Here is a 144,179-nt window from a genome sequence, read left to right as displayed (position 1 = left end):
TTCTGCTGTTTCTAGAGAGATCTTTAGAAGTGAGCAAGTTAACATTAGCATATATTTTTCAAAGTTGATTAAGATGGAAAAGTTCATACCATTGAAAGCTACTACTTCAAGCTACTTATAGGCTTAAAGTATTAACCCTGCATCAGTTTACACTTTAAAGATCCTCTGCAGCCATGGAGGCTAAGGGAAATTCTGTATCAGAGTATTCTTGCTCATTATATGGGATACTCATCATAGTCAGAATCCAAAGTTAGTTAAATGTCAGCTTTGAGACATTAACAAATGTTTCATTTTCCCCAGCAGTGTCTAACTTTGTAGGAGTTCAAACTTGTATTTTTTGTTGATTGGGCCTGCTTTGTCACTTTCATATATGCCCTTTCCCCACAGATTTATTCACAGTTCCTAAAAATTGACCTAGGTCAGTCATAAGCAGCTGCTGCTATGAAAGCTATGACAAGCAACAGTGGAAGGAATTCCATGTGCTGCAGAGAAAAGACATTACATTCTCAGCAGCATAGGCACTACTTCTCAGATTGAACAAACAGCAGTTATACTGACAAGCTCCACTCTTTAGAAAAAAAATAAAGAGAGAAGTTTACTATCATTACATTAAGTGCAGTAGGGGAGACACTTAAGATAGTAGCCCTGTGCCCATAGATGCATTTGTGAGGTTGAAGAATGAAAGTATTTTCACATCTCCACTCTCATCCTGGCAAAGATCAGATACATTGTGAACACACACCAGGGATGTGCGAAAGAGCAACTCTTCAAAATGGTTTTCTCAAGTCTATATTTTAAATTAAAAGGTACCACCATTTACCTGTTTTACAGTTGAAACAAACATAGAAGAAAGATAGTTTTAAAACAAATGTTCAACTTTTAAGAGGCCTTGATACGTAAACATCTTTCAGCTTTTACTTGAGGAAACAGAAGTACAGTTTTAAAAACTGAAGTCATAACTCAGAAGACAGGATTATTTACAAGAGACAGAAATATCTAGTACATCTATGGACAGGACAACATACATAAAAACAGACTTGTTACATGGCTCCATGACTACAGCAGTTTTCAAAATAATTGACTGTTCGGGTACATATACCCTAGGCCACTTTCAACATATTTTCAGTGCAATGAGTTGACACATACACTACAGCTAGTGACTAAATTCAAATTTAAGTGTTCAGGAGCCCTATTTGGCAGAAATAATCCATGGTTTATTCAACCGATTGAGCTAGCCAACAGAAACAAATAAATACTATTTTAGCTAGGCCATAGATTCATTTTTAGCCATAGTTCTGTGCAAGTGCCCCCAGAAAGAACTGAATGGGAACGAAGACTATTAATTGGTCCCTTCCCACTAGAATCAGTAGTAAAAAATCTCCACACCAATTAACTAGTTCTTAAATCACATACTTCGCTGCTTTCTGCGCCCACAAGCCTATTGATGGTGGGGCAACGCTACTAACTTCATTATGAGGATACTATTCATACATTACAAAAATGCCAATTCTTGTGCTTTAGCAGCTAAGACTTCCCACATGGTGTGGATGTTAAATAAGTTCAGCAGGGCTCCCCATTGCATAAAATAGGTATTTCCCTAATATAATCACCAGCAGGCTACAAAACTATGTGCCTACCAGAGGAAACAGGAGACCCTCACAGCTGTTGAGAGAATGGCATTTCTGCTGAATAGGGACCCAATTTTAATTAGAGCCAATGAGCAAAGTAACTGCTTCTATAATAAGTATAGAGGAATTCTAGAAACTGTTCCCAGGGACATCTTATGCTGTAGCTTAATTAGCAAGTGATGCTTCATTCATTTTTCTTCTCCTTTTGCTTGAGAAGTTTGTTAATCTCCCTTTTTGCCATTCCAACATACTTGGTAATGATTCCATGTTGGTTTAATCCAGGAAACAGCAACAAAACACTCACTAAAATGAGATCAGACAGAACAAATTACTTAACAGTATATTTTCTTATAAAAAGTTCCTTTCACTATATAACCCCACGTTTGCTAAACCCTATTAAGTGTTCTTTATATTAAGTGTTCTCCTTGCTTAACATTGTAGTTACGTTCCTAAAAAATGCTACTTTAAGCAAAACGATGTTAAGCAAATCCAATTTTACACACACACCGTATAAGTTTTAAATGAACAATTTAATGCTGTGCACAGCAATGATGATTGTGAAGCTTGCTTGAGATGGTGGAGTCAGAGGATCGAATATGTCCCAAGGAATGCCTTACTGCTAAATGATGAATAGCACTACATTGTTGTTAATGTAGCCTCACACTCCACACGAATGGAGGAAGGAGACACAGCATGAGAGAGAGAGACAGACGTATGTGTGTGTGAGAAAGATGTGCATTGCCCCTTTAAGTAGATCAACAAGTTGAGACAGCAACTGCTGCCAGCAAGCTCCCTCTGTCCTGAACACTCTCATGTCCCTCCCCTGCCTGCTCTGTGGAGATGGGGTACAGGAGCAGGGGGAGGGGGACACCCTGACATTAGCACCCCTCTTCCTCCCCCCACCCCCTTGCAAAGCAAGCAGGAGGCTCCTGGGAGAAGCTTCAAGGCAGAGAATAGGAGCAGCACACAGCAGTGGCGGGGAGAGACAGCTGAACTGCCCAGCAATTGATAGCCTGCTAGGTGGTTGCCGCACAGGGAACTTAGGGGGGCTGCCGATCCACCCTGGTTCCAAGCCCCCACCAGCTAGCTCCAACAGGTTGCTCTTTCTGCAAGCAGTGAACAAAGCAGGCGGCTGCCGAACAACATTATAAGGGAGCATTGCGCAACTTTAAACGAGCAAGTTCTCTAATTGATCAGCAACGTAACAATGAAACGACGTGAACGGGGATGACACTAAGTGAGGAGTTACTGTATTGCTTGTCCTTTCAGTGGAAGTGGGAAAGTAGGTCCATCAGGAAACAGTGAGTTTCAAACAAATGAGCAGTTTAGCATGTGAACTTTTGGCTATCGTGTCTTTATTCAGAAGAGGGGAAAATATTCCTGTTTGTATCCACTCTGCAAAGTATGAACACTTACCTATAAGGTAGGTGAGGAAGAGATTATGAACTTGCTGTCCTACCCAAGCAATTCCAGCAAGAGAACAGAGCATGGTCATGAAGTACTAAGAATGAGAGATAAAACATTAAGTTACTCAAGTCCTGTCCGGGATTTCACAGCATTTTAAATTCCCAAATTTAAGAAGGGAAATGAACCTCCAACCACTTTAGTTGGAAGCGCCCCTCGCTCACCCAACCATTACACACTATAGTTACACACACCATTTAAAATGCCTAACCTGAGATCACAGACAAATGTTCATATTTTCAGTTCATCAGTTTCCCAGTGTATTAACTGTTCCTTTTGTTTGCAAGGGTCTTTCACACAGATGTGGTAGAGAAATATTTAGTGTAATTGCACCACCATTACAACTGATAAGAAAGGTACAGCATCTGAAGTTACTTTTAGGCCAAGATATTCTAAAGTGTGCCTAACTTGACACACCTTAAAAGGAGCCTCGTTTTCAGATGGCAGGTGCTTACTGAAAGACATTGATTTAAGATGGTCTCAGAAGTTGGGCTCCTCAAAGTTGTTATACTCTGCTTTAAGGTTAAAGTTGGTCAGAGTTTGAGTTTACATTGAGAAGTGTTTTGAATCCTCGTTTGGTAGATTTACAAAAATAAGATGTGTTCCCTACATTGCAAACTCAACCAGAGTTGCCAAATCTAAATACAAGATGCCATTTCATAAAGAGACAAAACCCTTGTTTCAAATGTGAATAAAGCAGAATCACAGTTGAAGTAATTTTTTCAACCCCCAAACCCTCAGGACCAAGTGTGTAAAGTACCATTTTAGGCTTTTCTTCCTTCAATGTGAAGAGACGTTTCCACCAGCCAATAATTCTGCGACGAGTTTTTACCAGGTTGCTGCAAATTTCATGAAATCTTTGCTGTTGTTCTGTGGTCCTTTTTAAAAAGGAATTTTTAAAAATAAATTTACTACAATCTGAAATATCTTGAGCCTAAGATATCTAAAGGTCAGTTTAAAGTTCAGGATGTAAAATTCATTGCTCTTTCAGTAAAAGCAAAGAACACGCAGAGCTCTTAACTTTTCAAGATCAGTGTTATGTACATTGAAGCATGATCTTGATTTTGTTTACTTTTACATTTCCTTAAATTACTGCCCATTTTATTGAGCACCCTTCATTTATCAATTGACTGTATACTTTGAACTTGTTCTAGAATTCACTGTACACTGAATCTCTCAAAAATTGCATACTATTCTTTCAGGGGCAATTAATTCAAAAGGCTTGCATAATGCTACGTTAGAGCATGCACAAGAGATGCATACTACTGAAGTTTTATCCACTGCCAAGTCTGGCTACACTAGCTGATACTCTTGCATAGAATTTTTTTTCAAACAGCCGTACGGTCTTACCCTGGTATTAGCCAATTATCCCATTTTAGATTCCTTTTTTTTTTTTTTTTTGGTAAATCCAACATGTAATTCTCTAGGTTTTTCTTCCAGTAGGTCAGGTTATTGTTACTTCTTTCTGTAAAAATTCACTTCCCTTCCCCCAAGTTGAAGTGTTGATTATTTCCCACCCAAATTTCTACTCTAGGTCCCTCGGTGTATTACTTTCTTCATCCTAATTTATGTTTAGACTACTCCTCCACTTCAGCACCTAAAATTTTCATTCATGTGCTGTATACTCCCCTTTCTAGATTTTTAGTTAGGTCATATTTAACACCAATCATATTTAACACCAGTTTGAATTGTTAAGACTTGAAGTGTTAACTTTAAAAGAATAAAGTTAGTAGTAAGGCAACATCTTAAAGCAGATTAAGGCAATATGCCCATCACTAAAGAGGTCTTTAGCTGGAATGAGGCAGAGCTGGGAAGATGTGCAGTACCTCATCTTCTAAAATAAAATGAAGCTCGACTTCTTACCACTGGACTCACTAGCATCTTTTGGTTAGTAGGTGATGAGCGCCTTACCCTTACATGCTATGGTATACACAACTGACCTGATATTAGCCACTCAACTGCCCATTTTGACAATGTTCATTTTCATAAATAGGAAAGCCATAAGGGGTTTATTTGTCTAGTTTTGATTTTACATACCATTTATTAGAGCCAAAAATTCTAGGAGCAAGAGCAGGAACAAGATAGTCAGCCAAACACAGGAACATGACAAAACAAGAGACACCTGAAAGAACAGAAGGATCCAGGTAGTAGATCATCCTGTAAAGAAAAGGCAATGTAAAAATTGCTTGCTTGTGGATTTCTGAAAATTCAGTTTGTCTAAATCTTTAAATTGCTGCATTTAAAAGGATGTTGTTTGAGTTCAACACAAAATTTAGATTTAAACAAATTTAACAAGTTAAGTGGTTCAAAGTTGCTCTTAGCTCCAGTGATTTAAAACAAAACAAAAACCAAAAAAAGAATACCAATACAGAACTATTCCCCGGCAGTACGCTCCAAAATATCACTGTATTGAACAACCTGTTAACACTAAAACCTGCAGCAAGACAATGTGCTATGCAGATTGTTTAGCAATACAGAACGTTTACACTATTTCAGGAAGGGACAATTACTTCACTTGTACTTCTAATTCTATGCAGATGTCATCTTAAGATTGTCACTCTTGATCTACAGTTCCCTAGCACAGGCATGCACAACACCATCCCGAGGATAGCAGGTTGGGGATACTTCCCCAACCCACGTTAAGCGTTGATACACCAAGGAGCTTCTACAAAAATGCAAGGCATGGTGTGTGCTACCTTAGGAATCAAGAAACTGGTAGTACTTTATCCCTACAAAAAGTCTGAATTATTTTCCAAGCATCAAAGAATCACTATGTGCACATATGTTCTCCATGTCCACTGGAGGTAGGACAAGAAGTAATCGGCTTAATCTAGAGCAGGGAAGATTTAGGTCGGATATTAAGAAAAACTTGAGGACAATTAAGTACTGGAATAGGTTACCAAGGGAGGTTGTGAAAATTCAGTCATTGAAAGTTTTAAAGAACAGGTTAGACAAACCCATTAGGGATAGTCTAGGTATAGTTGGTCCTCTAAGGTTTCTGGGACTAAATCAGCACTGCCACTGGCCTGTGTGTGGGTAGAACATGGCTTCTGTTCCTTCCTGTTACCACTGCGCTCAGAAAGAGAAATCTTTAGAGCTTGAGGAGTTCTGCTTTACTTGCATTTGTGCAGGATTCTTACTCCAAGATCTCTGTTTACGCATCTTTAGAGAAGTAAAGACTTGCTAAGTTTCACTGCATTTTTGCTATCTGAAGATGTAAGTGATCAGAGGGTACCGCACTCACAGAAAAGCAAAGGAAACACCACCCATCAATACAAGTGGAAACCAAGCTCTCTCCCAACGAAGGATTTTGTCAGCTACCAGAATTACTTCTCCCCATCCTTGCAAATGTTCCTCCAAACTTGCAGTCTCTGCAGCCTGTATTAAAAAAAAAAAAGCGTTATCATTCATTAAGAAATCAAATAATTCTTACATCTAAAGTGCTTTACAGATACACCAATTATATTAAATAAGGACCTTTGGTTGTGAAGCCACTCTGAACTAAGTTATTTTTTTATTAAGATACCATATATGGTTACTTCCTTCTTCAATTAGAAAAACATTTTTATATCAAAAATTCTCCTCAGTCAGACCCAAAAGAGTATGGGATAAAGCTATATAGTCAGTTTCAATCAAAACAGTGAGACTGAGATTTTCCAAGCAATTTGCGGAGTAGAATGGGTCTCTAAATCCCCTACACTGTTTTGAGACTCACAACCTGAATAGCATCCCAAGACATAGTGCTATATTAAAAGATTTGTAATCTGCTATTTTCAGACATAGAAGAAATCCCCTAGTCTAGTGTTTCCCCAACCTTTGTTGGTTCCCATAACACCTTTTTGAAAATAAGATATTCAAAGTATCACATGCAAATTTCTGTTTCTTATGCACATTTAATTCAGCCCTTCATAAACTTAATTTAAGTATATCCAGACTGTGAAGTAAATGCCTAGGAGGCCTAAAATATTAGATAATTCCAATAAAAAATTCTCAGATTTCAACATTTGTTTTTGTTCCAATGTGAAACAAAAGCAAGACCTTTTCTCCTCCCACAATAAACACTTCTAAAATACCCAATAAAACAGTGATTAGGGCACTCACACAGAATATAGCAGACCCAGATTCCAGTCTCTCATCTGAATCATGCAAACCAGAGTCTTGTTGAATATGGGTTTCCTACAACCCAGGAGAGTGCCCTGACCACTGGGCGACTGGCTACTCTACAGTGGGTTTCTGGTTTCGACCAGAAATTCTGTTCTGGACCTGAGAAACCTTCCTGATAAAAGTTTCATCCGAACGATACATTTCAACTAATGAATATTTTCAATTTCCAACAAAAAAATGTAAACTAAAAATCTCACCCAAGTTTAATTACAACAACACTTAATTATAACATATAACAAAAAACACAATGAAGCCACCACTAGGCCTTTTATGTTACTCAAATTACAACAAATAAGTATATCATAAATAGTGTCCTGATATATTTTGATATGCTGCTGAGCTACAGTCAATGACTTGACTAACTTGTTAAATTTAAGTCTGATGTTCCTGCTAATTCTTATTTGGGTTATTGCTGAGTGTGAGTCAAAACTCATTTTGCTTCCTTTAAAAACAAAACAAAACCCCACAAAATTTAAATAAAATACAAAACATTTTTATTTGCTCTTGCACAAATTTTAAAAAGCACCATTAATGAGAAAAGGGCTGTGCTTGTGTATAACTAAAGAGCAGGTGACTCAGAAGGAAGGGGAATGGGGGAGTCTTGGCTTTACCTGGGTATCAGATACCACTTGGCGTAGAAGCGCTCTTGCTCCTCAGCAACTCCAGCCCCCGTCAAGCAAGGACTGCAGTTATCCAGTTCTGCTGCTGAAGAGCCAGGTGGCTCTCCTTAGTATTACAGACAGGCTTTTATCCACCAGACAGTCTAGACCCAACTGACACCACCCCCAGCAAGCGCGCATACTTCCCTGGGGAGATAGGAGGAAAATCCCCATGTGCCCCAGGCCTCCCGGTACTGCAGGGCCCAGTCTGCAGCCTCTGCAGGGTAGGGAGTGCAGAGGGAGCTCATACTCTGCAGTGGCTTTGTTTGTGACAGGCCCTTTTATCTCACCAATCTGCACAGCTGCACGTTTTGAACCAGCAGTGTACACGTGTCTCTTTTTAGAGATGAGCTCTGAAGGATGATATGGAACTTTGCAAGTTCACTTCAGTAGCTCAAATTGTGCAGCCTGGTGCAAGCTGAAAGCTAGGCTTAGCAAAAAAAAAATAAAATAAAATAAAGTCTTATTGACCATTATGGCTCAAAGCAGGCAAGTGCATTTTGCTTCCCAAGCATTTTCTGAAATGCTGCAGTGTAGGTGATGACTGTACATGAAACTTTTTAAATTTTAAAAAGATCTTTTGGGATATCACTTCCAATAAGGTTTCTTACCACAGAGTTTGAGGACGCTCTGCTCTAATATAAACAACAACAAATGGGTTAACCACTCATACAAAGTCATGGTTAATCCATCAAACTTCAAGACCAGAGGACACCTCTGCAATGAGAATGTATACTGATGGTAAGTTCAAATTGCTTATTGTTTCAGTTGTCTTCTTAAGAGCGAATTAGCATGATTTTTCCAGGTTTTTGTTTTAGTTTGTGCATTTGGTAGCACCTACATCTAGTCAGTTTCACTATTTCCTCCTTCCTGTATTTTCAAGAAATAATTTCCCCCCTTTTGTCTATTTGGAATTTTTAGAATAATACAAGTTGAAGAATATTAAAATATAGCTATAAAAAAACGTGTCCAAGGGAGTACCCAAAACTACTTCTCAGATTTGTTTTATTTAAATTTTAAACTGAATGGAAGATGAACGCATCCTGCCCATTTGGCTACCACCACCCATTAAGTCAAGTCTTCACTTCTTCCACCCTCAGTTTTGTAGCTATATCCAGCCCTTACCTTAAAGTACCCCACTAGCCACCCTGCATCTTCTGCGGTCCTCTTACATCTGTCAAACACCTAGTCACACCCTAAATACGCTGAAATATGACCATCCCCTCAGGAAAGCCTGGTGGGGTCTCTCACAGAGATTACAAACTAAGAAAAAAAAGCCTGCGTATGTTACGTAAAAAACAATCTGACTCTAAAATTGCATACAGGGCTGGGCCAATTACAAGTGACCAAGGCCTCGTGTGAGGTTTGCTGGGAAGCGCCGGGCTAATCCTTGTCCCCTTTATTAACAGGGGCAGGTGCTAACACCACGAGGACGCCCTGCGCAGTCAGCGGCTAGAGCCCTTCTTGCGCGCTGACCAAAGCCACCAAAGGCTGGGGGAGGGGAGGCTGAACCAAGGGAGGTGTCGGGCCACCGGCGCTTCGACGGGCTCAGGCGGTCAGCCAGGGCGGGGGGAAGCACACAGAAGCGGCCGCACACCGCCGCTCGGCTCAGTGGGCCACCGGCCCCACGCCATCTGCCCGGAGAACGCCCGCGGGGTAGGCTCGGCCTCCCGCCGCAAGCGCTCCGTCCCCACCGCACAGACTGCCCCGCGCCTGCGGGAGCCAGTCCCAACAGCATCTCCCGGAGGCGGGCGAAACGGGGCCGGCCCGGCCTCCCACACAAAGCCAGGACCCCCTCACTACGGAACGCCGGAGGGGATAAATTTTCGTTGGTCGCCACCCCCGGCTGGACAGCGAGGGTTGAAGACGCGTGGGGAGGGGGAAAGGGGGATAGGGAAGACGCAGCCCCACTGTCTCCCTCCTTCCCCAAGCAGACCGCGCCCGGGGCAGCGAGAAGAACGGCGCAAGGGGCCGGAGACGCTCACGTCCCCTTCCAGCTTCCCAAGCGACCCTGGCCAGCCCGCAAGACCCGCTCACCAGTTGGTTGGCGCTCCTGTTATCTCCCTCCGCCATTTTGTGCGAGTCGGTGCGCTGCGCTGCGCTTGCTGCTTCTCGTCCTTTAGCCGCGCCCTCCCAGTCGCTGCACTGCAGCCGTCAAACCGCGCTGCAGCAGCTCGCCAGCCCCCCCGGCCGCCGCCCTTATAGACGCGGCGTCCAGCGGGGTGGGGGAAGCGGCTAGCTCCGCCCAGACGCCGTGCCCGCCAAATTGGTTGGCGGACTCCAAGCCTGGGTCAGGTCAATCCCAGAGCGCTCAACTACAACCGGAGCCTGCCTGCTGGCAGTTGCTGTTTGAATACAGGCCGCGACCAATCAGGGATCCGCTTCTCCTCTTCCTCTCAGTAGTGGAGAGCGTTAACTGGTGGCCGAAATCTCCCTCGGGTGGGGTGCGGGGGGGGGGCCTTTCTCACTTGTCTGCCAAGTTCCTGGGGGCAATGGGAGGGAGAGCCTCTCAGCTGTCCCACATTTCCCGGGGGCGGGGGGGAGGGAGACGCCACCGTTCACAGCCCCCCACATCTAGGAGAGGAGAGTCTCCCATTCACAGCTAACCCTCAGTGGGTACTTTGCCCCTTGAGCGGGCATCTGCCTCAGTAGTTGCCACAGGTACAAAAACCATTCACAGACACTGGTCCATAAGGGCACAGCTGCAACGAGCACAGGCCTATGGCCAGCCCAGAAGAGGACTATGGACGAGCAAAAAGAAAAGAAAGCAGCAGAGTGGAATTAAAGGCCAAGCAAGTGGGGGGATGGTGATAGTTGTGCCTGGGCAGAGCAGCACCCTCAGGTGGCTACGCCAGGAACACTCAGGGAACACCACAAGCTGGAGAGATGCATTGTTCAGGAAAGCACGTTGGGGGGTGGTTTCAGAGTGGTGTGGACAGAGCCGATCCGGCACACACTGCACGGTTTGGCCATAGCGGACGCAGTCCCCGTGCTTTTGGCAAATGGAAAAGCAGCTATGGGCAGTAGCGGAATGGGTGGATGGAGCTAACAGGAAGGGAGGGCCAACAGAAGAACAAACAAAATGGATACACAACCACAGAACGGTCTGAACTTCAGCTAAACCACTTCAAGCTTTCAAAAACCATGAGTCACGCCTCCACCAATCATCAGCTTGGTAGAATGGTCCCATCGTGTGTAATTTTACAATGAGATTTGATGTTTGATTTAGTCAGTTGTCTCCAAGGAGCTGAACCTTTATGCAAGAATTTCAGCTTTATTTTAAAAAGCAAGTTTTAAGCCCTCCTGATTTTGGAGAGGAGCTTGAAAACATGATTTGAGTGTACCTAAAGACTCAGACACCTGAAGGTAAATAAAAAGAAAGAATGGTTACTTACTTTACAGTGATTGTGGTTCTTCAAGATGTGTTGTCTATAGGAATTTTACTTTTAATGCACACATGTCTAAGATCAGATTATTTTGGTATGGGGCAGGAGTAGTCAATTTTTTGTCAAGGTCCAAATGTCATGGTCAAGGTATAGTCAAGGTCCAGACTGCAAGAGAAAATAATTTTAAAAAAATAAGTAAATAAAAAGGTATTGGGGGTCTACTCAAAAGTGCCTGGCAGTCTAGATTTGGCCTGCAGTCTTCCTAGGGACTAGTGCTGATAGGGGGACGAGTGCTGCCTAGGGACCTATGCCCTAGACGTCGTCACACTCGCACACCCCCTCTCTGCTCCCTCCCCACACAAAGGGCAGAACAGGTCCAACCATCCCTCAATTCCTTTGTCAATAAAGATTTCCAGGGGAGGGAGCGGTGTAGTAGTGTGAAAGGAAGACAGGTCATGGAATTTGTGTGACCAACACACCTTGAAGAACCAGCTTTACTCTAAAGCAAGTAACCATTCTTTATTCTTTGAGTGATTGTCCACATGGATTCCACTATTGGTGATTAACAAGCAGTTGTCTGTTTGCTTGGAGGTGGCAGGAGTGCCAGTTAAATGATGACTGCAGGACACCCTACCAAAATGGATACCAATTGGGAAGCCTCTGCCTAGAGTGTCTTGTAAAAGGGTGGAGTGAACTCCACAGCTAGCTGCCCTTCAAATTTCAGAAATAGGGATGTTCTTCAAACAGGCAGCAGAGGCAGCATGAGCGCTAGAGGAAGAAAGTCTAATGGGTGCATGTGGATGGAAGTTTGCTAGGTCAGAATGTGTTTTTATTGAGTCAGAGACCTATTTCAATAATCTTTGTGAGAATATTGCCTGACCTTTAATCCTCTCAGAAACGGCCATGAATTGTCTAGGTGTGTTTCTGAATGATTATCCTGTTAACGGTAATACAACAGGGCCCTTACATCATCAATGCTATGAAGTTTAGCTTCCCCTGGCGTGGAGAGGCTTGGGGAAGAAAACTAGGAGATGAATAAATCGATCCATACGGAACTCAAACAACTTTGGCCAGTAATTTGAGATGAGGCCTGACAGTGACCCCACCTTTATTAAACAATATATAAGGGGGAGTTACCCTGAGGGCCTGAATCTCTCATACTCTTCAAACTGACGTAATGGCTACTAAAAAGGCAGTCTTCATTGGAAGTGGTAGAGGGAATAAGTTACCAAGAGCTCAAAGGGTTGGGAAGGGCCCATTAACCCTATTGATACTATATTGCGGTCCCAAGAGGACCACTCCTGAACTGGGGGAAAAAAAGAACACAAATAAGGCAACTAAGGAATCTAGACACTATAGAGCAGTGGTCACTAACCCATATATTGCGATTGACTGGTCGATCCTGGAGCCTCTGCCAGTCAATCGTGAGCTCTGGCTGCTAAAAATCTAGCGGCACAGCGGAGTTAAGGCAGGCTCCATGCCTGCCCGACACCGCTCCCAGAAGCGGCCAGCATGCCCCCGCAGTTCCTGGGGGGTGGGGTGAGGTGGGGTGGGCGAGGGCAGAGATCTCCTTGCTCTGCCTGGAACTACCACCCCTGCAGTTCCCATTGGCCAAAAACAGGGAACTGTGGCCAATGGGAGCTGCAGGGGCAGTGCTTCCAGCCAGGAGCAGTGGACGGAGACCCCTGTCCCGCCACCCCCTCAGGGGCCATGGGGGCATGCTGGTCGCTTCTGGGGGCAGCGTGGGGCAGGCAGGGAGCCTGCCTTAACTTCACTATGCTGCTGACTGGGAGCCATCCAAGGTAAGTGCCGCCCAGCAGGAGCTCACACCCCAGCCCCGAGCCCTCTCCTACACCCCAAGCCCCTGACGCAGCCCTGACCCCCTTCCCAGAGCCAGCACCTTAAACCCCCTCGTGCACCCCAACACTCTGCCCCAGCTCAGAGCCCCCTCCTGCACCCAAACTCCCTCCCAGAGCTTGTACCTCTTACCACCTGGTACACCCCAGACTCAGTCTGCCCCAGATTCAGCCCAGAGCCCCCTCCCACATTCTGAACCTCTGGGCCCCCTCCCAAACCCCAACCCTTGTCCACACCCCCTCCCAAACCCCAACCCCTGCCTCAGCACAGTGAAAGTGAGTGAGGGTGGGGGAGAGGGAGCGATGGAGGGAGTGGGGATGGAGTGAGCGGGCCGGGGCAGATCCTGGGTTGCACTTAAATTCAAAAAGTGATCTTGTGCATAAAAAAGTTGGAGACCACCCCTGTAGAGTAAAATACAAACAAACCCACACTGTGGTCCTAGATAGAGTGATGTGAAGATAGAGCTGCTAAATAGACTTCCATGCAACTAATAGAAAGTCCAGATTTTTTCTGAACTATTTACTAGCCCTATATGGCTGAAAAGGGTGTTTTCGAGACAGCTAGTGATGAGATGCTGAAATAAAATTCTTCCACTTAGGTTTATAAGTCATTCTAGTTGAGGCTTTTGTGCTTTAGGGTAGAATGTGAACTTTAGGTTCTTTTGGTGGATGTTAGCCGGCCAGTATCCAGGCATCAGTTGTAACAATGCAGTATCCAGTTGTAGTTTCACAGAACAACGGTCAGATCCTATGCTAGGCAAAGTGATCAGGGGACTGCGGTGAGAGGTTCATCAGATCCGAATAGCAGAACTGCCTGACCCAGGCCAGGGTTATCATAATCATGTATCCAGCATCTTGCCTTGGTTTCCTCAGATTGTCAATATCATGAGAACTAGGTGGAAGACATAGATAAGTCCTGGTATTCAGGGGATAAGAAAGGCATTTAACAGGGAGCCTAGACTGGAGCCTCCTCTGGAGCAGAACACTTGGCATTTTTTGTTCTGGTTCCTGGCAAATAGATCTAGTGATGGGTATCCCCACTTGCAAAAGTTTCTCATCGACACTGGGTCCTTTATCAGCCACTCATGGTTGTCTGAGAATTGGCTACTATTGTGATTTGCCATCAAATTCTGGGTGCCTGGAAAATGTAGGGCCTTGATGAACACAAGTAGTCCAGAACTGAATGGCCGCCTGACCAAGCAAAGATGACTTAGCTCCTTCTTATCTATGTGATCTGTCACCACTTGGATTTTGGATCCATGGAGTAGAGGTATCTCCATCCTGTACTCTGCCCCTCTCCTGCCAGCATAAATCCAGAACCCACATCCACATCCTCTGCAGCCACCGCCTCCTCAGCTCTGGTGACATTTGCCTCAACCCTGACCTTCCTTCCATCCCCACCTTCTCCATGTCCCACACCTGTCTCCACCCTTCTCATGCCACCATTCCTAACCTTATGCCCATCCTTCTTTCTCTCTCCCTCCTTCTCTTCGCTTTCCATTTCTGGAACATCCACTTCATCTTGAAAAAGATCGGTCATCCATGACCTCTTAATATCTCTCCCCCTCCAGCTCCTGGGTCTCACAGTGGTCCTTTTGTTTGACACTGCCTCTGCAGCCACACTCCCCACCTTGGATCAGACCAGGTGAGAGTGTTGGGCTTCTCCTGTTCTCTTCCTGCCACTTCCAACACCTTCTCTCTTCCCTATCTTTCTCCTCTTTTGAACAGCACTGCATCTAATTCTCCACCCCTTTTCCCCCTCCTTTTTGCTGTCCTCTACAGTCCTTCCCATCAGCCTTCCTCTCTGATTTAGATTCCTGGCTTGCTCTCTTCCTCTTGTGCCTCACAATCTTCAAGTCTTTCATGTTGACAACTTACTGGACTCCTTAGCTACACATTTCCTCACCAGCACCTCTTCATTCAACCTGCAGCCATGGTTCAACTCTCCTACTCACCGAATGGGCTTGGACTTGGTTTTGACCAAGCCCTGCTGTCTCTCTGACCTCTCTGGTGCTCTCAGCTGGTCTCCCTCACCATCGTCTATCAGCCCCCTGCCCCCACCTCATGCCCTATTTCTTGGCCTTTCCGTGACTTGCTTTCCATCAGCGTTGAATTGTTTGCTCTCAGCGCTCTCCTCCCTGCCTCTTTTTCCTTTCTTCCATTGATACAGCTGTTGATTCTCTCCATGCTTCACTCTCCTCCACAACTTGACTCTTTTGCCGCTCTCTCCTATCACAAGGTCTGCCCTCCAAACCCCCAGCCCTGGCTCATCCCCAACATCCACTTCCTCTGTTCTTGATTTCGTGCTGCAGTCTCTCTGGTGGAAATCCCCTGATTAGGCGGTCTTGCTCCATAACAAATTAATTCTCTCCTCTTTCAGTTCTCCCATTTTCCTAGCTAAACAGTTCTACTTCAACTTCTCTGCCTTTTTGCCACATTTGACTCACTCCTCAAACCTTCCTTCCTACTTCCATTTTTCTTTGCACAGGATCTTGCTGATTTGTTTCAAGTGGAAACTGACAAAAGACAATGTGACTTTTCTCCTCCCCTCAAATCGCCTTGAATTCCCCCTTACAACTCTCTCCTCTTCCTCCTCAGTCACGGACACACAATTTCTTCTTTGAGTGATTACTCATACCGCTTCCAATTAGGTGTGTGCACTCTGCATGCACAGTTGTTGGAAAGTTTTTCCCCTAGCAGCACCCGTCGAGTTGGCCGTGGAGCCCCCTGAAGTGGCACCTTCATGGTGCTCCATATATGATCCTGCTGACCCGGCGCCTCCTCAGTTCCTTCTTACCGCCAGTGACAGTCGTCGGAACTGTTGCATCTTGCTCAGCAAGTTCTACCATGTTTCCCTAACTTTGTTTGTTTCTTGTTCTCTGTACTTATTAGTTAGTTCTTAGTCATTAGTTAGTAGTTAGCAGTTGGGCTGGGGAGTTTACCCTCTATCCTGACCGCTTTTCCTTGGGAGGGCTTACATGCCCAAATCCCAGGGGTTCAAGCCCTGCAAGTCCTGCAGCAAGCCCATGCCAATGGGCAACCCCGACAACACTTGTCTGGGGGAGGCTCACCAAGCCGACAAATGCAAGAAGCAAGGGAGGAGCAGCTCTCTGTCCCAGAGGTCCACCCCTCTGGAGCTAGCCAATGGGGTGTGTCCTCGAGAGGAGCATCCAGCGCCGAAGTCTGCGGAGATGGCACCATCGACTTCGGCCTCGCAAGGGGGACTGTCGAGTCCGGTGCCGTTTGACTCCCCGGCCCAGGTCATCAAGGAGGTGGAACTGCTATCCACCCTGGCCACTTTTGAGGCTGTGAGGGACCTCATCGCCATGACAGCGCTGAGGTCACCCACCCTTTATGCCAAGCCTTTGGTACTGCATCAAGTGGCATGTCCCAAGGCAAACCGGTGATGCTCCATCCCTCAGCACCACGGATAAAATCACGGCACCGCTTGCACTCGCAGCACCGATCCAGGTGGTGCCAGCACTTCCGCTCGTGATGCCAATCTCTGTGTCGATCCCTGTCGCGCAGCAGGTCCCGCTCCTGGTGCCACTCAGGGACCCCATGAAGCTCCAGATCACAGCATCAATCCAGGTCGTGGCACTGCTCATCAGATCAGCTCCGCTCAGAATCACCCTGGCCATCGCGTTCCAGATCCCAATCTTCAGACGCGAAGACGGGATCTAGATACTCCGAGCGGGGTTGGCACTGGTTAGGCCGTGAATGCTCTGTGGTGGAGGCAGGACCGTGGCCTGCACAGTGGCAGGGACCAGCGCAGTGGCCATTTTGAACCCCCTGGGCATACCACAAAGCCCAGGGCACCCAGTCTGAAGGCTCCCAATCGTCCACCTCTGAACCGCAGGTGCTGGAGGCTTCCGCCAGTCGCCTCACCCCTAGGGGTGCCGAGGAGGTGCCATGCCCGCACCCCACCCCCTGTGGAACCAACTCCAACTCCAGTTCCTGAACAGGACCCTGGTCTTCCTGTTTCAGCCAGCAAGACAGGACGGGAGGTCCCTGAAGAGCAGGAGGACCCTGTTCCCCCATTAGCCTCCTTGTCATCCTCCCCAGATGAGGCCGTTGCAGGCACTTCTGTCTCCGGACCGCCCTCCATAGACAGCTGTGCCCACCAGGACCTCCTTCGCAGGGTGGCACGCAACATGGGTCTGCAGGCCCAGGAGGTGGTGGAGTTGGAGGATCCGATGGTTAACATCTTGGCCCTGGAAGATCCTTCAAGGGTGGCTCTGCCCATCATTAAGTCCATACAGGCCAATGCCAAGACTGTCTGGCAGACCCCGACCTCCATCCCTCCCACCGCCAAGTACGTTGAGAGGAAATACTTCATGCCATCGAAGGGGTACAAATACCTCTTCACACACCTGCAGCCTTGTTCATTGGTGGTTGCAGCAGTGAACGAGAAGGAGAGGCACAGGCAACAAGCCCCAGCGCCTGATGCCAAGTGCCTGGACTTCTTTGAGCATAAGGTGTACTCGACGGGGGTGGGGGGGGAGGGCAGTTTCCAACTCAGGATTGCCAATCAGCAGGCAATTCTGAGCTGGTATAACTTCACCTCCTGGAACTCGTTACTCAGGTTCAAGGAGTTCGTGCCAACAGTGTCCAGGGAGGAGTTTGGAGCGATAGTGGAGGAGGGCAAGGCAGTGGCACAGACCTCTTTACAAGCCCCACTGGACGCTGCGTACTCGGCGGCGCACACCTTGTCCTCCGGTATCGCCATGAGGCGTAGCTCATGGTTGCAGGCCTCACAGCCAATTGTCAAAGTAAGGGTAAATCTGGATATCCCGATGCCTGAGGTAAGACGCATCACCGACATGCACTTCGTAAACACCCTTGGGGTTGTCGCCAGGCCGAACAGGAGCACCGCAAATTGGTAGTGAGCAGACCCCACCATGAAATGTGGGAAACGTCTGTGCCTGTGGAATGTCGATACAAGAAAGTAAGCGTCCTTCAAATAGAGGGCAGCATACCAGACTCCTGGATTTAGGGAAGGGATAATGGAGACCAGGGAGACCATGCAAAACTTCGCATTTGTTGAGGTCTTGCAGGTCCAGGATGGGCCTTAGCCCCCCTTTGGGATTAGAAAGTAACAGAAATAAAAACCCCTGCCCCTGTAATTTAGAGGGACCTCCTGCATAAGCAGACTATCATGAGAGGGGTCCCTGAAGAGGGACAGGGAAGGGGGGTGTGAGGGGGAGACAGAAAAACTGGAGGGTATAATCCTGAGCCACAGTGCTGAGGACCCAACGGTCCAAAGTTATAGAGGCCCAGGCAGGGAGGAAAGGGGAAGCTGGTTGGAGAAACGCCGGGAAGCAGGATCCAGGACACAGGCTGGCAGGTTGCTCGAGTGCACCCTCAAAATGCCCGCTTACCACCCTGTTGGCTGCAAAGAGTTTTTTAAAAGTAATACTTAGCACTTTTATAGTGCTTTTCATCTATAGATTTCAGAGCATTTCACATAAAAAGAGTAAATATTATATCCATTTTATAGATAAGGAAATGGAAGTCAGAGAGAATTTAAGTAACTTGCCAGGAAGGCACTATGGTAAGTTAATGGCAAGGTTGAGCATAGAACCAAGGTTTCCTGACTCCCAGCGTGGTGCCTCTCCAGCAGACCATGCTACCTTTTCTTAGTTTCCTACAAGACTAGTATAAAACCCCATTGATTACAAAAACCTAATTTTGACTAGATTTCAAAGGAAGTTGAGAAATTACTGTATAACCGTGGGGACAATTAATAGGGCATGTTAGCCCCAAACTGATAATCTTCACTTATGGGGTTAAAAGTATGTCACAGCTGTTAATCATAGATTGAATGGTTTTTTTCCTTTTAAAAAATGTTTTAGGATATTCACATGTTAAGACTGAAGACTAGACTGGTGAAAATGTAATGGCTTTTCAAGCTATTAGTCCACTAGGGCAGTACAGTACAACCATGCAATGGGAAACAGCCCCAACAAGGCACTCCAGACAACTTAACTACCAGGGATCAACAAAAATGATTTTTATTAAATATGTATGTAAAGTTGCTAATACAGCTGCATTAAAGGGTCTTTCCTATTGATCTAGATAGTCAAGAAGGAAAGCTAAAATAGGCAAAAGATCATGAAGCACCTACAAAGCATTAAAGGAAAAGGAAAAAAGTAGATATTGGCTTAGCAAAGGCAAGTTTGATTACTGGAAAACGTGTTCACAACTTCATAATTTTACCTTGAGTTTTATGACTTGATATTTTTATCATAGTTTCATCAAAGTATATTTAAGGTTATATATTATGGGCCCCATTACCACAGTAGCTGAGCACCTCACAATCTTGTAGCATATTTATCTTAACACTCCTGTGAGGTAGGGAAGTATTATCCCCATTTTACAGATGGGGAACCAAGAGACTCAGGGACTTATTCAAGATCACACAGGCAGAGTAAGGAATTGAATCAGGGTCTCCCAAATCCAAGGTTAGCACCCTAACCTCTGGACTAATACTTCCTCCATCTATGTGAACTTACAGTGCTAATTCACATTAGACTTGGAACTGGTACTGTAACTTTTTCCTGTACCAAAGTTCCACTATCAATATTTGTTTTACAACTGAAAACTACAAAGCCACTTGGAATTTAACTTTTATGAGAAATTAATTCACGAGGACCTGAAAATGGTGGCTTAATGGCCAGTGTACTGAAGGTAAAACCTATGGGTAAAATTCTCACAAGTTACAAAGTACGGCTCCAATTATCTTAGCTGAGGAAAGTGCACGTGATGGAATGTATTTTCTAAATAGACAACCTACCCTAAATTCTATTACTGATGGACAATCTTCACTCATTGATATATTTGGCTTTCCATAACAAACTCTGTACAACTTTTCATGAGTGAGGTACCCGAGTATTCAGATTCTAATATTTAAACTGTATTGTTAAAATTATATTCACCTCAATTTGGGTTATTGCTGATCATGTACTATATGTATCTTATGACTTTTAAAACAAACTTTGTATTTGTGGATAATCTAAGCACTATGCCCAGGTATACAGACACTATTTTCTTAACCTGTGTATTATATAAATTTAACATTAGCTTTAATCACATTTTTAATTCTGGTTTTGCATAGCAAAGCTAAACAGCTTTTCCAACCTGCAGAAAATAATTCTGTTCTTTTAGTATGCCCTGAGGAAAAATTAGGTATTGAATGTCAGTTTTGTTAAAGGATTATTCCATAGTTTACTTATGTATATGGCTTTGTATCAAAAGATATGCTATTGTTGGCCCTTTTTGATCCAAGTGGGTAATCAAAGTTCACGGCTTTGTGGGTTTTCAGTCGGAAACAGAAATTGGTGGTAGCTCGGTATTTATTTAATGCAATCTTGTTTATTTACAAGGAATGTACAAAGTCCTGTATCTCTGTATGCAGAGGGAACCAATAAAAAAAAGGATAAGTTTTTTTTAGCTTACCAGCTCCCCAAACCACATTAGCCAACACCAGACCCAAAAAACTTTCTCTGGGGGTCATTGTGCTCACAGGCTACTGGTTAGCTTTCTTTCCTTTTTTCCCCCCTGTTGCAACGTTGGATGGCATTATGGGATAGAGAAAGTTATAAGATGGGAACTTGATCCCTTGTTCCTAGTCACTGCTGTGCTACTTGTTTCTGCCCCAAAATGCATTGTGAAAATGTCCCAAGAATGGGCCAGGTAGTGGTGAGTGGCACTGGGATACCTACCTGTGCATTGACACAAGCACTCATGGTGCGCACACACAGTGCCAACAAAGTAGCCATGTGTGCTCATGCACAAGTGATATACCCACTCTGGCAGCTTTATGTCAATGTCTCTTTTCTGGGCGTAGGTTCTACAACACAATCAGAGCTGGGCCACCTAAATTGGTGGCTAATTATACCCCTTTCTGTCCCTCTTCCCAGTCACTCATTTGAGTTATGTTGAACTGAGCCAGATAAGCCTCCAAGAGAGTTTTCCCCTCAAAGATAGTGGGGCTTTTGCATCATTTGAGCTGAGACAACCAGATCTCTCCCCTCAGGGCATATGTGGCTTACAAATGGGGTAGAAAACCATTGTAAATGTCTGGTCTTATCCAAGTCTTCTGGTTGGCTCAATTCCTCATTCAGGTAATTATCTTCCACTGTGGTCAGTGAGTGACTCTGATTTCCTTCTGTAGCTGAATTTTCAGCTCAAGTTCTTACTGCAGTTCATCTCAGTTAGCAAGTTCCAAACTGGACAAAGTCTTTTTCGTCTGCATTATTTTGTGGAAAAAACTTCTAGTCTAGGGCAGTCAGATTACTGATCACCTCATCAATCTGTTTCACCATTCCATCCTGGGTGTGTTGCAGCTGGGTTTCCTCAATCTGTCCGGGCACTTTGTAGCTGCTGCTCCAACAGGGATCTAATCTCAGCCTGCAAGCCATCTCTGAGCCCTTTCTGGGAAACCTCCAGATCTCGTTTTAATTCCATTGGCAAAGTCTCCAGTTCCTGTTTTAGGTCTTACAGTAGCAGCCGTGTTAGTCGGTATTCGCAAAAAGGAGTACTTGTGGCACCTTAGAGACTAACCAATTTATTTGAGCACTTATGCTCAAATAAATTGGTTAGTCTCTAAGGTGCCACAAGTACTCCTTTTCTTTTTGTTTTAGGTCTTGTTTTCAATCCTGCTGGCCGTTTCTGATTTCCACAAGCAACTCCATTTATTTGGTCCATCTTGGTTCAACAGGATACCAGCTCACAATCTCTCTCCTTGAAAAAATGAATCCCACTCCTGACAACAGTGAAGCCCCTTTTGAACTGAGCAACTAGTCAAAGTTCAGGACCCTGAGGATATAGAAATTGGGGGTTTCTTTGATGCATTCTTGTTTATTTACAAAGTCCCACGTCTCTGAATGCAGAAGGAACCAAGAACAAAAAGGAGCAGTTTCATAGTTTACCAGCCCCAACCCCCAAACCTCTACAAACAAACCCAGACCCAAAAGCTCTCTAGCTTTTTCCAGAGTCACATGGTGCTCACAGACTATTGCTCGTCTCTTGCTTTTTTTCCCTCTTGCAGTCTTGTCTGTTCCTAGTTTCTTTCTGTGTTCTCTTACACCCACACCTACACCACTTGGTCATAATACCCAGTCAATCCCTCTTCCCCTGTGGTGCTAGTTTCTGGGCAGACTCTTTTAGGCTTTGTTTTAGGTGTGGCCCCTTAACTGTCTCTTACAACTATCTTAAATGGAGGACTGGTTTATGCATCAGCTTAGAGGTTTAAACTCAGCCCATAACATGGTTTCATCCAGCTCATAAAACTGTCTCATCTTTTAAAACATGTAATTAGATTAAGCTCTCTATTAAGATCTAATTTATAAGCAGATTCTATTGTATACAGATTGCCCTTTAGGTTTTCCTAACTTTATATTGAATCTGCATATTTAACAAGAAAAATGTTTACCACCCTAGTTCGTTGAGGCTCCAATACTACAAAAACTTAGCATGTGAGAAGTCCTACTGAAGCCAAAGTTACACATATGCTTAATTCTAAAGGCCTACATCTGGCACTTGCTGGCTATTTAAGATGATTTAATTTTGTTCCTCTCCCTACAACTTACAAAAACAGAAGTAATTTAGAATACCATAGAAGGAAACCAAGAATACAAGCTGATTTTCTTTTTAAACTTTATTCAGTTAGGCAGTAAAGAACCCATCTCCACACAAGCGTTTCATTTCTGGATGGCAGAGGTATAATACATGAGCCACAGGCGAGTGCATTAACCCTCCCCTCCCCCAGCTTCCAAGAAATAAAACAGCATGTATAATACAGTCTTATTACTATGGTGCTCCAATACAGATTGTAAGGTTATTTGAAAGTGGAGAAAAAGTAAAATGGACTAACAGTGTGAGTGTCTTGTTAGGCATACGAATTTTCTTTGCTTTAACATTCAAACACTGTATTTCTTGCAATACATGTCATGGCAGAGAGTTTCAAAAGCATTGATATTGGAATGCATTTGTCAATAAACATAGCCTGTGACTTCCCTACACCTAGTCAGGCAATCAGAATGCATAAAAGGCCATAGTTTTGTTGGAATATCTTACACTTAAAGCGTATGTCCATGAAAGATTGGCAAAAGGAGAGTGAACGCAGATCTGCCTAGGACCTACTGAGAAGGCAGAACAGGTAACACATGGTAAATATGTAAAATAATGTATGTTCTTCTGTTACTATGCCTGTTACTTTGTGTTATTTGATTATCACTACTCTAGCTAAAGGACTAAGCTCTCCACTCACAGAAGCAAGTGCAACTCTATTAACGTCAATGAAAATTGTGTCAGCTCATGCAAGTGGTGAACTTGGCTCAAGATATTTAATTATGATTAAATTTTGATTTAAAAAAATCATTTTGGGTAGCTCAGTATTTAAAGTGTGTTTTTACTCTGAAAAGTGGCTAAAATGGCACAAGTTCTAAGTGGCTAAAATAGAATTCCAAGTTTATCATCGTTTAATAGCTTTTATACCAAATTTGCTAAGTTTACAAGTAGAGAATCTGGGATCAGAGAGTTAAGCAATGTGCTTTCAGTCTTGGACATCACCACTAGTAATAGATTCTGTAATTGGAACAGAATTGTGCTAAGTGCATGAGCCAGAAAAAGAACCAGCTCTTCTCTTCCATAGTATGGCATAGTCAATATAGTCTAAAGAATAAAACAGTGGAAAAAAATATTTTAGTCAATAGGCAGATATGACAGTACAAACTGGATGTAGATCTGTTAAGCAGATGCCATTTTTATAGAAACTTTTCCGACCATAATCACACTTTGAGTGCAAAGCTGAATTTAAGTAAATCTTGATGGTAAGAAATTAATTATCAATGCATTATTGAACCACCATCTACTGAAGTCCTATGGCAAAGCAAAAATTACTTTGCACAAATCTTTTCAAATGAGTTGAACAAAAATTGGATAGTCCTTCATTTTAATATTATATGTATAGGTCCTGAAAACCACAGTAAACTGAAGCACAATAATTTACAAGTGTAAATTAAAGTATTAAGAAAGTGAATTAAAAAGCATATCACTCTACCTCCACCAGAACAGCACTTTATTGTTTGTTTATCTGTCATCAACAATGTAAAACTCTACTAGATACTCTATCCTGGTTTTTAAAAAGGTAAAGATTACATTGGATTCGCTACATTTTACCAAAGAAACTACAGCAATCACAGTAGAATGAGATTTGAGGGACAATTCTGAATTACAAAAAAGTGTACACTGCAAGCAGAGGGAAGTGCACATTAAATCAAATGCCTGCTAGATTCATTACTTTTAAATGCACAGTGACAATCTTGAGAAACTGTACATGATAAAAATCACAGAAATGATTTTAAAGTAACCAAAATTACATTTTGCATTTGATCAGCCAACTCAGAAATAATCAATGAATGTTCAGTATTTTCAGTGCTTTTGGAAAATTTCCTGTTTACCAAACAAAAATTATGTTGTTAATTTGACTAAACTGTGAAATACAAGGATTGAAATAAAAAGTATATTGGAAGTACACCTTAAACTACAAGAATAAGCCGAGGGGGCGGGACAAGAGGAGAAAAAAAGGGAAGATACAAAAGGCTTTTTCTTCTATCTCAGAAGTTCTTCCAATGTAGTGTGTATCTGATACAGCTCTTTACTTTCAGTCCATTTCTGAAGTTCATATCTTGTAGCCTTTTTTATACTAACTGGTCAACTCAACCAGCTCTGTTGCCAACCAACAAGAGTAACAAGAATCTAAATGCATCAAATCTCCCTTTGCTGTGATTTCTTCACGGCCCCATTTTTCTGTTTTTCTTTGAACAGGGTTTGATGTTTCCTGAATTGTTCACAGGGTCAGGTGGAATTGAGTTCCAATCACTCCGCGGTTTGTAGCATTCCGATTTCTTTTCTGCAGCTAACCCCCTGACACGTTTGCAGTTCTTTTCTGTAGCAGAAAGACAACCGTGTTGTTCAGGCGGTGAGCTTTCACCCTTGACCCTGGGGGGGTTGCAGACCATTGTGTTTAGCATATCCCTGAGTGCAGCTATCCTGCAGGATTCACTTCCCAGTGCACCGAGATTTCCTAGGTTTCCTCAGATGAAGCCCCAGTATGCATCACCACCGGCTGTGGTGCAGCTATGGATGCCTGAGGCCGAGTTGATTCTGGTGGATGTCTGACGTTGCTGAACCAGACTGATCTGCTTTCTTCCTATTCATACCCAGGCTGTCCAACCTTCATACAGCTGAGCCAAGTTATCTAGATTAGTTGCTTCCTTAATCACAAAGTCAACCTATTTAAGAGACAAATAAATAAGTTATTAAAACTAGTGCAACTGAATGCATTTTCATATAATAGTTAACTGTTAAAAGTACTTCCTAACTAGGCCTTAACATTTAGAAACTTTTGTAGGGAATTTCTAAGTAAACTTTAAATATTCAATTAATTTATTCATACAAATTTACATAAGAACAGCCATACAGGATCAGACCAATGGACCATCTAGCCCAGTATCTTGTGTTCCGACAGTAGCCAATGCCAGGTGCTTTGGAAGGAATGAACAGAACAGGCAATCAATCCTCTGTCTACTCCCAACTTCCGGAGGTCAGAGGCTAGGGACACCCAGAGCATGGTGTTGCGTCCCTGACTACCTTGGCTAATAGTCTTTGATGGACCTATCCTCCATGAACTTATCTAATTCTTTTCTGAACCCTGCTATAGTTTTGGTCTTCACAACATCCCCTGGAAACAAGTTCCACAGATTGACTGTGTTGTGTGAAGTACTTTCTTTTGTTTGTTTTAAACCTGCTGCCTATTAAACAAAGTTTCAGGAAAGGAAAGACCAAGTGTCCTCTTTAAAGCCCCAGTGCTGCAAACATTTAAGAACATGCTCAGCTTTTTATATACGTAAATTATATGGCCAGAAATGATCATTACAATCATCCAGCACCTCCTGCATAGCAGGCCATAGGACTTCCTTGAATTCCTGTTTGAACTAGATAGGTTCCATTGACTTCAAAGGCACTACTTACGCGTGTAAAATTAAGCATTTCTTTGTAATGCTGAAATTCACAAGGAAATTATGCCCTTTATGTTACTCATTAAAGACATGGAGTTGCAAAGCTATGCACAAAAGGCAACAATTCTGATGCATGAAAAAGGAATACAATATAGTTCACACTTAGTTGTGTTGGCTCTGCAGAGCTAACAAGAATGAGAACTTTTGGGTCACTAAAGTAAATACATATAACATAGGCAGCACGATGTTCAGTAAAAACTAAATGGAATATTACTGATGCACTTGACACCAGAGCCTCCCTACTCTGCAGTGACTCTCTGCATATATAACCTAAACCTGCCGTGGGTGCTTTTGCTCCCACATTGTATTGCAAAGGCACGTCTAATTTGATGTTCACTATCACACGCCCCTCTTCCTGCTCTCCCAAACTAGATCTAGTGTAGCAATACTGCTTCCCATTTTATCCCTCCCACTGACCCTCTTTTCCATTAAACAACCAGGACAGAGCACAATATTCCAATGTGGATTAACCAATCCTAAAACCACTCACTGTAGGTTTCAGTTTTGCAGTCAAGCTTTAACAAAAGATAAATAAGTAAATTGATAATTTATTGACAAGTACTGTTAACAAGGACTGTTACTTAAACTTTTACGAAATTCAACTCACCTGTTCAGCAACAGACATTCTCCTGTTGGGATCCACATCTCGGCCCTCTAACTTGGCTTTGACTCGCTTCCACACACTAACTGCATATGAATTCCTTTCTTGCACTGCTAAAAATGCAAATTCAAACAATCAGCTACATTTAACAGTACATATAGAAGCACGTTAACACATTTTACAACAATTTTTACTCCACTATTTACCCTTTCCTGTTTTCGGGTCCCTGACGGCCTTTTTAGGACTACAGGCGACACTTTTGCCAGTTCCTGGAACTGTGCTTGGAGGCGTATCTGCTGACGTAGCAAGATTTTTCTGAACTGGCTTTCTTGCATTCTGCGACATGACCTCTGTCTGGGTCTTCTGTCCTGTATTGCTACGCACAGCTGTAAATATAATGTTTAATCATTTGAGCAACAGAATGTAGAAAAGTATTACTAAAACGGATTTGTTTTTACACTCAAATTTAAATGTAAAAATTAAAATTCTAAATAAGAGGAAATATATATAAACAGGTCAGCAACTTGCTAGTTCTCTAAAACAAGTTCCTGGGAGATGATTAGCAGCCAGGGTATTCCCATTAACAACTAGCATATGAATGAATAAGCAAATTCAACTCCATTGTCCTGGGATTTGGATTCATGACACTAAATAGATTTTTTTTTTTTAAATTGTAAATTGGCCTTCTCATCCCATTCACAAATCCTGTCCAACTACTAAACAGCTGCATTAGCCTCATCATACTGCTCTCTTATGCCCCTTAAGTCTCTGATTTTGTCTTTTTCATCTCCTCTCTCCAGCTACTATGACCTTTCCCTCCTCCCCTTCTTTCTTCTGCACCCAGCCTGGAGCTACCTGTCTCTCAAGGCAGCTTCACCTTTACTAGCTAAGCAGATTACTGGCCTTTTGGTTTCCCATCCACCTTTTCTCCATATGCTCCTCTACCTCAGAGGCCTGAGGAGAACGTGGCACTCCAGAAACTTTTTTTAACTGGGCCATTTGTGAGACAGCCTGGTCTAAGTTGCTTGCAGTCACCTCCATATGCCTACAGCACACACACCTGCTGTGAATGTACATTACTATTGAACTGTGCATGCAGAATGGACTGAAGGAAGCTGTAGAAATGGTTTACAAGGCAGATCAATGTTAATTTTCAAAAAAAATTATCCTTTAGTATAGAATTTGTCATGCTTATTTTCAACCCCGACAAAAATTTGGAAAGTCTGAATGAAAATTCCATCAGCTATTTAAGAACTGTCCTTTCAGACTAACAGTTCAAACTGAATTTGGATAAAACTAATATTTTTAATTAAAACTTGGTATACACACACGTAGTCTGTAAGAAATACCTGTTCCACCAAGTTTGATTTTTTTCTCTTTCAGAAATAGATGTAGTAAGTGTGCCAAAACAGTACACCTGGAGAGATTTAGTTCTTTATTTTTCTATTTATTTTTGCTAAAAAATTCTCCATCATGTTTGATTTGATACTTTCCCAAATGTTACCTGCAGCAAAGGTTGGCTGATATGTAGTAGTTGATGTTGGGCTTGAACATTCATTTGATGTATCCGTGACTAAGGGTGATGCAAAACTCACTAGATTATTGTAGACACTAGGAAACATAATAAAGTCAATACAAATATTTATACATTCAGCTATGGTATGCTACTTGAAAATCCCAAATGAAAACCTGAGTAAAAATGAAGTGAAATTCTGCAAAAAGAACTAGAATGGCATGTGTGTCTGGATTTATTTACATATGTAAACAGAAAAGAAAATTCTCTACAACCATACAAAAGATATAGCTTTACCTTTGACTCTGTGTTTTGAGTTCTTTCAGGGTGGGAGTTATTTCCTGCAGCATTTCAACATGCTCCTGATTGCGGACCTGACCCATAGCTTGAACTAATGTAAACAAAACTGTCTGAATATTGTCTTGCCATGATTTATATTCACCCAAGAACTGCCTAACACTATTCTCATAGGGAACATCTTCACCATCTGCCAGAGCAGCTTCTTCATCCTATAAACAAAGAAACTAGGCGTTAAGATTCATGTTTGCTTTGTTCTGTACCTTAGAAAAGCTTAGCAGTTGCCTGCCTCTACAGCCTTTGATGGATTTTCCTATGAACACCATGTACATAAGTGACTGTAATATCAATATAAGAAAATTTTTCTTCAGATTTATCTAACTTGAAAAGGAAATGTTGGACATGTCCAGCATTTTAAAAAGGTTTGTGCGCGTGTGTGGGTTAAAACAGAAACAGAGACATACGTACAAAAAAGGCAAGCTTTAGGTCTACCAATATCTGATCAACTTGTATCACTCCGACCTGAACCCCTTTACTCAATATACCCTTGAGTAAAATTTCTTTGATCTCAAAGTGTTAATCGGTTCAACCCTATGTACGTGAGCAGGAATCACCATTATTAAATATTTAATTTTAGGGGATACCATGAGGTAGCCTAATATGAATACCCTGGTAAATTTTTTTTTCTTGAACACTAGGTAGGTCTTCTGTAACAAAACAATGGAAGTTTTGGGCATTACCTTTGCCATTGCTTTCAGCAGATGTTTGACATCTCCAAGTTGTCTGTTGTGACCAGTGAGTACAGTTTTAATACTATCAACCAGATTCTGAATTGTTTCACAAACTGTTTCTATCTGCTGTTCTTTCTCTGTTTGCACTGCCCTCTGCGTAGACATGTCCTGGGTTAGTTGTTTGTGAGCTGAGAGATGCCATTCAGAGCTACCAATAGGATGTTCAAGATTGGTGCCCTGAAAAAAGAAAATTTTAAGCTCCATCTAGATACAATAATTTACTATACAAGTACTTCCATTTTATGTTTACTGCTAAATGGATTTAACCCTTTACTTGCTAAAACACCCTTTACTTGCTAAAACAAGCACACAAAACTAGTAAGTGAAAATGAAGTGGAGAAGCCATTCATAAGTTTGGTAATTATGTTGTGTTTTACAATCCGTCTCCCCCATTAACTTTACTCACCACTCTCTGAAGTAAACGTAGCTCCAGGTCAGAGACTGAACTGTTAAACTGTGATGCAAATGAACACATTTGTTGACAACGTTTGATAAGTTCAAACAATGCAGTATCAAGACTCAAGGCTTCTGCTGTTCTAGTGCGTAAACTTTCAAAATGAATTATGTTACTGCAGAGGAAAGTAACCTACAAAGTGGAAAAAGTGAGAACCACCCCAATTAAATTGCATATTACATCAAATAAAAACACAATGAAGCTTCAAGGTTTTTATCTGCAAGTCTACTTCTAAACAAGAGCACTCAAAGCAGGCAGTAGTAACAACTGTGTCAATTCATGGGCAATAACATTATATAAATTTTTCTAATTTAAAAGCAGTTGGAATTCCCAAAAATAGTCAACTGCCCTTACTGGCACCAGAGATTTTCCAAACCCTACCTGTAGCAGGGCTGAACAAACTTTCAGTGAAATAGCTTATAGTACCTGACTTGCTCTTTGACTTTCTTTAAGGACAAGGTTTCTTCTTTCAGCAATAGTGGCATCAAAATCTTGTAGGACTGGGGCCAATGCAGGATTGGCACCTCCTGCCCATTTCAAACGCTGCTCAATGCTTGCTTCAAGTGCTGCTAGCTTCTCCTATATTGAGAAAATGATCAACCAAAAAATTGCAAAAAAACACAAAGACTTTGGTTTAAAAAAACCCAAAACTCTACCCATGGGACTACCCTTCCTCTTGAAGGATAAGTGTCTCAGCCTTCAGGAGAAGGATGCTTTGTATACCTGGGTATTTAGTCATAGAGCAAATTTCCTGCCATCCCAAGCAGAGAATTCTGTGTCTGCTGAGGCAGAGGGATGAAGTAACGGAATAGCTACGCAAAAGGTGGGACAGAGAAAGGCAACTCAGACTAACAAGGCCAGGTAAAAGATGTTAGCTCACATTGGCTAATATCCAGAATTATGGTGAGCAAGAGGTGGACACTTTTGGAATGTACTAACGCAGTCCACACAATGAGAAAGAATTCACATTTATACATGCTGCAAAAACACACCCAAAAAAAGAAAATACCTGAACTGTTCCAACTGAAGCTTCGATCTGGCTGAGCGTATGAAGTTTCTTTTTCATGCTGGCTAAAATTGCAGAACGGGGTGGAGGAGTAATGGACATGGCTTGTGGGCGACTGATAAGGAGATCTTCATGCTGCCACTTTTTCAGAAAAAATATTTGTATTGAAGTTTATATAATTTCTTTCAAAAATGTTAAACTTTTAAAAGACGACATTAATTCTAACATCATGGTTACATTTTATATCAAGGATATATTTATAAAGGGTTAAACAATTAATAAATGGCAAATATGTTACAGATATAAGCAGCAGGCATCATAGATAGTTATGAACATCAGTAGAAAGTGATACAGATGGTTATATGCCATGGATACAAATAATGTACTGTCCTGTTGAACTAAATTAACCATTTATTACTAACCCTTCAGAAAAATATTTATCTATGTACCCTTAATCTAAAGGAAAATGGATTACACTTTATACTTTTTTTTTTAAACCCATCACAGGTTAACAAACAGAATATTTGAGAAGACATCTATGAAACAGTTTAGCAATTAATGTTTTAATTGTTATTGCTTATTATTTTTAAAAGCAACTCATTTACATTTAAAATAAAAAACAATTTCCTACTCCACTTTTCTAAAACATACAAAACATTCCAAAAGGAAGACTTATCACAATACTACACTCAACCAAATATCTACATAGCAGAAATCATTAAGGGCTCGTCTTCACATACAGCGGTGCAGCTGTGCTGTTTAGCACTCAGTGAAGATGCTACTACGCTGATGGGAGAGCTTCTCCCACTGGCAGAGTTAATCCACCTCCCCAAGAGATGGTAGCTATGTCGATGGGAGAAGCTCTCTTGTCAAGAAAGCGCTATCTACACAGAGGATTGGGTTGGTATAAATGTCACTCAGGGGTGTGGATTTTTCACTGTGGGCACTGCACTAGTTCCTCCTTTCTCGGGGGGGCTGAAACAGAACTTTCCCCTCATCACCAGACTGGACAAGTGGGTTTTTTCCACCTTCCACACAGCTGGTTTGGGGTGGGGAGAGGCTTAGTTGGGCAAACAGGAAAAGGAATTAGACTATGATGTTGCAACTCATTATGTGAATATGGGACAGATGTCCAGTACAGGTACTCCATAGGGAAGGGATAGAGAGATCAGATCAAATGGATCAGTAAAAGATTTAAAGGAGATATCCTTTAAAGGAGTGGGAAAGAGAGGGGGTGGGGTTGGGGCTCCTATGACTGGTACCGCAGGAAGCCAAATCCCCTCCCTTTACAGCCTCTCTTACCCCTATTCAGAGAGGGGAAGGGGAGGTCCAAGCTGTGGGTTGCTTGAGGATCACAATGGGTAAGGGAGAGGGCTGATGGAAGCCTCCTGGGTACACACTGAAATAATTACGGAATTACCTGCACCAAGCACTTGTATCTGTCGGGTACTCCCAGACATTTAAAAATACATTTATGGCCTAATTAAAACACATCCAGTGTCTCTGGTCCTTCTTCTGGCATAGCCAGACACTGGTTTATATATGGTTATTTCCAAAACTTAAACTACAAATGGTCATGTCCGCACCCTTGAGAGCAGCTAGCTCCACAAGCTACCACCAGCATGCTACGCTATTCTTCCACATCTGTGTATTAAACAAAATTTTAAAACTGAAAACTAAATTAAGTTTACTAAAAACCACCGACATTCATTATACACTCCACAAGCAATATGCATTTTATGTACCTGCATGACACAACTGAGGCATATTTTTAGATGAACAATTTTGGAAAGAGTTTACATATGGTTTTACCTGGAACATGGCAATATGCAATTGCACCCTCTGAAGGCTAGTCTTGCAAGAAGAAATACTGGTTTCAAGTCTGCGCACTAAATCATGTTTCTTCCATGCTGTGTCATATGAACTGGCCAATACTGTTGCCCTGTTCATGACCAACTGTGAGAACTTGCCAATTTGGATATTGTGTTCTACAGCTTTCTTACACAGGTCATCCACAGAAACTTTGCTTTCTGCTCCAAAGTCCTTAGCCTCTACTTGAGCAATGATATCCACACCCAGAGCACTGATGAAACTGCACAAGGTAAGCCCCAAGGCTTGATTTGGAAGGCCAATTAAAAGCTGTCTCACAAAATCTGCTGTAAATGCCTTTATAGGTTTAGCCATTTGGTCTTCACTAAAACAAGAATTTCTATAAAGGGCTTTCACATTGACAATTTGCACAGGTCCATTTACTGTGTTCTGATCTTCAAGTGAACTTGATCCTTTAAAAAATAAACAATATTTCATATAAACATTTTGTATATCTAGAAAAATTTCATTTATTTTCTGCATAGAAAACAACATTATTACATGACAGAATTTACATTTATTTTCTAGACCGGGGTCTCAAACTCGAATCACCAGGAGGGCAACATGAGGACTCATACATTGGCCTGAGGGCCGCTGCCCCCACCCCTGACTCCATCCCCACCCCTGCCCTCGGGGTGCAGCAGGGGGCTCAGGGCAGGGAGTTGGGGTGCAGGAGGGAGTGTGGGGTGTGGCAGGGGGTTGGGGTGCAGGCAGGGGGCTCAGGGCAGGGGGTTGGGGTGCAGGAGGGAGTGCAGGGTGTGGTAGTGGGTTGGGGTGCAGGCAGGGGGCTCAGGGCAGGGGGTTGGGGTGCAGGAGGGGTGTGGCAAGCGGCTCAGGGCAGGGGGTTGGGGTGCAGGAGGGAGTGTGGGGTGTGGCAGGGGTTGGGGTACAGGCAGGGGGCTCAGGGCAGGGAGTTGGGGTGCAGGAGGGGTTCAGGGTTCCAGCCCGGTGCTACTTACCTTGAGGGGCTCCAGGGTGGCAGGGGTGCGCACCAGGGCCAGGGTAGGCTCCCTGGCTCTGGCCCGAGCCCCGTACCGCTCCGGGAAGCGGTGGGCACCGCTTCCCTGTAGCCCCGGGGGAAGGGGGAGCAGAGAACTCCGTGAGCTGTTCTTGCCTGTGGGTACCTCCCCCGAAGCTCCCACTGGCCGCGCTTCCCATTCCTGGCCAATGGGAGCTTCAGGGGAGATAACCACAGGCAAAAACAGCTCACGGAGTTCTCTGCTCCCCGTTCCCCCGGGACTGCAGGGAAGTGGTGCCAGCCACTTCCCGGAGTGGCGTGGGGCCCTCAGCACCACAGGGTTGGCAAATCCATGGGCCGGATCCGGTCCAGGTCTATAGTTTGCCCACCCCTGGCCTGGAGGTAGGCTGGGGATGTGGCACGCTGGGGAGGGGACAGGGGACAGAAGTCGTGTGGAGCTTGGCGGGCTGCAGGGAAGAACCCCGCGGGCCTCGTGTTTGAGACCCCTGTTCTAAACACTAGCATCTTAAAATATGTAAGTTACAAAAATACAGATTAGTTTCACTCTGTACTCAGTTCACAGGTAAAATGGTGTAGAACAGGGAGGTTTCCTATTGCTATGAAACAAAAATGGTTTCTTTTACATTCATGCATATTTACCTGACAAAGTTTTAGAAAATGTACCACAAAGTCTGAAAAATTCTTTAATTGTCTGTAGTCTCTTTAGAAAGAAAATCTCCTCTAGAACTTGTCGATTATCGTCATCATCAAAGAAATTAACTTGAGTGCTCCGGGCTTCCCTGATTATATCAATCTTACGCCAAGTGACAGGTACTTCCATCTTGTTTAGCTGAATGAAAGTAAGGAAAGGATTATTTTCTTGTTTTATAAATGCCTTATGCTTCAAGGCATATTTTGAAAAATAAAGCCATACCTTTTCAATTAACAAGCCAAATGCAGTTTCTACTTGGGCAAACATTCCATCAAATGCAACCAAAAGCATCTGACCAGCTGACATTTTTGGAGTTTCATCAACTGAACCATTTCTTGGCTGAATTAGTTCACCATACTGAGCATGAAGTATTCTAGGAAAAAGATAAAGGGGTTAAGATATTTTTGTTACCAAAAATACCTATGGCCACTGGTGATTCTATCTGACCAGGAAGTCTTGTGCAGAAAACTCATTCAAACAGTGGCTGCTGCAGGAACTGCAAAAATTATGAATTCCTCACTCCAGTTCACAACCTTCTCAGATTTTAGAGATACTTGCTCTCCTGAAATCTCATCTCTACATATTTTCCTAAGTTTTTCTTTTTAAATCTCTAACATAAAAGTGTCTGGCTAAAAGAATGGTCTTGTGTTGCCTGGACACTTTGGGAAATACCCCAAACATCAAATGTATCTTAATGTCTAATTTATGCTGATTAAAATATAAAAGTTTTCATAATCTCACATTTATACTCATTTTACTATTATTCATTGTTAGGTGACAAATAATCAAATTAAAGACAAACCAAGAATTGGATATGGTGGGTTAGAATACGGCAAAACATACTGAATTTGAACTAAAGGAAACACACACAAAACTATTTACCTTGCAACATCAATGTAATGAGTATGTGTTTCTTCTTCTAGCCCCATAGCTGTATTTCTTAAATAAGCTTGAAGAGATTCAACCAGCGTTTGCAAAGGGACTCCATCAGTTGTTTGTTCAATAAGATTGTCCAGTTCATGAAGCATACTTTCTAAAGTGTACTCTCCTTTCATTAAACACCTAAGAGCTTCTGGAAAAATGATCTGCCTGAAGTTTGAGTTCAATTCCTGTCAGAAATATGCAAGAATAAGAAAAAAAATAGCTTCTTCCCTTTTTAGGTGTCCTATGCAATGCCTTATTTATAAGTATGCCACCTACAGTAAAGGTTGTTTGAAGACAATAGACTACTGACTAGCAAAAGGATCAGAAACTTGATTCAAATATTTTATCATATAAATTGAGAATAGGAAGCCCTGTATCTTTGAATTTAGATGTTCTAAACCTAAAGCAATGGCATTTTACATAAACCAAAGGGTTTTAAAACATTAAGTAGTAAAGGCAATATCTTAGAGAAAGTGTCTTGTTGCCCACTTTGTCACCTTTTCATGACTTATGCAGATTACTGAACCACCACTCTGTAGCAAATAACCAATTTTGTATGGAAAAATAATTGGAAAACATTTAAAGTAGTTTTAGCTTATCTGACTGCTGTTTAGCAACTAGAAATTAGGAGCTCTAGCATCATGTTACCAATCAGCTCTGCAAGGTCTAACTGCAAGTGCTCTGCAGATGACTGGTAGTACAGAGACTTCATTTTGAGAACCACTATTTTCACTAAGCAGAATGCATCTGAGGGCTAAAGCACATTGTGTAAGGTATCAGCCAGTGCCCTCCATCTCCAAAACAAGACAGGATGCACCAAAAGAAAGGTTAGTTAGCTTAGTTTAGTAAGATTTTCAAGTCTCATCCAAGAACTCAAAAGGAAATATGACCATATTTGTGTGCAGTGCAATTAAGTTATATGCATGCTTCTGAAACACGGATTAATGCTTTGCAATTATAAAATAGCACCTTTCTTCAGAGACTTTCAAAGCCCTTTATAAAGGTGGGTAAAGAGTGCTTTTGAAAAGTGACTCGGGAGCACGAAAATCCTCAAAAATGTAACAGTCACACCTGTCATAGCCAAATGGATGGCTGGTGAAAACCAAGTATTTGATCCATATGATTCAGAGTTGCCCTTAAAGTGAAAAGTTTCTATGGGTTAGCACTCTTCTGTAGGTAAAATGAAGATAGTTAATTCCCCCCCCCCGTCTGGGAGCTGAGGCTTGTAAAGTATTCCTTTAGTGTGTTTCAAACAGCTTGTGTTTTTTTGGTTTTTTTGTTTTGTTTTTTGTTTTTTTTTGGGGCGGGGGGGAATAAACTGTAGCTAGAAATAAATAGAAATGAGAAATTTTAAACACTATTTGGAAACCTTTTTGGACTCCCAGCGATAGGGGTCATGGAATACTATGAAATAACAGCAAGACATAAAGCTGTTACTTTGACTAATTTGTTACTATCCCCATCTTCTATATCTCATTATGGTTAATAAATCGTAACTTTTTTCAAAATTTTGGGTTGCATTAATAGTTTGTTTTAGTCATTTAAATATGAAGTAAAGATAGTAAAAATAATAGGTTGAGAGTCAGGGAATAAATGGGATATTTAAGACTAATTCCTGATGAAAGACTTCTGATGATAATGTAAAATAATTATAAATACTTTTTTAGGAGAATTTCTGGAACACAACAAACTATATGGCTCCACCGAAGCCAAAATAACAATGGGGAAAAAAACAATGGCATAAAAGTACACTTCACCTGAAGTGAGATGTAAACTCCATTAGCTAAGTGAACTGCTTCTGATGCTTCAATTGGGTTTGGAATGTCCAAGTCTTGTGGGACCAGATGACATTGCTTCAACAACTGCACGAGGCATGTAACATTCCCACTCATGCTACATAGCTCCTCCAAGAACCAGGCTCCATCCCTTGAAGTCAGATCAACCAGCTGCTCTCCAGCACTAGATGCAGCACCTTCCATCATTAGATTACGTCTAAATGAAGCAATATTTCTGTTAGACAAGTAAAAGCACATGTGCTAATGCATATTAAGTTTACTTTGCTACCACTTAAATTGATAAGCTAGCCATAAAAACATGGAATGGAACAGATCTTAAAAAAAGGCAACATATTTTATAGTATATTCTAGGCAATATGATAATTTAGATTTCTAATACTGATATTAAATTGATAAAATGATTTTCTAATTAAAGTCAATAACTCAAGTGTAAAAAAAATTACCTTTTTTGGCCAAAAAAGGAATATATAATCATCTGTGATGACCTGGGAAAATGTCTGTTATATTTCTTATGAATACTGTGTGACTGTTTCCCAGCAATTGTGTATTGCTGCCTGCCTAAATGCATAGAGTGAAATCAAAGGAGGCTGTAAAAGGATGTTGAGGAGCCAGGTAAGAGGAGTAACACAATGAGACAGATAAGACAGCCTCTTAGGTAGGCAGCTACAAGGGAATGGCTCGGCCATCGTGTGTGTGTGCGGGGGGGGGGTTGGTGAGGGGACGACCGACATGATGATGATATTGGATTCATCCAAGCTAGGTTGTTTTACTCTTCCAAAGTTGAACTGAGATCAAAGGAGAACCTGAAAGATCAGAAAATCCTGACGAGTTTAAAAGGTGCTTCTGGCATAAAAGTCAAAGTAGGTGGGGAAGTGGTCAGAGAGGCTGGTCAGGATGTGACAGTGAAAAGGCTAACAGTGACTGACATTCAGGGACTGGGGGGAAAAGCTGCAAGCAGGACAGACTGTTTCACCCAACTCAAGAGATGGGGAATAAGCCAGACTCTTTAATCTCAGCTATGGATTAAGAGGTTAAAAGCTTAGGTAAGGAAATATGCATGTAGGTTTCTTATTTTAAATCCACTTCTCTAAGCACTGAGTATCTTTAGGAAAAATAAATCATGCTCTTTTTTTAAATCAGCTGTTTCTGCATTACTACACACACATACAGTCACAAGGCTCCCAAAAGGGAAACCTTGCAGTATCCAACCCCCGCTGGATCTCCTGAATTAGTCACAGGTGGTAGCCAGAGGGGCTGTAACCCAGAGACAGTGGTTGGATCACAAGACCCCCACCACAAAAAGAAGTGGAGGCACAGGCCTGAAACTGGAAAGGGTACACTAAGGGGACTGGAAAACGGTCTCGTAGGGGGCAGCCTATCCAGGGACCATGAGATCATCTACCTATAGTATATTTTATAAACAGACAGCTCACCTTGTAAGGGTGCAAAGAGCAGATATTATAACACTTGCTAGGCTCAATGACCCCTCCTCTCCATTTTCATGAAGGAAAACCTTAATGCAGCGTTCAATTTCTTTCAACTGTTCCTCACACACTGGCACAGTGACTGCTTCTTGTTTCAAACGTTCCACCTGTCTGATTAGTCTGTTGTTTATATCTGCTGCATATCTTTGAAGAGTCATTTCTGTAGCAGTTATGAACTGACATACAGCTGGAGGTGGCTGAGGAGCATACTGCATTTCATACCTGTAAAATGACAACAAAATGACAAGTTCTCCTTTCTGACAAGCTGCATTCCATTCCCTAGGAAGAGTACTCCTTATTTAAACAGGAACTGAATCATCAAATATTTTGGGCCAAATTCTAGATGTGAACAAAGTGGACGATGGCCACCCTACTTTGGCTCTTCTGTCAAATCATGGACTTGTAACTCATTCAATGGCTCCTGACATGGAGTACAATAGTGCATGGACAGCTCTGGTGTAGATCAAGTCTCTCGGTCAAAAAAAAAAGATGGCAAAAAATTCACAAGATTCCCACCCCTGAAAATTTTGGTTCTTCCAAACCAGTTTTAGTCTGCTTCTATACAAGTGCCTGACCCAAGTCATGATGTCCATCCACATTTCCCCCCCTACTTTTGGCACAAAAAGAAATCATGAGAGTTGATCTAAGCCAGGATAAAAATGCAAATTAACACTGCTTTTGTTTTGAATGCATCTCCTTTTATCGAGGTGGAAAGCTTACGTTCACTTCCCCTTCATTACCCAGAATTCGATCCTTTGTTTCCAGAACATCTCTAATACAGTAGATGCACTGAGTATATTGATCTAGCAAATTTTTTTTTTTTTGAGTTAAAATAAAGTCTTCCTTCTTCAGTGTCACCTTTCAACATTTTTTAGGGAATGAGTTGGCAATAAATTTAGAATAGCACCGATGTAAGTCAATGGACATCCTACCTTTCTGCCTTTTGATTATAATCCAGCATTAACACTAAAATCTATTCTCAGGATCAATTTGTGGACAACAAGCCAGAAGTCTCCTAATTTCAGAAGTACAATTAATGTTAAAAACCACTAACCATGCTACTAAATACCAGTTCACTGTGCTTTTGAGTTTTTCTACCACCCATCATTGTAGTATTTGATAACAATGCCAAAGTCCCTAGTGACCTTATGGAGTCTCAGGCACTTCTTTTTCATGATCAAAACTCTGCTTGGTGTGGGGTAGCGTTTTGTTTTGTTTTAAACCATGACGGTCACTTTCCTAGAGCTGTGCACAGCCATTAATCACAAAATAAAGCAACAATATTTATAGTTCTGTTTTGTCACTACATGGATGAAGCTGTGACCACACTTTACAAGATATTCTCTATTATCTTTTTAAAACTTCTGTAATAGCACTTTAAAAAGAAACAGTCCTTGGAAAGACTATGGCATTTTAATATAAAACAAAACTTTAGTATTTTACATTTCCTGCTTAATATAAAGATATCTGGAAAGTAGCAAGGATTAAATTACTAGGGAAATCCATTGTGCTGTCAACTTACTTCCCGTAGAGATCCTGACAACGTTCTATGGTCATGTTACAGATGAGTTCTTCCATCCATGTCTTCCACTGCTCAATTCGGTGTTTCTGAAACACAGCTTTGGGATACTGAAGAGCTACTGTTGCATAGTTATGCAACTGTTCAAGACAGCCACGTAAAACAGACCGCCTCTGTTGAAGAAAAGCACCAACCTCTCCCTCTAGCTGTTCACACTGACTGATCAAATGTGCCTGGCCAGCATTCTGTAGAAAGGCTGTTGCTGGTACATAACTTGGGGGACCTTTCAAGAAAGAGATTAAATTTTAACTATTTTCCTGTAACTATTGGTGATCACACATGTAATATGACCATAATTTAAAATCACTTCTTTATATGTATAAAACCAGAGTATTACAAACATACTTTTAAGTCATTTGTTAAGAAAACATTTGGTTTTAAATACTAGTTCAATTATTCTGTCATGGATAAAAATACCTAGAGAAGGATACAATACTATTTATTTCATACCAAGGTCCATTTGGGTGCTAATTTCTTGAAGAAGACTTGCAAGTTGTGTTGCCTCTAAATTATTAAAAGCAGCTTGGTAATGTGTTATCCACTGCTCAAATTCATTCAGCTTCACTTGGATTGCTTCCTGAACAGCTCTTTGCTGTGATTGCAGCTGGGTGTGTTCAGAATACCTGAGTTATAGAAGTCAGGGAATCTATTAACCGCCATATGAGAAATATTTAACTACACCGATCAAAGCAGTACTAACTCAATTGATCTGAAAATCTGTTTTATAATTTTCACAGGATTACATATTATAAAAAGTTAAAAACAAATATATTAAACACTAATTGTATTTGCACTGTGAGAACAGGTTTCTCACTGCTGTCAATCTCGGGTTCGAAGTAACCGTTATAAAATTAACCAGTGTGCAGACAGCATCCTATTCATAAAAAGCTGCAATGTGCTAACAGTGCAATATAAAACAAAGCTTTAAGATCCTCAAATAAATGCACTGTAGAAGCATAGATATTTCGATACCTGTGCTGCAATGTATGAGATGGGTGATCCACTCCTTCTGCTCCTTCTAGAAATTCTAACTCTTCTAGTAATTTGCCTTGCAATTTTTCAATGTCCGTCAACTGTTCTTGCAAGCTTAGATACTCTTCTAAACTGCTGTCCAGCTTAGGAAGCACAACCAGCATTTCATCTCTGTTCTTAAACCAGTTTACCTATATATCAAGATATAGAAATTAGAAAAATAGATGTGATACTTATTCAAATGGATAGAGGAGGGAGTACTTCATTTCTGCGCTGCTGCTCAGCTGTAATCCATGGGTACAGGTTTCTTTCACTCTCACAGGTATTAAGCTTTTAGGATATAGGTCAATATTTTGACCAATGTCTCTAGGCTTCAGATTTCAACCCTGTGGCCCAATGCAGGAAATTTCTTTAGCACATACTTAACCTTCATGTGCTTAAAAGTTAAGCGTGTTCTTAAGTGTCCTTCCTAAACAGTGACTTTCCTAAATCTGGGCCTGAATTAGCTCAATAAAAGAGGTCAGTATTATGCTCTTAGTAAATAGTATTTCTAACATGCAAAAACTACTTTAAAATGTGAAGAATTTCTATTCATGAGACTTTTAGCTTTTTTAAAATGTTTCATCTGATAGTATAATGTGAAATTTTACTTTAGTGACTCTACTTCACCTTTATCTCAGCTACTCTTGAAGAAAAGAGGCTACGAGTGATGTCTCTTTCCATCTCTCTTTTGCTCTGTTTGTTTTCAGCCTGCTGGCCACCACCACCATACACAGCCCCAGCAAATCCTGCTTCCCCTCCTGCTGTCCAGTCCACAAGAGGATCATAAACAAAAGCCTCAAGCAACGTAAGCAAAGTCTCTCTCCCACGTCGCATAATATGTAGAACCTGTATTTTGTGTATTTTAACAAGTTTAGTCAGGTTAAGTTATCCTCATAAAATAGCACAGTTTTTAAATACAATATATACATTAATATTTGAATAGCTAAATAAAGCAATCCATAACTTTCCTGAAGGTGGATATACTGAAGTATATACAATTATAGCTGCAAGTTCAAATAGCACTTTCTTGAGTTTCAGCTGCACCAGAGTTTGCGTTCTAACCTTTCTTCACAAGCTCCTAACTCTTTGAAAACATTTACTTTGGGGATGAATTTTTCTGTATTTGTCTCTGCCCAAAGCTGATTTTTCTTTTCTTATTTGTGCATAAAGGGTGCAGAGGTGGGAAGACAGAGAAGAAAAGTAGTAGAGAAAGAAGAGGAAAGATAATGACAACCAAGCAAAATCCCTTCAGTCATCTGAGTTATGGTTGAGTAAATAAATGTCAACTTCCCCCTTGTGTAACATATAAATAAAAAAATAAAAATCTCTTTCTCTCTCTCTCTCTCTCTTTTTTAAAAAAAAAAAAAACAAAAACCTTGACAGTACACCAAAAAAACCTGAAGTCTGAAATGTAAGTTTGACATGCATATAGTCTTCCTGGAGAGCTACTTCATTTGTTTGGTATGCAGTAATAAATAAAAAGGTTCTTAGGGGCTGAAAGAAGTCTCTGAACATGCTCAGTAGTAAGTGAAGATCTCAGTGAAACTTAATGCCTTCTTTGTCATATTACCACAAATTCTCCAGAAACACCCCCTCAATTTACTATTAGAATACAAAAACTTTTCAGGTATTAAATTCTCTAACCATCTTATATATCCCCATAAGACATAATAGATTCATAGACCTTAAGGCCAGAAGATATCATCAGATCATCTAGTTTGACCACCCGTATATCACAGGCCAGTACATTTCACACAATTACCCCAGTACTGTGCTCAATAACCCATGTTTAGCCAAAGCATATCTTCCAGAAAGGCATCCAAGTCTTGATTTGAAGACATCAAAAGATGGAGAATCCACCACTTCCCTTGGTAGTTTGTTCCAATAGTTAATCATGCTCACGGTTAAAGGTGTGCCTTATTTCTAATTCTAATTGGTTGACAGGTATGATTGGCTATGTGCTTCTTACATTGCATTTATCTCAAATTTTAACATAGTATTCTAAACATAATACTTTATATTTCTGATCTGGAGAGCCTAATTTTTAATAGTCAGTTAAACCTGCCAAACAATGGACCACTGTGATTATGCCAACATCTGGAGCTAAATTTTATATACTTGTACACTTATTTTTTTTTTAGGGTTTCACATAAATATAAAATGTCCCCAAAATAATACTCTTATTTCCTCCATATCAAAACACAACATTTAAAGAATAAGAATAGATTAAGGCTTTGAAAAGGCAGTAAGGAGAAGGGAAGCATTTCCAAACAAACACAGATGAGAGTTCCCCACATTTCTAGAAGTCACACAGCCTACCTGTTCACAAGAAAGCCTGAAAACCCCTTCTACTCCTGTTACTCCAAGTGCTGTTTCAATATTGTGTGTCATCCGGAATGGAACTTTTTCTGGTACTCTAAGGCTTTTTCCTTCAAGAGAAAGATTCAGATTTTTAATTATTAAGAAAAGATTATATTTGAACAATGTATATAAAAGAAAATATTTTTTACCTTTTTCAAAGCAAACATTGTAATCTATATGTACAACTTCTCCTGTAGTCATGTCGATAAGAACATTATCCAGATGTCTGTCTCCAAGACCAATTATATAGCCAACCATGGACATAACTGCAGTGGATCTTGCGTATGACTTTAAAGAAAATTTCAGAATAATATTTTGGGTTTTATGAACCTTAAAAAAACATCACTTAATTTTTTTATTATTCTTTTTAGGATAATTCACAGCAGTCAGTTGCAAGTTCTCCTTTACTGATTGTCTCAGGACATCTACCAACAGAGCACTCATTTATTTAAGAACTTCAATTAATAGGCCAATTAAGATACAGGTAATCAGGTTTCCCACTTCTTTCTAGGTCACCATTTTTTCTGCTTTTACTTCCAATCTCTCTCGCTCCCTTCTTCCAACTATCCATATTAAAGCACACACTTCTGGTAAGTGATGATTCAATAGTACTAGCTCACCTGTCCCTACAAGAGTGCCATTGCTATAAGCATCCCAAGCATCTACTGCCCCTCACTCAAGTCAAAAATATGGTTTTAAAAAGGAAAATGTATGGTAGCTTACCTGTGTAACTCTCCACCACTCATCAGGTGTAGCACATGATGACCAAAGTTCTTTAGCTAGAAGATTTGGTGGAGTTGCTTCCATAAGCTCCTCTAGAACAGCCTTCATTACATTCAAAGGCCAGTCACGACGAGATACATCTAGACTAAGCCCAACTGCCTTCAAAGCAGGTCCAATTTTACTGTAATAAAGTTCACTGGGTCTAGGTACTATTCCAGGATTTTGAGGGGTCTGGTAAGAATCCTGAGCCTACAAGAAATTGAATTATAAAGCTATCTTATTTATTCTACTACAATACTGAGTTGAAGTTATCCTAAAGTCAGTTCAGACTAAAAAAGTTGGAATCTAAATCCTCTCTCCTGATTATGACTTGCAGCGCTTGGACTAACTATTTCAAATTCAGGACGTTGGGTTTTTTTTTAAATTTAGGACGGTGATTTTCAAAGCACTCAGCACCGTCTTACCTCAACTTCTACTGAAGTCAATGGGACTTTTATAACTAATTCAGTGGCAGCAGGGTTAGGACAACATTTAGCACTTCTGAAAATCCCTTTCTAAAACTACAGAAGGTAAAGTGACAAAAGAGCTAAGAATGGAAAAGAAACAAATGGTTTAGAGTAACTTTAGCTCAAGCCATCCAAAAATGCTCCTACCCTTGAAGTATCGTGCAAGAATAGTATAATTAAATTAAAATATGCCTAAGAAACGTTCCTCTCTCTAAAAGACAAAATTTGTCTATACAGTTTTGCCTGACATCTGATCAAACCCATAAGATATGAACATACAGATCTGCTCAGAACGAATGCATGTATAGATAAAAATAATGAAAAATATTTTAATATTTGCTTTAGGTTTTAAAGCAACTTATGATATATTCCACTTCTGAGAGGCGCTAATTAGTTTAAAATACAGTAGTTACCTTTTGAGCTTGTAAAGCAGCTTCTCGCTGCTGCCACCGCTTGTAAAGGCCAAATAAAGGAGTGGCTCCATCCACCCATTGAATCAGGCCTGATCTCGTTCCCAGCGGTGTCACAGAATAGTGCCTAGCATGAAACCGTGGTGTCTCTTGACGATTAATTGTAGCAAACATGGTGTTCACAATTGATAAAAACTGCATGATTCTCTCATCTAGATGTAAATCTTCTAAACCTGTATTATAAAATTTAAAAGTATTCTGTTTAAAATTTAGCTTCTACAACTAAAATAATAAAAGCTCTTTTTCCTTAAATGAATCCCGCAAAGTAGCATTTCTGAAGTGCACATTTCATTTTAGACTTAAAAAGCTATATATCTATCCAGGCCCAGAATGGGTTCCTAAGCAATGGGGTATTTCCTTGCGCTTGGGCTGCTGTTCTAACTCCACGGGAGAAGCATGCAAGTGGAGTGCCAGCTCTGCAGATCACTTCACTACCATTCATGCCTCAGGCTGACGCTCTCTCTTCAGGCTACTGCATGAGTTTTGTGAGAGAGTTCAGCTGAGAAGAAAGATCAAAACAGGCTGCAGCTGGGACTCTGTTTTCTGTTGCAACAGCCACAAGGACCCACAGGCCTCTTCTTCTGAGAGTCAAAGAATCTTACAGAATTTCTGGAAAGAAAAGCTGATGGATGATGGATACTATTACATATGGACACCTACAATGTCTTTCATCCACTGTTCAGGTATAATTTTAAGGGCTACCTAAGGAGTTTTTTGGCCAGGCTGACTTTATCAGAATACACACTCAATGTTCACAATACATCTTTCCAACTTTAGGTGTGCTACTCTCTAATTTAGAGTGAGTGTAAGCCTGAATAACATACATATAAAACATGTAACTCCCTCCCACCCCAATCCTGAGGAAATTTCCAGGTCTTACCTTTGAAAAGGTATGGGTAGTTCTTCCCATCTGAACCCAAGAAAAGGAGTTTTTTGGGTTTGGTTTTAGTAGGCAGAATTGTGATAGTACTCCCCACGCTTTGAATCGTGACTGTGTCTCTAGCGGACACTTCTCCAGGGAGTGCTATTTCAGTGTTCATCGTGGCAGCCAACCAAGGACTAATTTCTTCAAGCCGTAAGATGTAACTAGCACGTTTCTGTGCTCTTTGTTGCAAACTTAGCATAACCTTTTAAAGAAATGGTTAAAAAGCTGAGGTTCAAGCTGATGTAGTGGTAAACATTTACAAAAACAAACAGATTTTCCACTTTTGGGGGGAAGGAAGGAAGGAAGGAATCTCTTTCTTATTGGTGACAAAACCATATCAAAGACAGTAACATTATTTTCACCATTTTTATTTAACAAAAGAAAAGATTTTGGCTTAGAGAAAACTGTATTTATAAGAAGGGAACTCCCTTAAAGGGGCTAGTTCCTGTATTTATTAAGATTTGGTACTAGGTCTGTTTTGGGAACAGAAGAAAGGACAGAGCAGAGCACTAGAAAGTTACTTGCTACCAAGAAATCTGCAGGTTTCCTCACTTCTGTTTTGCAGAACAGGCTAACTTTAATATATAAATTGGTTTTCTTGAATAGCATCCATCTACCAATCTGGTTCAATTACCAGGTTGGCTCTGGCCATTTAACAGTTGGACATCATCTCTCTTTAGGGATGTCTACACTTAAAACGCTGTAGTGGTTCAGTATAGACACTACCTACATTCACGGGAGGGCTTCTCCTGCCAGTATATATAAATCCACCTCTCTGAGAGGCGGTAGATTAGAAGAATTCTTCCATCGACCTAGTGCTGTCTACATTGGGGGGTTAAGGTCGGTATAGCTATGGGCTTGCCTTCACATACAGCGCTATAATGGCACTGCTGCAGTGCTTTAGTGAAGATGCTACTACGCCGACCTGAGAGCTTCTTTCATCGGCGCAGTTAATCCACCTCCCTGAGAGGTGGTAGCTATGTCAACAGAAGCTCTCCTGTCGACACAGTGCTGTCTACACAGAGGGATAGTTATACTGACCTATGTTGCTCAGGTGGCTGGATTTTTCACACCCCTGAGCAACATAGTTATATCGTAATAGGTCTGTAGCGCAGACTTAGCCTATGTCTCTATACTTTTCACACCCCTGAGAAACATAGCTACACCAATGTAAGCTCTTGGTATAGACCAGGTTTCAGTTCTCTTTTCCTGCCTGTAAGAGCTCTTTTGTTGCTACAACGCTCTAAAGCATCAGCAATAGAATAGGATAGGAGATGACCAAAAAGGAGTCACAAGACAGATCCTAAGACTTAGCAGGTATGAAGCGGGAGATACATAGGTGTCAGAGGGTAGTTAGCCCCCTGAAGGGGTCAGGGGCACAGCCTACCTCTGAGAGGCTCCACAAGGGGGAATGAGACAGCTCAGGTTCACCTAGGAGTAGTTAACTCATGAAGTAACTGGGAGGCAGTTAATTCAACAGTTTAGCACCTGGACATGATAAAAGGTACCTCAGTTAGAGGGGGAACTCCTGAGGAAAAAGGCAGCTGCCAGAGAGGCAGAAGGCCTGCAGAGAGGATCCCAGGAAACTGGTGAGAATCCAATGCTCCAAAAAGGGAGAACAGAGCAAGACACTGGGGAAGCCTATAGAGGAAGAAAGGTAGGAGGCAGCTCAGGGAGCAGCAAGGGACAGAGAAGGATTGGTTCTGATGTTCCAAACAAGGGCCCTGAGCTGGAACTCAGTGGCATAATGGGAATGGAGTCAGGTGGTATAGCTCCCCATCCTGCCACAGGGACAGCTAACAGATAAAGGCCTCATATTACAGTAGGTGACCAAGATGTTCTGCCAGGTCCAGAGCTGCTAACATTGAAGACTGTCTCTACACAGTGCTGGGTTTGAGACCTTTAATGAAACAATTTAAAACATGGTAGTTCATTGAACTTGTTGAAGCTCCAAAGTCAGGCTTAAACCAATAGAAAAATATCAACCAAATGCATTGGTGGAAGGATTATAAAAGTCTCATTACTTCATAACAAAGTCACACCAAAGAAACCTTCAGAAAAGAGCTGTATTTCCTACCTTGATCTAGCAGCTCAAGTCTTCCAGTACTGAGATGGCAAAGCCAGTATCTGGAGGAACTAGTAGAGACTGCAAGAATTGTGAGATTTTTGAGTAAGACTGTCAGGTGGTAGAAAGCAGGTCATGTAAAGAGAACTGGAGAAGTTGAGGACTGCTGTTAAAACTAACTGGAGCACTGCTGGACTTCCAAGAGAGGAAATGTGTTCGGTAGCAGAGTCTGAGATGACTAGGCTCATGGGGAGGGAGATGGGGAGAAATTTGAAGAGATAGGATGGGAAAAACAGGAAAGGAACAGCTGCTTGCTCCTATCATTTTCCAGGATCCCACAGACTAGAAGGTAGGAGGTTAAAAAAGGAAAGTACTATCAATGGCTGGAAGGTTAGTAGTGGAGAGGGTAGAGATATAAGCTGTATTTGTGGCAGAAGCAAAATACTAGGATGTGGTGATAACAGAGCTCCTAAAAGGCCTGGAGAGGGCATAAAAAAAAATGTGCATATGGAACATTACTCTAATTGCAAGGGATGAAGCCAACCTATAGTCAGATGGTACTGGAGGACAGATGCTTATTGATGCAGTGGTAGCTCTCACACTGCTTCATTCTGCAGTCTACTTAATCCATGAGAGGATATTTCCTTTGTCTTAAGGCACCTGTGCCTTGTTCCTAAGCATGTTATTCTGCAAACTATAATTTGAGCACCACTGCCCTAATTTGGCCCTATTATGATTTTAAACAAGTTCCCAATGTCAGCTTCCACTCGAGACAAAAATATTTGCTATGTAATGAGGACACAAAATCTGTCCTTGTTAATCTTCCAAGATTCAACCAGCTAGGATCTTGCCCTAAAATATGACGACATTCAAACCCATGATACAGAGGAAGAGACTTTGATTGGTACATTAGTCATTCCAGTAACAAGTAAGAAGTCAGTTTAATCATATGTAGCAGAAAAAGTTATCAGATTTTATATATAATTTTCTTTACTAGCATGTTGAAGACACAGTACCTCTTTAAATGGGATCCAGCTGCTTCCAGGTTTAGCAGGATTAGAAGGGTTCTTAAGTTTTTCTAAAGCATTTTCAATTGCATCTCCATAATTGTCCTGAAACCACTTTTCATGAGGAGTTTCTGCAGGAGCTGCAGTGATGCTTTGTACATGTTCCAAAGCAAATACAATGGGCTTCATTAGAGCTGTATGCTTTTCACGCATGATTGCTATCTTTTCCTCTCTATGTAGGAAGGAGAGAAAAAATAATTCTATACCAGCTTTAAAAATGAACTATTTTAAAACAAAAGGCATATTTATTATAGGATATATCACACTGACAGTTACCCAGTTAAATACAAAGTCTAAATTAAGATGCCAATCTTTCAGGATAAATATAAAATAGAAGAAAATAGGTATTTTAACACCAGCAAGCAATATTTAAAAACCCATAAGTGAGCCAACCAGATGTTAATACCAGGAAGAGAAAAAAGCTACTTATGTACACCCAAAACACTTAACAGTACTTCTATATTATATTATAAATGTCAAATAAATGTCTATATTATAAATAATTGTCGAACAACCACCAAGGAACAAGCTCTTTTCTTCTTCATAAAAAAACACTGCAAAACAAACCTGAATTTATATTTCCAAATCCACTGGACTTTCATTTGTGATGCCTTTCAGAAGAGGAGGCAATAAACACTTGGAACTTGTCAACGGTTGATGTTTCAGGACAGGAGACAGATCAGTCGTACCAGAAACACTTATGTCTAACATTTCAAAAATGTTGGGTACAACACTAGTGTTGGGTACAAAATTATACTAAATAAAATGTCTTATCATTGAAAAGACGAATCACAGAAGTGTTACTAGTTAAATTTAGTATATTTTTCCATCTTCAATCTTGCCTACCAGTGCAGAACTTAGAATCAAACAGATATATGATAAAGGTGATCTCATACATTAATAAGAGACAACAAACTGAAAAGCAGTCAAGACAGGGATATCCAACCTTTGGTTCCCAGTTCTCTAAATTGTGGCCTTTGAGGGTGGCTGTGTTAAGAAGAAAATTTGTATTTGGTTACATATTGAAAATATGGTCCCCTGAGCTTTGGCTTCTAATTTTTTAAACGGAAGCCTCTGAATCAGCCCCATCACTATGGGGAATAGAGGCACAGCCTGTCACTTCTTCCTTTCCAGTCACAGAAGCTGCTCTGGTGTGAGCAGGGAGGACTCTGAGCAGCTGCTGCTCCCTCCCTGGCTGCATGTAGCACTGCATATGAGGAAGCAGTAATAGTTTTGGCTTCTTTATTGTCTGCTTCCATGCTAGACAGAAGTATTGACAGGGAGAGCAGGACTGAAAGTCATCTGATTCTTCCGGAGGCTAGACAAGTGCTTCCAAAAGCATCACTTCCCTCCTCCACACAGCCACCCAGGAAAACCCAGGAATGGGAAAAAGACAAGCTGAAAATCGATTAAAGCTTCCTGTACAAGCCTAACATGAGCTGTTAACTGTCCCTCCACCACCGTACACCAGAGGTGAATAGCTGGAGTACAGTGTACACCAGCCACTCCCATCTCTACCCTTGACAAACCTCTACACAGCTGACAGGAGCCTGTACTAGGGCTGTGAGAAGGGAAGGAGTAGGATATGAATTCTGTAGTTCTACACTCACAGGTGACTGCTCCATACTGGGGGAATCCACAGCAAGGAACGTATTGCTGTATATTTTGCTCCACTTGCACCTTCTGTGCGGTGCAAATGAAGTGCACCAAAGTACCAGCTGTGGCACCCTGACCTCTGATACCGATTTAGGAGGAAAAGCATGACTGGTCAATTTAATAATTCTACTGCGCAGCGACAATCTATCTTCTCTCGCCAATTTTTACTTAGAAGTTATTCATGAAAACCTACTTCCGTAGAGTGTTGTTGTTTTGAACTCTCTTGACTTCATCTTCCAGTTGCTGAATCCGTCTGAGGACATACATGTGCTGCTGCAACAGCACTCCCAACCAAAGTTCATCCCACAGAACTGTAACTCGGCGCAGCTCTGCTACTAGCATCTGAACCTGTATAAAATAAATTAAAATGCCCTTATTTTTAACGTTCAAGATTTTGTTTCTAGGTCATCTATTTAATAGCAGCTTGAACGTCTTAAAAGAATGACATCCTTACAGTAAGATCAAAGTTACACTGGAAACTTTAGTAACCATCCACGCAAAAGAAACAAGTTACTAACTTTTCTGTAACTGTTGTTCTTCGAGATGTGTTGCACGTCCTTTCCAGTGCAGGTGTGTGAGTGCCCAGAGCACATTTGCCAGAATTTTTTCCATCAGATCGGCTCCTGCACCCCCTGGTGCTACATGCTCATAGCACAAGTATAAGGGGCCCCACCGACCCCACACCTCTTCAGGTTATTCTTACCAATCGCTTCAGGAGAGGGAACAGCGAGCAGGTCTTGGAATGGATATGTGCAACACATCTCGAAGAACAACAATTACAGAAAGGTTAGCAAATATTTTTTCTTCGAGTGCTTGCACATGTCCATTCCAATGTAGATGACTCACAACCAGTTGCACAGGAGATGGGCTCAGAGTTCAAGGACTCATTAATGATCCGGAGGATGGCGTGGACTGCACCCTCAGCAAGTTTGCAGATGACACTAAACTGGGAGGAGTGGTAGATATGCTGGAAGGTAGGGATAGGATACAGACGGACCTAGACAAATTAGAGGATTGGGCCAAAAGAAATCTGATGAGGTTCAACAAAGACAAGTGCAGAGTCCTGCACTTAGAACAAACAAATCCCATGCACTGCTTCAGACTAGGGACTGAGTGGCTAGGCAGCAGTTCTGCAGAAAAGGACCTAGAGGTTACAACGGACGAGAAGCTGGATATGAGTCAACAGTGTGCCCTTGTTGCCAAGAAGGCTAACGGCATTTTGGGCTGTATAAGTGGGGGCATTGCCAGCAGATCGAGGGACATGATCATTCCCCTCTATTCGACATTGGTGAGGCCTCATCTGGAGTACTGTGTCCAGTTTTGGGCCCCACACTACAAGGATGTGGAAAAATTGGAAAGTGTACAGCAGAGGGCAACAAAAGTGATTAGGGGACTGGAACACAAGTTATGAGGAGAGGCTGAGGGAACTGGGATTGTTTAGTATGCAGAAGAGAAGAATGAGGGGGGATTTGATAGTTGCTTTCAACTACCTGAAGGGGGTTCCAAAGAGGATGGATCTAGACTGTTCTCAGTGGTAGCAGATGACAGAACAAGGAGTAATGGTCTCAAGTTGCAGTGGGGGAGGTTTAGGTTGGATATCAGGAAAAACTTTTTCAGTAGGAGGGTGGTGAAGCACTGGAATGCATTACCTAGTGAGGTGGTGGAATCTCCTACCTTTGAGGTTTTTGACAAAGCCCTGGCTGGGACGATTTAGTTGGGGATTGGTCCTGCTTTGAGCAGGGGGTTGGACTAGATTGTCCCTTCCAACCCTGAGGTCCCTTCCAACCCCGATATTCTATGATTCTATGACACACTGACTGCAACACTGCCCGGCCGAAGTTGGCATAGTCTCTGGCTTGCTGGGTAATGGCAAGTGTGCTGAGAATGTGTGCGCCGAGGGCCAGGTTGCTGCCCTGCAGATATCTTGAATAGGGACTTGAGCTAGAAAAGCGGCCTAAGAAGCCTGAGATCTTGTGGAGTGAGCAGTCAGGTTAGGTGGACGAGGGATTCCCACAAAGTCATAACATGCCCAGATACGTGAAGTAATCCAAGACGAAATCCTCTGGGCAGAGATGGGGAGCCCCTTCATTCGCTCAGCTATCATTATGAACTGTGAAATATAAAATGCCAGGGGCCCTCTAACATCCAAGGAATGCAGACACTGTTCTTCTCCATCTGCACGCAGCTTAGGGTAGAATATTGGTAGAAAAATTGCTTGGCTGCAATGGAATTGTGAAACCAATTTTGGGAAGAACTTTGGATGCAGACACAGCTGTACTTTATCTCTGAAGAACACTGTATACAGGGGTTCCACCATGAGGGCTCAGATCTCTGAAACTCTTCTGGCTGAAGTGATGGCCACTAAAACGGCCACTTTCCAGGAGAGGTGAAACAGTGAGTACGTCGCTAGCAGCTCAAAGGGCGGGCCTGTCAGCTTTGACAGGACAAGGTTTAGGTTCCAAGGAGAGATTCGTTTCTTTACCTGAGGAAACATCCTCTCCAGGCCTTTGAGAAAACAGATTACCATTTCATGCGAAAAGACCAATCTCTTGTCAACTTTAGGATAGAAAGATGAAATGGCCACCTTGCTGTTTCAAGAGCAGAAGGTACTCCAAAGTAAGTTGCAATGAGGATTGTATAGGTGGAACCCTCCATTGGGAAGACCAGATGGAGAATTGTTTCCACTTTGCCAGGTATGTTGCCATGGTGGAAGATTTTCTACTGCTTAGTAGGACTCTATGAATCTGCTCTGAGCAAGCTTGCTCTTCAGGATTCAGCCAGGTGCAGTGGGAGCTCCACTGAAAGGCTTGAGGATGGTGAGTGAACCAGTGCTATCTGAGCCACGCTGGGGCTATAGGGATGACCCGTGCTCAATGCTGCTTGATTTTTGACAGAACCTTTCAAATTAAGGGAATGGGGGGGGGGGGGGGGGAGGAGTGTAATACAGGTAAGTTGTCCATGCCAACAGGAAGGCATCCGTAAGAGACCCAAATTGTGGCCCCTCCGGGAGCAAAACTGATAGCATTTCCTGTTGTCGCAGGTAGCAAACAGGTCTACAAAGGTAGTCCCATACCTAGGCTCTGGAAGATGTCCCTTGCCATGTCTGGATGAAGGGACCACTTGTGGCAAGTGCAGAAGGACCTGCTGAGGTGATCTACGAATTTGTTCTGTGTACCTGGCAGGTAAGATGCTTCTAGGCAGATTGAGCGTGTAATGCAGAACTCCCACAGCCAGACTGCCTCCTGCCATAGGGAGGAAGAGAGCACTCCGCCCTGCCTGTTGATGTAGTTAACGCAGTGATAGTGATTTAGCGGGTCTGGTGAAGACACGATTAGTCGACTTGCCACAGGAAGAGCAGGGCTTAAAACCCCGTGACAGAGGCATACCCTGGCACTAGGGAGCAGACAAGCCTCTCCAAATAAGTACAGAGGCATCCAAAACACACTAACTACTAAAAGTACTACTACCACCACCACCACACTAGCTAAACTACAAGAACTATATACCCCAAAAAAGGAGAAAAACCACTGGAAGAGATTGCCTGAGCAAAGAGGTAAGTTCCAGTATCCGTCACAGGCGGTAAGAAGGAACTGAAGGGATGCGGGCTTGGCGCGGCTACATACTAGTACTATGAGCGCACAGCACCAGGGGGCGCTGGAGCTGACCCAACGGATACCGTGAAGGGAAAAGATTCTGGCAATTGTGCTCAGGGCGCGTGAACACCTACGTTGCAATGGACACGTGCAAGCACTCAAAGAATACATAATTTCACAAACTATGTCTGGTTACAAGTCAGCCTGAATAAATTACAAAAAAACAAATTTATTTTACCTGCAACACCATTGTTGGATTTGCAGTAGACAGTTTTTCTACAATTTTGCTGTAGCAGTCCTGCATCATTGCTTGGTCTTCATTTAATCCATTTTTTGGTTCATCCTTATTACTTTCTTGAGAAGCCGGGGCACTTCCTCCTTCACATTCACCACCTAATAGTTCTTCACCTTGAATGTTACCTAGCAAAGTAGGGATTGCAGAGGGCAACTTGTTCCCTAGATTAGAAAAAGTGTATTGAATAATATATATAACTGCAGTAGCATCCAAAGGCCAAATTTTGAATCAGGGCCCCATTATGCTAGGTACTGCACAAACTTATGGAAGTATAAAAGGCTTAGATATAATATATGAAATCATAATGAAAAAATTATGGTGTGCCAAAGGGGTCTTCGTACAAGGTACTAGAATTTTAGACAGTTTACAGCTGTAGTCCATAATACGTCACACCTTGAGGAGTGTTGTATCGAAAGATATAACCAAAGTGAACTTTTACTGTATAAACAGTAAAAGTTCAAACATACTGCATTCTAGCTAGCAGCACACATACATAGACTTGCTGTATTTCTCAGCAAATTGTTTAAAATGGACCTTCTGAACATTATTTTATTTATCAACTATTTGGCATTAAGTAATAACCGCAACAACAACAAAAAGAATCCTTCCATACCTGAAGACTGGGATTCACTGCTAAGTGAAATGGTACCCACTATTGCAGGGTACAATATAAGATGAGGAGAATCTTGAGCTACTCGACACAGTAAATTGCAAATACTTTGACGAACATATATTTCAGGGTGGTTCAGGCGGGAGAAGAGTTGAGGAATAATACCTTTATAAAAAAGAGCAGAAAAAAGGGCTACATTGATTTTTGTACACTGAAGCCACAGAAAGATGTTTTCAGTGATGTGTAATTTTTGTACCATGAAACATTGTCCTGTTATTTAAACCACAGCAAGATCTCTACCTTTTAGTGTATGGGTACTAGATTACTTCCCCCTACCATTCAAGAAGCAGAGTCAATTATATTTAGTACATAAATCTTGCAACAGAGCACTAGCAATTGAGTCCTGCACATTGGGCCTGTTAGCGTCATATAGTTTTTAGGGATTGCGTCACTAGAAGCTCCAAAAAAGAAATGTGATTTTGTGACAATGTAGAAGGTGCAATAAGGACCCATTTCCACTCAAAAAGAAAAGGAGTACTTGTGGCACCTTAGAGACTAACAAATTTATTTGAGCATAAGCTTTCGTGAGCTAGAGCTCACTTCTTTGGATGTGTGCAATGGATGCATCCGATGAAGTGAGCTGTAGCTCACGAAAGCTTATGCTCAAATAAATTTGTTAGTCTCTAAGGTGCCACAAGTACTCCTTTTCTTTTTGCGGATGCAGACTAACATGGCTGCTACTCTGAAACCTGTCATTTTCACTCAGCATCACTCTTTTATAGTCAGGTCACTGCATCTTGCTGACTAATTCTAGCACTTGAGAGAAGTGGTAGGAATTCACCCATTCCTGGAAGGGCTGCCACTGTCCAGCAGTTACCACTGTAATTCAGGAATATATGGTCCATTCCTCTGGCCCACCTGGGAAGGGGTCATTCACTTCCTACAAGAAACTTAAAATAGTCTTTCAAATTTGAATACAGGTTAGTCTTTGCAAAAGTCTTAGGGAATACCAAAGTCTTTTTAAAAAATAAGTTTTGTTAGATGAAGAGTACATAATAATCTGCCTATTAGGTGGGAGACAAACTATTGTGTATACATTTTTTTTTTTTTTTTAAATAAACTTAGGGTTTACAAAGGTTGAAAGAGAAAGGTTTGCAAAGGCAAGTTTGATAAGAAGTTTTCTGTTTATTTATATTTAGGAAAAAGTCTGTCAAAATTCAATTTAATAATTCAGCTAAAACCACCTTACCTCTCCATGGAGCAGTAGGGGTTGTTTCTAGTCCCTGCTCTAGATATTGTCGAAGTTCTCCAGCATGTTTCACAAGTAACCTCAACAATCTCAAGGTTGCCATCACAATAACATCATCAGTGCTTTGTTCAGAAGTGTTTCTTAAAAGTAGTCTGGGGTCATCTTCATCAAGAGGAACCTACATATTATAGAAAGAAGTAGCACTCTTAACTGACCATACTGTTTTGTCATGGGTCTTGAGCTTTAAAAATGTTTAACTACTAGCTTTCATCACCACAACAGACTGTAATGCATACCTGACCAGCATTGAGTTTAAGGAAGGTAAAATATGCACTGCAGGACAGTTTATAGAGACTGAAGATTCTGTCTACTACTTTTCTCCACACTTTGATTAACCCCTCTGTTGCATTTTCATCAAGATCTGAAAGCCAGGGGCAACTACTCAGCAACTGACGCCATATAACATCCACCATATCATCTTCTTCATTGTCTTCATTTTCTGTGATCTGTAGGGTCATATCTTCATCCTAAACTCAGATTATGCAAGAATATTAAGAGGAAAGAATGAGATAATTGGTTTGAACAAGACCACAAAACTTTTCCACAATGTATATTAATTGCTGATCCCGGGAAGGGTAGCCAGGAATTTGAAATGTGTACACACACAGTTCTTTCAGTTGCTTCATTCCAGAGCAGATATAATGCCATACATGTATAATCACTAACATAGCTTATTTCTTGGGAATTTCTGCATTTTTTGTGCAGTATGCCATTTTGGGAGAAGTTTGATTTAAGACATTATATAAATATTGTAGTCCACTACACAATCAGGGAGGAAAGCTAAAGTGGCACGCTGAATGAATTGGAACATTTTTCAAGAATGCAAGTTTCCACTTACCTGAATTCCAGCTGGACGACATACTGCCTGTCCAAGAATGCCATAGATTTTCTCTCGGTCTTCCTCTGCAATGTTGTCAGGAAGCAAGCTTTGAACCTCAGATTTCTCTTTTGGCAGAAGACGGACACCTCCCTGACTGTAACATTTAATAAGTCATCAAACCCAAAACCACAATTAATGTAAATATTTACAGAGCTACTTACCTTCATAATACTGTATATTTAAGGCTTCGTCTTAGGGTGAAATTCACCCCTATTCGGAGGGCCAGCAATCAAAACAGAACACAAGTGGCACATCCATCTTGTTTTGGCTCTCTGAATCGCACGGGGTGAATTACACTTATTGAGAGCTAACATATACTCAACAAATGTGAAATTAAGATTTTTTATGTATTTATTTTTTTAAAAACAAGAATAATAGATTTACCTGGCATTATCAACTACCTTCCTGCCCCATCTGTAAGCCCAACTAGCCAGTGCTGCCCATGACTTGGCTACTTCAGGTGCCTGTACTGAAGACAGGTGATACAGGTGCCCCAAAATGAAGTCAGGTTCTCCAACGCCAATATTTACTGTGGTGGTGGAAATAGAGCAACAGAGGTTACACACAAAAATAAACACATCTGATTCACATTTATGAGAATCCTGATCTCCAAAATACCAGAATACTGTGCTTCAGAGACTGAGACTTCAATATATCACTTTAAAGAGAGTAGAGATATGGGAAAGGTGAAGAGAAAAGAATATAGATACAAGTCAGGTAGAGAGCATGTGCTGAACAGAGGCTTAAATTAGATAGGATGTCCAGATTCAAACGAGGAAAAATTTAATCATGACACTTGGAGAAGTCTCCTAAGAAACAACCAAATTTACTAACTGCAACACACATCACAATTGTAAGAGCAATAAAAGTGTTTAGAAAAAAGATCAGTTACCCTGTGAGGAAAAAAATTTTATAATTGTTTTTCAAGTTTATTAAAGGTATTTAAATATAGATCTTTTATATTTACAGTCTGGGTGCTAGATCTTAAGTGAGAGTTTATTATGATTTTGTAATAACTTTAAAAGCATAGTGTTGCCCTTAAGAGAATTCATTCCAAGCTCCTGTATTTCCCATTAGTATTTAAATTCTACAAAACCCCAAAATCTGAATTTTATATAAAATATTAACCTAAGTCTGAAAATCTTCTTTTTAAAATAGCAAAGCAGTTGTACCACATTAAACTTTACCAGCACAACTGGCTCTGCCCCTTATTGGAACCATCACATCTGAATAACCATATAGCCTGGCAAAGCAAAAACTAGAAGGAGGAACTTCTACCTGTAGATTCACTTTCAATTCTAGGATATTCCTCTTCTATTGTATTAACAGATGGCAGGTCAATCAAAGTATATACGTTTTTAGACAATGTAGAAAGGCCAGTGAGATTCTGTTGCTGTCGTGCTCTGTATACTTGCTTCAGTTGACCTGAAATCTCTTTCCATTCAGCCTGAATCCATTTAGCCAGTGTAAGAATAGACTTAGCTACTGCATATTCGGCTTTGGCAGATTTGCAGAAAGATATGGCACAAGAACTCAGCATTTCCATAGCGTGTGTTGACTGACCTGCATATCAAGACAAACAGTACATTTTTATTAGAGATGTTAGTTTTATTCAAAGCACTTCCCTGTAATCTCAAAATTCCGCAAATTTCAGATGCAGCTTTAACAAATCATGAACAGAAATGACAGACTGCCTTTTTCTATCTGCTGATGTTACTGGGGTATTATAAGAGTCTATACTACAGGGCCAAATATTTGTAAGAGTTAAACTTATAATACAGAAACAATTCTATACTCTCAGCAATTTGTAAGAAAGGGAGTTTCTCTTCCTTCAAATCTAAACAACTAAAGAGAAAAGCCATTTTAAAATACTCAAACTGAGACATTAGTTATTGGGTTGAAAGCAATTTCTAGGTTTACTGTACCATTATGATTTCTTGGAAAAAACAACCTGGCAAGAAGTACGATAAGACATAGTATCTATGTGAGATTATCAAACACTAACCAGCTGTGTATAGCAATTTTGTTTTCTCAATATCAAGTTCAGGACTCCATTTTTCATCTATTTGACCTGGTGCTGACAATTTTTTGAAGTGCTGAACTAAATCTTGAGCAGTAGTGGTTTTTCCCAGCTGAACTTCACTGCATTGAGCAAGCAATCGTGTGGCTAGGGCCACATTCCCCCGTTTTCTAGCAAATTTTGCTGCCGTTAGACCCAGTTCCATTAGATGACTTTTAACAGAGACAGTTTGTTCTGAAAAAGAAAGCAAATTTTTGTTGACAAAACTTTGTTTTAAAGCAATAATTGCATTTGGAACACAAGTAGATGATTGCCTCACCATGCCAGCCGTATACAGAATGCAATTATCAACAGAGGAAAAAACTATACCCACTCTTGGTCTTTTCTTAGTCCATATAAATTCTAACATTCTCTGTATGCCTGCCAGAGAATTATCTGGAATGATTAGAGAGAGATTTTGAAACAAGAAGGATATCCTGGGCAACAATATTAATTTTGATCGTGGCTATTCTTACCAATCAAGTAATTGCATACTTCCCTCCAGCACCCCAAGTCTTTTTTCATCTGCTGAAATAGTAGTTTGAAAAATTAAATCATTTAACTCTTGGCTGTTTTGAGATTTTAATTCCCCAGTATCTTACAGAATTTGTTGCCTATGTGTACCCAAATGTCTTCTGGAGGGATAACTTCTCAAAGTCTGGTAAATTTATAGCTAGTATTACAGATCTATAACTACACATAGAAACAGTATAAATTATTTCAAGCCTCATGTTTTCCTGACATCATGGATTTCTTTAGATACTAATTTTAAGGAAATGTTCAGGTTAGATACTATTACATCACTAGCATATAAAGCTATTTTCTGAGGTGTTGTCATGCTTACAGTGATAAATTCATTATTCTTTATCCTCTGTATAAAGGCCATGGAAATGCAAAAAGTAAAGGAAACAATGGATATCCTTGCCTAGCTCCCCTGTGTAATTCAAACAGGGAAGCTTTAAGTCCAAAAGGCACAGCTGCTTTTGGGCCAGTATAAAGAGCAGTTATCCATTTAAGGAATTGGGGGTCAAGGTCAATATGATAGCACTACATAGACAGAAAGTTCCACTCTATTCTGTCAAAAGCTTTCTCTGTATCAAATTCTAACAAAAGACATGGACCTCTTTTGGATTTGGCACTATGTAGACCTGTGAAAACTTGATAAATAAGTATTTTAAAAAACTGGTATGCTGGCTTAAGTCTATGTATACTACTGCTTTCTCTTCAAAGAAATGAGCGCTGCTCAAATATTTCTAATTGGTTTGTACTAAGTTTCAGATCATGCTGAGCCTTCATTATTCTCCCAGGCACTTTTTTTTTTTTTTTAAAAGGACCATTAAGTGGGAGTTTTCTTTTCTGAAGAGAGAAGAATGACCTAACGGTTTTTAGATTCTTGACAATGGTCCAAATTCATTATTGTGCAATTTTACTGATACCTTTTTTTTTTTTTTTTTTAAAACAGAAGACAGATAAAATCCAGAGTATTGGATGGGTGATTCACAGCAAAAAAAAATATCACTGACAACTAATGAAGAGTCTGTTAGGTCAAGTGATATATGAGATGGCTTTGGAGCAGAAGATTGTGGGCGCTCTCCCCCCAATATGCATGCGATTTAACAGATGGCTGATGTCAGAGGCCACAAAACTAGTTACATAAGAAAAGCAATATTTTTGCAATTTGTTTACTTTTTTCCATTTTAAGATTCTATTAGACAATATAAAAGTAAAAAACCTGTTTGGAGCCAGTATTAAAAACATTAATCACTCTTCCACAGTATGCTCTCGTCTCATGTAGCTAGTTTTAATTCCAGTTTGACATTTAAAATTTGAGACTCATGGATTACCAAAAGAAGAAAAAAACCGGGGCGGAGATTTTACCTGTACCCTGCTTCTTTGCATACCAGAAGCATACTGCATACTTGAATTACTGTAAAGGAGCTTGTTTTTGAAAACACACTAATGACAGCACAAGGTATGTCTAAGAACTCAATGGAAGTGTTTAAAAACTTGAGAATGAGTGAATTATATTATAGCATTGTTTCCTAAATATTTTATAACATACATAAGCATTTGCTAAATAAAACAATTTTATTTAGCATATTTCTAAGCAAATTATTTGAACCATGAAAATGCAAGTGCTTCTACCAAAACAAAAGTCTAAGTCACTAATTGTGTATAATGAGGAGTCCTTGTGGCACCTTAGAGACCAACATAAAATTTAGATACCTTTAATTTTTTCCAGCAATTGATTCTGGTACACAGTATATCTTAGGGCATGCATCCATGGTCTTACATCATGCTGTTTGCACGACCGTAAAGCATCACTAAAAAGAGGGATAAGACAGTCCTGTGGAAGGCATAAAAAAATTTCATGTTTGTCATGGAATAATGTAGAACTTGTAGTTTTCAATACCTACAGAATATTTTAGAGTGGAGTAAGCTGTAGTTTACTAATTTAAGTTTATATAGCAAAGCGTAACACCAAAAATATTTGCTTAGTTGGACTGTTTGAGCAGGGATGTTACTACATGAGAGAGGTGTCTAAAGTGAGGTCTGAAGAGTCCTGCAATGAAGCCCTTTTTACTGTGGGATTACAAAGATGCAGGTAGAAGTGGTGTTAAATGGTCAGAAATTTTACTAACAGATTAAAAAAAAATATTTTCAGGTGCAAATATGTTAGGAAATTCAATGTGTTCTCAACTTAGTTTGAATAAGAATGAGCCCATCTCTGCAGAAAGACGTTACCTGATGCATGTATTAACACATCACCTTATTAATATTATTTTAAGAATTTATACACAAAAAAACATACCTCTGATGAAAGCCTGCTTGATACTGTGTTTTCCAAAGCAGATGAACAATATAACTGCAGGGTGCTCAACACTGGCAATGACTGAGACACAGTCAATGTGGAAAGTCTTAAAGGTCCAATGGCGATTCGTGACGTCTGCTTCAGATATTTTACTATATTTCTGAAATAAAGATTTAGAGTTAGAAACTAGAACAGTCCATTCTATTAGCTACTAATTATCCTTGTCTTTTTAATTAACAGATGTTATTTATTAACATAAAAAAAAGCTATGAATGTGCAACAGGCAGCAAAATTCAGCCTCTTCATATGGAAGAAAAGATCAGGTCTTGCATAACCTATCATTTATCATGCACAATAAGTTTCCACAGATTGTCTGTTTCAAAGAATTGTTTACTGTCAACTGGCCAGGTGAACAAAGCATTAGATCTCTAAAATTAAAATCCCTCCTTATTCTTTCTCCTAGTGGTTTATGCTCCTAATCCATGAAACACAACTTCATGTACTCAGAAATGCAGCCAAACAAAAGCTTCATACTTAAATACAACAAAGACTACAGTTACTACAAAGTGGTTTTTAATGGATTACAACTTCTCTCACACAAGTTATACAAGGTCACTGTATTCACTCAAAGGTTCTTTAAACTTACTCAGTTATCAATTGCCACTTTTGTTCCTGTTCTGTGTGGTTAATAGCTGTTGCCAGACACACTGAACTTCTCAACAACTGTACTTCAATTGCTTTCTGAAATTCTCTTGGATCAGGACTTAGCATGTTAGGAAGCAGCTTCTTCATGTCTACAAAGATTATACATACATACATTCCACAAATGATTAAAAAGTACCAACCTTTACCATAATTCTTGCAATAAAAGTTTTGAAAGGAAGAAAGTTCGCGATAAGAACTGCAGAACAAATATTGATAATTAATGAGAAAATTACATTTCTAAGTCCAAGTTCTTTTCTCAAAAAACACATATATCCAAAAGAAAGATACAACAGCATTTAGGATTATGATTGCCAATTATTTCTCAACTCGGTAAATAAAGTTACAGTAGTTCTGCTGAACTCTGGAATCCTTATCCAGAAAGTCTCCAAGTATAATTTCTATATTGATATGGTACTGTATTTTAAGCTTATAATAATAAGTGTTTAGGAATTACTTTTATTATGAATTTTGATTTTATTTGTACCTATTTTTTCTTTGGATCCTCCAGTAAGTAGGTTGATGTTTTCTCCAGGTAGCAGTTCTAGCTGTTCTGTACAGTCAGTAAGTTCTCCACATTCAAAGCTGCTTAAAGATCTGCAATTCAATTTTTATAGTTTTATTTCCATACTCCTACTTCACCCTAGTTGAAGATCCTACAACTTAACAGCAATGAAAAGCCAGAAGGAGCACTACTAATAAACCAATTGTCTTTGAACATGTTTCTTCCATGCAGCCTTACGATATGTACACTTCGAGCAGGGGGTGTGATTCCCAGCTTGAAGAGATATTCATGCTAGCTTTGAGTGAGCTAGTGTGTTAACAACAGAATATAGCCACAGCAGCACAAGCATCACGAAGGGCTAGCCACGCAGAATGTGTGTCAGAAACAGACAGGCAATCAGGGCAGCTAGCCCACTTGCGCTGCTGCATCTGCATTCCAATTTTAGCATGCTTGCTCAGTCAGAGCTATTGTATGTCTCCTCCAGCTGTGAATTATGCCACCAGCTTCAAGTGTAGACATACCTTTATTCAAAGCCCTGAGGTTCTCACACAGCACTTTTAGAAGGTGGAAGTCAGAGCACATTCACATAACTTGAAAACAAAGATTTCATCTTAATATAAAATCATAATCTGTAAAATGAAGGTAATGTAGCAGAAAACACTTAATTCAATCTTTGCCATCCATGAAAATTTAGAAGCTATCAGACTATCAAAATTAAAGAACAAACATTTCAAAGTTTCATATTTATAGAAAATCATCAATTAGTCCACACACCTACTGCTCTTCCACTAGGTGTAGGGATAAAGGAAGGAAAATAATAAGTACTGGCAAATTAAAGTAAGATCCTTTCAGGGGAGCAATCTTAAAAAGAGCTTTCCTTTATGTTTAAGGGGGGGAATCCTCGTTCCATCCAAGTCAATGAGAGTTTTACCATTGACTTATATAGGGCTAATAAAGAGGCCCCAAAAATTTTTTTGGCCAGTAATTGAACTGCTTGGTGCACATGACAACAAGAGACACAGGGTTTGTTTACACAGGGACACTCAGAAAAATTAATCCAAACTAAATTTTAAAGGGGATTAGTTAAACTGCATTAAATCCCTATGAGAACCTTCTTCAGAATTAAAGTGAATTAAGGCCACTTTAATTCAAAATAGTAGCATTCACAAAGGGGTTTAAACTTGATTTAACTAATCCACTTTAAATTTACACCTTCAGTTAATTTTCCTGAGTGTCCTTCCATAGACAAGCTCCTAGAGCAGTGGCTCTCAACCTATTTACCATTATGGGCCACAATGTGTTATGTGGGCCACATCCAATACTATCTGTAGGGCCCTGAGGATGTCACATGGATTGCAGCTGTGTGCTGATTGGGCCGCAAGCGGCCCACGAGCCACAGGTTGTGACCCACTGCCCTAGAGCCTTGTGTAGGGCATAGTTTACACAGGAGTACGCTGACAGCCTGCAACAGCCAAAATCTAACTTCCTCACCCAACCCTTCTACCCTGTTGACAGCATATCAGTTGAGCAGTTCAGGAGACTTGATACAGTATCAGTCAGCCAACTGAGATAAGACACTGAAGATTGAGCCAACAAGACCCTTAACACAGAATGTCATGATATAAATGTTCAAAGTGTTCTGTTACCATCTGCTGGCAGAAAGGAAATATGAAGTGTCTGGACTGACAAAGAAGAAAAAACCCACAATCGCTATGAAAACGTTTATATTCCCATTACTACTGCATATTTATTTGATTAAAAACTTCTCTCTCTAGCTACAGAGTTTCTCCCTTTTGCTTGATTCTGCAGTGAAGTCATAATCTTAAATGGGTATAGAGCACCCTAAAAAGCTTTTTAGAGGGTGTACAAATTTGGTGCCTAATAACCAGGAAAATATGTAGATTAGACAGACGACCTGGATAAAACTACACCTGCCCCACACAACTCAGAATGATCAAATCTCTGCACCTGCAAACAAACTATTTGTGGATGCCTATCACTGAAAAATCTCTGCCAGCACAGACAAATGTATCTAAAAAGGATGAGGATATGAAGTATTCATAACTATTTCTAAACAAAATATTTTCAGACACATCGTAAAGACTTGCCTACATTGTGGATTAACTACATGGCAACTTTTAAAAAACAAACTTTTTGAGTTATGTTTATATGAGGAAGTCCACCAGTTTTACTAACAGAAAAAAAGAAACACTCTATCCTTAGAAACTCAAACTTCTTGACAGACTATATTTAAACTTTTCCCCAAGAATTTACTTTTAGGCCAAGTCTGCATGTGAAAAACTTCAGACAAAAGATTTTTTATGAAGTTTATTGGAGAAGTACAGGCTTGAAAAGAATAGATCTTCAAATGGAATGGCTACAGAAGTCTTATCTATTGCAATTCCAACTTTATATTAACTAGAGCAGTGGTTTTGGACCTGTGGTCCACAGACCCCTTAGGGATCCGCAGACTACGTTTAAGTTGTTCGCAAACGACTGTCATTACCCTAGAACAGTGGTTTTCAACCTGTGGTCCCTGGTGGTCCACAAACTATGTGTAAGATTTCTAAAGGGGTCTGCACGTCCACTGGAAATTTTTAGGGGTTCACAAATGAAGAAAGGCTGAAACCCACTTGAGTAACAAGACAAATGTCTGCTAGAATCATAGGTGCGCTTTTTTTATATTTACTTAAAAAAACCTAAAAAGACTATCATGATTCATTAGATATATGCAGGGTTGTTGTAGCTGTGTTGGCCCTAGGACATTCGAGAGACAAGGTGGTGAGGTAATATATTTTATTGGGTGAGACAGACAAGCTTCCAAGCTTACACAGAGATCCTGAAGAACACCACGTAAGCTTGAAAATTTCTCTTGTCAACAGATAGTGATTCAATAAAATATTACCTCATCCACCTTGTATCTCTAATGAATCATTAGCTATCAACCAACATAATCTTCTTTAATTTCTGAAGTAAGTTTAGAGTCAAAATATTTTAATTCAGAAATCTAAAGAATAAAAAAAGATACAAGTGAAAGATAAGGTATTTTAAAAAATTATTCTAGTTGTGAGAATGGATGAATCCCCTTACAATGAAAAATAACTAAAACAAATCCATTATCTTCTGCCTCCAAATAAACACTTTAAGAGGCCTTTCCTAATCTTCAGAATCATGAAAGCTCCAATGATTTACTTAGGATGGTGTCAATTCACTAATTATTTGTTATAGCTACTATACGTCAAGGAAGTTTTCCTACTAAATCATTATTCATTTTGCATCACAAAAGATAAAGATCTTGGAAACCACATGGCACTGATATGATGAGACTAAGAGAAGCTTTCATGTAACAGTTTACTGCTTTCAGAGATATTATTGAATAAATTAATGAGAACCTTACTTTATGTAGTTAAAGTCTGCTTTTAAATTGACTGAGGTATTACTTGTGCTTTTTTTCAAATCATGGACAGCATTCTGCCATTCTTGTACAGCAGACCAATCAGCAATTGCAATGTAACATTCACATGCTTTGTTACCCAAGTAATTTATAACTTCAGGTGAAGAATCACTTGGTTTAGTCAGAACAGTTTTTCTAGCTTCACCTGTGAAATTAAGAAAATCAATATTTAAGAAAAATAAGCCTTATTACTTGACAAAGCATTTGGAAATTATGTTTTAAGGCAAAAAGTTTCATCTGTTTTAGATAAGATTAGTTACACAATATTTACAGCACCTAACTTCTCATCTGTAGCATATTTTATCACCTGTAAAACTGAAATACTTACGCAAGAGAATTTAGTTAATATTTATAAAGAAACTAGAGGATAGAAAATGATCTGATCAATATAGAAGAACTAAACTAATATGTGCACCTGATAATACACACAAAAGTGTACAAAATACCCCTTCCCACTTCTCAAGATTTTAATAGAGTGCTGTGGCAAGGTCTCATTTTAAGGCTTCTTTTTATACTATAGTACATTCATGACGTATACAAATAACTGGAAGTAATGACGTATTAAAGTCTAAATAATTAGAACTAAACTGCTTAAAATACAATGTGTTATCCTTGCTTTTATCCAACTCTTCACTAGGCCCCAAACCTGCAAACATCTATGCATGTGCTTATCTTTACATATGTGAGTAGCCCCAATATCTTCAACTGTATTATTCAGTTAAACTTGTACGTAAGTGTTTACAATGTAAATTACTAAGGCAATATAGCAAGGCTTTATTGTTGACTATATTACCTGTAAACCATAACAATGTTATACACATATTCAGTACATGGAGTTTGTGACCATTTTAAAAAGCAATTAATAATACTTACCATTGAAAGAATGCTTTGGGCTGGCATTATTGCCACTATTTGAATTGGCCAACTTCAGGACAGATTTATCAAAACCAGCTATGGAGCAATCCACTCCTGTCATGGAACTCAAGTGCTCCTGGTATTCAACAGTTGCTTTTTCAAACCTTAAACATTTAAGATTTAATGTTTAGTCAACATTTTACAGCAATGATTTTCTACTTTTTGTATATGGAGTTTGTATTAAACTTTCCTATGAAAGGACAGAATGAATGATCCCTGCAATGCCACAAGAATAAAACTAAGGAAGACCACAGAGGATTTCTCCCTATGGTAAAGCTTGGAAAACAGAAGTGGTGGGGCGAGGAAGCTACTGAAGGTGGGTGATCTAGTTACTGATCTTTTTTATTCCTGGAATTGTCTTTATCCTTCAACCCAAAACATCAAACTGGGATCTTTAAAAAATAAGGTTGAAGAAGATGGAAAACAATTAAGGTGGTCAGTTGATAGGCATAATTTCACATATATGAAACTATGTATCAGCTTTTCATGCCAACTTCAAATTACTATGAACTGAAGCAAAATTTACTTGCTGGCACTGTTCTAGATGGAGTAGCTATAATATGATTTTTCACATGAGACGTCTGCCAGAAACTCCCCCTCCCTCACAGGAGACAGAAGCAACAACACAGCAGGGTGAGGACGAGCAGAGCTCCCCCAACTATGTTGATCTGGGGAGACAGAATGGAAACCATGGTTAGTGGAACGAGCTTCACAGCCTCTAGGCCTGAAAGATGTCAGTAGCTGGCATTTTACAATTTGAATTCTAGATTTGTTTTTTTGCTGACTGTTTGCTCCTCCTAATCTCATTCTCACACCTCAACACAGTTCCTCCATTGCCAGTGTCACTCTTCCCGCACTCCTGCCTCTCAATGACCTTCCCCCAAACCTTGTTCCTAGTATCTCCCTTGCTCCCCTGCCACTGTCCCCATAACAAAACATTTTTTAAAAGAACGAACGAAAACCATGGAACAAACAGGACACACGTTAACTGCCATGGCCTCTTTGCTCATATGTGTACCTCTCTCCCAGCCTAATATGTTTTCTCCTTTTTTGACTCTGAAGCCCTTGCAACAAGGCTCACTCTCGCTCTCTCTCGCCTGTTTGGAAAGCACTTAGCATACTGTGAGTACTGTACCTCCGCAGATGAAAGATGACTAGACTAACAGCTTTGTTATATTCACAAACGTTTGCTACTCATGACTTTAACTGAGAGAAGCAAATATTGGATTCTTTCTTTCTCTGCTTACAGGAACCACAAGCGGGAGACAGAGGTGTAATCTGGCAAGGTTACCTAACTGAGGCTGGTATAATAGGAGTGCTTATCAGACACTGCTGGTCTTATGGAGGGAGCTGAAGTTGTTTGAAGGAGAAGAGCCATGAAGTTCCCACTTCTCTCACTCAACAGAGCAGGAGAAGAGAAGATCACTGGTGTGATCTGCAGGCCTGATTTGCATCCACTCTGCCACTAACTCCTCATGCCTCTGACCAGATCCTATTTAAAGTATGTTGACACTTAAGGCAGCATGTCTATGGGCCCTGACTGGTGGCAGAGGAAGGAAGTGGTAAAATGTTGGAGGGTGAGAGACATCAAAGCTAGTCCTGCAGGAAGATGCTTCCACACAGGCCAAACCAAGCAGTTAAGAAGGCAGGGGGAAGGAAGCACCTGTAACAGCGACAGAGGTGGGAAGAGAGATTAAGAGTGTTGTTTCTTTCAGTACGCCAGCAGGACAAAAGGTATACACGGACACAGAATGTGTTTGCATGTTTTTCCCACAGGTGAATTTTAGTCTAATATGTAAAACACAAGTACTTTGGTATGGGTGGAAAGGGTGTTTTTCCCTACGTGTTCAAAACTCCGAAGACTGCCCACATTAAAACTATACAACATAATATCGATTTTCAATAAATTATCAGCTCTGTGGGTTGGCAGTAGTGCTAAGTATATAACCCATGAGGACCTTTAAAAAAAACAAAAAACAGTATTTTATTTTAGTTTACTGTATATACTTAACAGCACAAATCCCAAATTTAGATGTCTTTGCCCTAAATTAAAACACAAACCAACAAAACTAGTCACTTTTCCACACCCCGAAGAGCATATAATGATGGCTAGTTTAAGCAGCAGTTGGGAATAATTCTCTTTCTTTCTTTATAACAAAAAATGTAAAGGTGTATATATATTTATAATAATTGTATCTGACTTTTTCCTTCTACCCTCTAGTCTCTGTATATTGCATATTTTCTTGGACTGTAAGAAGGGGCAGGGACTGTCATCCTATGCCTTTGTGCAGCACTTAACAGAATGAGATCCCCATCATCATGATAGAGAGGCTCCAAGTAGTACTGCAAAACAAATGTTAAACCAAACATAAACCAACATTTCCCTTTTCACTGCTAACCTTCCTTTCAGAAATGTCCCATTAATTTCCTTTTTCACTGTGGCCTGTTGTACTAGTCATATCCCAACATCTCATTAATCTGAAAGGATGTTGCATAACAGAGTTGCAAGCTTTGACTATTCAAATAGTTGAATAATAGATCAAACATTATTTTGCTTATTCAGTCACACATGTAATAACTGTCTTGACACAGTGAATGAAGCTGGATGTCCGTTAGCTAAATAACGTTTAGTACAGTAGATTTTAGGACTGAAGATTTTCTCTAAGTCTTGGTACAGCAACAGTTCACATTACTAACAGAAAGTATTTCTGAACACCACACTTTGTATCTTACAAAGATATGCATTATTTGAAGGACCTAACAAAAGAAAACAGATATCAATAATCCTTATAAAAATTCTATAGATTTTTGCCTGCCTAGGTTTTGTTTGTCTGCACATGTACCTAAGAATTAACAGGGGTCTCCTGTTTCCTTTCTGGGATTCAGTAACTACCTTCCACAGTGAAAAGGTGAGTTGCTTCCCCATAAGTGGATGAAAATTTCAAGTATGTTTCCATGTATTTTGATCCACTTTTTAAAATCTACCACACTGCTCTACGGATTCTTAGCATAGGTCTAAACTATAAACAAGTCGACCTATGTTAGGTTTACTTACAGCCACTGCAGTGGCTGTAAATCATAAGGTGCTTTATGTGTTAAGGAAAAGTTAGCACATGTGACTCCATTTTGGTTTGGGGCCCGCCATTGTCTAAAAGCAAGCACATCATGCACCAGGAGGAGTGTTCCTTAGATACTGCATTCCTGTGAAAATCCTCCTCCTCGTCTCCAGCCTGCCTTGATTCCTGGTATCTGTTCTTTGTCTGTCTCTAACTCCTTATCTCCTGGCCTTTGATGTGAGGCCTCCCATCCTGATAATAAAAGTTACTGATGCATCGCTTTAGGACCATGCTGTGTAATTAACATACTAGTTTAGCATGAAGAATACACCAAGCAGGGATAGGTGGTAGATAAAAAAAGGGTTTGTTTATTGGTTAAGGTTTCCGATGCGCGAGGGCAACATGCTTTGCTAAGAGGTATATAACTTTTGTATAATCTGTATTCGGGGTCTCCTCCTGGCTAGCAGGGGGGCACCACGCTCAAGCGTAATAAACTTGGTGTTTTTTGGGAACTTTGCAGTTGTGGACTTTGTTTATGTGCCTCAGCCTAGATTCAAACTGTGCGTGACCTACCAGGTGTAATTCATAGCATTTGTGTGCGTGTCCTATCAGGTATAATTCATAACATATGTCAACCTAACACTGTAGTGTAGACTAGGGTGGAGCTGTAATTTAAGACACTACCTCAGCGTGATCAACACTCATAACACAAAAAAGGGTTCAGAGCCAGGTCTGAAAATTACATCTGGATATCCTTAAAGAACCTCAGATTACTACCTCTGGCCAGGAAACCGGGTAAAAAAAAATTCAGATTAAAGAATAATTTGCAACATAAACCTGGCTAACTAATGCTGCTACACTACAGAGAATTTTTGAAAATGTAACACAGCACAGCTGATCCTTGAACACTGACAACTTAGTGATGTTCTTATGCATCTGTTTTTAAAAAATTCTAGGACATGCTAACCATCTCCCAAAGACATGCTAAAAGTGAACTTCTTGTTCAGATAAGGAAACCAGAAGAGCAGCTTTGATCCATGAAGCAACTTACATTAACTGAGATAAAAATATTGGCACTTCATGTATTTAGAAAATAAGCTCATATTTATACCAGTTCTCCAGCCATTTGTGCCAACTTACCGTCCTTCTGCTTGCTGAGCTACAGAATTAATCCAAGACAGACTCTTCCCAACTATAGCAGAAGACCAGACAGCTATTCCTTGTATAGCTTCAGGGCAATGAAGCTCACATAGTGCTTCCACCAACATCATAATTGTCACTTCCAATTCACTTCCCTAGAAATGAAGTTTAAGCCTAATTTAACAGATCTTGTCTGAAGAGAAAAGATGCGTACATTGTTAAATGTTTTAAATGTGTAATGCAATACTTCATGTTTATATTTAATAAAGTATTCTCAATGGTCACAGTTACCCCACTCCCACAAAGTAAAGCAAAGAATATTTGAAAACCAGACATTGTACACTACCCTCTGAAAAGCACATCTAGCTCATCGCCTATACTTATGCAAATACACTACTTTTTCACAAATCCCCAGAAATTCATCAGCAGACAAATTACTACCCAGGCATAAATCTAGAAAGCATTTTCTGCTAAGAAGGTCATTTTAAGAAGGTCAAACAACATTATCGAACAAATCATCGGTACCCTTCAGCTTTTATACAAAGTGTTCTAAACACAGTGGTTTTTCCAACTCATTGTGCCAACATTTTGTAGAAAGATCTCCTCCTGGACCTCATCCTCTTCCAGTCCTCATCCCAGTCCTTGGTTAGAAAAGGGTTGCTTTTCACAATATCAGGAAGGGCTCCACAGACAAAACGTTTGAAAAATACTGATCTAGCAAAAGTATCAAAAAACTTCCACAAGTTTTAAACAGAGGCTCCTTACTTAAACAGTGGGAATTATATAGTTCAAAATATGAGCTAGCTATAAATCTTTGACTAAATGTGTAACACACAGAATTTCCAGATTTTAACTATTTTGCCTAGAAAAAACTCCACCCCCTCAAAAATAGATAAGTAAAAGTTCAAAACTGTTGCTCTAGAATACAGTTTTTGACAGGCCTATTGGTTTGATTACCTAATCCATTGGTTTATCTTTTAGTTTATATACAATACTATGGAAATGTTTTTTTCTACAGCTTACTAAATTTTGAAAAATATACTACCTTCATTTCTGTGAGTAAATCAAAACCATGTCTGACTGTCACAGCAGGTTGACCAGCCAACAATCCAACCCGCATGATAGAAAGTCTAATCCGAGTTAGCCAATCTTGGCAGGTCTGGCGGTTAGTGTAGAAGAATGTCCTGATAACCTTTACAATAGGGGGAAGGGAGAAAGAAAAAAAAAAGAGATCCTGAGTTTTATAAAACAATACTTTCTATTTCTGTATAAATTAAAATAGATGCATTATAATATTTAATACATAGAACACAGCATAATCTTTATCCAGAAGGGTTCCCTTCTCTAACTAAATTTTCAAGTGGTATAATTTACTATAGAATGATTAAAATGTAACAACGTTGCCGTGGGAAGATTTCTGTCAGCAAGTCCATGACAAGAAGTTAGACTTAAATATGTTTTAACTTGTCCTTTCAAATCTCTTTCCCCCGTACCTAAGAAGCCCTACTTACAACGGATGATTTCTTGGAAAATATTTTTGCTTTACTCAACCCTCCGTCAATACCTGCTCTTGGAGGACCACATTTCCATATGAAAGAGGCTGGAAGTTGGGGGGGAAAGAAGGGATGAAAAGAGAGAAATTCTGACGCATCAGTTTTCAGAGTAACAGCCGTGTTAGTCTGTATTCGCAAAAAGTAAAGGAGTACTTGTGGCACCTTAGAGACTAACCAATTTATTTGAGCATGAGCTTTCGTGAGCCACAGCTCGCTTCATCAGATGCATACCGTGGAAACTGCAGCAGACTTTATATATACACAGAGAATATGAAACAATACCTCCTCCCACCCCACTGTCCTGCTGGTAATAGCTTATCTAAAGTAATCGTCAGGTTAGGCCATTTCCAGCACAAATCCAGGTTTTCTCACCCTCCACCCCCCCACACAAATTCACTCTCCTGCTGGTGATAGCCCATCCAAAGTGACAACTCTTTACACAATGTGCATGATAATGAAGTTAGGCCATTTCCTGCACAAATCCAGGTTCTCTCACTCCCTCACCCCCCTCCAAAAACCACCCCCATACACACACAAACTCACTCTCCTGCTGGTAATAGCTCATCCAAACTGACCACTCTCCAAGTTTAAATCCAAGTTAAACCAGAACATCTGGGGGGAGGGGGGGGGGTAGGAAAAAACAAGAGGAAATAGGCTACCTTGCATAATGACTTAGCCACTCCCAGTCTCTATTTAAGCCTAAATTAATAGTATCCAACTCACTACTTCTTGCCAGCCTGGGAGAAAAGAATTCAGCTTGATCCTTAAAATTTGATCCCCTGCACAGCAGCAAAATACACTAATTCTAGACTACTCCCAAATTCAGTTTGACCTGCCATTGGGAAATGACAACATACATTATAATTGTAGAGATTCTGAGGCAAACACACGAGTGGTGCAATATCTTTCTACCAAATATTATAATCAATCAGATTTGGATGGATTTTTTCTCAACAAACAGAAATGGTTTCCTTGGAACCCTTCCAAATACATGTCTGGACAGGCAAAATAGCAAACAAATAATTCTTGCAAAAACTCATTGCAATTATGACATGATTTACAATGTCAACTGCTTGGCCATTTTACAGATTGTTTAAACAGAAATGGGAAAACAGCAAAGTGGTCCTTTCAATTTTTAAAGCAGTTTGGTTTATGAAGGCCAAAGCTTCATAGATTTAACTGTAAATACATCAATTTTTGTTTCATATCCAACAAATGGCAGCTTGAACTCCTCACAACTGAATGCATTAAATAACAAATGTTGATAGCTTAATAGAGCAGTGACTACTGTGCCTTTAATTCACATTCAATAGTTATTCATTTTATCATCTGCAACGTGTTTGATATTGTGCTGCTGTGTAAACAGTTACTCAAGAAAACGATGTTCCCTTTTCAGTTGTTTAATAGCAAATAACATTAAATCAAGTAAGGCAAAAGAAATTGAAGGAATATATCATGTTTGTTTGAAATTAGACAAACAAGGTTAAATGAAAATCAGAACACAAGCCTACAATGTTTGGAAACCAGGTTGTCTGCAGCTGATCTTTTTCAAAAACAGTAAGCTCCACCAATAGGGAGAACAGCTAGGTAATCCTGAGCTTTTTTAATTTTTTAAAGTGGAAAAATTGTTGGCTTATAATCAGGGTAGTATATCGGACATTTCGATAGAAAAGTTATTACAAGGAATCATTCAGGAGTGGCATATGATTCTTGATAAATATCTAGTGATATACAGTGAAATATTCCCACTTTTGTGGGACAGTTTGCAGTACACGGTCAGCATTGAAAGAGACAAACCTTGGGTGGAGAAGTGAGTGCATTAGCACATCCTTCATAAGCATTGTACATCAATTTCTCCAGATTCTCCAAGTACTGTAGAAGGAGAACAAGTCTAAGCTGATTACTGCTGTGTCCTTCATCATTGTCTGCTATAGTCCACTGGCTAACATCTTGATCCGGGTTTAACGTGTGGGCTGCAAGACTTCTAATGATACCTATGAACATTTGGCCAGAACATGTCAACACACTGGTTACCAAATAATCAGGTATTCACACCTTAATATAATATAAAAATATCTGTGAAAATTGAGTCTAAAATTATTAACATGTACTTCAACAAATAAAAAACTACATAAAGCATCTCCAAAATTATTATATAACACTTGATTTCTTGACATTTAAGAAAGGTCTAAAAAAGCAACAAATTGTTGAAAAAGAAAGTAATTTTTTCCTATCTTGACCATAATTTAAGAAAACAGCTCACTACTCTATTTCTTAAACCAAATATCCCATTAAAAAAATATACATTCTTTATGTTACCTTCAATTGTCTGGAAGGTATCTTGGGCTCTACCTAGAGGGGTTCTTAACTTAGAAAGGACTGTAAACTGAGCTGCTTCCCAAACAGCCCACTGCCACAGTACAGCATCCGTCTTCAACAGATTGCGAGGAATGGTCGATTGGTCACGCTTATCTAATCTCTGACAGCTGTAGAACAATCTTTCTAACCAATTGTCCTTCCTGAAAAAAAGTTAAGACAAATACAGCAATTCATATCTATATACATAGATGTAAAGGTATTTTAGCTTGTAACTGATTACTCTTGTAATCAAACCTCTAATGGACCTATGTTTCCTATTGTCATGCACATGCGTGTACACACACACAGGATTATTCTGCAGGAACAAATACAGAGCTCAAGAACATTGCAAAAAAAATGACAAAGGCAGAAAAAATGGAGACAAAGGGTTTGCTAGCCAAAAGTAAAGAAAACACAGTGCAGAAAACAAATTTGAAAAAGAGGCATACGCTTTTGGTTGAAAATGAAAATGAGCAAAGAGAAATAAGATATTCAAAATTCTGAGAGATAAAAATAGATGTGAATAGAAATTAATGAAGACTGTAAGGATTTAGCAGCATAAAATATTGCATCCCAAAAACTGGAATGGTAAATAGTTTCAGGTGGTGCCAAAAACCGGAAAAAGGATTTCAGACATTCTCTTCCAGGTGTACAAGATGACAGAGAAGGCCCACAAGTTAGAAAGATCCGCAGTGAAGCCAACTGCAAGTAGTACAACTCAATATCTGTCCCAACACTGTCTCATCTTCTAACATGAGCCAACACCATCAAAACATGCCTCATTGTCAGTTTGCATTGAGTCTGCAGTCTCAGAATGCAGATGATATCAGTATAACTTCTGTGTGTATCATATGTCAAATACATGAGAAGGAGATAGGCATCCTACAGAAATGGTATAAAGACATCTGTATTGAATACCTACACATTGAGCTCGAAGGGGGGGAGTGGGGGGGAGGAGAGGAGAGGAAGAAGCATGTATAACTATATGGAGCATATGGTTCCAGGCAAGAAGGTTGATGGCATCTGGAGTACCTGAGGAAGCAGTGTGCTATATACCAGTCAACATTAGTTTGTAGCATCTTTTGTGCACAATGGGACTAGCTGTATAGAGGTACTGGGTGCATCAAGCTAAGGAAATCCACTAGGGCAATGGTGCAATTAAGACAAGAAAAAGAAGTTACTCAAATTCACCTATCACACCCAGCTGATTTAAGGCTATCAGAAAAAAAAAATCAACTATTAAACAGACCATAATTAAAAACAAACAAAAAAACCCAAACAAAAAAATTATTTACTTACAGCTGAAAAGACCTTAATTTTAAGAGTGAATTGGCAGGGATAAAAGAGGAACAGATGGTTGAAGACTGAGGTATATAGAATTTGCTCTCTGGATTCACAAATGCTGCCTTACCTAGTCTGTTTTCAGAAATTTCTGAAAACATTGAAGGCCCTCCTAATGCCACATGACCAACCCAGTGGTAATAAAAAGTAAAATAAAAAAACATATTCAACTCTTTCAACATGGATGTGAGCAGAGTAGTGGGTTTTAGTAGCTACATGGTGACAAAACTGATTATACAAAGGCTTACATAACATCCCTTCTTGCAGATTTAAATACATTAAGTCTTTACATACCAAAAAGAATTAACTGAAACTTTAAATTTAATATTTACAACTTGCATTAGTAAAGTATGTAATTTTAATAGTTTCTGTCTGGAAAAATACATAATCTTCTGTTCTTCAAGATGTGATGCAGACATGTATTCCAGGTCAGTGTGCACACTCCATGCTCTGGAGCTGGGACATACCAGTAGCTGAGGCTCTCACACCCTATGGCTGTAGGGCCTCCCCTGGCTGTATATGGGTGGCACTGCCCCGATCCTCTCAGTTCCTTCATATAAAAGGTCTGAAGTACAGACTCCAAATGCAGAGGCAACGAAGGGCAGGTCACGAAATACACATTTGTATCACATCTGGAAGAACAACAGTTACAGGTAGGTAACTCTTTTTACTTCAAGTAGATGTAGCCACATACTCCATGCAGGTGACTTGCAAGCAGTACTCGCAGGACGTGAGGCTCAGAGTCTACTTAAAGAAGGCAGCACGTCTACCTTCCTAAAGTTTGCATCTGATCCGGACACAGCTGTAATGACATAGCAAAAGTATGCACAGAGTACCAAGTGGCCACCCTGCAAATGTCCAATATAGGAACATCATAGAGAAATGCTGTTGTCGTTGCCTGAACTTGCTTGGAATGCACTCACACCTCTTGAGGAGGTGGCGTAGCCTGGGCTACTTCATATGCTGTCAAAATACATGATGTTATCCACCTGGAGATTGTCTGTGAAGAGACCACTTGACCCTTCATTCAGTCTGCATATGAAACAGACGAAGAGAGGAATGAAAAGGTTTAGTTCTAGCCACATAAAAATGTATAATCACCTGACATTCAAGGTATGAAGACTCTGTTCCTTTGGGGTTCAATGCAGCTTAAGGAAGAACACTGGTAAATATATAACACTGTTCAAGTGACACTGGGAAATCACCTTTGCTTTGGGTGTGGCCTCAGGATTACTTTGTCTTTTGAAAATTGCATGTGGGGAGGCTCCGCCACCCAAGCCTGCAATATGCACACTCTCCTTACAAATGTTACCACCACAAGGAAAGCTGTTCTCTGACACAGAAAGTGGAAAGAAGTTGCTAGAGGCTTAAATAGAGGATGGATGGAGAGGAACAGTATGGCATATCCCAATCTGACTGCGTTTAGGATCCAGTTGTCCATTGTAATTGAGTCCCAAACACTCTACAAGTGGGCTAGCTTGTCCCTGAACTGGGGGCATGGAAAAGGAGAGGTTAAACAAGTCAAAATGGGTACCCACTAGATGCCAGGTGGGCAAATGGGTAGGAGGGGCTAGTTAAACTCAGAACTAGAGGACCTCCTCCTTTGTAATCACTGGCTCTTTCTGGAGTAATTCCACTGCCACACAGGATGGGACAATTATCCAAAAAAAATCACTGCAAGTGGTATAACTGCTGCAGCAGCTAACCACTATAGTGGTGCCTCTTCACAGCCAGAGAATATACTCCCAAAGCACAAAGTAGCTCAGGAGTCTTTTAAAAGAGGGCAAAGTTTTGTCAGTCTTTCCTGAAAACAAAACCCAGCCATCAAATGTAAACCTTCAATGGTCTGCTGCACATCAGGCACAAAACCTGAGTTCTGTCACCATCAGGCTCTCCTCATGGTTACAGACAATGCCATAATCCTGGCTGAGGCACCCGCCCCTTCCAGAGCTGCCTGCAACAAAATCTTGGCCAAATGGCCTTCTGCAATGAATACCTTAAACTTTTCCCTGGAGGCTTCTGGCAATTTCTCCATGAACTTAGATATGGTTGCCCAATTAACAAAGTCATATTTAGAGAGCAACACCCGCTGGTTCATATGCGCATCTGCAGGGAAGAGGAGGTATACAATCTTTCTCCCCAACTCCATCCTCTTTGGCACTCTCTGTCCTTGGGTGTGGATTTCCACATTCCTTGCCAAGCCCTGTCATTTGCTGCAGTCACCACCAGGGAGTTAGTGGCTTGGTGGAAAGAGAAACCCTCAAACCCTTGCATAGGAACCCTTGCATCCAAACACTTCGCCACAGGGGGCAATGAAGATGGGGTATTCCAGAGGGCCTTTGTAGTCTCCAGAAAAGCCTCATTTAATCAGGAGGGGTGCTCTACCTGGAGCTAATGATTGGAGAATATCCAGCAACTTATGCGTATTCTCCTGCAGAAATTCTTCCTGTATACCCAAGGCAGTGGCCATATGCCAGAGGAGGTCCTGATAAGTTTTAATGTCCTCAGACACCAATTGAGAGGAAGATTCCAGCACAGTAGAGTGGGCAGGACAAGAAGGTAGTTTGCTGTGCCAATGACTGATTCTGTTCTTGTACCACAAGATCAGGACAGAAGAGCCACATAGGTCCTTTGGAAATCAACTCAGCGATCACTTGCAGCTGAAATGGTATGGGAGTGGTGATCAGGACCAGTGATCTTGATCTGGAGCAGGACCTCAGGGACTGAGGAGTATCCCAGGGATTCCAAGGAGGCCACTAGACGACATGTGTATCAGGCATTGGTGGCCAGTAGGTAGAGGGCCAAGAGACCCTGTCCCAACTGCAGGACAGATGTCATCTTGGAAGTGAAAGTGATCTCAAAATGATCTCTGGCACCTATCGGACGAGGAGGATAACCCCAGCCTGGATCTTGAGGAATACCAGAGTTTCTGTAGTAACAATGGGGGAATCAGTTCCTGATGGGGCAAAGAACCAGTCAGACGCATCTAAAGCACAATAAGGAGGCAGCACAGGTGCCAAAGAGGAGGGAGGAATCGGCATCAGTCGCACGAGTACTGCCAGCAGAGGCTTCAGCACCGAAGCTGGTACCAAACTCAATGATGGGATCTGCCTCCAAGACAATAACTGTGCTGAAGCCTGCACCAGCATCGTGGGGGCCTTCAGTGTTGGGCCCAGCCTTGACTCTGCAGTCTGGCCTATGCGATAGAAGTTGCATTGCCAACAGAGATTGTGACTGCGATACGGCCAGAAGGTGCCAAAGACACAATGGAGGATGAGCCAGTAGACGCCATAACACTAGAGAACTCCTGAAACAAGAGGAAGTCTGGGATTGAGAGGCAAAGCAGGTCTGATGCATGGTATGTTATCATAATGGAGACAGTTAGCGCTGGTGCCAATGTCGTCAATACCTGACTCAACTGTGCACCATGGCCAGAACCAAAGTTGGCAGTAAGGGCCCTCGCTGCTCTCGGTCCAATATTAGGGAGCGGTTGGAAAGACTTGCTCCATTCCACATGCCAAAAGAAATACAATGCTGGTCAACACTCCTCCTGGAAAAGTCATCATCTCCCCGAGCCCTGGAACAGGCCCAACTCATATTTTGTAGGACCTCTTTCTCACTGCACCAGAGAGGGTGAACAACCCCTTTTTCTTCTGGGGGGAAGCAGCAGGGCCCGAGAGCAGGCCAACATCACTTGCTGGATCCAAAGGCAACTGCTGAGGAGATGAGGGCCTCAAGGCCTGCTCCAGAAGGTTCTGCTTCAACTGCAAGTCTCTTGCCACCTGAGTCCTCTTGGTGAATGGCTTGCAGATAGATTAAAGAGAGGTGCTCTGACCCTCGCTGAGGCACGATAAACTGTTGGGGATAGCCCCCCTACATGGTGGGCATTGCTTGAACCCTGGTGAGGGCATCACACAGGGCAGCTAACTACTCTAACACTAAACTAAACACTTAAACTTAATCGAAGGTACTAATATTACTATATAAAAGTTCTCAGAAAACTGGGAGTGAAAGTGTGACTGCTTAATGACTACAAGCTGCATGGAATCTTTTTTAAAAGATGAGAGGTTCGAATTAAATGTTTACCCCAAATTTAAAAAAACTGTAAGAGGACCAAAAAAATGCCACCAATAGAGTCAAAAAGAGTCAAAAAGGCATCTTTTAAAAACTGGAAGCCAAATCCTACTAAGGAAAATAGAAAGGAGCATAAACTCTGGCAAGTCAAATGTAAAAGTATAATTAGGTCGGTCAAAAAAGAATTTGAAGAGCAACTAGCAAACAGCAAAAAAAATTTAAGTACAATAGAAGCAGGAAGCCTTCTAAACAATCAGTGGGGCCACTGGACAATCAAGATGCTACAGGAGTACTCAGGGAAGACAAGTGTGCTGCGAAGAAGCTAAATGAATTCTTTGCGTTGGTCTTTACTGCAGAGGATGTGATGGAGATTCCCACAGCTAAGCCATTCTTTTTAGGTAACAAATCTGAGGAACTCTCTCAGACTGAGGTGTCAGTAGAGGATGTTTTGGAACAAATTGATAAATTCAACAGTAATAAGTTACCAGGACCGGATGGTATTCACCCAAGAGTTCTGAAGGAACTCATACATGAAGTTGCAGAATTACTAAATGTGGTATGTAACCTATCACTTAAATCGGGCTCTGTCCAGATGATGGGAGTATAGCCGATGTGACACTAATTTTTAAAAAAGTCTCCAGAAGTGATGCTGGCAATTACAGACTGATATGCCTAACTTCAGTACCAAGCAAACTGGTTGAAATTACAGTTAAGAACAGAATGATCAGACACAGATGAACACTATTTGTTGGGGGAAGAGTCAACTGGCTATTTTAAAGGGAAATCATGCCTCACCAGTCTATTAGAATTCTATGAGGGGCGTCAAAAAACATGTGGACAAGGGTGATCCAGTGGATACAATGTACTTGGATTTTCAGAAAACCTTTGACAAGGTCCATCACCAAATGCTCTTAAGCAAATTAAGCAGTGATGGGATAAGAGGGAAGTTTTTTTCATGCATAAGTAACTGGTTAAAAGGGAAGGAATAAATGGTTTGTTTTCAGAATGGACAGAGGTAAATAGCAGGGTTCCCTAAGAATCTGTACTCTGACCAGTGCTGTTCAACATATTTATAAATGATCCAGAAAAAGGGGTAAGCAGTGAAGTGGCAAAGTTTGCTGATGGTACAAAATTACTCAAGATAATTAACTCCAAAGCAATCAGCAAAGAGTTACAAAGGGATATCACAAAACTGGGTGACTGAGCAACAAAAGGGCAGATGAAATTCAGTGTTGATAAACGCAAAGTAATGCGTACTGAAAAAAATTATCTCAACTATACATACAAAATGATGGGGTCTAAATTAGCTATTACCACTCAAGAAAAATCTTGGATTCATTGTGGATAGTTCTCTAAAAACATTCGCTTAATGTGCAGCAGCAGTCAAAAAACCTAACGAAGTTAGGAACCATTAGGAAAGGAACAGATAATATGAAAATTTACCACTGCTCTCCCACCTTAAATACTGTGTGCAATTCTGGTTGCTCATCTCAAAAGAGATATATCAGAAATGGAAAAGGTATAGAGAAGGGCAAGAAAAACAATTTAGGGTATGGCACAACTTCCCTATGAGGAGAGATTAAAAGACTGGGATAGTTCATCTTGGAAAAGAGATGACTAAGGGGGAATATGACCGAGATCTATAAAATCATCAATGGTGTGAAGAAAGTGAATATGGAAGTGTTATTTACCCCTTCACATATACATGAACCAGAGTCACCCAATGAAATTAATAGGCAGCAGATTTAAAACAAAGAAAGTACTTTGTTGTACAACACATAATTTGTGGAATTCATTACCTGAAGATGCCATGAAGGTGAAAATCATAACTGGAATCACTTAATAATTGCCCTGTTCTGTTCATTCCCTTTGAAGCATCTGGCATTGACTACTGTTGGAAGACAGGATACTGGGCTAGAGGGACCGTTAGTCTGACCCAGTATGGCCATTCTTATGAGGTGAAGATACCACACAGAGCTCCAACTCTATCCATGGGAGGTGCAAAGGAACCGAGGTGGTGAGGGCAGCACCACCCTTATGTGGCCAGGAAGAGCTATGGCTGCAGGGCGTAAGGGCTGCCCCTACAGGTACTGCAAGGCAAAGTTCTCTGGCTCACTGGTATGTGGGGTGCACACACCCACATGGAATACATGGCTACATCTACCTCAAAGAAGAATGTTACCTTCTTTAATTCAATGGAAAAGTGATTGAGGATTAATAATATCTTAAAGCATCAGGATATATAAAGCAATTTTCCCACAGCAACTGCATTCCTGCAATTACTATTTATTATTTGTATTGCAGTAACATCTCAGTCTGTAACTAATCCCCCTTGGTTATACACACTATTGTAGGTTTTGTTGTGTGTGATGTGACGTGCAAAATGATCATACATTCATTTCAATGTCTACACAATCATATCGCGTATGTTGTAAATATAATCACATTTGTGAGACTGCACACAGACAAATGTACTGGCATTTGCATTTAACTGAAAAACACTACATGCAGCTCACAAGGCTCAAGCATGAGAAGTTTCATTTTTAAAACTAAATCCCCCAAGTTAGCCAAGTGTAAACCTATGTGCTCGGGTGGAGCAACACCAACAACAATGGGTGTCTGCTCACATGGAGTTCTTTATAGAACTGGGGCCTAAGACTGAAGACACCTTCCCACAAGCACTTCCCATCCTGATAATTCAAACAGCTCAGTGGAATTTTACCAAACTTTTCAAAATAAGTTTAGCCTTTGGGATGAGAAAAAGAATGAGAAGTTAGACCACAAAGTACGCACACACTTAAACATCTGAAAAAGATAGTCATGTAATTAAAATGCTTGTTCAACTACATTGTCACTAGCACAACCCTATACACAGTTCTCACTAACTGAAAGGTTGAGAGGGTGAACAAAAAGCAATTTTTTTTTAGTAGTTGAACACGAGTTTTTGAAAGGTGGAAGCAGCCTTCTACCACCAAAAGTGACTTTCCATAACTCTTAAGAGCAAGAGGCCCAAATTCTGAAATGAATCCAATTCTTCCAGGGGGCATTGAAAAGAGCTACCAAAGCTATTTGATCTTACATATTTAATAAAAGCAGAGTCTCAAATTCCATCACAGATAATATCTATACTATGAAGCAAAACCATTTGTAAATTAGTTATCACTTTTGAAGTAGGTCTGTTGATGAGCTAATTTCGTATTTCAGGATTCAAGGTAACCAATGCAAACCAAACACATTAAACTTGTCCAATAATAATAGGCATATACTTAGTAAATAGTCAAGTGTGGATTCTACATAATATTTTTTATTTTAAAAGGTACAAAAAGTTCTTACCCTGTTCTGTGACAGTTCCCATACAAAATAAAACTAATGACATCAGAGAAGTCCTGTGGGTGGAATGTATTACTTGGAGCTTTGCTCATGTGATTTCTTACAGCCAAAGAGATTTCTTGTATTTCTGTGTGGTTGTTGTTACTACAAACAGAAAAACATAAGATATGTCTGATTCTCCTTAGACCAAACTATACTATACAAGGAAGTTCACAAAACAAATTTAAATTATTCCCGGTATTTACTAATTTTAGGAAAGAAACTGCAACACTATTTCAGTTTTAACTAGTTTTTGCATGTACAGCAAAACATCCCTAGAGCTCATTGGGCCAATCTCATCCCACTCATCCCAGGCCTAGAGAGAAGGGATAAGCAAAAACTAAAAAAGTAATGTACTTTATCTCCAATTACCTAAACATTTGTAATTGTCTTTACCTTTTTTCAACTCAGTGACCTCAACCAAGCAGAACTACATACTTTATTTTGGAGTACAATTTGTTGAACTGCTTTTGTACCTGTTTTAGGTCACTGATAAAGATTTTGAGACTTGGCTGTTTGCTTGAAAAGTTACTATACTAAATGGCTGAGAAACTCCTCAGTTAAAGTTTTGAAGTTAAGGATTATAACTGGTTTTGTAAACTACAATTTTGACAGTACACTACTCACCCTTTGGAGTAAAGCAAGGGCTTTTTCTGTTGTGTGTGTTGTTATCATTAAGAGATTTGGGGCTGACTAGTACATCTTAAATTTTTTAATACATGTGTGGAATTTTATATTGGCAGGATTTCCTTGAGGGAAACAACTGAGTTTCTGAAAAGCTTCTAAAGAGACAAAGTTTCCAGAGAAGTCCCACCATCAAAATCCCCTCAACATACATATAAATGCTGGACTGGGAAGAATAGGGGTAGGAGTCTCTCTATAGCCAGTCTCTGCCACTTATACCTTTTTAATTTGCCAGGAAAATACCACCAATTACTTATTTTTTTAAAAAGAATTTTGTATAACATTGCCACTTGTTTTGCCGAGTCGGAAGAACACCTTAAGAAAGATGGCAGTCTCTGACAGAACAGGAGAAATTAGAGTAAGAAATTTCTAAAAATATAGATTATTTAATTATCCAAGGATAAAAGAAAACAGCTCACAAATACATGTTAAGGCAGAATCTAAAGATTTATGTAAGGTTTGAGGGACTTGATACTTCGATAAATTTACCAGTTACTAGAAGCATTTCTGGATTTCAAGTACTCTGCCTATAAAAGTTGAATCATCTTATTGAATTATAGGGTGGTCTATAATATATATAACAGAGTTGCCAGTTACATTGTTTGTCAATATTTGATTCTAGATAGTGGCTGTTTCAGCCCAAAAGACGACGTTATGAAGGAAACACGTTCATATGTTCCTAGATTAAGAATACAATTTGATATATTAAAATTTAGAATTTACTAGATATGCACAGAAGCAACAATCTTCTTCCCAGTCAAAATAAAAGTTATAACTGCTGGAAATAAGTATGTTCTCAGATTATGAGAATGAAAAATGCTTTTTGGAACCCAGGAGTTTGTGTCCTGGAGACCAAGAAGATGTTATTGTTGAAACACTGGGTGATACTGATCTTACAAAGTTCACATTTCATTAAACTCCAAGTCAATAACTGTCATTTTATGCTAAAAGTACACTAAGCACCCAATAAAAAAACCAAAACACAGTCTCATGGTACTGTTGTCATGTTTTATATGATCTTTTAAAAAATATTAACTCTGTATAGCTAAGCTATTTGGATACATTACAGAAGTGTACTTTCTTAAAATTAAAATAAAGTTAGACTGTGAAACAAAGTACTAAAACACTTTCTAGATACACAAATACTTAAAACGAACTATTTACCTCAGAACCACGTCCAAAGGAATTGACTTTAACAGTTTCCCAAAAGCTTGTCTTACACGGGCACCACTATGGATTAGCTGAACTCGGCACACATCAACGCACCTGCATAAATAAATAAAATAAATTGAGTCATAATAAAATGTGCATCTAGTAACATATTAAGAAAATGTATTGAATTTTGGGGAAGTACCTTTGTAAAAGGTCATCTGGTAGGGAAGATGAAAGAGCATGGAGGCTACTACATGCTTGAAGACAGATATTCACATCTTCAAGAAGGGCTGCATTAAGGATACAAATAAAGGATGTCATTTTCATTAAGATGCAAAAACTCATTCATCTCCACACAGAGATATCCTGAACGTTTAAGGACATTACTGTATAAAAAAATCATTTCATTTTTATTTTGTTCCGTTTTAGCTGCATGGATTTTATTAATACTAATAGAAGCCGCATGGAAATCAAAGCTGAAATTGTATCCCTACCATGTATATTTAACATGATTGTGTCATTTTAAAAATGTATAATTATCATCAAGAATAATCCCTGGCACTTATGTAGCACTTTCTGACCTAAAACATTGCTGACAGGTTAATCCTTATATTGCCCTATCTGTTGGGGATAATACACATTTGCCTATTTTGCAGTTAGGAGAAACAGAGTTAAAGAAAGTAAATTAATTGTCCAGGGCCAGAAGGATATAAGAGCAGGGCTAGAATACTTGTTTCCATAACCCTGTCACCATTTAGTTTTCCAATCTCTATCTAACACAATACCTCAAATTATGGTAGGATTGCTTATCCTTTGTCAAACATATGCAATCTGACTTCCAAATATCTATTATTCCACTGAGAAGCTTAATCAATCTCATGATTGTAGTCCCTTCATGCAAGGACATTCTCTTCTCCAAATAACTGACAGTTTGAGGAACAAGAGGAAGAGGAAAAGGCAAGGGAGTGGTTATGCAGCTGCAACCAGAGCTCAACAAAAAACTGCAAATCAGAAGATGACCACAGTTGTATCTATCAATCAGCTGTCTTTACCCAAGGACATATCAATACAGTTAATGGCATCTTATAAAGGGTAACCAATAAGAAAAAACAATTGTGTGTGATCTTACTGTTTCCTAGAAGTCCTTTACAAAACTTGTGGAAAGATGGAAGAGAGAATAACGGCGCATATGTTTCTGATTTTTTCATTAGAACAGCCACTTCCAAAGCCCAGGTCATCAGTAGTTTCCTAAAAATGCATTACAGACTAGTCACTCTATAAAACTGGATTCTGGGACAAAGTTACTCATAAAACATTAAATATCCTGAGTTTTCACATCAATGTGGTAAAGCAAACTTGCAAATATTTGTGAAAGAAAACCATTAAATAAGTGAAAATTACCTAACAATTGAGTTTTGGAAGCTCTATATTCAATGTTTGGCCTAGAAGAGTTTCACCTTTGGTGTTTTCATGAATATGAAAACTTTTTTTTTCAGTGTTTTAGCCTGAATCCTATGAACCAATTATGTTGAGCATGAATGATTATTTTAGTTCTTATGTTTTGTATGAAACCAAAATCCTCCACTTTGAAATATTTAGTCCTCACCACTCCTTTTTTTATTCTAAAGAAAAATAATGCAAACATTTTCTTGGTTCTAAATCAGAACTAATAATTCTGTTTAAAAAAAACCTCAATCTCTGATATGAAGACAATACTATTTACCTGGTATCTTGAATAAGGTTATCCTTCTTAAGCAATAACCCCAAAAGGTTTAGTATGATAGAGAAATGTTTCTTTGTAGCTGTGGTTACAGTGCTAATCACTGCTCCATCAAACAAAGAAGGAGAGGAGGAGCTGAGGCTACTGGATATGAAGTGGTCATGCCTGAAGGAAAATTAGAAAAAAGTATTTTATTTTCTTAAACATACAACTAAATCAGAAAAAAAAAAAAATCAGTGTTATACTCAGATGTGTTGCCCAGAAACTAGTTTCAATGTTATAATCGCATGATAGTCTAAAATTTAAAAGCTCCAATGCACTATCAATGTCTAGCTAAATAAGAATGAGTTTAATTAATTATTTTTCAATAGTTTTATGCTAACTACAGCCTCAAATCCTCTGAAGTACTGAAAATAAATGTAATTTCAACATTAAACAGCAACAGAAAAAATATGAGGTATACAAGCAAGAAAGGAAGCTAAAGCTAGTTAAGTTGAGAGGGTCTGATCCAGATGTGTTCCACTACAAAATCACCACATCGTTTGTCACATCTATTAGCATTTGCTCAAAAGCGTCCCAAGTCTAGAATAATGAGAGTACTGCCTATGTCATTCAGTCCTGATCTGCAAAACTGCATGTAGATGCTGCCACCGTGCTTGTGTGCACCATGGTTCTAGTTTATGTCAGTGCTCCTATCCCTCATCACCAAAGATGGATTCAACCACAAAACATACCTTGCAAAATACCTTAAGTAATGAGCGACAAGAATGGTGAGGTAATATCTTTTATTGGACCAAGTTGGTGAAAGAGCTTTTCGTGCTACAAAGAGCTTTTCTTCAACTTGTCTCTTTCACGAACAGAAATTGATCCAATAAAAGATATTACCTCACCCACCTCTAATATCCTGGGACCAACACAGCCACAACATCACTGCAAGCATTAGATAACGAGTGACCAATCATGTACTATTAATTCCAAGGTGGCACAGGAGCAACTTGTGTCTCAGCAATCTGTTCCCCCCCAGATTTCTTGTATTTCAAGCTGGATTTTTTACTTCACCCTTGCATTCATTAGGACATGTTATGACTACTTGTTGATCTGAAATCTAGAAGTTTTTTATTCAGAGGTATTTTATCCCTAATACAACAATTAAAATCTACTTTAATTTTTGCAGTTGCAGTGTACAATGTTTCGGTTAATGTTTGCATGCAAGATGTCATACAAAATGAAGCATTGTTTAATGTGAACTGAAAAGAATACGCTAAGTATCAGAGGAACCATGTAACATACCAGAGGTTAATTTTTTTCGAAAAAGGAAAACCCATTAGTTCACATCATAAACTGCTTGCAGAATTATTTTAGACACACTTAAATTAGAAATTATAAAATAAACCTTAATTCTCAATCTTAAAAATATCTAAAATTATCTTTTGCACAAGATTTTTAGGAAATTGAGAATATGCATGGCCAATTTCAACCTAGAACCGTTTTTCATGGGTGATCTCTAGTACCTATGAAAATAAAATCAATGAAAATAAGGATTTATAAGAGAAATGGTGGCAACACATTGATTACACGACCATCAGTGCTGCTATCGTAAAATTCTTCCCTAAACTCAAATACAGTTTACATCTATCTATTTATGCTCTTAAATATTAATGCCTTAGTGATCTTCCTACCTGGTACAATGTGAATATAAAGTGTAGAGAACTGCATACTGGACAGCAGGAAAGTGAATGGCTATGTCACTGTGAACAATCATCAAATTCTTACTCAACAGTGCAAACACAGTTGGAGAAAGGGCCCACATCTACAAAACAATTGTAATAAAAGCACAAAAATATGTATGTAAAGGATATTGCTATAAGTCATACTTACATGTATCTGGTTTATAAAGAAATAAATGATCAAGTTTGCTTTAAACAAAAAAATGTACTGCTGAAATCACAAAAAACCTGCTGAAATTAGGACATTTTTACTAGTAATCTTTACTGTTTTTGTCTATCTAGAATTTCTCAAATGTGAATGCTGTCCTGCCCATAGTTGAAGAAACACACATCCGTCTTTTCTGATGTAAAAGTTTTCTTTAAAAGGTGATGCAAGGGTACTTTGAATCAAAGTGGCACAATACGAAAGTTGGAGACAGTGCAGTTTTCTACATTTTTCTTTCCTACTCGGTAATTTCTATATACTGTATTAAAATACATTGGCAGATTTGGGGGTTTTTTGGCTGTTTATATTTTAAATGATTTAATGAAAATATATCCTTCATATTTCTGACCCTGTTTGCTAATCTTCTACTTTGCTGTCCACCTTTTTTTTTTTTTTTTTTAAAAGCACCCTATACATACACTGCCCCAAAAGGTTTATATTCTACCTTGAAAAGACAGAAAACACGATATCAAATGCAAGGTAGCATTTTATTGTCAGTGAGGATCACTGCAAGATATGTCGAAACTACTTTAGTTTCTTTCTTTTCTCATCAAGATAGTAGAATGTCCTGACGGCATCAGAAGTAATTACCATCACCCCAGTAAAGTACTGTAATGTGGAAGTTATATTTCATCACACCTTTAAGACTAGAAATAATTATCTCAAACAATTTTGCACCATGGAAGTTATTAAAATTCCTCCCTCAAAAGTACTGAAGTATCAAGAAAAAGACACCTTAAGTACATATATGCACGCATGAAATGAAGATTATATGCATTACATGAATCCACAGAGACTTGTATCTATCAATAAAAGCCAAACATTATATGATTTATTGAGCAAAAATTAAAAAAAGTATTTATTTTTACTGCAGTTAAATACTTACCCCAATCAATGAGTTTTTAGCATTTCCAATAGTAGTTAGGGCACTGAGGTCAAATATAACTACAAACTTTGCATTAGCCACATTGAATACATGGTTCTTAAAAGCATCATGCTGGATTTCAGAACATGCCTCAGGAAGTTGTAGGCTACAAAGGAGACTATTTAGACCACAGGTCATTTCTCCCAGAATCAACCTGTAAGCAGTCTCTAAAACAGGAATGTTCTTCAGGCTCAATACTGCTTGATAGACAGCATGGGCTGCTGCAACAACCTTGAAAATGAAAAGATTCAAAATGTTATTTAACAGTGAGATATTTCTGAAGTGAAGCTTTCTTGTTAGATGAAAGAAAGACTTATGAACATGTATGGTCTGAGTGTCTCGCTCTTCAGTTTATTATAATTAACTGTTTCTTTAATTCTTCTAGGCAAATTAAGCTGATCATTATTTTAGGGTACCAAAACTACACCAGCCAATAGTAAAACAAATTAGACTATTTGCCACAAGTAGGTGAACTTCCATTAAGAATCAACTTTAAAACTAAAATTAAAATTGAGTTAATCTTAAAATATATGCTAAAAGCCCTACTGAATAAACTTTGAGTTAAAATATATTTAGCGCGCACACAAAAAACCCCCAAGTAAACACTGGATTGTAATCCTTTTCTTTTCCACCTTCCAATTTATATTTGTAACAAATGATGCTATGCAAATTAAAAAGAATTCTCTTCTGTCTGGTATGTGACAAAGTATGTTTCCTCACATGCCACAACCGAATGAACAATAACCAAACCTGAGTTTAGGCTTCTGTTTTTCTAATGAGTTCAGACATCTACGCAACTAACTGTTCTTCTTATGGGCAAAATTCCATCAGATAATATACCACTCCTCTAAAACAGTATTAGAATTGCTATAGCATATTAGTAGAAACCATCCACTTCTTACCTCTTTCTCCTTATGGTAACGGAGTACAAGTAGTTTAGATTCTGGTACAAACAATTTCTCTACAAATGTCGATGGCAATTTTGTATTTATTTGTTCAACAATCTAGAGATAAAACATAAGCACTGATAATATACATCTTCAATTGCCTGAATTCTTTATTCAGACACATTTATGGCACTAATTTACAGAACTTAATAAATCAGAACCCCTTAAAGATATTTATAAATATTTGACTACATTAGAGTTAAGAAATCAGTTACATAGATACCGATTAGTTACTTTTGTAAGTTAATGAAAAAACATAATTGCTCTGCCAAAATTCAATATTCAGAGGACAGGCTATTTTTATGCTATCTTGTCAACCGAAGTGGAACTCAAGCATATGACCAATATAGATTGCTGGACGTAAGTTCTATGGTAATGTGCTAATATGGTTATTTAGCCAATAGAGGTTAAAACAGTTATTTAGCCAACACACAGGTTGTGGAGATCAATATTCTGAAGTCATCCGCTATCCAAAGTGTTTAGCCATGGCAGAGTGACTGCATAAACATACTAAATCCTAGTCTCTCTGGCAGTTCATCAAAAATACTGCTACCAGTTGCAGAGGAAAGTTAACATATTGGTTAAAGAATAGGCACTATCCAAAGTCAAAGGAAAATTATTTTGGATAAACTGAAAACTATTCAGTAATAGAACTAAGTAGGAAGGCTAAAAGCACAAGCTCTACCAGTTTTTCAAAACGATTACAAACATTTGATAGGTTTTTGTTTGTTTTGGGGGTTTTTTTTTGGGGGGGGGAGGGGAATACAAGACATTGAAATAGAAAAAAAGGAAACAAAGATCACGATTTACTGTTAAATCAGTTTGTAATTCAGGTGCCTGAATGAGATATGTTAAATATTTTTTTCTAATTATAAAGCCCCACAAAAATGAGAATTTGTATGTACCAGTGTCAATAAATTCAAGACCGAGATGATATAATCGGTACCACAAGTCTGGCAATTCTCCAGTTGATCTAAGCCATATGTGATGACCATGTCACAGTGTATAGTCATACTGGGGTCCAGACTACCGAGTAAAACCCCAACACACTCATTGGCAGCGGTCAATACAGCCTCAGAGAAGAACACTTGGTTTGCTGTAGTCACACATCTCATTACTCTGTACAGAACCTGGAAAAGAAGGAAAGTGAATTCAAGTCAGTTTAACTAGTACTGGATGTTATTTAAGCATAGGGGAAAAACCCACATCCATTTGAAACTACACAGAACCAGAAATGCAGGGCTAGAAGGAACCTCAAGAGGTCATCTAATCTCCCCCATCCCCCCAGGATGAGGCAAGATTAAGTACATCTAAAACATCCCTGCCAGATGTCTATCTAATCTGTTTTTTAAAAACCACCAAGAATGAGGATTCCACAACCTCCTTAGGTAACCTGTTTCAGTGCTTAACTATCCTTAGAGTTAGAAAGTTTTTCTTAATATCTAACCTAAATCTCTTGTGCTGAAAACTAAGCTGACTACTTCTTGTCCTACCCTCGACGGACATGAAAACAATTGAATACCACACTGCTTGTAACAACCTTTTACATATTTGAAGACTTGTGTCCCTCCTCAGGGCTTCTCTCCTATAGACTAAACATGTCCAGGCTTTTTAACCTTTCCTCATGTTTTCTAAACCTCTTATTTTTGTTGCTCTCCTCCAGACTCTCTCTAATTTGTCCACATTTTTCTGAAAAGTGTGATGTCCAAAACTGGACACAGTACTCCATCTGAAGCTTCACCAGTACAGAGTAGAGTGGAATAATTGCCTTCCATGTCTTACATATGACACTCCTGTTAATAATCTCAGAATCCAACACTACTCTGCACTGGAGCAAGTTCTTTGTCAAAATAAATATTAAAAATGCTTAATGTGCATTTATATTTTCATTAAATACAAAAATGCAACAACCCCAAATTTAGAATAATTTTAAAGACAATGAACTAAAAGAAGCACAGAAACACAGAGTTAAAGTAATTACTTTGGGTCCTATACATGTTGAACTGAAGTCAATGTTAGAACTTCTATTGCCTTCAGTGAGAAAAGAACTGGTCTTCTTTTCTTAACTTGTCCCACAAGGGTCTCATATTTCAGTGCCTGCACATGTCACTCAGACAACTTTAGATCCCAATAATGAAATCTGTGCAGGTGGACCCTTAAATCTGGAACTCCTTGCAGGCATATCAATGGGATTCTGTACAGGCATAGGTCTACCCACTCAGATTCAACTGCAGAATCAGGACCTTATTCCTGAGTGTTCTTGTTTTGATTAAATTGGATGTCGCTTTAACTGTGATTGTAACCCATTAATTATTTTTGTATTACCAACGTAAGAACAAAAGTCACCTTCTCATACTGTGCAATAGTATCTATTCCAAAAGATACTCTAAAATGAAAAACTTCTTATATACCAGATTTCAACTAGATGGAGATTAGAAAGGGATAAAGTACAAACCTTTAGCTGGTTATAATTATACTCCAGCTTTTTTAAAGCATCATGATAATTTGCACCATGATAATTTGAACAGATCATAACAAAGGTCTATAGCCAGGTCAGACTGAAAAACCTTTGGAAAAATACTTACATCAAATACATTGTGGTTTCTGGTACATATAGCTATCACAGGTCTCTGTCACAATCACCACTAAATATTAAATCAGATTCTATTAGCTGTCAGACAAATCTAGTCCTTCAGTAAAGTTGACCATGAGTACATTTGTACGCTACCAAATTTTGCAAAAAATATGGATGTTGGGTTTCATTATTTACAATAAATTTACCAGCACATATTTCTTAATAAGTAGCATGAAACATGTTCTGAAATCTTACATCAGTTACATATGCTTCAGTAATTGGTTGTCCTCTAATTGGGCTGAAGCGTTCCCCAATACTCCTCACCACAGTGCTGAAAACCCGAAGAAGTGCAGCTAATTTAGGTAGTGATACTGAAGGAGGAGGAATATCTTCGTCCACTGATTCTCCAGAGGCCACATGGCTGAGGTCCTAGATAGGAAAATTTATGTCATTAAGTAGTAAGTACAAGCAGTTCTAATATAGACAAAATATATATAAAATTCAGTTTTAATATCAGACGTATCCCAAATGTATCACAATAAATATGACAACACCAGAGTTCTCTCTTTACACTATAGCTTCAACAAGCTGTAATTATAATTGTTAGTTAAAGATGACAAGCAACACAAAATGTCTGGAAAACTGTATTTACATTAGCTCTGTGTATACAGTCACCACAAATTTTAAGATAGATTACTGGTGTACAAATTACAGATGCATTATTGTTGTAATTTATAGCAAAATAAAACCAGGTACCATATTAAATAATATTTAAGAAGCAACTTTCTTTTTTATGTCGTCCTTTCAATTATTGTGAACATCTCAATGTCATCTCATCTGTTTTAACAGGAAATCATGACGACGACAACATTACAAACTAGCAGAAAATGCTAAGAAAAGCTTGTCTCTCTCACCAACAGAAGCTGGCTGGTTCAATAAAAGACATTACGTCACCTACCTTGTCTCTCTAAGAAAATGCAATATTGCACCCCAGTGTTTCAATATGCATGTCTTAAACACATCCCAGAGCTAACTGACTAATCTGTTACAAAAGATCATTGTTTCTTCCCTATTCCCATCCTCAAAATTAGACTTCCTAAAAACAAGAGGGGCTGACTTTAATGGGGCTAGAATTTCATCCAAGAAGCACATCAGTATGCAAGCACCTTTATATTTTATTTTATTTTCTACAAGCGTATGCAGCATTTGAGTCCCCTCCCATCAACCCCACACCTTACTTTCAACATACTTTCTATAAACTTAACAAAACAAGGTAATATGATCAGACACACAAGGTGGGTGAGGTAATACCTTTTATTGGATAAACTTATGTTGGAGAGAGATGAGTTTTCAAGCTTACACAGAGCTCTTCAAACAGGCCTTTATGGCTATAATATATCTTAATTATTTTAGAACTCTTAATGCTGCTTCACAATAAACTTTGCTTACCTCAGCATATGCCTCCATATCCTCTAGAAACTGACCCAAAAGTGTGGTGGAAAAAGCAAGATCAGCTACCCAAAATGGCTCCAAGCTCTGTAGCCATCCTGTATAAGTTAAACCAAGTGAAACAGATTGTTACAAGCAAAGTAGAACACAGGTATAAAATTTCAGATACATATTACTGAAGGATGGAAAAGATGACTCATTTAAATTTATCTTTCTTTTTTTTTTTTTTTAAGAACAAAATCATTTTTATTTATAATTATCTGTATTACAGTAACCCAAGGAGCCTCAAGGAGATTGGGGTCATACTGGACTAGACACTGCATAAATACATTGTAAGAAAGAGTCTACAATTTAAACAGACAAAGGAAACATTAGTCCCCTTTTACAGATGAGCGCCTGAGGGATAGAGAGATTAAGTGACATGCCCAAAGTCATCACAGGAAGTCTGTGGTAAAGCCAGAAAATTAACTTGTCTCCTGAATCCCAATCCATCCTTCCTTTTTTCTAACACGTTATTTTTAAAAGGTGCACAAGAAGGAGGTTATGTTTTCAGGAGTTGCTTAAGGGTTGATAACTATAAGAATGAATTAATTTTCTCTAACAGAGAAAGCAAATGATGTTTAAATGTAGGCTGGCTAAAATGTCCTTTAATTAAATTTTAACTGACTGACATGAATGGTATATGACAATAGGTTTTTTGGTTCTGAGTTCTGTTAATACACTAAGTCTCCCATATAACCGGACTTTTTTTGTTTGTTTGTTTTTATGTAAACTCCTTTACCCCATGTGGGAAGGAACTGCATTGGACTTTTAATAATTAATGAATGCCACTTACATGGAGGGGTTGCCACTGAGTGACAAGAGGCATCCTCTGTCTGGGGATCAGGCAGGTTGCCTCCACGGCAGTGTGCGCGCAGTGGCAGTGAGTAACACTTAGAAATAAATCCACATCCTCCACAAGGTGGAGCAGAACACTAATAGTAGGTCATCACATGTAACGATTTTGTAGGCCAGACTTACCAGACACCTGCTGTGTCAGAGAAGGTTTCTGAGTGTGATCTATATGCCACCCAACCAATATGTCAACTGTGTCCTTGAAAGCAATGAAAAAGGTAAATCACCTATGTGATGTGCTATGTCAATGTTTTATACGATAAAAGGGGGCAGAAAAAATTCAGGCACAAGCTTACCCTAAAATTGGTGCTGAAAATATGTGGGTAACATCGGGACACCAGAAGGATGCACTTGACACATTTGCACAGTAACTCTGGTGTATCCACATTTTCTAGAATGGACTGCAGGCTGGTCATTACAAGCTTAAGAAGAGTCACAAATTAAAAAAAGTTACTAGTCATTTCAGCTTATTCAAAAATATTGAAAAGTCATGAATGCTGTTAAATCAATTGTAACCTTGACTGGCATAAGATAGATCTGATACAAAACAGATGGGTGCTCATTGTTAAGATTCAAGCAACAGGTACTTGCATAGCATTTTGATGTATAGTATATATTTTCTGCCTTCCTATGAAACATGGAAATGCCAACGTGTGAAAGGGGGGGAAAGTGATAGGTTAACAATGACAAATTTATTTAAGCTTACTAGGAATTACAGAGACTAATAAGGCTACCTGGGAGAGGGCTTGCATGGTGTTAGGGTTTCCAACAAACTACAAAAGACTTGAAGGTTCCCCTAACAATTCTTCTAACACTTGCCTGGGCTGAACGTGTGGATGGGTATTCCAAAATACCTGAGGTTCACAAAGGGCTTGTCTTCACTAGACTTTTTACATCCAGTTAGGAGATATTTAACATTCATAAAGACTAAGTGGTCACTCTTCACTTTGATCCAGGCTACAAGCATTCATGCTTTAGCCTAGGGAGAAGCCTGGTCTTTCCTAAGGCCTGGCCTACACACTTACAAGTTAAATCTACATAGCTACACTGATCAGGGGTGTGAAAACAACATACCCCTGATCACACAGCTATGCTGACCTTCCCCGCCAACTATGTAGATCTCCCCCCGTGTAGATGCAACTATGTTGACGGAAGAATGTTTCCGTCAACATAGCTAATTTCATTTGCGGAGGCAGTGTTCCTACACGGATGGAAAAACCCCTTCCAATGTGAGCGTGGCTATGCCAGCATAACCCTGGAGCACAGACATGTCAATAGAAGGGTTTTTTCCATCGATGTAGGAACACCACCACCCAAATTAAGGGTATGTCTACACTACACAAACTACAATAACACAGCTACAGCACTGCAGCTTAGTGGTACCTAGGTTGATGGAAGAACTATTCCATCGACCTAGCCACAACTACGCCAGGGTTAGGTCAACCTAATTACAGTTCTCAGCGGATGAAATTGTTCACAGCCTTGAATGGCATAGCTATGTCAACCTAATTTTTAAGTGCAGATCAAGTCTCCAGATTGTAGACACAATCAAAGGTAAAGCATAAACTCATGCCTTGTTTCTCTACAGTTTCTCTTGACTTAACTGACTGACAATTAACACCTTTTAAAAGAGAGTCTGAATACTTTTTACCCAAACATTTGGGGTTTACTGTAGGCTGATCCCCCGGGTAAATCACAAATGTTTTTAGTTTGGAGCGACTGTCTGGAGAAGGGAAGGGGGGAGCTACAGCCACGTCATAATAAAACATTTGAGAGATGGAAAAAAGTGTAAGGTACCTCAGGCCAAAGGCTAACTGAAGAGACCACTAAATGAAATGAGCTCCTTGACCATAATTAGCATTTTTTCCTTACAGACTTCTTCCACTGAAGGAATCCTCATAAGTGACCGTGGAAAAAAAAGTTTAGCATTTCAAAACGAGCATAGCAAATATGCTACAGGTGTGGGCCTGGTCTACACTTAAAACTTTTGTCAGAATAGCTATATCGGTAAGGTGTGTGATTTCTCTCCAACCTTGACTGACACAGCTATGCCAGCTAAAGCCCTAGTATAGATGCAGTTAAACTGGTAAGAGTCCTTAGGCCTGGTCTACGCTACAAAAGGTTTGCCAGTATAGTTATACCACTGTAACTATTCTAGCATACTCTTCTAATATAAATGCAACTTATACTGGCAAAAGAGTTTTACTGCCAGTACAACTCTTACCAGTTCCCTGAACAAAATAAGGTATACTGGCAAGATGAATTTTCTGCCACTGTACCTGCTTCTATACTATGGCTTTTGCCAGCATAGCTGTCGGTCAAGGATAGGAGGAGAAAAAACAAAAACCTAGTGTAGACACAGCTATACTGGCAAGAGTCCTTTTGCCAGTAAAGTTTATTTGGGAACTGGCATAAGCTATATTGGCAATAAAACTCTTTTACTAATATAATTTCTGTCTACACTAGAAGGTTTGCCAGAATGGCCATCTATACTAGGGCTTTTGCCAGCATAACTATGTCAGTCATAATTATGCCAGCAAAAAACTTTTAAATACAGACAAAGCCTTACTCCATTTTAGAAATTGGTTTAAGCTATACTAGCAAAAGAACATTTCCATCTAGGGCAGTTTGCCAACATAACTCTACCAGTAGATCTATACCAGAAAACCCTTTTAAGCGTAGGCAGGTCTCCCAACCAAAAACAACCCAGGGAACTGATGAAATCATGAATACTCACAAGAACAAAACGGGATGAAGAGTAAAAAGGTACAAATTAAAATACAAGGCAAATACAAGCTAGTGCTCTGGTGGACCTTCCAGCCACCAGGCTTATTTTAAATATTTCACAGCCCTCATACTGGACAGGTGATATTTCAGATGTCCCTGTGACTGAAAATAATTTTTCAAGGGGAGGGAGGGAGGGTCTGGCAAGTTCTGCTGCCAAGTCTTCCAGTTTAATCAAGTAAAAAGGTGGAAAAAAATGCTATAATAACCAAGAGCAGGCAGCAAGGTCACAAGAAGTGAGATAAAATAGTAGTTTTAGTTCTAAAACACTTACAGACTAGATATTAACCAAGAACAGAATAAAGAAGGACATTTCACACATCCTTACTATATAAAGATTTTTCAAACTATAATCCAGACATCAAATTCAAATCACATTTTTAAAGGAAAAGTAAACTTAAATCTCATAAAATATTAAACTTTTCTATTCCATATGTAAAATGTGTTTTTCCACAGGGTTATGTATCTCTATTATTCTAACACCCTGACTGCTTACTCTTCATGTCTTCATTTTAGTAAAAGCAATGATTTGATTCAAGCTGTGCATCAATAAAATACCAGAAAAGCAATAATGCCCCAATTTTAACTTTTATTCTTACCTGCATTACAGATGAAAAGGCTTTCTTTTCTCCCACAGTCTCTAGTGCTTTGTAGGTTGCACACAAGTAAAGAAGTTTAACTTCATCTTTAGTGGATGAGCTAAATTTGCTAAAAATCCATTTAAAGATCTTCTCAGCCTCGTAGCTCAAAGAAGCACAAAGAAGGCCAAGACAGCAAGCTCCCTCTTGTCTCAGTTCCTGAAGCAATTTGCTACTGTATTTATACAAAAAAAATTAATTTAAGCTTTCAGAAGGTAAAAGCAGTTAGACCTTTTTACACAGTGAACAAGTACAAGAACAGAAAAAATCTTGAACATATTCAGTAAAAAAGTTTGCACAAGCAATCATTTCTAATGCAAAAAAGGCGTGTATATATGAAGCTATTGTATTCCTTCCACTAAATAGCTGCACCAGCCATTTAGATCAGTTATGTAAAAATGAATAATAAGAAATGGATTTCCACTAAACAAGTCTATATAAATATGGATAATACTACAGTTAGATTGGCAAAACTATTTTAGACCTGCCATCTGATGAACAAATCTCCTCAAGTAAACAGACAGTTGACTTTAGATACAAGAATACAGAGTAGAGATAAAGTTCAGGGCCTGGCTACCTCAGACACCACCTCTCTTCCATGCTCCACTTGCAACAGATTCTATCTACTCAGGTGTTCTTCTGGCAACCCTACAAAATGACCTCATTGTGGCCTATGGCAATGCACTCTTAATGGGAGACCCTCTGGAACTCACTCCCTCTCACACTACATGAAAACTTATGTCTGGCCACTTTCTAGAAACCATGTAAAACAGTTTTCATTTAGCTTTTAGTTGGACGGTGTTTCTTTGCTTGTATGAAGTTTGTCTATTGGCGAATGGGGGATGCTTAAAAAAATACTAATTTATTTTTTATATGTAACATTTAATATTAATTTTATTTTAATTTAAGTTATAGCACATAGGTACCAAGGTTGCATTTGGCATAAAATTTCTGTAATCTGTATGCTCCTATAATTAGATATTCAAATGAATGAAACTTGGGTTCTCTCGCTTCCAACCCCCCAAAGATAACTTACTTCCTTTACATTATAATAAAGCTCCAGTATTCTAGGTATAAAATTTAAAAACTTGAAGAGTCCAACTATTTAATTCAGCCAGCAGAAAACACAGCAAAATAAAACTGACAGATTCAGAAGCTACTGTCGTGAAATTGAACTTTCAGGTTAAGTTAAAAAAATGCCAATGCTTAATGTCTGAATTATTTTCGTTATTTAGGAACCTAGGAATTACGTACAATACCAGATCAAATCAGCAGTCTGTGTAGATCAGTATCCTGTTTAGCAGTTGCACTAGATATTTCAGAGAAGGGTGCAAAAAACCCCATAGCAGACAATGAGGGAATAACCTGCTCACAAAAGAAGCTTCCTTCTAACCCCTGTCACTTAGTGGGTTTGCTTATGCCCATACACACACACACACACCCCTTCTAAAAAGGTATTTTGAGTCTAATGCAATTATGGATGTTCTTATTTACCCATACAAACGGATCACTCTCTTTTGAGTCCTACTTAAATTCTTAGCCCCAATGATTTCTAGTTGCACTTAGTTCCAGAGGTTAGTTATGTAAAATTCTAGTTGTGTAAAATTTTACTTCCTTGTAACCATATCTAATGTCCCCTTCATGTATAGCGACAGAGACAAGAGGGGATTTGGTTGTCTGCAGAAATTTTAGAAAAAAGCTACTATATAAACAAAGGAATAGGAAACTATTATGGAGAGATGCAAATTGCAGATGGATATAATATGAACGAGTTGTTGAAAAATAAGCTCAAGTTAATTTTTTTTATTTTGTAGAACTTGTTCATGAAAGATCTCCTGAATTTGAAACAAAAAAATGTCAACTGAAGAATTATTTTAATATCTGAACAGGGATATTAGTGACTTTTACTAAACAGTGGTCAGCTCAATATACATCGTGAAACAGGACCAGTAGCTTTGTGAAAGTATCCTTGGCAACTTGTAAGGATTAGGAAGTTGATTGTAATGTAGTACATATAGTGTATCATGTTGGATGAAAGCCAAGAGAGGCTTTCTGCTGCAATGACCACCAAATAAAAGTTTGTCAAAATACCTATGGCTACTAATGAGCATTTATACTTAATCTTACATACTAATCTACATTTTAAGTATACCAATTGAGAATAAACAAGCGTCAATGATGTTAAGAAAAGGAGTACTTGTGGCACCTTTGAGACTAACCAATTTATTTGAGCATAAGCTTTCGTGAGCTACAGCTCACTTCAACGGCTGTAGCTCACGAAAGCTTATGCTCAGATAAATTGGTTAGTCTCTAAGGTGCCACAAGTACTCCTTTTCTTTTTGTGAATACAGACTAACACGGCTGCTACTCTGAAACCTGTCAATGATGTTATACAACCTTTCAGTTACAGGGATAATAACAAACAACAATCACGTTTCTACATTAAAATTCTGTCCATGTTCTTGTTAAAAGTAGCATCTAAGATTTGAAAAAAAGTAAACACCTCAGAAATATAAGGTGTGTGTCATTTTTGCACTTCAGCAATGTGGGTGGCATTTTCTGACATGCCTGAGAGTTGGAACCCCAACTCCCTTAAGCATTTTTTAAAATCCCACCCTACTCATATAGCTTGTCATGCCTATGAAGTATTACTTCATAGACAGTTGGAGAAAAATGTCTTTTTGCACTGTGTTTACTTTGTGAAACTGACTCTACATACTTCCAACAGTCAGTTTCACCTTTGCTGTTAACACAGGAGCAGAAAAGCACTTAAAAATGTTTAAGAGGACTTTTTATTTTAAGTCAGGGCACAATATTTGAAAAGGTGCTCTATAAGAAAATAGACATTTTAGAAATTAGTCAATTTGAAAACATTCAAGTGGACAGTTTCCCTTTAAAACTTTTGGACTGCTTCATTTTTCTAGCTTATTGCAGCTTACCTTTCGTTAAGCACATCATGTATGGCAGTCAGGATATTATCCAGTTGTTTAACTAGTACCTGCAATAGTTAAAGGATATACACTTAAAACTGTCACAATTGCTACTGCAATTTAGACCCTTCCTACACTCACATTAAAACATTATTAGCAACAGTGGACTACTATTATATCTTTGCTGGACATCATACACAGCTATGAATTATTTTAAATAGATTTGTAATATTGTGCTACAGATTATGTTTCATACCTATCTGCACTGGCTAGAAAAGCTTACTAACATACTGCAATTAAGCCTAAACGTAGTTCTCACTAATACTGTTGCATCACAAACATGAAGAGAGCCTTATCTCCAGTACAGTAGAACTTTAGAGTTACAAACACCAGAATTACAAATTGCCCAATCAACCAGACACCTCATTTGGAACCGGAAGTATGCAATCAGGCAGCAGAAGAGACACAAAAAACCCCAAAAACACAATATAATATTGTGTTAAATGTAAACAACTTAAAAAAAAAAGGAAAGCAGAATTTTTCTTCTGCATAGTAAAGTTTCAAAGCTGTATTAAGTCAATGTTTAGTTGTAAACTTTTAAAAGAACCACCATAATGTTTTGTTCAGAGTTACGAACATTTCGAACCTCCATTCCCAAGGTGTTCGTAACTCTGAGATTCTACTGTCATGTCTTCTACTGGTACACAATTTTATGCTGACCATCAGGTATATCAGCAGAATAACCCTTTAATTGATTAATTAAGGCTGGGGGGTATTTATTAAAAAAAATAAAAAATAAAAAAAAGCATGTTTTGTTAGGTGATCCTAACTTTGGAAAACAGTAACATCTCTTATTCTGCAAAGGAAATTATTGCTGAAGCTAGAGGAATAGTTACTTGCATGGTATATACTGCAATGCACGGTCAAACAAAAATACATCAATTGCAATAGCGTTCGGCACTATAACAAAAAACATGACATGTTTAAAAACGAATACTCCTACTTTTATGGGTTTTTTTATTTATAAAACATGTTTACCTTCTAATGTGCTTGGGGGAAAAAGTGTATGGTCACTTCAAAAATCTTACATTCTGATCAATGCTGATCCATTTCAGAAAACAATGGCAAAATGAGAGGGACTGCGTGCTCGACTCCCTCAGAATACCATGGTGTCATTATAAAACAAGTTGGGGAACCTTTGCTTCTGGGAAAGAAAGTATGAAAAGGCACAGGATACCATGGAACAAGGAAGGGAAAGACTTATGCAGGCTTTGCAAGACAGAATGCAAAAACGGTGGTGGCATCTAGTGCAGGGGTGGGCAAACTATGGCCCGGGGGCCGCGTCCGAGCCTTCAGACATTTTAATCTGGCCCTCGAGCTCCTGCCATGGAGCGGGGTCAGGGGCTTGCTCTATGCAGCTCTGCTCCGCACACGGCCCCTGCCCCTTCCCCAAGCGCCACCCTGCAGCTCCTATTGGCCAGCAAACAGGGCCAATGGGAGCTGCAGGGGCAGCGCCTGCGAACGGGGCAGCGTTCAGAGCCACCTGGCCACACCTCTGTGTAGGAGTCAGAGGGGGAACATGCTGCTGCTTCCAGGAGCTGCTTGAGGTAAGCACTGCCTGGAGTCTGCACCCCAACCTCCTCCCATGCCCCAACCCGGATCCCACTCCTGCCCTTTGAACCCCTTGGTCCCACCCTCCTGCACCCCAGAGCCCACACCCCCAGCTGGAGCTCTCACCCCCTCCCACGCCCCAACCCCCAATATCGTGAGCATTCATGGCCCACCATACAATTTCCATACCCAGATGTGGCCCTTGGGCCAAAACGTTTGCCCACCCCTGTTGCCCACCCCTGATCTAGTGCCTACAGATATTATGGCTCACTAAAAATCTTTGTCTTGAGTAGGTTTTAAAGTTTTGGCTCAAGATTATGTCAAGAACATTATCCGCTCATAGCTAAAAATTTCAGTGATGAAAAGTGTACTTCCTGGAATGGTCTAAGTTAAAGAAAATATTTCCTTTAAAAATATATTAAAAGTTTGACACTGTGGAGAGGCTTTGACAATGTTCTGACAGGCCACGTGTGAGAAGTATGATACTTACTGTTCTAATTGTTTGTGGGTCTACCCTAAAACTTCCTTCACTGTTGAGTTAAGGACAAGTTTGATGGGCATTAGCACTGTGTTCTGAGAAATATATCTGCAAGTCTACTGTATCTTCCCTAGTGTTATGAAAAGTCTAAATTAAAAAGATTATGAAAAACTGAGGTTGGATTGAGGATGGAGAAGGGCAGGGGAAGAGGTTGACTAATAAATAGTGAGAGCCTGAGCCAAGATCCTACAAGTAAAATGAAATGAGATGAAGAGATTTTTAGCAAGTCCTCATATTTTCAGCTAGGCTAACCCTTAATTTTGAAGTCCTGCTTTCATGCTAGCAAACTAAAATGATGACAGTGCTCTCAACTGTCCCATTTTGAGGAGTCTTAACTTCTCCCACATTAAAACACACACACACACACACACACACACACACACTTATACTCCACCCCAAAATAAACAACATGAAATGCTCACAGATGCCCATCAGTATTTTCTTCTGAGCATATGTGTGAAAAATCCCAAGGCCACTGGAGAGCTTGACAGTTACAACTAAGCCTAAAACATGTAAGATCCACAAGGGGTGGGAGGGCAACAGGCCTATGTTAGATTCCAAAAAGATGCTTATAAATACATTTGAACTAAAATTCACATGTAAAAGTAGTCTGACCTCCCAGCTACTTATGCTTAATTTTTATTCCAATCAGCATCAGATAAGACTTTTTATGAGTAGTGGGTTCCTTCAGAAGTTTTAACAGCATTGTGGCTATGAAAAGCATAAAACAGGCATGCACTTCACTGGGAGTATTCTTATGCCTTTATTTATTTTTTTAAAGACATATATATAATAGCTCCTCTCATATGCCTGATAGACAGTAGGAATCCTTAATGGAATAAGCATTTCCTCGTTTTTAATAATCAAGACCAAACAAGATTTATTCAATAAAAGAAGATACTCAATATGATGCAGAAATCAACACCACACTGATTTTCAGAAGGAAAAACTTTACAGTTACTGTAAAATAAGCTAAAGGAGAGTAACTGATGTAGGTCTCATTTGCATGAGAAAAGTGTACTGGTTTAAACTTTAAGAGGGAAAAACATTTATATGATTTTCAAAAGAAGCCTCTGATGTTATAGCAAGACTGTTGAACTCAGCACCAATTGCTGCAGAACAGGAGATTCATAAATATCCCATGTAGCTATTTTACCTGCATAGATTCATTCTCTCGCCAACAAGTAAATACTGGCAAATTTGCTCTTTGTTTCTCACACCTCAGGTCTATAATGCCAAACCTTTGTAAATTGCAGAATGGGATTAGAAGACTCTTATTGTGTCTAACAGTGATTCAGAGGAGGCAAAACACTTTCTTCCAGAACAAGGAAGCCCTAACCACCAGAATGTCTTTGAGAGGTATACTGTCTACTGAATCAAGGCTGCCTTCTCCAAGAAACAGTAATATTTCTGTTGTGGCCAGACTGGATGCCTTCATGGTAGCAAATTTGTATTTAGAGGAGACAAATGCAATGTCTTCTCTGTTTCAGTTCATTTTTAAAATACTAGATGGGCTCACAAAGCTTTGACTTCCAACTTGCAAACTGGACTTGTGCCCCTTATGGTAGCTGACCTAAAATAATCAACACAGACAATATCTGAACTCAGTCTATTGCTAAGATATCAATTAACAATTGCAGCGCAGTCTCATGGTAAAGGCCTGCAGCCAGAGTTTCATCATAAGGACTGCCTTCCGCGCCCTCTCGCAGCCGAAGTCACTCAACAGGCAACCCTGCCTCAATTTCCCCCCTTCAAGGGGCTCCTTAAATAACACCCCTTCTCCTAGGATCTAATTTATTGGCATGAAAGGCAAAATTATCCTCAGTCCTGGGACTTCTTTTCTCCCCCCAGCTCTTTCCGGTCTTGGCAAGCCACTCTCAGCCCCACCTGGCTGAAGTCTCTCTTTTCCCATGGAATCTGCTCTCCCTGGTCCTCAGCCTTGTTCTCTGTCTTCCAGGCCCAAACCCTTCTGCCTGGACAAAGGTCTCGTGTGCACAACAACTCTTCTACAGTCTCTGTCACAGCTTCCTCTGGTTCTCTCTCCTTGAGTATCCCCTCTCTCTGCAGGTTCCTGCTGCTCTTATAGGGAACTAACCTGATCCCTGCAAAGGTGTGCCTACTTCCCTAAGATTAGCTGGCCCCAGGCCTCTCACCTTTAAAAGGTGCAAGCTATCCTGTTACACAGGATCAAGGATGAAGTAAGTCAGAGGGCTGCAGTGGAACTAAAGCTATTTTTCCATAATCTTTCCTATTTGGGCAAAGATAGTAAGATGGCTATAGCAAAATTAACTCCATGTGGAGCCCTCTTATGACCTTGCCCCTTTTAACTGGCTTTAAGTCTGGTTTGCAACACAGAGACTGCCCTTTAATCATTAACTATCAATCCAATCCTGGTAATGGACAGGATTCAGATTTATTATATTATACAGTTAACGATGAGATTTTGCTAACTTGACAGCGATCCCTGGAAGGAGTAGTAGGTTCATGCTTCAGTGGTTCTATTTTGCCCTTCAGAGAGATCTGAGAGGTTGGTGTTAAGCAAATATTCGTTTTTCTGAAATAATCTATCACGCAGGTTTCACAGGATTCTAATCTATCACCCGTCCCTGTTCAACAGCTGGGAAACTACTGGTGAGACAATGATATTTGCATCAAGCTAGCTCATAATTGAAATGGGGATGGGGTGCTTCTGGTTCCCCAAGTACCATTGTAGGAAGCTCTTCCCTCCCCCCATCTGTATTTTCTAGAAAATTGTATTTCCCTCAGCTGCGAACCTTGCCACAGTAATCCATGATTTATATAAGTATTCAATTTTTAATAAAAATATTCAAGTTAATTATTATTTTGAATACAAGAAAATCATTTCAATTCAAGTAAAAATGCACTTAATTCATCAAGAAAATATTTCCAGTCAGAAGAAAAAGACCAGACTGACTGCTGTACAATGGATGTTGTATTTACATCTTGGGCTCACACGTATTTTGTGGTTTTGCTTTGAGGCAAATGTCTTAAGTAATCAAGCTATAAATCATTTCCTGAACGCTACAGAAAGGGCACATGGCCCAGAAATGTTTACCCTTTAAAAAAAAACAAAAAAAACCAAGTGCATTAACCCAGCCTACACTTCAGTAGTCAAACGTTTAGAAAATTGATTTAGAAAATGAACATATTATACATTTTAATGATACATGGAACTGCATGTTAACATTACTAACCAGTTTGTTTTCTGGTTGCTGAATAAATTCTTTCAATTGCTTTACAGTAGCCAGTCTTCGGTCTCTGTCGTCTTCCCGAGTAATTCTCCGAAGAAGATTTGACAGTCGAGACTCGTCAGAATAAGACAACGATCGCTCTGAAAAATATTTTTTTCTCTATAATGGTGTATGAGTATTTACTAAGCAAGCTGAACTTATATTCATGGGTATATTTTTAATAGCATAGCCATTTCTTGAGAAAAAACAAAACCCAGTTTTATTTTTGTCTTTACCTTAGCCTCAAATTAAAAAAATGAAATAGAAAAATGGGTTCAGATACCTGAAAATTTCTTCTCTTTAGCAAATAGTACACACTCTATAATGTCTCTTTGGTCTCCTTGTTGCTCTTAGGCAGAACAAAACCTGTGGTTACAGCATTAGGCTAACCCTGCCTGTTGAAGAGCAATAACTTCAAAACTGAAATAAATTTAATTTTATGATGGATTAACAATAAGAACAGGTTAACTGTTTTGAACAGCTCTGTTTTCCTGCCTCTGCAGCAGGGTCTTCTACTTATAAAACAAAACAGAATACCTTTACTGTAATTATGTCTCCACTTCTTATAGGATCCTATTCTCCCTAACTATTAACAGAAAGGATGTTTTCAGGGGAATATAAAACTTTCCTAATCTCCAGTATATTCAGGCCCAAAGATCTTAAAATGAAATCTTAGCAGCTGATGTCCCAAGCAGGAGAGATTTTAACTGGAATGAAACAACACATTTTCAGAAATTCAGAACAGTAGAACACAGATTTGACAATCATTTTTATTAGTATTCATAAAGAAACAAAAAATACAAAAAGTAAACAATTTACAGCTTGTATGTTACCAAATACCACCCATTTCATAGGCTATTCAATAAAATTATGCAATTTTACAGCTTGTCAAAGATGCAAGACTAGACAATACAAAAATAAAACAATACTGCACAGAGACAACATGTTAGGATTGAGGTAACAATAAAAATACACACAAATAGCCAAAAAAGGGAAGGCGAGATCTGGGGGGATGAAAGGAGAGGAAAAAAAGCAGAGGAGTCAGATAGAATGGAAGTCTGTATTCCTTGAGCTGTCTGCATTCTTTATCCAAGTGTATCAAGAAACAGGGTCCAAATTTCTTCCAATTCATATAAGTGCTCTCAATATTGGTAAGATATTCTTTCTTTTGCTGCTCACTCAGACAGGTCCGAATACTATTGCTCTATTCCGGGCATAAGCCTACTCCTTCATTTTTTGTAAAATCATGAGCTTCATAATCATGGCAACCCTCAAGAATCAAAGTCTTGTGGTGGAGTTAAACCAAGCATAGTAGGTACATAACCTAGGAAATAATTTTAAACTGAGGTCTGGTTGAAGAAGCGTATCACTTGTGTCCACCTCTTTCCACAACTGCCTGGCTGTTCGACAGTCCCATAGCATGCAGAAGGGTTCCTTTTTCTCTATTACAACACCAACTTACATCAGAGGACAAAGCCCTCATCTTGCAAAACCTCCGTGGAGTCCAATACATTTTGAATAGAATCTTTTGCTGTGTCAGGCATAGCCTGAGATCCACAGAAGCATTTGTAACATTCTGTAATATGCTCTGCTACTGAGATTCTTTTAAGGGCTGTGATAACTCACCTTCATATGCTTACACAAAGAACTCCAGACTAAAGCATATATAAAGCATATATAGCAGACATGGACTTGGGGAGTTTATGAGGCATTTCCAAGGTTTCCTGTCACTCTGGGGCCTTTAGCAGGCCTAGGGCATCCACACCAAACTGAAAGATTAGGAACTGTTTTTGTTTTAAGTACTGACACTCCACCGAGGGTGGCAGGTCATGTTGTTTTAATGTTAGAAGAGAGACAAATACAGAATTTTTTATCTGTAAAATAGGCATCATACTTATTTCTTCCATCCTCTCTGTCTTGTTTAAGACTCCAAGATCTTCTGGGCAGGGACTGTTTATAATATATGTGTATGTACAGAGCAAATGGGGCTATGATCTCAGTCGGGGCTTCTTTTGTGCCACAGTAATATAAAATAAATGTAAGTTAACAAGTTACTACTACATGCAAACCTTTCCGTCCAAATGTTGTGTTGAGTATGGACTCCACATAAGTTTTGTATTGTTTAGTGAATGAGTGATCAATTTACTACCTGACCAGTACCTTCATTTGAGATGTACCATTCCATGGTCCACAAGGTTATTACTGATAGGCGAGTTGGAGCCCTGTATAAGATGACAGGTTTCAGAGGGGTAGCCATGTTAGTCTGTATCAGCAAAAACAACGAGAAGTCCTTGTGGTACCTTAGAGACTAACAAATTTGTTTGGGCATAAGCTTTCATGGGCTAGAACCCACTTCATCAGATGCATGGAGTGAAAATACAGGATCAGGTATAAATACATGAAAGGATGGGGGTTGCTTTACCAAGTGTGAGGTCAATCTAACGAGATAAATCTATTAACAGCAGGATACCAAGGGAGGAAAAATAACTTTTGAGGTGGTAAGAGAGTGGCCCATTACAGACAGTTGACTCCATGCATCTGATGAAGTGGGTTCTAGCCCACGAAAGCTTATGTTCAAATACATTTGTTAGTCTCTAAGGTGCCACAACGATTCCTCGTTGTTTTTGCTAAATAAGATGGTAACCTACTAGCTTCAGGAATCTTGATGACTCTGCAGTTGTCTAAAATTTGTCAGATTTATTTTACACAGAGAGAATCTTACCAAATGACATCAGAACTACTCCAGAACTATGAAAAGTTTGGTTTACTTCGGAAATAGAATCTATGTTTGGTACCTGTTTGTCTAAGTAGAACAAACATAAGTGAGTTTCCCCTGAGATCCCTCACTACAAATCAGGTCATGAGAAGGTGAAAAGACTCTGATAAATAAAATGTACAGTGAAACCTAAATCAATTTTCAGTAAATATTTTTAATATCAGATAGAAGAACTGAGGAAAATGAACTGCTCATCTATCAGAAGTAATAGAGAGTCTGCTTTAAGCTATATCTTAACATCTGGATGGATGGAAAATCGTAGTCATTACTATGAGAACAAACAAGGATAGAGGAAATATGCACTCCACATGGATTCATCTTTATCCATACCATAGTGATAAAAAATCCCGCACTTGTACAATCTTAATGAGAATTAGCAGTGATTTGTCCAACCTTGTTCTAGTGTTTGAATACCAACAGGCATACATAGACTTTATTCATAATTCTTTCTTTGATGAGAAAGGCATGTTAACACTGGGGAAAAGAGAATAATTAGATAACCTAAACAACCAGACAGCTAACTTCTATCTGGTAGGATCTTGATATGGCATTGATTCCTATGCTAGCAGATTCTTCCTGTGTGGAACAAACCGATTATTTCCAAGAGATTGTTGATCCCCAAATACATGGTATCCTACATCAGGTTTGCATGATAAGAAAGGTTTCAGAGTAACAGCCGTGTTAGTCTGTATTCGCAAAAAGAAAAGGAGTACTTGTGGCACCTTAGAGACTAACGAATTTATTTGAGCATGAGCTTTCGTGAGCTACAGCTCACTTCATCAGATGCATACCGTGGAAACTGCAGCAGACTCTATATATACACAGAGAATATGAAACAATACCTCCTCCCACCCCACTGTCCTGCTGGTAATAGCTTATCTAAAAGCCATTTCCAGCACAAATCCAGGTTTTCTCACCCTCCACCCCCCCACACAAATTCACTCTCCTGCTGGTGATAGCCCATCCAAAGTGACAACTCTTTACACAATGTGCATGATAATGAAGTTAGGCCATTTCCTGCACAGAACCTGGATTTGTGCAGGAAATGGCCTAACTTCATTATCATGCACATTGTGTAAAGAGTTGTCACTTTGGATGGGCTATCACCAGCAGGAGAGTGAATTTGTGTGGGGGGGTGGAGGGTGAGAAAACCTGGATTTGTGCTGGAAATGGCTTTTAGATAAGCTATTACCAGCAGGACAGTGGGGTGGGAGGAGGTATTGTTTCATATTCTCTGTGTATATATAGAGTCTGCTGCAGTTTCCACGGTATGCATCTGATGAAGTGAGCTGTAGCTCACGAAAGCTCATGCTCAAATAAATTCGTTAGTCTCTAAGGTGCCACAAGTACTCCTTTTCTTTTTTCATGATAAGAAAGACTATTGCTCTTCTTCTGATCTTCAGTGAGATCTCTGGTTCTGAAGAAAAAAGTAAATGTGGACAAGAGCTCCCTTGGTCCTAACTGAGAGTGGCTACTGCTCCATGTTTTAGTCTCGTGGGTAAAAATACAAAAAGAAGAATTGTAGTTTTGCTTGGACGCCCTTAGGTCTGAAAGCCAACCAATTTTACTACTAATACCAAGACAGGAAGTGGCAACTCCAATCCATAAAATTCATCCGTTCTTTACTTAGCCAGCCAACTGTGATGGTGTTCTCTTGAATGGGGGAGTTCAGATGGATAGTAGTTTTTCTTCCCCTGTTTTAAAGGGGAATGTAGGGCTCCTTCTGGAAGACTGGTTGGCTAGATTTTCCCTGCTGTTTAAGACATATGGAGCATGAGAAAGATTACGGTTAGTCATCATTGACTACTAGATCAATGGTTTGAGACCATTGTGGATTGTCACTCTGTTCTGGTAAACTATTAATTGGTCATTTCACCCTAGGAGACCACACTCCTTGTACTATTCTGGTTGGGAAAGGTGCTTCCCAACCTTCCAGACAGGTATCGATTGTTGTAGCTGCCCTGCCTGGTTTAAAAAAAAATTAAAAGGCATTTGAGAATCTGTTTCTCATCGGCCATTAGTTCAGAGTCTTAAAACTTTGAGGAAGACAGGTGATTGGGCACCTTTATGAAAGGGAAATGGCAAGGAAAACTTGACGCAGTCTAATGTACATCTTGTTTCTGGCCAGCATGTCTATACATCCCCAAAAGCTCAAAGAATTTCAAAAAGGCTTTTGGAGAACGTTACTTCCTCATTGTAATTTCTTTTGTGGAACTGAGCACAATGTATTCAACTGTACTATAGCCATGTAGACTGAATTCATTTTCCTTTTCTCTTGGCTTATCTGGAAGTCATGGTCTTAAGAAATGGGAAAGCACACCATATATCCAGTGAGGAGTGTTGAAGGAACCACAGTCAGCTCCTGGTGTTGCTAATGCAAGAGCTGGAATTTCTTCCATGAAATTCCCACTCTAGGAACTGGAATCCCTGCTACAAGAAGATCACTCTAATTTGAGAAGCCTTTGGCTGCTGGACTTATTTGGCAGCTGCTCTGCAAAGATTACCTGCCAATGTCCCATACATGGCTGAGCTACAGAGATAGGAGAGCAGGGTGTAAGGGCACTGTAATGACTCATCTGAAAACAGAAAATCACAAATCTCTGACCCACTGTGGAAGGAAGGAGAGGAACAGGATGAGTAGTTTTGCTCAAAGTTTTCTTTTGCCTTGTCAGCCAGTTTCTGTAGCATTTGGGTTGCAGAGAAACAGGTCACCGGAGCCTTAGAGAGAAACTACTTTTCTGAAATGCACTCTGTACTAGTTATACTATAGTTAGGAATAAGAATACAAGTACTCTTTAGTAACTAATTTAGAAATGTCTTGAATAAGGCAGTGCTAAACTTGCGCAGAGGGATTTCTGTCACCAATTGCAGCTCTGGAGGTAGAGCACACTGGCAGGCTCTTCAGTTTTAACTTGTAGATCTAAAGTTAACAGAAATAACTAAACCTGTAGTAATTAAATCTTCATCTCTTGACTTCCTGGTGTCTCATCTTGTGTGTCTATCCTTTTGTTTGTAATCTCTTCAGAGCAAGAACTGTACATTTATTTCTCAATTAAAATGCAGCTGTGCTGTTTTATATACAAAAAGAAACGACAATATGAAACTGCAAAAAGACAGTTTACTGGTTTAGATAGACGTACTTCATTTCTCCATGAAAAAGTCTTCCAGTTTATAATTCTGTTAAAAACAGCTTTCTTTCAATTTGATTAATAAATGAAATATTGACCTTTATTACATAATAAAATGTTGAGACTGCCAGTTAGTTGAGCCTAAATCATATGCTGAAAACCAAGTCAGAAGGACAAAATGAACATGAATGAAGTTGTGCAAAGCAAAGCGTTAAACACAGGACACCTGCAAAAGACTTTGTTTGCAAAATAGGGAAGTTTCTGCAACATGCTAATTACCCCTCATAGTAAGACAACCTCCATATTTAAACAACTGTAAAGAAACCACATTCAGATCATGGCAAACAAAGAAATTAAAAATAAAATCCTACCACAAAAAAATTATTCTATATTTCAAAGGATGCACCAAGTTTTAACATAACTTGCTAAGAGATTACACCACCAATTAGTGAACTCTCCCCAATAAAAAGTTGCCCTCAAACTGTTGAGTCCAAAGACAGATGAAATATGAACAGATGTGTACTAGTCACAGATGGTTACTTTTAAATTTCATTCTTTAAAGACTGTAGTTTTTGCACTTTAAGAAGCAACTTAGAGCTGTGGCTTGCTCAAGAGAAACATACATACTATTAAGAATATTCTGCTAATACTGAAAAATATTCTCTCTTCTCACCCCTAAATTCTATTACTAGAGACATGAGACTTAAAACAGGGACAGCTATTAGTCATTTATCTACTTATGGCTCATCTGAAGAGATCAGAAAGGGCAGGACATTCTTGTTGTTAAGGAACTAGACTGGGACTCAGGAGGTCTAGGTTTAATTCCTGGCTCTGCCACAAAATCTCTATTTGAATAAGTCAGTCTGTGTCCCCGTTTTCTAATCTGTAAAATGGAGATAGTATTCTTCTCTCACAGCTTTTGTCTGTCTTGCCTAAAGTAGACTAAACTATCTGAGGCAAGGACTGTCCATTACTATTTGTTTATAAATTGCGTAGCACAGTCAATTTTGGTGGAGGCCTTTAGGAACCACTAATTACACCTCTACCCCGCTATAACGCGGACCTCGGGAGCCTAAAAGTCTTACTGTCTTATAGGTGAGACCGTGTTATATCGGGGTAGGGAGAGGAAAACCAAGCTCCCCGCCCCAGCTCATCTCCGCTCCGCCTCCTCCCCTGAGCCCACCGCCGCTGCTCCGCTCCTCCTCTTCCTCCCAGGCTTGCTGCGCCAATCAGCTGTTTGGTGCGGGAAGCCTGGAAAGAAGGTGGGAGAGAAGCAGAGCGGCGGCAGCGGGCTCAGGGGAAGAGGCAGAGGCGGAGCACAGGTGACCTGGGGCAGGAAGAGGTTCCTCTGCGCCCCCCCGCCCCAGCTCACCTCCGTTCTACCCCCTCCCACAAGTGCGCCGCAGCTCCTCTTCTCCCCTTCCCAGGCTTGCCGCGTCAATCGCGGCAAGCCTGGGAAGGGGGAGAAGTGGAGCTGTAGCGCACTCATGGGAGGGGGCGGAGCGGAGGTGAACTGGGATGGGGGAGCCGCAGCAAGTAAGGGGGGGGGCGGGGGGCGGCTCAGAGGAACCACTTGTGGTAACATGAATTCTGATATCACAAGGTAAAACAGCCCTGCTCCCCGGAGCGCTGCTTTACCGCGTTACATCCGAATTCATGTTATATCGGACCACATTATATCGGAGTAGAGGTGTAATTATAACAATCAGCTGTTGTTGGACTAAGTAACACAACTGTAGTTAGTGTTTATAACTTCATTTAGTCATAAAACAAATCCTATTTTCATGCAAACACTGTTCAAATTAAACCATCATAAAAATAAGGCTGAAGATCTGTTCAACTTCACATAGGAAGTCTCTGATGTAGTGGGAGCAGAGCCCATGACTGATTCCCATCTTGCTCTTATCACTAAGTAGACCACGCTCCTCACTTTAGAAGATAAACTGAGCTGTCAAATTAGAGAGTCATATTTTCATGTTCTCTTTTTCCCATGTAACAATATAGCCAAAACATTTGTTTTTAAATTGTGTATTTTTCCCCAAATACTTTTAATCTGCAGTCAACCTATCTTTGGAAGTTTACAATTTTACACTTCAAAATAATTTACTGTTATTCTTCCTGTAAACACATAGCATTCTTACCCTGTGATTTCCTCATGTCTTTTGTGGCTAAAGCACGATTTCCATGCTGAACACTGGTAAAATCAGGGTTGGTCACATTGTTAACTCTCAGCTCTTGCCCCACCGACTTCCGACCATAAGTATTTTCCCCAGATCCTCCATTGACATTGTAGCCACCTGGGAAAAAATTGGTTTGAAATCAGAATGTTATTGCGTTGTCTATTTAGTACCGCGTTATACCAATGTAATAAAGTGTTTAAATAATTAAAAGGCTTCCAGTTTTAATTATGAAAAAAACTGAATTTGTTATTTGGCTTGATTTTAGACTTTCATATGCAAAAGTGCTTTGCTAGGTCCTTTGAGTTTCTGGGTCACTTGTTCAGACTAAATTAAAGGAACACTATCAAACTGAAATTAGAGTTAAAAAAAATCGAAGTTCAATTTTCAAAATAATACATATGTTTGAGTTTTTTAAAATCCCTTAAAAAGATTAAGGGTGTTATTTATGCTTAGAGAGGTCTTCTGGGTGGGCTTGAGTGTAAACAGGCTTAGGGCCCACTCATCCTCTGTGCACTTACCCACCTGTTCCTTGCTGCCTGCTTATTTCCAGTTCCAGACCTGCTGCTGCTATTAACAGGTAAACATTATCTTGTACACTCTGGGAAATGGTGAAAAAACACTGAGAGGAAGTTCTCTAGTTTCAGTCATAAAGGTGTTAGGGGTTATTTGTAGCAATAGCCAGTAAAAAAAATTCCAGGTAGAAATGCTTAAAAGGGACATTGTCAATTTGAAAAATTGCATGTGTCAACGAATATCCTCACTCACACATGGTGTACTAACAAATCTATTATTTGGAAAAACATTTTTAAATTTGGAACAGAGTCTATTCCAGGCGTTCTCAAATTGGGGGGTCATGACTCCTCAGGGGGTCACAAGGTAATGTGGGGATTGCGAGCCGTCAGCCTCCACCCCCAAACACCACTTCACATCCAGCATTTATAACAGTATTGAATATTTTTTTTAAGTATTTCTAATTTGTGAGGGAGGGCGGGGAGAGGGTCGGGTCGCATTCAGAAGCTTGCTGACCAATACAAAAAATTGAGAACCACTGGTCCACTCTAAGTGCACCAATGTATACTTAAACTGGAAACACTTCCACTATCAGTTAAATAAAATTTAAAATGCTGTCACGGCCTTAAATTCTAAAAACCTTTCTGAACTAACACATTTTTCCCTAATGGATCATGTTCCTTAAAAGCCTGCACATTTCCAGGCTATACAAGCCCTGGAAGTTAATTAGATACTGATTCACCATTAATCAGCCAACCCAGAAGAAAGGATGGTCTCTTGTGCATGACCCTCCCAATGCCCTGCAGCGCCTCCTCATGGTACTGCACAGCCCAGTGGCGTTCATACTGTCCTATGGTGACAGCCAAATGCCACTGCCATTCTGAAAGAACCAGTTCTCTGAGAATTTACATAGTGAATGGAAGAAACCTTCTGCTCCATCATGTCTCCTGCAGCACTTTGTGTGGGGGACTTCCCTCTGCCCATCTCTCCGCAGGATTGCCAATTTGTACAGGGTAAAGAATAGTCTATTGGGCCTTCACAATCCTTTGTCTGATTGGCAAGAACTCAATCTTGAAGCTCAGACATGGAAAGAAAATTTCAGGCCATGCAGGCAACCTTTTAACATTTCTTCCCTACCTGACCCCTCCAGTCAACCAGGGAAGAACTCATCTAGATTTTTTGACACAAGATCACCAATGGTCGATAGGCCCTCTCTCAGCAACACCACTTCCAGAAGCCAAACTGCCTCACAATATAAGGAAGATGAAAAACAAATATGACTATTACGCAGACCATCTTCCAGCAGCCATAGCAGTTGCTTGGAACAGGTATGTCTTTTAAAGCTGCAGGAATTAGGAAATTTAAAAACTGAAGTCCAAATGATGTTGAGATGCAGTGGACCCAAAGAGCAATTATAAAGCTTCTCTCCAAGAGCTGTGCATCTGAGATGTTAATGAAAATTTCACCATTCCCTCAGGACCCAACAAATTTCTGTACAGAGACCTATAACTTCCTTACTTTGAAACTATGTACAGTATATTATGTAATTAACTGGAAAATTATAGTAAAGGATAATCTTTTATTATGTATTTTTATTTGATCTACAATTTCTCTCTCATTTTTTTCAGTTCAAACAGAAAGAATATATGTCATCAAGGCTTTTTTGCCACAAGTAAAGCAACACTCCACTCTGGAGTTTCCTTGTTTGGTGAAGGCAGTTTTAAGAGAAATAACAGATGCAAAACCTGCAGATGTATCTCCACTGGATTTATGGCTCATTACACCTACTACTACCTCATTACAAACTACTACACCTCTTTTCTCCTATGACTCTAGAGATGTTAACAGCTCACTTCACCTTGAATGGTCTCTTGCACCACAGGGTACTCCTTATCTGTCCCCCTCTTTTATTTAGCTGTGACACTGCATACCTTCCCCAGATCTGAATAAGAGCTGTGTATAAGCTTGAAAGTTGATCTCTTTCACCACTAAAAGTTGATCTAAAAAGAAATATTACCTTGTCTGTCTAATATCCTGGGACCAACATGGCTACAACAACACTTCTTTTAATTGTTATGTTTATAATACATTTTATGGTTAAGTGACAGTATACCACAATAAAATTCAAGACTAAAAGCATGTAATTTAATTGAAAGTGACAGGTAACATCTGACTTCACACCAAACCAAAGCCACATTTAAATATCCACCTTCCAAAATATCCACTTTGTCATACAGATAAGGAGGAACGGGATATGACCGGGGTGGGGCGGGGGGGGGGGGAGGGAGTGTGGCACATGGAGCTGCTGGGGGGGTCATATAAACTGGGATTCAGAAGGGCGGGGGGGGGGGGAGACTGGAGCACCGGCACAGGAGCTAGTGGGGTGACAGTACTGAGGCAGGGGTGAATGAGAATGGGGGTGCAGAGACACATGGGGGACAGGAGAAGAGGGGTGGCTGAGTGAAGGCGCCGGGACACAGATAACGGGGACAGATGTGCCTGACTGAATGGGAGAGGCTAGGGGCTGGCCAGGGTCTGCATGAGGGAGGCTCACTGACTCCCTTACACCCCCCCACCCCCAAAAAACCGTTCCATACATCTCCCACCCACACCCAACAACCCTCCAAGTTCACACCTAGGGTTCTTCCCAGCAATTATTTCCCTCTCCCTCAGCTCCTCTGTTACCCTGACTCCCGCAAACCTTTGCACTGCTTCTGAGGGGTGCAGGAAATATGTTCCTATACTGTAGTTTAAATGAATTATTACTCAACGTTCTGTGTTAATATGCCTAGTAAGGAATCTATTTGTCAAAAAATATTTCCCAAATCTTTTTTGTCATCTGTATTGTTACAGACATACTTGCTGACAGGTATTTTGAAAGAAATTACCAAAATAATTGGTGCTCACATGATTATATTGTGTTATTCTGACAAATAAAATATGCAGAATTTTACAATATTGTCCATATAATTTTTAATATTTTGGTGCAAAATTCCACCAGGAGTAATTAAATATGTTAATATTACAGTGTTGTTCATTTTAGCAGAACCATGCAGACAACATTGTGTGCAATGGTGGAAATTTAGTATACAGGGGAATAGCTTGCTGCTGTGAAAGTTTGTGGAATGAACTTCCAGTACCCTCATAATCAAACGAAATGTTACCTGCCTACAACAGGGAGGAAAAGAGGAAATGTACTCTTCCCCTCCTTGCCAAACACCACCTCCTAGACTGTTGCTCAAGAGTGGTGTAACCTCTCAAATCTTGTTACAGGATTGAAACATTCCACCAATGGCAGTCCGATGATCACTACTGAGTCAAAATTGTGAATGAATAGAAACAATCCATTTGTGACAATTATCTGTCTATAGGCTATTAGCCTGACTATTTCTTGGACAGAACATAACTTATTCTGATCAGGTTAAATATACATGTACTAGTTCACACACAAGCAGCCACAAGTACCTGGACCTCTATAGGCAGACTCAGTGGAGAGAAGTCTGTAATGTAGACATACCCAAAAAACCACTAGTGCAAAGACCAGAGCAAAAAACAAAGCTAGACAGAAATATGGATTTCTTGTCATCATAAAATGCGAGTTCCTTTAGTGGATAAGATAAGAATGTGGAGGTATGTATCCTTTAAGTCCACTAGAATGAAATACTTCCCAAGCCTGATTACCAAAATCAGTGTGTTTGGTCATTTCCACAGTATAGACTTTCACAAAGAAAACTACAAAACTATGATTTTTCTGAACTTGCGGGAGGGGAGGTGGGGGGAATCATGGACTTTTCTAACTCAGACCCTTTCCTACTAGGGAATTTTTAGTGCACACAGCAGAGTCAATGCATGCTAGTTACTGCACAACACTGGTGGGTTTTAGAATTCAAATTATTCTAGTGCACGTTGCTGTGCTGCGTAGACAAGCTGTTAGAATCTAGAGAACCTTCCCAATCAGAAAACAGCTATAAAGTTGAAGGAGACAAATGTCACTTTTTTATATAGATATAGGAACATACTTCATACTTTCTCTAAGCACCATGAAGTGTTTTATCTACCAACTTCATAATACTGTGGGACAAACAGATATCACACCAATTTTATAATAAAGGTAAGCTGAGGCAGAAAGAAGTTAAACAATTTGCTCAAGATTACAGCGAGCGGCAAAGTACAGACTAGATCCCAGAAGTAAATTCCAAATCCACTGCTAGGATCACTAGAAAAATAGTGATTCCCATAAGAGATCAGACCTACGGTCCATCTATTTCAGTAACCTACTGCCAACAGCAACCAGTACCAGGTATTTCAGAGGAAGGAGCCAGAAAGCCATAGCAGACAATTATGAAATAACAGAACCACAGCAAAGTTTCTTTCTAATCAGTCAATTAATACCTGTTTTTTTATTTTATATAATGCAACTCTGGATTTTCTCATTATCCATATCAAATGTCTAATATTTTTTGAATCTTGCTATGTTTTAGACTCAGTTATATCTTGTGGCAATCAGTTTCACAGATTAACTACGCTTTATGTAAAGACAATCCCTCTTATCAATTTTAAGTTTTCTGCCTTTCAGGGTTTTTTTGGATATCCCCTGGTGCTTTACACATGAAACAGAAATCCATATACCTTTTTCTTCATTCTGTATGTCAGTGTGGACTCTGATATCATCGTGTCTTTGTCGAGACACCACAGCTGAATTTGAGGGTTGTAATCCATAGGAGGCAGAGCTGCCCCGGTCTCTGGATGCAGGGTATTTTAAACTGTCTTGATCAGCTGATGCACTGTCAGATCTACAAAAAGAAAATTATTTTTATGTAAGAGTACACTAAAAGAGGGGTTCACATTTATGAACACAGCTCACATTTAAAAACAATCCAATAATCTTCTTAGAAAGAAAAATAAGGCTACACTGTATACCCTAGCTACTTGTAGAAGAAGCAAGCACCTTAAACTTGTGCCTTGAATCAGAACTGAGTAAGCACAGTTACAGAACACAAAGGTAATGTGTTCTAGCGGGTCAATGCCCCGCTGTAAGAACTACGGTCAAGTTCTCAGACTTGGATGGACTGCATGGAATGTCAGATCTTGATCAATTCGGCAAGAAAGAAGAGATGGACAAAAAGAGAAAAGCAGATTGAGCTCTCTGTCACACACACACATACCCACCCCAGCCAGGAACAAACACCATGTAGTTAACTGTGGAGGAACTAAGAACTGCTCCAAGGTAATTCCTCCCTGTAAGCAGACATATTGTTTGCGATGAGCTGCATAATACTGAGATGAGATTTAAAGGGAAAGTGACTGTGGAAGAATTAAACCTGCAAAGTAAGAACTGTTACCCTTTTCAAGGGTCAAGAAATTACAAATGACTTTTCAGGCAATTCCTTTGCAGAATGAAGTTTAATTTGTGATGTCCCAGAATTGGAGATTTTAAAAAACCAAATCATAATAAGACTATCACACTAATACGTCTCAAAATAATTATATAATAAGAATTTTTACCAAATATTTTCAGTACCTCTCAAGTATAATGCAAACGTATAGCAGCAAGTTTAACGTTAGGAAGTTATTTAGCGTACACAGGATAACTACAAAACAAGAAACTGAGGAAAGACTATAAAGGTGTATTACTTTCATTAAGTGTGTTGGATATACTTTATGTCATGCTAAATAACTTTGGGGGGAGGAGTGGGGGGAGTGACAAACCGAATCATTCATTTTCTCCCCATATATGTCAAGTGAATTTGACTTTGAATGCTGTAACTTCATTTAATATTCTGAAGTTATTGGTTTTGCATATCCAAGTCCAGTATCTTAAGTTAATTAAGACCAGACTCTTAAATGCTTCCTTATAAGTAGCATTGGAGGTTTTAGGTTAAATCAAGTGAAACTATAACCAACAAAAATGATTTTTATACAACACACTGAAAGATACCTGAGTTTACATTGCTGAAAATTATTCACAGAGGGGGCTGTTCAGCAAGCCATAAAGATCTCCCATACTCATTATGAGCTTTTGTTTATATTTAATAAATCAAGAAAAAAAATGATAGTCTAATTTTTCTACTCTTAAATATAAACCTCCCAAAAAGTCAGAAGAGAAAATACGACAAATCCTCAATGGTCTTCCAATAAAAACGAAACAGGTCACTATGGTAAGAGCCAAGAGGCAAATTCAAAACAGTGGAATTAAATACACTTTGCAGGCAAAAAGGTTACCAAACCAAGAAATAGTAAGAGATTTATTTCTTCAACCATTTCTTAAAGATGCCCTCAAAGATCAGCTTCCCAATCTACAAAACAGAATAACAGTCCTGAGGGTTAGTGCTTGTCAAGCACTTTGCAGGTGAAAAACCACTAAAAATATTATTGGGGATTTAAAAAAAAAAAAAAATACATCTGTTTTCCTGAATTCCCCAATGCCCATCCCAAATTACAATTTTGTCCCCAGTCTACAGACTCAAGTAGCTAAGAGTCCCAATTAATACTTTCCTATTGCAACACAGACAGATGTCCCTTAGGCCCAAATCCTGATCCAACAGGGAAAGCCTGAACAAAAGACTTTGCTCATGAGAACTAACTGTGGGCTGTGAACATGCCCACACAACTGGACTACAGTCACTACTACAGCATATGGTATTAAGTAGCAAATGAAGCCCATTTTATGCCACATGTATCTGTATCATACTCCAACTCCACTTACATGGCCCTTGCACATTTTCTCCCTCCAGGGTAAAGTGCAGAAATTTCTAGTTCACGCTCAGGGAGATGGAGAATGTCCCATATAGCGTGTCTGCTGTCTCAGCCACCCAATGCAACAGAGCAGCAGATTTTCAATTGCTTTGAGCTTAAACACCCAAAAGTTTCATAACAGTTGGCTCCTCTGATAACCATGACCTTCCAGTACAGTACACTGTACTATCTCGTACTGTCAAAATGGGTCGAATTTGGGGTAGCATGGACGCAATCAGACGGTATTGGCCTCTGGGAGCTATCCCAGAGTGCTCCATTGCGACCGCTCTGAACAGCACTCTCAACTCAGATGCACTGGCCACGTAGACAGGAAAAGGCCCGCAAACTTTTGAATTTCATTCCTGTTTGACCAGCGAGGCAAGCGGCAGGTGAGTGCAGAGCTCATCAGCAGAGGTGACCATGATGGAGTCCCAGAATCGCAAAAGAGCTCCAGCATGGACCGAACGAACAGGAGGTACGGGATCTGATCGCTGTACGGGGAGAGGAATCCATGCTAACAGAACTCTGTTCCAGTTTTCGAAATGCCAAAACATTTGTCAAAATCTCCCAGGCCATAACAGGGACCCGAAGCAGTGCCGCGTGAAACTTAAGGAGCTGAGGCAAGCCTACCAGAAAACCAGAGAGGCGAACAGCCGCTCCGGGTCAGAGCCCCAAACATGCCGCTTCTATGATGAGCTGCATGCCATTCTAGGGGGTTCAGCCACCACTACCCTAACCATGTTGTTTGACTCCTTCAATGGAGATGGAGGCAACATGGAAGCAGGTTTTGGGGATGAGGAAGATGAAGATGAGGAGGCTGTAGACAGCTCACAGCAAGCAAGCGGAGAAACTGGTTTTCTCGACAGTCAGGAACTGTTTCTCACCCTGGACCTGGAGCCAGTACTCCCCGAACTCACCCAAGGCTGCCTCCCGGACCCACCAGGCAGAGAAGGGACCTCTGGTGAGTGTACCTTCTTAAATAGTATACATGGTTTAAAAGCAAGCGTGTTTAATGATTAATTTGCCCTGGCATTCGCGGCCAGTACAGCTACTGGAAAAGTCTGTTAATGTGTCTGGGGATGGAGCGGAAATCCTCCAGGGACATCTCCATAAAGCTCTCCGAGATGTACTCCCAAAGCCTTAACAAAAGGTTTCTGGGGAGGGCAGCCTTATTCCGTCCACCATGGTAGGACACTTTAGCACACCAGGCCAGTAGCACGTAGTCAGGAATCATTGCAGAACAAAGCATTGCAGCGTATGTTTGCTGGCATTCAAAGAACATCCGTTCTTTATCTCTCTGTGTTATCCTCAGGAAAGTGATATCATTCATGGTCACCTGGTTGAAATAGGGTGCTTTTCTTAAAGGGACATTCAGAGGTGCCCGTTCCTGCTGGGCTGTTTGCTTGTGGCTGAACAGAAATGTTCCCCGCTGTTAGCCATGGAGAGGGGGGAGGGACTAGCCATTGGTGGGGGAAGGCAAAATGCAACCTTGTAACGAAAGCACATGTGCTATGTATGTATGTATGTTAACAGCAAGGTTTACCATGAAAAAGAGTGTACCCATTGTTCTAGAAAAGGTGTCTTTTTAAATACCACTGTCCCTTTTTTTCCCTCCACCAGCTGCATGTATTTCAAGGATCACAGGATCTTCTCCTTCCCAGACGCTAGCGAAGATTAGAAGGCGAAAAAAACTGCACTCGCAATGAAATGTTCTCTGACCTCCCATACTGACAGAGCACAGACGAATGCGTGGAGGCAGACAATGTCAGAGTGCAGGAAAGTACAAAATGACCGGGAGGAGAGGTGGTGGGCTGAAGAGAGGGCTGAAGCTGATAGGTGGCAGCAGTGTGATGAGAGGAGGCAGGATTCAATGACGAGGCTGATGAAGGATCAAACTAATATGTTCCAACATATGGTTGAGCTGCAGGAAAGGCAGCAGGAGCACAGACCGCCGCTACAGCCCCTGTGCAACCAACCGCCCTCCTCCCCAAGTTCCATAGCCTCCTCACCCAGATGCCCAAGAACGTGGTGGGGGGGGGCCCCTCTGGCCACCCAGCCACTCCACCCCAGAGGATTGCCTAAGCAACAGAAGGCTGGCATTCAATAAGTTTTAAAGTGCTGTGTGGCCTTGTCCTTCCCTCCTCCACCACCGCACCCGGTGCTTCCCTCCTCCACCACCCCTTCCGAGCTACCTTGGCAGTTATCCCCCTATTTGTGTGATGAATTAACAAAGAACGCATGAATGTGAAGCAACAATGACTTTATTGCCTCTGCAAGTGGTGATTGAAGGGAGCAGGGAAGGGTGGTTAGCTTACAGGGAAGTAGAGTGAACCAAGGGGGGTGGGTTCATCAAGGAGAAACAAACAGAACTTTCACACCATAGCCTGCCCAGTCATGAAACTGGTTTTCATAGCTTCTCTGATGTGTACCACGCCCTCCTGTGCTCTTCTAACTGCCCTAGTGTCTGGCTGCGCGTAACCAGCGGCCAGGCGATTTGCCTCAACCTCCCACCCCGCCATAAACGTCTCCCCCTTACTCTCACAGATATCGTGGAGCACACAGCAAGCAGTAATAACTGTGGGAATATTGGTTTTGCTGAGGTCTAACCGAGTCAGTAAACTGCACCAGCGCGCTTTTAAACGTCCAAATGCACATTCTACCATCATTCTACACTTGCTCAGCCTGTAGTTGAACAGCTCCTGACTACTGTCCAGGCTGCCTGTGTATGGCTTCATGAGCCTTGGCATTAAGGGTTACACTAAGTCCCCAAGGATAACCATAGGCATTTCAACATCCCCAACAATTATTTTCTGGCCTGGAAAGTAAGTCCCTTGCTGCAACCATTCCCACAGACTAGAGTTCCTGAAGGTGTGAGCGTCACGTACCTTTCCCAGCCATCCCACGTTGATGCTGGTGAAATGTCCCTTGTGAACCACCAGTGCTTGCAGCACCATTGAAAAGTACCCCTTGCGGTTTATGTACTCGCCGGCTTGTGCTCCGGTGCCAAGATAGGGATATGGGTTCCGTCTGTGGCCCCATCACAGTTAGGGAATCCCATTGCAGCAAAGCCATCCACTATGACCTGCACATTTTCCAGGCACACTACCCTTGATATCAGCAGATCTTTGATTGCGTTGGCTACTTGCATCACAGCAGCCCCCACAGTAGATCTGCCCACTCCAAATTGATTCCCGACTGACCGGTAGCTGTCTGGCATTGCAAGCTTCCACAGGGCTATTGCCACTCACTTCTCAACTGTGAGGGCTGCTCTCATCTTGGTATTCTTGCGCCTCAGGGCAGGGGAAAGCAAGTCACAAAGTTCCATGAAAGTGCCCTTACGCATGCAAAAGTTTCGCAGCTGTTGGGAATCGCCCGAGACCTGCAACACTATGCGGTCCCACCAGCCTGTGCTGGTTTCCCTGGGCCCACAATCAGTGTTCCACGGCATGAACCTGCCCCATTAGCACCATGATGCCCACACTGCCAGGGCCCATGCTTTGAGAGAAGTCTGTGTCCATGTCCTCATCACTCTCCTTGTCACCGCACTGATGTCACCTACTCCCCTGGTTTCGCTTTGCCAGGTTCTGGTGCTGCATATACCGCTGGATAATGCGCATGGTGCTTAACGTGCTCCTAATTGCCAAAGTGATCTGAGCGGGCTCCATGCTTGCCATGGTATGGCATCGACATGGAAAAAAGGCGCGGAACAATTGTCTGCCATTGCTCTGACAGAGGGAGAGGCGACTGAAGACATGGCTTACAGGGAATTAAAATCAACAAAGGGGGTGGCTTTACAACAAGGAGAAACAAGAACAACTGTCCCACAGAATGGCCCCCTCAAGGATTGAACTCAAAACCCTGGGTTTAGCAGGCCAATGCTCAACCCACTGAACTATCCCTCCCCCCGGTATTCCAGGCAGGACTGAATCTCCATGAAACTTTTCAAGGTGCCCCTGACAGACCTCACCGAAACGATTGTCGGCCGTTGATTTCACGGGGGAGGCGGGGAGCAAAGAATACAAAACAAATCTGGTATATTTCTTGTTTTGATCCACTCCATCTATCTTTTACATCTTTGGCTGGCAGCAGACGGTGCAGTAGGACTGCTAGCCATCCTCATCTCCTGGCTGCTCAGCAGAAGGCGGTGCAATAGGACTGCCGGCAGGACTAAAGAGAATGACCTGGTCGAGTCACTCCTATTTTAGTCCCTGTGCCCATGTCTGCCCAGATGCTCCTGACCGACCTTACCAGGGAGGCCAAGAGCACCTCGGACATGATGACGATGGTTATCAGGCTTATTGCACCGCCTGCTGCCAAAAGGCAATGAGCTGCTGCTGTGTAGCAATGCAAAAAAGCCAGCACCCAGGAGACGTACGGTGCCAGTGAGCTGAGTGGGCTCCATGCTTGCCGTGGTATGGCGTCTGCACAGATAATTCAGGAAAAAAGGTGCAAAACGATTGTCTGCCATTGCTTTCATGCTTGACGACATGTACCCAGAACCACCTGCGACAATGTTTTTGCCCCATTTGGCATTGGGATCTCAACCCAGAATTCCAATGGACGGCAGAGACTGCAGGAACTGTGGGATAGCTAGCCTCGGCACTGTGGAAGCACTCCGCCAAGTTAATGCACTTAGTGCACTGAGAGCATTTTGCGTGGGGACACAGACAATTGACTATATAAAACCGATTTCTAAAAAAACGACTTCTATAAATTCGACCTAATTTCGTAGTGTAGACATACCCTAAGTTGAGTAAAGCATTAACTGACTTCGCACTTTTAAACTCAGGGGGGTTTTGTACATCAGTTGACCTGAGAATTGTACATGTTCTTGACTAACCTCACTTCCTGAAATGTTGCCTTCTTTTAAAAAGAGTGTTTTAAAATCTTTTTATTGTGGTGAAGCCTACATGCTCTACAAGCCTGTAGATGCTTTGAGAAGTATTATGTACTATTGTGGTTCTGTGTTTGGGAGCAGAGTCTTGCAAACTAACAGAATCAAGAGATGCCGGGCAACCTCGCATAACAGCCCATCAACTGCAGAAGGGAGAGTGGCGTTTTGTTTAAATAAAAAAGCTCTTTTGCCCCCATGCATCTTTCTCAAGCAAGCATTATTATCTCTTCTAAAAAGTCTGTTCCTCTCCTTTGCAATCAATGTTCTCATTTCAAACAACCATCAATTTCTGATCCTCTCTCAGCAGGCACAAAGGGGCCACTTCAATACAAGTTTTTGTTTTCCTGAGAATAGACTTAATGATTCAACTATGACCTGTCATGCTTTGAAGATGGATTCTCACACTGAAGCAAGCTTGTAATAAGAAAATTTATGCAAAAAGCAATTTTCTTAGCAGTCATTTCAGTATTACTTTGTTACTTATTCAAAAATATGTGTTTAAGTAACAGTCACAGCACATATTCTCTTTTTGATTTGATCTTATCAGAGTTCCATGTGTGACATCATAATATGTCACTATGGAAATTCAGCCTCTATATTTCACTGAAGGAACATAGAGCAAGATGACTGCTGAAATCATGGCTTGTGCGTGCTTATCCAAATATGTTTGTACAATTACTGGTAAATACTAAGAATAAAACCATAAAAATAAACCCATTTTCAATCATTTAAAGTTTAAAAGCTTCTTCCTATATTAGAGTACATGTATTTTGGAGAGAGTGCTAATCTATTTTATCCACTTTAAAACCATAACACACTTTACATAGATACTTACAAATACAGAACCTTTTCAGTGACTTGCATTTAAAAGTATACTTCCTTGACCTGTCTCCCCATTTCCTCTTTTGTGATGCAATACAATTGTGCCATCAAACATCAACCAAATTAGATATACAAAACTTGTATTCTTGCCTTTCTAAACACATGCCTGTATTTTAAGATGGCACTTTTCTTGTTCATAAAGTAATATTTATATTTTGACTAGATTGTGCCAGGCAGATAAGTTTGAGTTATGAACATAACTCTATTAATGCCGTCTCATAAAGTCTTGTGGAACGCCGATTTTACATCGGTCACATATTTTGACATGACCTCATAAGAGAACACACACAGTGTGGTGACCAAGCCATTATGCAGTGGTGCCAGCAGACCAGCTCAGTCACAAATACATGATGAGATATCAGAATAAAAATTGTGCAGTTGGAATGAGATGTGAGAAACCAAATGAAGGTGGATAACCATAACAACCCTATAAGGTGTTGGATGCACTTCCACAGGGCAGTGCCAATTAGATACTTTTAAGTTTTTGTTTCTATATGATAAACTCATGATTAGAGAGCAGACAAAGAACACAGAATAGTATGGATAGAAGATGCACTATCAGGTAACAGAAGAGAAGCAAATCAGCATAGCTGCCTACTGAGCAATTTCCTTGCCCATACTGTGATTGTTTTTGTGTTGCACTTTGAAACTGGGAAGCTCACATTCACAAAGCAACATTCTGAATTCTCTTTCCCCACCTATCAAAAAAAAAACAAAAAAAAGAGCAGTCCAGTTTATTAAACACTCAAATAGTCACTGCATGTTCACAAAAGTTACTATACTCATGTTCTAACAAATGAATAAGGAGACAGGCAGAAATCTCTTTGGAAAAGGAGTACACTTAATAGTCAGTCAAAAGTAGAGTCATTATGATTGAGGAAATACATCATCCCGTGAAGGTCAGTGACCTTACAAATAGATTGGTTTCTTCCCTCCTAGATGAATATATTGATTATAGTTCCAAGTCAGTAAAAATAACCTATCATAGCACCTGGGTGGAGATAACACTTTTAGGATGCCAGAAGGGTTTACAATTTCTATGGCCTTGTCTACAAAGAAGCAATTCACTGGCATGGCCACTTCAGATTAACTATTCTGCTATTATTTAGCTATCCCAGAATAACTGTCCTCTGTGGAAATTACTCTGGAATAAAAGTGACTTTATAGCAGATTAATTATTCTGGAATAGGCTTGCTGGTCAAGTGTTCCATGCAGACAACCCCCAGTACCTACGTGCCCAAGGTAGCAGGGTGGATTGATTTAAATCTCCAACTGGAAGGCCTCAATTTAAATCATCAATTTTAAGCAACTTTTCCATTTGTACTTCAGTTATTTTTTAAAGAAAGGTGCATTCTGACTGGTTGATATAACCATTAAAACGTTGATTTACAACTAAATAGAGCCATTACACTAGATTTGGTACATCTTTTTGCACTATAAATAAGGCTGCGTGTCTGTCACAGAGGTCATGGATTCCGTGACTTTCTATGACCTCCGCAGTAAAGCAGTGGCCGGTGCGGCTAGCTCAGGGGTTGCCTAAGCACTCAGGCAGCCCCATGCCCAGCAGCAGCAGTTTGGTTATGCGAGTAGACTCAGGGCCAGGTTGGGGTTGGGGTGCGGGACCAGAGCTCATGGCGGGGGCAGCGCACAGAGCTGGTGGCAGGGGCAGAGCACAGAGCTCCCCTGGCCTTCCCTTCCCCTAGAAGCTGCAGGGACATGCCAGCCACTTCCAGGGAGCTGCAGGGATCCGGGTAGGGAGCCTGCCAGACCTTCCAACCCCCCACCCCCCAGAACCACTGGGGTGCTAGGCCACATGCAGCCGCTGCCCGGCCCACCCCAGCTGCGCCCCCTGACCTCCACCAGGAGCCCCGGCCCGCCGCATGCGCCCACCCTGCAGTACCTGCCCTACCTCAGCTCACATCCCCCCCCGACACACACCTGCGGTGCCCAGCCCAAGTTTTAGTTAGGGGTATACAGTACAATGAATTTTTGTTTACGGCACGTGACCTATGCATGACTTTTACTAAAAATACCCTTGACTAAAATGTAGCCTTAAACTATAGCATTTATTTATTTAAACAACTATTAAAAGTTTAATGTTTTCAGATTCTTATTAACTGTACATTTTTAGTATGTACTAGTATTTAGTATTAGAAGATGATGAATATATTGTTTATTTACAAGATAATTAGTTTTCTACTCATGATTTGTGTCCGGATGCATTAGAAAGGTGACTAGAATTTAACTAAACACACAAAACAGCGTATAAACTGTTTTAAACAAAACAAGCCCTTAATACAGTACATGACCTATTCTGCCATATTTATAAAGCTTGATACTAAAAGTTAATTTTTTCCCCTGATTTTTTTTTTTAATACAGAAGAGTAGCCTTTAACATACAGTTTGTCACAGAGGCTCATGGATTCAGCCTACTTATTTAAGAGATTATAATAAATTTAGGCCTAAAACAGATTTGGTACTAAATTTAAGGTTAATTTTAAACATATTTACTTTTAAAATAAAATAAAATATTTGTTTTTAGTTTTTGGTTTGTTTTTTTTTTTTAAAAAAAAGTCAGATTTGTACCCACCTTGCAAGGTAAGCATTTTTTCCAGAGGAAGTTAATTATTAAAATATTCACTCTTAGCAGAGATTTTATAACCTGCAACAGCACAGGTGAATGACTGACTGAACATCTAGCCTGTTTATTGGTCTGAATTAGCCAAGAGACTCTCAATGCTTAGTATTCTTCACACCCCCTCTGGCATACAGCCATTCAAATTCAATCCTCTATAACTACCCACTCACAATCCAGCACCAGGATTATGTGATCCTGGTCAGTTTCACACTGTGCCAACAAAAATGACAAAATCACTACTGTGCTAGAGCGCAGGGTGGTCCACCAAAGTGCTTGGGGTCAACAAGACACCAATGAAGGGTAGAAAGGAGTACAGATAACAAATGAGGTGACAATAGTAACTGACCTTTCTGATAGCTACATGTTGACAAATCAAGATGGAAACACTGAAGGAGCAGAGGAGTTATACATCCATCAGGTAGAGTGTATTTTGCCTTGAGGTAATATATGAATTTGAAAATATGCTGTCCAAAATTGAAGTTGAGGTACATTTCTAGAATGAAAAATAAATCCCTATGGGTCACAGAACTGCTCTCCTTTCTCCAAAATACGTAGAAAGAAATTGGCATCAAAATCCAGTTTAAAAAAAAAGGGGTGGGGGTGGCAGGCTTTGATCTGCGTTTCCTGCCCTGTTTGCCAAGGCTGTTTTTCAAAAGCAAGCTCCCACTTCCTGAAACCAAAGTCCAAGCACCTGAAAAATGGGAGAAAACTTCCACTGCTATTCCACCAACCCCCACATTTTAAGGAAAATGGGAAGGAAAGATTATCCCTTTCTCCCCCAATTTTTATTTCACAGAATTCAAAAGATAAACCTAGGCAACAGAGAAAAAGGCATTTTTAGTCAGAATGTTTAAAACGGTGTTTGCTGATGCCCATTTAAATACAATTAGAAATGCTGTGGTTAAAGAATCCTCCCAATGACCAAGACGACAATATCTACTTCTGTATTTGTAGTGTCTAGCACAATAAGATCCCAGAAATGATTTGGGCCTCTAGCTGTAGTAGCAGGGATGATCATAGAACATTCTGAAGAAAGGATATCTTTATCAGAAGATTCAGTTCCACTGACCATTCAGTCAAGACATGGGAGATCACAATCCATTTGCTCTGAGACCTGGAAGAGGTCTTCCAGCAAAACTAGAAAAAAACCCAAGCTTGATATTTCAGTTATTTACCAAGGTATTAAAAAGGAACAAAAAACAACATCTTCTCCCCCCCACACACATCATCTTACAGGCCACTTTTATATAGAATTAATAAATGTATAATACTTAAAAATCCATTGCAGGTCATTTTAAAGACTAGTAAGATTGACGAGGAAAATTATTCACAACAGTTTTCATGAATGCTTAGATAATAGCACTAATGTGGCCAACAAGGATGAAATATTACATATCAATCAATTTCTGTAAAGCAATTCAGTGGACAACTGAACTGACTGATTTCAAGATTAGAAAAGCATGGCATTTGGGACAAACTACTGAAGCTGATTCAAAACAACGACAACAGAAATAGAATACTTGTTTAAAAAAAATAACAACAAAACACTTCAAGGAGGCCAGCAGTGAAGTGTGGCGTCTGAGTAATTATAGATAAATATTCATCATATGAAGGATCTCTCTTACTGTAATTTTACTAATGTGATCACTGCTACCTCAATTCTTTCTACTTTCATTTTACACATTAAGCCTTATTGCTCTTTCTTGTCATATAAAATTAAAACAATCCCCAATACAACAGTAAAACTGCTTGAATTAGAAAAAAGTATCTTTGAGCTCGTTATAATCTCTTCATTCTGAGTGGAATAGGAATCCAATACACTGCAATATTTAAAAAAGGTTTTCTGTGCTAGGAAAAGCATTCTACTAGGATTTTGCAGTATCTCTGTTGGGAACACGAACCACAACTATCAGTTGTTACCTCAGTAAGTTATCTTTTCAGTGCAAGCTGGCACCAAAAAGGCAATAGAGCATGTACACAGTAAATGGACTTGTGCAGGTAACTCTCTGTATACTACACTACATGCTTACGTTATCTCTATACAAGTTTGAATCCTTGACATAATTAGCTTAAAAGCTCTGTATATTAGGACAGAAAATCTTGAAATCCATGTGCCACACTTGAAAAGAAACTGAAAAAGCCACACAAGAACTTTTAACTTGCAGAAAACTAACAATATTTATGGATTGCATAAAAGAAACTGCTCCATGAACATTACATGAAACTGACAGAACATCTAATAGGAGATCCTGATCAAATTAATTATAATATGCTTTGATTCTTTGCTACATACAACGCTGAAACATTCAGAATATTCTGTGACTTCCAGTCTATCAAGGTTGATGACTTCTCATCTGCTCTCAGTCCTCACCTCCCTTTTTATCCACTGATATGGTGGCTGATTCTCTCCATGGTTCATTCCCCTCCACACCTTGACTCTTTTGCAAGACCCATCCTGTCCATCTGCAGCCTTGGCTCAGTCACAACATCCACTTCCTTCTGCTCCCACACAAGCAGAGCATCTCTGGCAAAAAGCCTGTAATCAAGCTAACTTCCTTCACTACAAATGCCATCTTCCTAAACAATTCCACTTCTCCAACTTAACTGAATGTCATGTCCTGCATTCCAGCCACCTTTTCAACATCTTCGACTCAGTCCTCAAACCCTCCCTGCCTCCTGCCTACATTTCTCTCTCTGCTCAGGATGAACTTGTACAAGAAAAAGTTGACAACATAGGCAAAAGGTGACAACTTTCCCTCTCCCTTGGCTTCCTTCCTTTCCCAATCCCCTCCTATAGCTCTCTCCTGTCTGAGACATAGAAGTTTCTTGTCTGACCTTCTCTAATCCCTCCACTTGCCTCAGTGACCCCATCCCATGCCATCTCCTGATCTCCTCTCATACCCTCATTTCCTCTTCTCCTCAACCTGTCACTCTCCTCTCGCTCTTCCCCTCACAATACAAACAAACATGCTTTAATCCAGTGGTTCTCAACCCTGGGGGTACACAGAGGTTTTCCAGGGGTACACCAACGCTTCTAGGTATTTGTATAGTTTTACAACAGGCTACATAAAAAGCACTAGTGAAGTCAGTACAAACTAAAATTTCATACAGACAAGGACTTATTTATACTGCTCTGTATACTATACACTGAAATGTAAGTACAATCCTTATATTCCAATTGATTTATTTTATAATTATAGGGTAAAAATGAGAAAGCAAGCAATTTGTCAGTAATAGTATGGTGTGATATTTTTGTATTTTTATGTTTGATTTTTTTAAGCAAGTAGTTTTTAAGTGAGATGAAACTGGGGAGTACGCAGGGAAAATCAGACTCCTGAAAGGGGTACAGTAGTCTGGAAGGTTGAGAGCGACTGCTTTAAGAAAGACTAGAACAACCTTGTCCCCCCTTGCCTCTCCAACACCTTCTTCCATCTATCTGTAAGTTCATTGAACACAGACAGCCCCCCAACCTAAAGCAAATACTCACCAGCAACCACACACCACACAACACTAACCCAGGAACCTACCCCTGCAACAAAGTCCGATGCCAACTCTGTCCACATATTTATTCAAGTGACACCATCATAGGAACTAATCACATTAGCCACGCCATTAGGGGCTCGTTCACCTGCACATCTATCAATGTGATATATGCCATCATGAACCAGCAATGCCCCTCTGCCTTGTACATTGGCCAAACCGGACAGTCTCTACACAAAAAGAATAAATGGACACAAATCTGACATCAGGAATCATAACATTCAAAAACTGGTAGGAGAACACTTCAACCTCTCTGGCCACTCAGTAAAAGATTTAAGGGTGGCAATTTCGCAACAGAAAAGCTTCAAAAACAGACTCCAAGGAGAAACTGCTGAGCTTGAATTAATATGCAAACTAGATACTATTAACTTGGGTTTGAATAGAGACTGGGAGTGGCTGTGTCATTACACATATTGAATCTATTTCCATAGATTAAGTATCCTCACACCTTCTTGTCAACTGTCTAAATGGGCCATCTTGATTATCACTACAAAAGTTTTTTTCTCCTGCTGATAATATCTCATCTTAAGTAATTAGCCTCTCAGTTTGTAAGGTAACTTCCAATTTATCTGTATGTGTTGTATGTATATATATTACTATATGTTCCATTCTATGCATCCAATGAAGTGGGCTGCAGCCCACGAAAGCTTTTGCTCTAATAAATTTGTTAGTCTCTAAGGTACCACAAGTACTCCTGTTCTTTTTGCAGATACAGACTAACACAGCTGCTACTCTGAAACCTGTCATTGAACACACTGGTTACAATAGCTTTCTTTTCTCCAATTCCATCCCTGACCTTCTCTAATTTGGCTTCTGTCACTTGCACTCCACTGAAATCCCTCACCCCAAAATCTCTAATGACCTCTTCCTAATCAAAGTTTAGAACCAGTATTCCATCCTCATCCTTCTTGACCTGTCAGCCACCTTCAACATAGTCAACCATGCTTTTCTTTGAAACCTTGCCCTCCCTTGACTTTCATGCTTCTGTCCTCTCCTGGTTCTATTCCTACCTCTGTAACTGGTACCACAGCATGTCTTTTGGTAGATCCTCTGTATCACCTGTCCAACTTTCTGTGGGGGTTCCACAGGGCTCTGTACTTGGCCCCCTTCTGTTCTCTCTCTACACCTTATCTCTGGGGAATATCATCCACAAAGACAAATTGAATGACCATCTCTATGCTCATAGATCTACCATTTCTCACCAGATATGTCTCCTTCTGACGTGTCCTTGTGGTTGTCTGTCAACTCAAGCTGAATACAGCTAAAGTAAGAGCTGTTAATCTTTTCCACCAAACCCTCCCCATTACCCACTTTCTCAATCACAGTGGACGATACCACCTTCCTGCCTGTTATTCAGGCCTGTAATCTGCATGTCATTATCATCTTGGATCTCTCTCTCTCTAGGTCCTCACATCAAGTCTATGTATAAATCTTGCCGATTCTTTCTGTATAACATCTAAGATACAGCCTTGTCTATCCATTCACACAGCTAAAACTCTTATGGGGTCTCATCTCAATCATGTATACACTGGGGGTTAGGCCAACTTAACTACGGCACTCAAGGGTGTGGATTTTCTGATCCACAATTTTCTAATGTAGCTCAGGCCTAAAATTTAGGCTATAAGCACTTTGAGGGCAGGGACCATGTTTTTGTTCTGTATTTGTACAGCACCTACCACACATGTATCCTAATTCATGACCAGGGGTTCTAGGTGCCACAGTAATACAAATGAATAATAATAATTCAGAACACTAACTTACATTGCATGAGAAGGATAACTTCCATTTTCAAGAATTAAATTCCAGGATTGAACTTGTATCTATCAGAGTAGTTTTGGAACTTTTACCAGTCAGAGCTTTTGTTTCTTACTTTTCCATATACATCCTCAGCTACCAGATTGTTTGTGTCTTTTTCTGTTCATAAAGAGAAGTTCAGTTATTCCAGAAGTAATTCCTGATTACAGGAGCAGGCGATTTAAAATCTATCTATCCTTTCTCTCCATAGCCTGAAAAGGTGAACGTTGAAACCATGGTTCTAGTCTTTACCATTATGCTGCATCAGTAGACATCAGTTTGCTTAATGTTACTGTGTTGCACAAACCCTGCTTTCCTGTCAGTGTGAAGAAGTACTGCGTGTTGCACAGTTAATTCAGCCCCATGCTAAAGATTAATAGCAGACAAACTAGCAGAAGCTACACAATGATATGACTTTTTAATTTTTTTCTTATTTCCAAAAGCCAAAGGAAGTGGAAACTTGAAAGTTCAGAAAGGTAGCAATAGAGGGTCTAAATCTGATCAAGTCACCTGATCAAAGTTCTGCCACATATACTCAGATCTTGTCCATACACAGTAAGCTATATCCATTTAGAAACAGATATAGTTAAACTGGTACAACCTCCTAGCATGGGTACAGTTATTCAGGAATAAAGGAGCTTATAGTATATCATATAGCTTATTCCTGGTCAATATACAGTGTTACAAAAACTTTGTGTAGACCAGCCCACACACACCTGACAGGTATTGCCGCATTCACATGGGCACGAAATTCAAATTCTGCTTCACCAAATAGACTTTATTAGAGATGGATCTGAGCTACAAAAATCAGAACCACATTTTTCACACCTCAAAGCTCAGGAAGTTTTGATTCTGATGATATAGTTCAGATTTCATCTCATTTATCACATTTACAGATAATTAAACTTCAAAACACAATATCCTAATTAAAGGGATACAGTCAACTTCAAAAATAGTATTTCCATTTGAAAGTTCTGTGCCATGAAAGATTAGTGAAAAAAGTTCTATTTTCTTTTTTCTTGCACTGGAAATTTGATAGAATTTTTGCAATTTTGGTCCCTGCATACAACCTTCCTCTGTCCCTGCAAGAAGCTATTTACCATTAACCAGCAACAACAGAGCTAGAACCGAACTGGTAAGTAAAACAGATGTATACACAGAAGAAGAAAAAGAAAAGAAGTCTGAGCATATTTTGTGTTATAATTGCTACCCAAAAGTTCATTCTAAACATAAAACAAGGAAGCAAAAAAATTCACAGCTACTTTTAAATTAAAAAAATATATCAGAACATACTATTTAAGGGAGTTCTATCAGATTTTTTTAAAATTCCTTGACAATATACCTTTGCAAAGATTTTTTTCATGTTGAAGGCTCAACTAAACAACCATATATTGATTCATATGGTGAAAGTGATCTTTGTATTATGGTAACATTTTTAGATTTCATATATATGTAGAATTAGCTCTCAACTCTCATGGTGCACATTTTTATACTCTTTGGGGTGCCTAGTAGATAAACTAAGGGGTAAAGCTAATTGCTGCAGGTTTAGGTTGCTCCCGAGGACAGCTACAGATCTCACTTATTCCTTTACAAATGCTCCAATTTCATGATCCTCCAGATGCAGAGGACCAGGCCCCATTCACATTAGGAAACTAACTTGTCAGTGACAATGGTTCATCTCCTCTAAGTCTCACTTTCTGTAATACTGCTGAATAGTTTTGTTCTTACAGTGCCAACAGTTATACCATTTTCACCTCCTCCAGTTCAATGGTTTTCAGTAAGTCAATTTCTTAGCATAGACAGAGCTTCGGCATCTGTAAAGCACATTTTCTATGCTGAAAATAAGATGGGTCCTATGAATGAATGAATGATGTCCTATCAGGAAGCCGTTATCACAGCTGTCACCATATCAGCAGGGACACAAACTGTACATCTAATGCTTTCCCTTGGGGGGAAAACTCTGGGTCAAGAGCTTAAAAGTTTTTGACTTCAAGTATGGAGTCCATTATTCCCTAAATGATTGCCTGCAGAGTAAGGGAAGTACCAGACTGTAGGCCATTAGAAGTCCTCCATTGTTACTGAAGAAATAGGATGCCACAACAGGACATCAATATGATGGCTTGAAAATTTCTAACTTTTAAACTTACAATTTACTACACCTCAACAACTAAAGAGAGCAGAATCTAGTGAGGTCTGATCACGTGATCATTTAAATGTTGCATGCTTTTTGCATACTTAACATCCCTAACATGTGGAGAGCTGACTACTTAGTCAAAATGAACTTTTGATTCTTTCACATATATGAAACTAATGTTCCACACATACAATAGCAGGATCCACTTCCACATCCATTCAATCTATCAATTTAATAAACTACATGATACTGACAGCAAACTTCAGAACCGTAGTCCCTTTCTCTGCCAACTTAAGTTTTAGTAACATTCAAACAAAGCCAAAAAAGTTTGACATAGAAACAATTAAGTCAAAGGACTTAGATACTGTACTTCAGGCCAAATTACAAAGTTTTACAAAAACAACTTTAAAAATTAATATAGTAAACTAAAGCAGTTTAGCAACTACATGGGTGACAGGACATGCTGGAAATAGTTCAGATGCAAAATATACTTTTCACTTATTGAAATGTAATAACTGCAACACATCCCAAACAAAAATCCCATTAGTTTACTTACACCTCTGAACTACTTTTCCCTGATTAAAGAACAAAATTTATATATATGTTTTGTGTGCTATTTTTTTAGCCCTTGAAAGACCTCCAGTATGTTTGCAGCCTCCATTCTCCTTCAAGTAATTTCCAATTAAAAAACACAAAAAGAACAAAAATGCACTTACTGAAGGTTCCCGTAAATTCTGTTTCAATATAAGCAACTCAAAACGTCTATTTACCACTAAAGGAAAGTGTCTCCTACTATAAAATAAGTCACTGAGCAACAAAGTTGCTACTTACAATACTGTGTGGGGTGCCAGCAACAGCTGAACTGAAACACCTTAAAATCATCATACACCATAAATCACCTAGGACAAAACCCTGAAAGGCGAAGGCTAAATCAAGATAAACCCAACTAGGATCCTAGGACGTTACGTGTTGTGTGATATAGAAACATTTTGTCTCTCTAACCACCAATAGATAAGGGATTGCTTATATAGCAGGAAATACCCTCCACTGTCCACAAGTCCTACCCCAGCTCTTTCCAGTACCCAGCAAAGTCTGGATCCTTTATATCAGAGGCGTCCTGGCGTTTCGTTCCCCATTTGACTAGGCCACATTAGAGAGGCAGTGCCCGTTCACCCCACACACACCCCAATCCTGAGTGTGTAGGCCCCAAAGTCAGGGACCGGGTCACTCGCACCTCCTCTCCCCCGCCCCCACCAACTCCCTCTAGGCCCCAAGAGTCAAGGAATGGGTCACTCCCCCCGCACCCCCTCTAGGCCCCAATAGTCAGGGGGTGGGTCACTCCCCCCTCCCCATTTCCCTCTAGGCCCCAGCACTCAGGAAGCTGGGCCTGCCTACGTAGAAAGCCGGGGGTTTCTCCTCTCCCCCACACCTTCCCTCCTCCCAATCTCCACAGGCCCCAGCACAGCGGGAACAGGCCAGGCCAGGCCAGGCCCCCTCCCCGCGTGTCCCCGGAGGCCGCCTAGGCCGCGCCTCCCCCTACCCGAGCCCAACCCACCTGGGTTGCCAGTCATTCCAGCTCCGCGGGTGATAGTGCTGCCTGGTGCCGATGCCGCTCAGCCGAGACCCCGGGGCTCTGCGGCTCATTACCTTGCCCGAGAGGGCATGGCCGGCCGGGCAGCGGCGCAGGGCAGGGGCGGCGGCGGCGGCTCCTCACTCGCTCCCCTCAAGCTGCTGCTGTCTCACAGGCAAGGAGGAGACGACGGCGGCGGTGGCGACTCCGCCTGCTGCTGCTGCCTGGCCGAACGGCATGCTGGGATCGCGGGCCATGGGGCCGCCCCGCTCGCCCGCCCTCCGCGGGGCACCCTGGGACAGCGGCCATCGAACGGGGTCACCCCCGCGGGGTCACGCGGAAAACCCCCCTGTGCTGGGCCGGGGCGCCCCCCCCTTACCCGCCGTGTCCTCACAACGGGCTTCCCTAACCTTTCCCTCACTCCGAGAGGGCACACCCAGCCGGGGGGAGTCTCCGCAGCGGGGGACTCAGCCCTCTGCCTCCTGGCCCCCGCCCCGGAGGGGTCTCCCCGTGGTGTAACTCTCCCCTGTCTCCCATTCTTTGGTGTGTTCGGGAGGTTCGCCTTCCCCTAAGGGAGCTTCCTGGCCCCCACCCACCCGAAGAGGGGGTTTATCCTCAGGAGGGGGTCATCCTGTGATGAGGGTGTCTCCTGTCCCCATGAAGGGCGAGTAGGGTTTCCTGCCCTCCCACCCATATTGAGGGGACTACTCCCCCAAAAGTAGTTTCCTACCTTGCCACGTACCTTGAGGGGTCTCCTGCCTACCCGACCCAGCCCAATTCACACAGCGGTTCTTTCTCCCACATATAGGACAGAAGTTCACACGTTGGTGCGCTACAGGTATTGGGGGTGGTTAGCAGGAAGCTGGCTAAATCTACTGTGCTGGTTTCTCCTTTTTACTTCCAGCTGCTAAAATGCATTTTAAAAGATACATGATACCTTTGTACTAGTACTTTTCTAGGGAAACAACTGCTGTAGTTGCCACAAGGATGTGACTGAAAATGGGAGGGGAGACAAATCTACAAGAAAATGCCTGTCTATTATAACGTGGTCCACACTTGAAAGAATGTGAAAACCTGTGCCATTGGATACATTTTCAAGGAATATACTAGGGCCGGGTCGACACTAAAAAGTTACATCAACCCAGCTAGGTCACTCTTGTGTGAAAAATCCACACCACATCCAACCTAGTTAAGCCGACCTAACCCCTCTCTGGACAGCATTAGGTTAATGGAAAAATTCATCTGTCAAACCATCTACCACCTCTTGAGGAGGCGGATTAACTACAGCGACAGGAGCACCTCTCCCTCACTGTAGTGAGTGTCTACACTGAAGTGCTACAGTGGTGCAACTGCAGCAGCTGAAGTCGTAGTCTGACACAGGCATTTTTTTTCTCCTCCAAGAAATGGATGCCTTGCATTGGCTTATTTGGTCATCCTGTGTTCCTGTTCTTACTGAGTATTCCTCAAGTTTTCATGAAATCTAATACACTGTAGTCAAACACTCAGTAAAGATGCTCATAGGCCTAACTGCTCTTATTCATTACTGTATCCAAGGTTGGACAACAGCACGACTTGGGGGCCTTGTTAATATCAGGCAATAAACTGCAGTTGTGTTGGTGAATGAGCTGAGTCAATTGGCATATTGCCACTTCTAGCTTTTTATTGGACAGCACTGAACATATTGATGTGGTTTTGCATCCCTCAAGCAATGCTTGCAGGACATCCACAGGTTCCAAAATAAAATTCCAGGGCTCAGAGCCATCACATCACAATGCTGAATTGCAACATAATTATATTTTGATGTGATGTGACCCAGTGTCATCATAATGCATTGCAATGTCACAAATGGTAACCTTGGGTAGGCGCTGTGTATGCACTGTGTTTCTACCTACTAGCTTTGAAGTGCTTAGGAGTTTCAGGGCAATACTATAAATCATGTTGGTTCACTTGCAACTCTTAAATATTTGAGTCAGTTTTACACATATAACCCATTGTATATGGCATTATAAATCCTTTCATTTGCTATCTTAGTTCTACTTCTTTTGGTATTTAAATTGAGAAAATTAACCAGTAGCATTTGATATTCAGCAAGCTGAAGAAATAAATTTAAAACAGTAAAATCAAAATCAGATTTTAGTGGAGTACTAGCAATATCGAGTGCAAAGATTCTCTGACTTTCAAAGAAAGAATCTTATGGATCATATCACCACCCACTGATAATGGAGCAGATTATCTCCCCTGTGAGGAAAGGAAAGGTAATATTAGGGATGTATTTTTAGCTGCCTTTTAATGTGATTTAGCAGCTGGACACAAGAAAGAGAATCAGAACC

General features: G+C 40.2%; 2 protein-coding genes across 4 annotated transcripts; both read right to left on the bottom strand.

Moving 5' to 3' along the window:
* Positions 1-773: 773 nt before the first annotated feature.
* ARL6IP1 (ARL6 interacting reticulophagy regulator 1) lies at positions 774-10,108 on the bottom strand. Its single transcript, XM_077827652.1, has 6 exons — positions 9,953-10,108; positions 6,337-6,470; positions 5,130-5,249; positions 3,853-3,970; positions 3,045-3,129; positions 774-1,931 (listed from the first exon to the last, which is right to left on the bottom strand). The coding sequence occupies exons 1-6, from the start codon at positions 9,986-9,988 to the stop codon at positions 1,813-1,815; spliced, it is 612 nt and encodes a 203-aa protein (XP_077683778.1). The 5' UTR covers positions 9,989-10,108; the 3' UTR covers positions 774-1,812.
* Positions 10,109-22,800: 12,692 nt separating this feature from the next.
* On the bottom strand, positions 22,801-142,026 carry SMG1 (SMG1 nonsense mediated mRNA decay associated PI3K related kinase). 3 transcript variants are annotated; one of them, XM_077829098.1, is made up of 63 exons: positions 141,835-142,026; positions 122,292-122,455; positions 117,114-117,269; positions 109,033-109,169; positions 103,678-103,736; positions 100,700-100,913; positions 97,613-97,738; positions 97,443-97,515; positions 96,423-96,520; positions 95,229-95,402; positions 93,304-93,528; positions 92,354-92,455; positions 91,413-91,682; positions 90,274-90,404; positions 88,598-88,759; positions 88,004-88,122; positions 87,077-87,164; positions 86,887-86,988; positions 85,003-85,143; positions 76,216-76,415; positions 75,694-75,890; positions 73,389-73,535; positions 72,344-72,498; positions 68,106-68,251; positions 67,176-67,377; positions 63,761-63,870; positions 63,218-63,365; positions 62,572-62,731; positions 61,986-62,106; positions 59,706-59,954; positions 58,979-59,263; positions 58,085-58,229; positions 57,659-57,794; positions 57,057-57,287; positions 56,761-56,938; positions 55,515-55,676; positions 54,845-55,062; positions 51,207-51,361; positions 49,307-49,529; positions 46,181-46,427; positions 45,244-45,473; positions 44,325-44,573; positions 43,751-43,889; positions 43,560-43,669; positions 41,868-42,086; positions 41,199-41,389; positions 40,677-40,849; positions 40,170-40,449; positions 38,597-38,869; positions 37,125-37,359; positions 35,326-35,552; positions 34,666-34,816; positions 34,392-34,581; positions 32,717-33,186; positions 30,908-31,045; positions 30,325-30,477; positions 29,851-30,030; positions 29,394-29,621; positions 28,654-28,865; positions 28,348-28,454; positions 27,050-27,229; positions 26,850-26,953; positions 22,801-25,456 (listed from the first exon to the last, which is right to left on the bottom strand). In XM_077829098.1, exons 1-63 carry the CDS (start codon positions 141,921-141,923, stop codon positions 25,379-25,381), a joined length of 10,962 nt encoding a protein of 3,653 aa, XP_077685224.1. In that variant the 5' UTR covers positions 141,924-142,026; the 3' UTR covers positions 22,801-25,378. The 3 variants fall into 3 exon arrangements, with proteins under 3 accessions (XP_077685224.1, XP_077685223.1, XP_077685225.1); XM_077829097.1 differs by having other exon boundaries at positions 26,850-26,956; positions 141,835-142,025; XM_077829099.1 differs by lacking the exon at positions 122,292-122,455 and having other exon boundaries at positions 26,850-26,956; positions 141,835-141,898.
* Between the last annotated feature and the right edge of the window lie 2,153 nt (positions 142,027-144,179).

Source organism: Eretmochelys imbricata, chromosome 10, assembly GCF_965152235.1.
Source record: "Eretmochelys imbricata isolate rEreImb1 chromosome 10, rEreImb1.hap1, whole genome shotgun sequence".
Classification (NCBI taxonomy): Eukaryota; Metazoa; Chordata; order Testudines; family Cheloniidae; genus Eretmochelys; species Eretmochelys imbricata.
The sequence above is the reverse complement of the archived record's forward strand: the minus strand, read 5'-3'. Positions and strand labels throughout refer to the sequence as shown.

What these genes read in the sequence shown, in the direction of transcription:
- SMG1 (XM_077829097.1), bottom strand. Translation starts at nt 141,923, where the DNA reads ATGAGCCGCAGAGCCCCGGGGTCTCGGCTGAGCGGCATCGGCACCAGG. An exon ending in GGGAACTGTCACAGAACAGG is followed by an intron (nt 76,416 to 85,002) that starts GTAAGAACTTTT and finishes ACTTTTTTTCAG; the next exon opens with GAAGGACAATTGGTTAGAAA. An exon ending in AACAACAACACTCTACGGAA is followed by an intron (nt 49,530 to 51,206) that starts GTAGGTTTTCAT and finishes CTTCCTACATAG; the next exon opens with AGAGGAAAAGATAGCAATCA.
- ARL6IP1 (XM_077827652.1), bottom strand. Translation starts at nt 9,988, where the DNA reads ATGGCGGAGGGAGATAACAGGAGCGCCAACCAACTG. An exon ending in GGTGTTTCCTTTGCTTTTCT is followed by an intron (nt 5,250 to 6,336) that starts GTGAGTGCGGTA and finishes TTTTCTTTACAG; the next exon opens with GATGATCTACTACCTGGATC. An exon ending in ATTTTTGGCTCTAATAAATG is followed by an intron (nt 3,971 to 5,129) that starts GTATGTAAAATC and finishes CTTTTTAAAAAG; the next exon opens with GACCACAGAACAACAGCAAA.